Raw genomic sequence first — 121,896 nt, forward strand, 5'->3', positions numbered from 1 at the left:
ATAGTGTGTTGGCTAAGAAATCTTTACAAGCAGATGGACCTCCCTGTAATGACACTTTGTTCTTTTTTGTCATTAGTGGGGCTTGAACTCAGTGCCTGGGCACCGTCACTGAGCTCTTTGCTCAAGGCTGGTACTCTACCAGTGTGAGCCCAGTGCCACTTCCACTTTTTGAGTGGTTAACTGGAGATAGGAATCTTGGGGAACTTTTCTGTGTGGGCTAACTTTGATCCACCATCCGCAGTTCTTAGCCTCCTATGTAGCTAGGTTTACAGGGCTCAGTCACTGGTGCCTGGCCACAATGACATTTCTGAAATAGAATCACATAAGAAGAAAATAAGAATGTATAAAAACAAAAATAAATCTGTGTGTGCATGTACGTGTGTGTGTGCGTGCGTGTGTGTGTGTGTGTGTGTGCTGCTCCAAGGCCTTGGTACATTCCCACTGGTTCTCTACTACTTGAGGCACAGCTCCACTTTTGGCTTTTTAGTGCTTCACTGGAGAAAAGATTTGCATGGACTCCCTAGCCAGGCTGGCTTTTCACCATGATCCTCAGATCTGTGCTTTCTGTGTAGATAAGATTACAGTCATGAGCCTCAGACAGCCACCTTGGCTTTCCTTTATAAAAAAAAAAAAAAAATTCAAAGGATTAAATGGAAGGCGAAGGTGTATTTTCCCCTTGGCTTTCCTTTATAAAAAAAAATCAAAGGATTAAATGGAGGGCAAAGGTGTATTTTCCAAGTAGGAATGAAGTGTAGAATCTCATGGACTTTCCTGCCTAGGTTGGCTTTAATATATGATCCTCAGATCTCAGCCTCCTGAGTAGCTAGGATCCCAGGCATAGGCCACAAGCACCAGCTTTAAAAACTATATTTTCTACCTGGGCAAATGATGGTGAAAACAAATGAGATTAAGAATAGGAAAGGAAATTGTGGAAGGAAACTTCTAGGAACCATGGTTTACCATAGACAGAGGTCAGTCAGAGTCATCACGTGTGGGCCTCAGTGTCTCTTGCCAGCCTCCTGCAACTCTCCACCACTCCCATCCTCCCTTGAGAAGCATCAGGGAGAATGTTCCAGCAGCTTCTTCACAACTGACATATCAGGAAATGACAACATTTTCTGAGACCTTTGTCTTGTGAAGCAGTGTGCACAGGGATTGTCACTCCAGGTGAAGGGATAATCACAGCCACCAGGCTGGGACCTCACATCCCTCCACCCTCCCAGACTCTTATCTAGGAGCCACCGGGGCCTCTGAAGTGCACTTTGGTCTTACAAATGATCGCAGTGCCAACCACATCCTGAGAGACAAGGCGAGCAGATATGTTCACGGACATCCAAGAAGCACAGCCATCAAGAGAGAAGCTAAGTTTAATACTCTGGTTAAGTGATCCATTCTAGAAAATGTATTCTGGATTCTGGATTCTGCATGACAAAGCCACAGAGGAAAGATAGGAAGGAGCTGGGGCAGTGCAAAGACCTCCCACCCACAAACCCTGGTGGTTCCTAACTTCGTGTCACTTAACAGAGATTCTCCTGCTTTATGGTATGTGGTGAGGAACCCTTTCCAGGTGCTCAGGGGTGGTGTTTTCACAACACAGTCTGTATGATGACATATTTGCCCAGCATTCCTCACTCTGACCCTATCCCCCTCCTCCTCCTTAAACTGCACCATCTCCAGACTACACATTTTTCACTTTTATAGTATTTATTGTATTCAATTATCTGTTCAGTGTTCAGGAAAAGGTAGCAGCCTGGGACTGAATGCTGCAGTCAGTATGTTGGTGCATAAGTGCATGTCATCTGGCATACAGATTTCTAGTTTACTTTTGTCTATTGTGGGGTTTGAATTTGCAGCCTGAGCATGGTCCTGGAGCTCTTTCTGCTCAAGAACAAGGCTCTATGCTTTCATCCACAGGTTTACTTCCAGATTTCTGGTGCTTAACTGGAGATAAGAGTCGCACAGACATTCCTCCTCCGGGCTGGCTTTGAACCACCATCTTCAGATCTCTGCCTAATGAGTAGCTAGGATTACAGTAGCTCATGCTACTAGTGCCCAGCTCATTTATAGTCTCACATTTGATTCCACAAGAGAGAAATACAGATGCCCTTCATCTCTCAGAGCCTGACTTGCCGTCACTCGATGTCATTTCTCCAGGTTCACCCATTTACCTGAAATGTATTAGCGTCACTCTCGGCCTCCTATTCTTCCTCCTCCTCTTCTTTCTTTGTGCTGGATGAATAGAATTAGAATCCCCTTAGAGACATAAGGAGACTATTTCCAGTGGAATTAATCATGGATAGAGAATGGTGAGATCCCCTGTCATCATTCATGCCTCGGTTTCCCATGCCAGATCATCTGGATGAAACACAGGAATGGAAAGGGAAACACCTATGTGCCTATGGGGGCAATCTTCTTATACCAGACTGTGGTTGGGATTCTGGGCAATTTCTCTCTTCTTTACCACTATCTATTCCTCTCCTTCATGAAGAACAGAATGAGAGGCACAGACTAGATTCTAAAGCACTTAATTGTTGCCTGCATCTTAAGTCTTCTGTGTGGTGGCATTCCCTAAACTTTGGTGGCTTGGGGCTGGAGAGATTTCCTCAGTGCCCTGGGGTGCAAACTGGCTTTGTCTACTGAGTGGGCAGAGGATTTGGATCTGTAGCACTTGCTCCCTGAGCATCTTCCAGGTCATCAGCATGAGGGGCGGGGACTCCAGGTAGGCATGGCTGAAGGGGAGAGCTCACAAGCACACTGGCTCCATGGTCTGCTTCAGCTGGGGGATCTTCATCCTGGTGAACATTGCTTTTCTCATGTAAATAACCAGACCCAAACTCATGACAGCAAGACCACCTTAAAAGCCTATGGATACTGCTCCTGTGTGTCATGACCTAGCCCCACATGTACTGTACGTTGCCTTGTTCTCAGTGCCTGATGTTCTGGGTCTGGGGCTCATGCTCTGGGCCAGCATCTTCATGGCCTTTCTTTGGTAGCACTGACTGAAAAACTTCAAGCCTTCTTCCTGAAAGTTCTTCCCTTAGTCCTATCTGTGTTGAATTCATCCACATTATTTATTTTTCACAATTCTTCTTTTTCCTTTGCTGTGTACGTTATATATTGCTAAAATCTCTCCTAGTATAACAATGACATTAAGTGTTCTTTTGAGAACTAGTTGCAATGTAAAATGATTTTTAACAAATGAAGGCTCCTCTTTGAGAAAGTCACTTGCTTGGATAATGTGCAGTTTCCTGCAATGCTTCCTATTTCTAACGTGTTATAACTTTATAACAGCCTCTGGCAGTGAATCATGGCTGCATGTGCTGGCTGATGGATGGAGCTGCAGCCATGAAGGGATTTCCACCGCCACCCCCCTTTCTTCAACTACAGCTCTGAAAGATATAGCAACCTTCCCATGTAGGTGCTTCTTCCCCTAAAGGCACTGTCCTCCTTTCCTCATTATTTTTGTCTCATGACTGTCTTTGCCCTTCCACCTGGTCATTCTCACATTCAGGTGTAGGCATGTCCCATTGGAACCACTGCTTCCAAAGCAGGTAGCAGCAGCTGAAGTTGGGGAGAACAGAGAGACCCGGAAGCAAAGTTTACCCTCCTCCACCTGTGATCCATTAACCACATCCTCCAGCAACCCCAGGTCCTCTCACCCAGAACCACCAACAGAGGCTCAGTGTAAACACATAGTTGGGTTAAGGAGTCACCTGGCCTGGGCCCTGTGCTCCTGCAGCGCTCACACTCACCAAGGCCCCTCAGCGTTCATGCTGGCTACCCTCCCACAAGAACCCCTTCCTACCCACACTGGCCAAGCCCCAAAGGACTGTGCCATCCAAGTCTCCTAAGTGAATCATGCTAGCCGTGTTCCCAACCCCCAGGGCCATGCTAGCTGGGCCTCCTGTACCCCATCTCACCTGCACCTATTCCCAGCCCATGCCTTTCCCCACCAAGATGTCCGTGGCCCAGCCCTCCTATCATGGAAAATGATTTACACTCATCTCCAACCATGGCTTAAAACTGGCCATGCCTGCAGACTGTGACAAGCTATCTCCCTCCCTCTTCTTCCCCAAACACCTGGAAAAGAACCTGTTCCCTGCAATCAATACGGACACAACATGTCTGCTAAAAACACATGCTGCGCTATCAAGATTTCATCTCTTCACAAAGAGCCGTAGCCCTCCCCATCCCACCCCTGCCCTTCCCAGGCCCTTCCGGCCTGACCTCCCCCTCTTCCCAATCAAAGGAGGCCCAAGTTGTAAGAGGGCTGCCATTGTTCCTCCAGTCTACCTAGAAGACTCTGCATCCCTCTCAGCATTTTCTAGAAATAAGAGTACAAAATACAGTTCATTTTTCTGCCCTTTACTCTGATAGCCACGAGACTCCCTTTATTTACACTGCCTGCACCAATAGGGCTGCCTGTGCATCCGGGTCTTCTCTGGTGCCGTGGTTGTGCTCAGCGCCCCTTTGTGCTTGTCCCTTGGGGGAGAGCCGGTACCAGCTGGAGCCTCTGCCCCCCACCCATCCATCCCACCCCCACCCAACCTCCAACCGAGCCGTGCACCCGACCCCACCTATCCTCTGGATCCCATCCACTCCTCCACACCTCGTCTACCCCATACCATCCATGCAACCCCACCGTGTCCATTCGTTCCCGTCCATCCGACCCCACCTGTCCACTCGACCCCCTTCACCGGATCCCACTAATCCGCCAACCCCATCTATTCACCCCTACGCTGTCCACCCCATCCCTTCCACGCAACCCCACATCGTCCGTCCACACCTCCCATCCACCCTGTCTCACTCCGTCCACCCCTCTGCCGCCCACCGTGCACCGTGCACTGTCTGCCCCACACCTTCAAGCATGGCCGCAGGCTCCCAGAACTCATCCTCTTCCAGCATGCAATGATCCACAAGCCTAATGGCCTCGGCCTCACAGGCCTCTGGGAAATATAGTCCTGTGTGCAGACATACGGGGATCCGGAAGCACTCCCTCAGACTTTCCCAGCATGCAACACTGCACAGGCTATGGGTGTCCGCCCCAGAGACCTCTGGGAAATACAGCCCAATGCTTAGAAATATGCAGAACCAGCAGCACTGCCTCTGTGTGTCCCAGCATGCAGTGCTCCACAGGCCTCCTGCCGCAGGCCCCTGAGGTCTCTGGGAAACATGGTCCAGTGCACGGAAGTCTGCGGAACCGGGAGCTATCCTTCGGTATTTCCCAGCATGCAACGCCACACCGGCTTCTTGGGCCGCAGCGCCCCGCGTTGCTCTTGTCCCCACTTAGCACTTCATTCCCATGGACCCAAATGCTAGGAGCTTTGCTGGTCCTCAAGATTTGAAAATTCGTATCTTTTCTTTGTGATTTTCCTGGGGCTTAAACTCAGGGCCTGGGTGCTTTGCCTTCGGTCCCAGCTTCCAGCATCCCCTCAAGATACCTGGTCCCATGGTGACACCTATCCACGGACTACGGGATCACGAATGTACACAGAATACTATTGTTCCCGTGATCACATACGTACATGGAACAACCATGGTCCCATGACCACATACGTGCATAAAATATTAGCAGTCGTATGATCACCTATATTCATGCAGTGTTCGTCACCCCATGATGACACATATACAGGGAATATTAGTAATCATATGATGACATGTGTGCACAGAATGTTAGAGGTCCCATGATCACATACGTACATGGAATATTAGTGGTCCCATGACTGCATACAGACACCTGGAGATAATCCAACACATGCACAGGACCAGCGGCTCCAGCCCCTCTGCATCCTTCCTGGAGTCCACCCATGAGCACCTGCTCTGCTTTTACATGCCCTGCTGGGTCCTCTTCATGTGGAGACTCACCTGCACACACCCAGCTTGCTTCTGCTGAGCCAGCAGCAATCGCTTCTGGATGTTTTGCAACCATGAGTCTCCTTCTACCCGTGAACCGGGACTTCAGAGGAGCCTCCAGCCTCTACTTAGCCAGGATGGATCAGGAAGAGAAAATCTTATTTCCCAGCAACACATGAAAGATTGGGGTGTGTGCAACATCCAGTTGTCTTTGTCACATGTGTACACTCTTTGGGCTGTAAACACTGCAGGCACCCCTCAAATACACCCCAAGGGAATAACACACATGATTTTCCAGTGTATATGCCATGTTTAAATGCCCTTTATGTGTGGCTTTTCCATCAAACAGTATTTTCAGATTTACGTACTTATGTTAGCCCTTTGTCGGTCTTGGGACTTCAACTCAGGGTCCAGGTTGCTGTACATGAACCCATTTGGCTCATGGCTAGCACCCTATGACTTTGAGGCAGAGCGTCACTAGATGGTTTTTATCATGGTCTTCAGATCTCAGCCTCCTGAGTATATAGGATTACATATGTGAGCCTCAGGCACTTACCTTGGCTTTTTTTTTAATTCAGAAACTAAAAAAGAGGGCAAAAGTTTATTTTCCAAGTAGGAATGAAGAGTAGAACATGTTTTTATTTCTACTAGCCTCCAGGGAGTTCACACCTTTAACCTGTGTAGGGAGGCTCACAGCCCTATGGCTTACACAACACAGGTCGCTCACAGACACTCAGGCTTCAGTGTCTCCTGCTGAACTATTGGGATCAAAAAGTAAGCAACTCTCCTCCACTCCCATCCTCCCTTGAGAAGTACCCATAAGAAACTTTGAGCAATGTCTTTGTAATTATCATATCAGGGAAAAGAGAACTTGGCTGGTGAAGAGGTGTGCACATGGCTTGCCACCCCAAGTGAAGAGATAATCACAGCCCCCCAGGGGAGGTGACCTCACCTGCCACCCTCCCAGACCCATATCTAAGGAGCCTTCTGCACCTCCGAAGCACACATTTTGGTTTCAGAAACCACGGCACTGCCATCCACATCCAGAGAGAAAAGGCAAGCACAGATGTTCATTGACATCCATGAGGAACAACATGCAGGAGAGACCCCATGGTTAACTCTGGGTAAGTGATCAATTCTAGAAAATAAGTTCTGGATTGAACCAGGTTACATGACAAAGCCACAGGGGAAGTATAGAAATGAGCTGGAGCAGTGAAAAGATCTGGTTCTAGGCCTCCCACCCACAAGCCCCGGTGGTTCCTAAATTCCTGTCTCCTCACAGCAACTCTTGTGCTTTATGACAAGTGATGAGGAATCCTGGCTTTCCAGGTGTGTGGGGGTGGAGTTTTCACTTCTAAGTCTATATTATGGCTTATTTGCCTCAAACGGCCTACTCTTTGACTCTGTCCTCCTTTTCCTTAAACTGCAAATCCCTGGAGCAGAAATGTTTCATCTTCCTGGTATTTATTGTGTTAAATTGTATGTTCAGTGCTCAGGAAAGAGTGGCAGCCTGTGGCCCATTCCTGCAACAAGACAGGGATGTTGCAAGTTTATTCTTTACTCAGTCATGGTGCTTGAACTCATGGCCTGGGCATGGTCCTTGAGCAAAATGAGGTGAAGGACAGAGCTCAACCACTATGAGCCACGGGTTGACTTCCATTTTTCTGGTGTTTCAGTGGAGATAAGAGTCTCACAGACTATCCTTCTTCACCTGGCTTTGAACCACAGTCCTCAGATCTCAGCCTATTGAGTAGCTAGGTACAGGCATGAGCCACCAGTGCCCAGCTAGTTTACAGTCTCACATCTATTTCCACAAAGGACAGAAAAGCAGATGCCCATCATCTGTAAGAATTACGTTTAACTCCACTCACTGCCATTTCTCCAGGTTCACCTTCTTCTTTTGCTTCTTGGTGGGTGAATAAAAGTGGAATTCCCTTAATATGAGAGAGACTGTATGAGATTATTTCCAGAGTGATGATTTCTGGATGAAGAATGTTGAGTACCACTGGCACCATGCAGGTCTCAGATTCCCACACCAGATGCTCTGGATGAGAGACACAAGAAATGGAAAGGATGGGAAACACCTAACTATGTGTCTATGGAGGTGATCCTGTTATCCCAGACTGTGGTTGGGATTGTGGGTAATTTCTCTCTTCTCTACCATTGTCTATTCCTTTCCTGCATGGGGGACAGAATGAGAGGCACAGACTTGATTCTTAGGCACTTAATTGTGGCCAACTTCTTAAGTCTTCTGTGTAGGGGCGTTCCCCATGCCATGGTGGCTTGGGGCTGGAGAGATTTCCTCAGTGATCTGGATTGCAAACTGGTCTTCTATCTTCACCGAGTGGGCAGGAGTATGGCGATTGGTAGCACTTGCTCCCTGAGCATTTTCCAGGCCGTCAGCATCAGCCCCAGGTCCTCCAGGTGGGCAGGGCTGAAGGGGAGAGCCCACAAGTACACTGGCTCCATGGTCTACCTCAGCTGGGGGGTCAGCCTCCTGGTGAACATTGTTTTTCTCATGTACATAACCAGACCCAAAACACTGGACAACACGACAATGTTAAAAGCCTATGGATACTGTTCCTCCGTGCGTCACGACCCACCTGCAGATGTACTGAACATAGCCTTGCTTTCAATGCCTGATGTTCTGGGTCTGGGGCTCATGCTCTGGGCCAGCATCTCCATGCTCTTCGTCCTCTACACACACAAGCAGAGAATGCAGCACATCCAGAGGACCAGCGTCTCCTGCAGAGCCTCTCCTGAGTCCAGAGCCACCAAAAGCATCCTCCTCCTGGTGAGCGCCTTTGTCTCCTTTTACACCTTGTCCTGCATCTGTCAGATCTGCTTGTCTGTGACTTACAACCCCAGCCCTGTGCTGCACCATATGGCCGCATTTGCTATGGGCTGTTTCCCAGCTGTCAGCCCTTTTCTGCTCATGAGTGGACACTCCACTCCCTACACTCTGTGCTTCACTTGCAGGAGGAGGAGGAAAATGGTCCTCCCCTGAGGAGGATTCAAAGTTTGCATTTCTATGTGAAGTTTCCTCAGAAATTCCACAACCATCACCCTTTTTAAAAAGTCATCTGATTAGAGATAGTGTTGTGCACACATGTACATACCTGTGCCTTTGTGTGCTCTATTATATCTATGTGTGTGTGTGTTCACTTGTCTAGATTTTGAAGCCCGTTGAAATGACATGAAAGTTCAAATGTTAGCTTTTGAAATAGTGGTCAGCTTCCACTATGAAATCTATTCCATTAAATGGTTGTCCTCTCAAATTGCAAAATAAACTAGTTAAGGCTGGGGATATGGCCTCGTGGCAAGAGTGCTTGCCTCATATACATGAGGCCCTGGGGGTTCGATTCCCCAGCACCACATATACAGAAAATGGACAGAAGTGGCGCTGTGGCTCAAGCGGCAGAGTGCTAGCCTTGAGCAAAAAGAAAGCCAGGGACAGTGCTCAGGCCCTGAGTCCAAGCCCCAGGACTGGCCCAAAAACAAAACAAAACAAAAAAACTAGTTAAACTTCTCTAACATGTATTTGCCTAATCCTATTTTCAATCTTTGATTTTTTTTTTCTGTCTTAGATGGTTCCCTATGGAATAAAGCCAATCCTTTTTTTAAGCCAATCCTTCTTGAAGCCCTTTCTGTTCATGAGCAGAAAGTAGTTAGATGGAAAATAGAAGTGGGTGCTGGTAGCTGACACCTAGTTATTGAGGAGGCCAGATATAAGGATCTCAGTTCAAAGCTGGCCTACGGAGGAATGTCTATAAGACTGTTTTATTGTTTTGCAATTTATTTATTTATTTATTTTCCTTTATTATCAAAGTGAAGTACAGAGGGGTTACAGTTTCATATGTAAGGCAGTGAGTACATTTCTTGTTCAACTTGTTACCTCCTCCCTCATTTTCCCCGTCTTCCCCCTTCCTGTGAGAGTCTTATCTCCAATAAACTACTAAAAACTGGAGGTTCTGTGGTCCATGTAATAAACTGATAGCCTTGAGGAAAACAAGCTCAGAGACAGTACCCAGTCCCTGAGTTCAAGCCCCAGGACTGGTACAGAAAAGGAAAACAAGCAGACAGCAGGCATACCTTCAGGAGCTAACCGGGAAATGAGCTTGACTTGGAATGAGACTGTCAGTTCTGAACTCAAGCCCTCCTGATCATGAAGTTCCTCCAGCCTCCTCCACCATGAAAGGTCCTGACCAAGAGGCCTCATCATCCCAGCCCTTCTTTCCCGTGCTCTATGTTGTCCCCATACTACCCCTGGAGCCAAATCTCAGTGCATTCCTCATGGTTTCTATGTCCCACACTAGCTTCAACCTTCAAATATCCTCCAAGCCCCAACATACTTAATCCAGCACCAAGGCATCCCACCCAGCACAAGTATCCCCCATTTCCTTTTGGGTCTTGGGTGGCCTTATAATTAAGCTCACACATAAGTGGTCCACAGGATCCTCCCTGACAGGGTCAGCTTGGAGAGCATTGATTCCTAAGTATTCACCCAACCTAGGAGTGTGTCCTGCACCAGTTCCCTTGCTTCTGACAAGACTCAAGCTTGTGAAAGTTTGTACCACTTGTGAAAGAAAGTACCACACTTGTGTACCACCATGTTGGGACAACATTGCCTTTGAATTTCATTTCTACTTTAGCACTCAGAGTCTTCACCCTTAAATAAGGGTGTACATACATACATACATACACACATACATACATACATACATACATACTAGTATGTAGTAAAATGTAGTAAGGAAGAAGTTAACTGATTATTGTTAAAATCTTCATATTGCAATTTTTAAAATTACCTTATGTGTATTATAGTAAATAGATAATTTTGAGATTCAAGGCCCCTAAGAGTTTGATTTACTTCATTTTTTCCTAAAATAAATATTTCCTAGAATTGTATTTCCATTTTTCACTTCAGAACCAAGATGTCAACATGAACCAGGTTACTGTTGAAATACATGTACATTATAAATTATCTTATTTGTGTTATACTCTTTCATGTTATATTATCTTTTCTAAGAAAACAAAGTTCCTGTTATTCCTATTGCAAAGCACACAGGAATTAAGAAAGTACAGTATTTTTTTTAATCCGGTAAATGTAGTATTCTTAACTTGTTCTACATTACTAATGCCTGTTATCTATATAGCTTTAATTTATAGCTGTCAGTTTAACATTGGCATGTCTGACAAAGAAAATTTAAACGTTAAGAGTTTTATAAACTGTTTCTAGGTTGCCAAAGAATTTATTTTTCTACTATATATGGTATAGACAAAACATCAAACTATGTACGGGGGGAAAAAGTCTGAATATTTCTAGTGGAAGTAGGCTGAAAAGAGAATTTTCAGAACTGTTTGCGTCTTTGGTTCATTCTTTCATAACTCGGCTATTGTAATATGTGAATTCAGTTTATTTCAGCTGTTCTCTTTTTATACCATGTTAATTTAACATTCATTTGCATTTAGTACCATTAGCATTTATCATTTTCCACATTTAATCACCTTCAAGCTTTCCTAAAAGTTTTTTTTTCTGCATTTCTATGCATTCTGTCATTGATTTGACACACTTCATAGTGAGCCTTTTAAATGTTCTACATATGGTTCAATTAACTAGTACATTACAGTTATTGAAAATTAAAGTCCAATTTAAAGCTAAAAAGAAAAAAAGAGTCTTCACCTTTTGCATCCTTTCTTTTTTTTTTTTTTTTTTTTTGGCCAGTCCTGGGCCTTGGACTCAGGGCCTAAGCACTGTCCCTGGCTTCTTCCCGCTCAAGGCTAGCACTCTGCCACTTGAGCCACAGTGCCACTTCTGGCCATTTTCTGTATATGTGGTGCTGGGGAATCGAACCTAGGGCCTCGTGTATCCGAGGCAGGCACTCTTGCCACTAGGCTGTATCCCCAGCCCCTTTTGCATCCTTTCAATCCACTGAGAACCCAGACTCCTCATAGACACCACCAAAGAGGCCCTGCATCTCTAACGGGCGTCAGGGCTTTGCCACCACTATGCTAAACTGCAGGCCTGGACTTCAGTTACTTCTGGGGATGTTGGATACTCAGGAATTTCTCTCCATCTCTGTCCCTGGGTCTCATCTTTCTTGTTTTCTCAGCATCCTCGCCTCTGCACCACCATCTTATACCACTCCCTCTTTCTATTTCCTGTCTTACACCTCCTGTTCCCCTGTCATGCAGTGTCACTGCCCCCCAAATTCTCCCTCTGCCCTAACACATGACCTGACCCAATTGCTAAAGCTCATACCAGTTTCTTGCCTTTGTTTCATTAAAAATATCACCCTTGCAATTATGTCAAATTTTAAGGAGGAATTAGAAAAGTATCACTCCTAATTTGAGATGAAAAATTGAGGCTCTTGACTTGATAAAGTATTCCAGGGAGAATGGAAGTTACACAGTTGTAAGATTCAGACCCTGAGAGCATCTGGTCATACTGTGATTGTTTTGACTCAAGGAGTATTTTGGTCTCTTTTAGAGCATTTTGATTGGCTATTGTTCGTCAACTTTCTACTTTCTCTATTTACATACATGTCGAATACAAAGAATTATATATTGTATGTTTCATAAAACTTGAATAACAGTGACAATTGCCTTGAAACATAAGACCCAATGGAGCTGTGTGTGTGTTTGTGTGTGTGTGTGTGTGTGTGTGTGTGTGTGTGCAGAGATTGTAGCCATGTCCAATGCCATGTGCAAGCATCTTCCTCCTCCTGTATATCTTGGACATCCTCTGCACATATTTAGTCTCGCCGCCGCATTTCTTTTCTAGAAGGAAGCAGCTCTCTGAGCTGTGCCTTCCTCTGGGAAGCAGGGAGTGCATAGGTCCTGCCAGCATGGCCCAGGTCAGAGTGCAGTACTTCCTGCTCCCTCTATGGGGCGCTGATGCCTTCAAGGATCTTAGACAAGAGCCTGCCCAAACCCACAGTAATAACCTCACTGATGCTAGTAGGAAGTTCACTTGATAATTGCCACCTGGGAAAAGGCTTCCAGAAAGCACAGGGCTCCTGAAGTCTGCATGCCTATTGCTACTACAGGCAAGATGATAATTGTGGTGTGAGGGGAGGGAGATCAACCACCCCCACACCCCATAGTGCATAGCTCAGGGTCTGCCACTGCCCACCCTCATAGCACACCATCCCACTTGTGGAGTTGGCCCCACTGCGGTCGCCATCCCGGCACAGAGAACTAGCAACATCTGTGGAACTACAGATCCAAGGGTAAAATGAAAGACGTCAGACACAGAAAGGCAAGTACAGGTGAAGGGTTAAATTAAAGTGACTCTGTTTTGAGGTGTCAGTTTGTTGTTTACATTAAAATATAAATGACCCTGAGCACGCTTAAGTTTCAGAAACTGGTTTGTTTGTGCTAAAGCTGTTAAGCTGCAAATTCTTTAACAACCCTAAAGCCAGACTCCCTACAGCGCTTGTAAATTCCTAGAACAAAGCTATCTACAAGTTAAAGATGCTACTCTGTGCTGTGCCTGGCCTTGGGAAGGACTGCACAAAGCACGAGATAAAAGGACACTAGAAACAGACCCAGACTGTCAATCACCCCATTTGGCAGGACAGCTTGTAAAAACCCAGACAGCTGGGAAATTCCCTTGATAACCTTTGACCGTCCTAGAATGCCCCTAGCCCCAAGCCAATCAGCCTTCGGTCCATACCCTAATTCTGCCCAAACACCTGCTTGCTGTAAATTTCGTAGTTTTTGCCTTTATAAGCCCTGTAAAAATCCAGCTCAGGGCTTCTTCCCTATCTCCGCTGCGTCGTTGTAAGGGACGAAGCCCGAGTTGCAACTTGCCTGATTAAAGCCTTGCTTTTGCATTTCGGAACGTCTGGCTCTCGGTGGTCTTCTTGGTGGGTTTCTCTCGACTTGGGTGTTGTGCCAAGTTGCAAGACCACCCCCAAGAAGACCACCGAGATTCAGACACTCCGAAATGCAAAAGCAAGGCAAGGCTTTATTTAACGAGCTGCCAACTCGGGCCTCGTCCTACCCACCAACACAGCAGAGGTTAGGAGGAAGCCTCGAGCTGTGATTACACAGGGCTTATAAAGGCAAAGAACAAGGTTACAACAATCAGCTGTGCAAGCAAGATTAGAACACAGGTACAAATCTGATTGGCTCAGGGTTCGATTCTAAAATGGGGTTCACGTGGTGGGGCCTTACTTCAAAGTCTGGCACCTCATTTCCCCCTTTTTCTTTTTGGTACCTTGGGAGCCAATCATGGCTCCATTCTGTCCATTTCAATGGCTTGCATGTCTAGGGGATGATATAGAGGTAAGGCATGGGCCAGTAGGGCCCAATGTAGTAAACAAAGGGCCTGTCACCATTTCTTACAAGAATATTCTCTGTACCTCTGTTTTGCATGTCTCCAGTTTATCCTGCCTCATCTTCCCAAAAACAACTCTGGTCCCTTGATTTTAAAGGGGGGCTGATGGGTGAAGATCATCCATCTTCTGTAACTTCTTCAGGCTGACTCAGGGGCGTAGACCTTACCTAGCCAGGAACCTATAACCTTAGTCTCAGTCTAACTTTCTTTTCTTGAGGCGAAGGCAAAGCGGCTGTGTTGGGTGCTTGGAGACCTCCCATGTTCCATCACGGTAGTTGTCATCCAGGGCAAAGGGGTCAGCTGGCCTGGCGTGGAAGCAATGAACCCAAGTGGCGATGCCATCTAGGGTTCCTTCCACCGTGGTTCTTAGGATTTCAGTCCCCTGGTCTGAATAAATGGGGGGTAGGGACAGAAGCAGAATCATATAATGCCTTAAGTTGGGGTCACATTCTTGTACACGAGCTGCAAATAATTGAGTTTACACAAAAATTCAGCATTATCCAAATCAGCAAGCAATTCATGAAGACCTTTGAATTTAAACTTAGTTTTGCATCATACTGCAGTCTTGAACATGTTCACACTAACACATGCACACACACATACATTTTCAAAAGATCTTAAAGCGCGCAGAATTAGCATCAGCTGTACATTTTAAGACAAAAACCTTTAACAAATGATTTTAGCATTCTCCAGCCTCATTTTCCAGGGCTTGATAGTTTTAGTAAAACATTTTTAGTCTTAGTAAAACATTTTAGCGCACCAAACAATTTTCTGCTTAAGAAGGCTGGGTGGGGGTCCCCCAGAGTTCTTTTTTTTTGCGGACATTCTCACTGATTGACTGATTGTGGGCTGTCACCTGCACATCTTTCCAGTGAGCCAAAGTCAAGTCCAGGGGAGTGGAAGGAATGTTCCCCATCATCCATTTGTCAGTCAGGCACAGTGCAAGAAAGAAACACACAAAAATGAGCTATCTCCTTAACCTCCCTCCAGTGAGCTAGGATCAAGTCTAGGGGGCTAGATGGAGGTCCTCAAGATAGAACGTTATCCATAGCTCTGATCAGATGTAATACAAAAGGAGGAAAACACACAGGCCTAAGAAAAGCTACGAGTTGGTGGGGATATAGCCTAGCGGCAAGAGTGCCTGCCTCGGATACACGAGGCCCTAGGTTCGATTCCCCAGCACCACATATTCAGAAAATGGCCAGAAGCGGCGCTGTGGCTCAAGTGGCAGAGTGCTAGCCTTGAGCTGGAAGAAGCCAGGGACAGTGCTCAGGCCCTGAGTCCAAGGCCCAGGACTGGCAAAAAAAAAAAAAAGCTACGAGTTGGAGATCTCCCAAGCTGGCCCACAACCTCCTACAAGGGTGCAGAAGGAATGGACCTGAGTTGGCCCACAACCTCCTGCAAGAAGGAGTGGACCCGAGTTGGCCCACAACCTCCTGCAAGGATGCAGAAGGAGTGGACCCGAGTTACGAGTTGGAGATCTCCCAAGTTGGCCCACAACCTCCTGCCAGGGTACAGGAGGAGTAGACCCAAGCAAAAGCAAAACAGACAGACAAATTACAGGACAAGACAAATGAACAGCGCTGTTTTCTTACCTTCGGAGTCTGGGATCTCGGGGTCTCTGGGGCTATCCCGGACGAGCCCCCAAATGTTGTGCCAAGTTGCAAGACCACCCCCAAGAAGACCACCGAGATTCAGACACTCCGAAATGCAAAAGCAAGGCAAGGCTTTATTTAACGAGCTGCCAACTCGGGCCTCGTCCTACCCACCAACACAGCAGAGGTTAGGAGGAAGCCCCGAGCTGTGATTACACAGGGCTTATAAAGGCAAAGAACAAGGTTACAACAATCAGCTGTGCAAGCAAGATTAGAACACAGGTACAAATCTGATTGGCTCAGGGTTCGATTCTAAAATGGGGTTCACATGGTGGGGCCTGACTTCAAAGTCTGGTACCTCAGGGCATTACACAGGTTCTGGCATCCGGCAAGAACACAATGAGTGGAAGGTCAGAGAGAATGGAAAGGGTCCAGGTGTGCGCCCTCTGTGAGTTCCCTTCCTTTTGATGGACCCCTACTTTTCCTATAACACCGCAATCCATCCCAACACCAGCTCCCTACAGTGCACCCTCCTCATGCTTGGTCATGAAGACTATCCAAATCCAGGACAAGCTATGCCATGCCTAACCACAACTTCCCCCACAAAGGTTTCAGAACACTTCATTTTTTTTTTTTTGGTCTTCTAGGAATGAATGGTTTTTAGTGGTTTATTTCCAACCAGCATCTCACAGTAGAACTCATCCTGGCTTGGAATTCATAATGTTCTTGCCTATCTCCTGAGTTCTGAAACTATAGATGTGTACCACCATGCCTGAACAACATTGCTTGTAAATTTCACTGCTACTTTAAGCACTTAGTCTTCATCTCCACACATCCTCTTCAATCCACAGACTCCTCCCCAGACAGCACCAAAGAGGCCCTGCATCCTTAGCATGCATCAGCGCGTTGCCACCCCTATGCTAAAATGCAGGCCTGGGCTTCAGTTACTCTGGGGATGTTGGATACTCAGGAATTCCTCTCCATCTTTGTCTCAGGCTCTCATGGTTTTACTTTCCTTAGCTTCTTTAGATCTGCACTAGCAACTTGTCCAAATCCCATTCCAATATGTAGTCTTACCTCTCCTGTGTCCCTGTCATGCAGTGTCACTGCCCCCCAAATTCTCCCTCTGCTCTAACACAAGACCTGACCCAATCGCTAAAGCTCACAGTAATTGCGTTACTATGTTTCATTAAAAATATCAGCCTTGTCATTCTGTCAAACCTTAAGGAAGAAGCTTCACCTCTACTTTGAGGTGATGACTTGAAGCTCTTGACTTGATAAAGAGTCCCAGGAAGAGGGCTGAGAATATAGCCTAGTGGCAAGAGTGCTTGCCTCATATACATAAAGCCCTGGGTTCAATTCCCCAGCACCACTTATATAGGAAGTGGCTCTGTGGCTCAATTGGCAGAGTATTACTCACTTTGAGCCACCACACTCCCTGTTTTTAAATTCAATGGATTAAAGAGTCTTGTGGACTTTCCTGCCAGGGCTGGCTTTGAACTGCCATCATCAGATTTCAGTCTCCCAAGTAGCTAGGATTATTTGTGTGAGCCACTGATGCCTGGCTATAATGACATTTCTAAGATAGCATCAGGTAAGAAGATAAATAAGGGCTGGGGATATGGCCTAGTGGCAAGAGCGCTTGCCTGATATACTTGAAGCCCTGGGTTCGATTCCCCAGCACCACATATACAGAAAATGGCCAGAAGTGGCACTGTGACTCAAGTGGCAGAGTGCTAGCCTTGAGCAAAAAGAAGCCAGGGACAGTGCTCAGGCCCTGAGTCCAAGGCCCAAGACTGGCAAAAAAAAAAGAAGATAAATAAGAATGTCTAAAAACAAAACTAAATATGTGTTTGTGTATGTGTGTGTGTGTGTGTTCATATGTGTGTACGTGTGTGTGTGTGTGTGCATGCACGCGTGCCCATCCTAGGGCTTGAACTCAGGGCCTGGGCACTCTCCCTTAGCTCTGTCACTCAAGGCTAGCACTCCATCACTGGTGAGCACAGCAGCAATAGCTTCTGGATGTTTTACAAGCCTGAGTCCCTTTCTGTTCCTGAACCAGGACTTCAGTGCCTCGAGCCTCTGCCTGGCCAGGATCAGGAAGAGGAAAACCTTTTTTTATTTTTTGGCCGGTCCTGGGGCTTGGACTCAGAGCCTGGACACTGTCCCTTAGCTCTTTATGCTCAAGGTTAGCACTCAACTACTTGAGCCACAGTGCCACTTCCTGCTTTTTCTGTGTATGTGGTACTGAGGAATGGAACCCAGGGCTTCATGCATGCTAGGCAAGCACTCTACCACTAAGCCACATTCCCAGCCCTACTTACTAATATTTTCAGCTTTTTTTTTTTGTTGTTGTTTTTACTTTGGTCTTTCTTGGGCCTAGAATTCAGGTCCACTTTGAGCACCACAGAGCATCACTTCCAGTTTTCTAGTTGTGAATTAGAGACAAGAGTCTCAGGGACTTCCCTGCCCATGATGTCATCTAACCATGATCCTCAGATCTCAGCCTCCTGAGTAGCTAAAATAACAGGCATGAGCCTGAGGAATGCAGCCTGACTTTCTTTTTTAATTCAAAGACTAAAACAGATGGTGAATGTGTACTTTCCTAGTAGGAATGGAGGGTAAAATATTTTTTATTTCCATTAGTCTCCTAGAAGGTCACACCAGGCTGGCTTAGAACTGCCATCCTCAGATCTTAGCCTCCCGAGTAGCCAGAATTCCAGGTGTGAGCAATCAGGGCTCGGCCCAACTTTTTTTTTCCCTGACAGTGTATATGATGGTGTAACCAAATGAGATTTAGAATATAAAAGGGAATTTTCAGGTATATTCTCAAGGATACGTAGGTCCTTGACCATCATATTCAGTGTGGCATGATGCGCTATAGCCAAGAAACACGTCTGCTGCTCCAGGTGGACTGCAGAGAAATGAGTGACACTGAAGATTGCCGTGTGGAGTAAAGTCAGCCAGGTTCCGGGGAACAGAGTCACAGGCCTGACTGGATAAATGCATAAAGAAGAAACAGCACATTTCCATCGCAAACTGCTAACTAAGCCAGGAACAAGAATGAAACCCTGTTAACCAAAGCAATATCTGTAGAACTACAGATAACTGTGGTAAATGACAGAAGTCAAACACAGAAAGGAAAAACAAACCCGTATTCTGGAAACAGAGAACAGGACAGAGAATGGCCAGTGAGAACAGAAGTGTCTGGGTGAGGAATCAACTCCCATGCAATAAGGTAGACCAGAAGCCCAGGGTGAGGAGTCGCTCCTGATCCTCCCCTGAGCACAGTAACACAACTCCTGGGGCAAAATCACCACTGGTAACTGTGAAAAAGACTAGGGAGTTAGAGAAAGAAGTTACCTCCACACGAATGGCGGCACATGAAGGGAGACTGCTCCTCACCCTGCTTTCAGGAATATACATCCAATGCTTATATCCAACTCCCGAAATGGGGTTCATAGGATGGAACCATTTTGAGAAAAATTATCATTATTACCGAAGAAATTCTTTCCCAGAAAGGTTTCATTCTATTTTCTTGCTTTCTTTGGTGCCAGTCCTGGGTATTGGATTCAGGGTGTAAGTGCTGTCTCTGAGCTATTTTGTTCTTGGCTAGTGCTCTACCACGGAGCCCCAGCTCCCCTTTTGGCTTTTTTGATGGTCAGTTGAAGATAACAATCTCATGGATTTTCCTGCCCAACCTGGCTTTGAACCTTGATCCTCAGATCTTAGCCTCCTGAGAATGTACCAGCACCTGGCTCAGTTGTTTTTTTATTCTAACAGTGTATACGATGGTTCAGCAAAGTGAGATGAAGAATAGGAAAGGATGCATTTGGTAGGAAACTTCTAGAGCCATGGCTAACCCACCACAGAGGTCCCTCACGGACACTTATCATGGATCTCCTGTTGACCTTTTGGGATCAAGGAGAAGAAAGTGACTCTCCACCTACTCTATCCTCCCTTGAGAAGCACCAGTGAGAAAGTTTGAGATATTTCTTGGCAATTGTCACACAGGGAAAAGACAAAGTTTTCTATTAAAGCAGTGTGCACATGGCTTGCCACCCCAGGTGAAGAGATAATCGCAGCCCCTCCCCCCCAGGGGAGATGAACTCACCTGCCACCTTCCCAGACCCATATCTAAGGAGCCATCTGTGCCTCTGCATCACACGTTGGTCTCTGAAACAACCACACTGCCATCCACTTCCTGAGAGAAAAGGCAAGCACAGATGTTCATTGACATCCATGAGGAACAGTCTGCAGGAGAGACCCCATGGTTAGCACTCTGGGTAAGTGATCATCTCTGGAAAAGAAATTCTGGATTGAATCATTTGCATGAGCTGGGGCTCGGAGAAAATCTGGGGTTCTATGCCTCCCACCCCCCAAGCCCTGGTGGTTCCTAACTTCCTTTCTCCTCACAGTGACTCTCATAGTTTATGGAAAGTGATGCCGAATCTGAACTTTCCAGCTGCTCAGGGGTGGACTTTTCACTTCAGAGTCTGTATTATGGTGTATTTGCCCATTCTGTGTCTCTGTCCTCCTCGTCTTCAAACTGGACAACCCAGACCACACATGTTTCATCTTCCCAGAATTCTGTGAGAATGTTTGTTCAGTCTTCAGGAAAGGGTGGCAGCCTGGCACCTATGCTTGTAGCCAGTCTGTTGGTGCATACATATTTATGACCCCATGTATGTACTCATGTTTATAGTTTATCTTTTGTCCATTGTGGGGCTTGAACTTTCATCCTGGGCATGGTCCTTGAGCTCTTTTTGCTTAAGGACAGGGCTCTGCCACTTGAAGCCACAGGTCTACTTCTAGGTTTCTGGTGTTTAAGTGGAGATAAGAGGCTCACAGACTTTCCTTCTCCAGGCTGGCTTTGAACTGTGAAACAAAGACCTCAGCTGCATAAGTAGCTAGTATTACAGACATGACCCACCAAGATCCAGCTTGTTTATAGTTGTGGATCTGATCCCACAAAGGAGAGAAACACAGGTGCTTCACCTATCAGAGCCTGACTTCCCTTGGCTGAATGCCATTTCTCCAGGTTTGCCTATTTCCCTGAAAATGCCATTTCTTCCTCTCCTTCTGGGATTAATGGTGGACAGACAATATTGAGTTTCCTTGGCACTGGGTAAGCCTCAGTTTCCCAAACCAGATACTCTGGGTGAGACACAAGGAATGGAAAGGATGGGAGAAACCTATGTGCCTGTGGGGATGATCTTCTTATCCCAGACTGTAGTTGGGATTCTGGGTAATTTCTCTCTTCTCTACCATTGTCTATTCCTTTCCTGCATGGGGGACAGAATGAGAGGCACAGACTTGATTCTTAGGCACTTAATTGTGGCCAATTTTTTAAGTCTCTTGTGTAGGGGCATTCCCCAAACCATGGCTGCATGGGGCTGGAGAGATTTCCTCAGTGATCTGGGGTGCAAACTGGTTTCTTATGTCTACCGAGTGAGCAGAGGGGTGGCGATTGGTAGCACTTGCTCCCTTAGTGTCTTCCAGGCCTTCAGCATCAGCCCCGGGGCTTCCAGGTGGGCAGGGCTGAAGGGGAGAGCCCACAAGCACATTGTCTCCATGGTCTACCTCAGCTGGGGGGTCAGCCTCTTGGTGAACATTGTTTTTCTCATGTACATAACCAAACCCAAAACACTGGACAACACGACAATGTTAAAAGCCTATGGATACTGTTTCTCCGTGCGGCACAATCCAGCTGCAGAAGTACTATACGTGGCATTGCTCTCAGTGCCTGATGTTCTGGGTCTGGGGCTCATGCTCTGGGCCAGCATCTCCATGCTCTTCATCCTCTATACACACAAGCTGAGAATGCAGCACATCCAAAGGACCAGTGTCTCCTGCAGAGCCTCTCCTGAATCCAGAGCTACCAAAAGCATCCTCCTCCTGGTGAGCACCTTTGTGTCCTTTTACACCTGGTCCTGCATCTGTCAGATTTTCTTGTGTGTGACTTACAACCCCAGCCCTGTGCTACTACATATGGCCGCATTTGCTATGGGCTGTTTCCCAGCTGTCAGCCCTTTTCTGCTCATGAGTGGACACTCCACTCCCTACAGCCGGTGCTTCGACTGCAGGAGGGGGAAGAACACAATCCTTTCTTAAGGAACATGCGAAGCTTCAATTTCTATCTGAAGTTTGCTCAGCAATTCCACAATTTCCACACCTTGATCAAAGTCATCTGTTGAGTATACATGTATGCACAAGGTACACCCTTGTTCCTTTGTGCCCTGTATTTTATCTATGCATGTGTATTCATTTGAATCTATTTTGATGGCCTACAAAATAATATGAAACTTGACATGTTAGATTTTGAAATAATGCTTATTACACCATGGCAACCATAGAATCTATTCCATTAAATAGCGATCTTGTCAAGTTACAAGATAAACTGGTTAAACTCAACCGGCACGTTTTCCTAATTCCATTTTGATCCTTTGAGTTTATTTTCTTTCTGTCTTAGTTTCCAATGAAATCAAGCAAATCATTTTTGAAGCTCTTTCTGTTCAGCAGAAAGTAAATGAAAACAAAATAGCAGCTTGGTGCTGGTGGCTGATCCTAGGTACTGAGGAGGCCAGATGGAAGTATCACAGATCAAAGCCAGCCTAGGCAGCAAAGCCTGTGAGATTCTTATCTCCAATAAACTACTAACGATACTGTAGGGTTAGCTGTGGCTCAAGTTGTAGAGTCCTAGAATTGAGCTGAAGCATTCTAATGCCAGAACAGAGGCCCCAGGACTGGCTCAAAGAAGGAAAGAGATAAAGAGAGATGAGAGACAGAGAAGAGAGAGCAAGCTAGGCAGAGACGAGAGACAGAGAAGAGAGAGCAAGCTAGCCAGCTCTGTGTCTGCATGCACGCGTGCGTGCATGCCCATCCTAGGGCTTGAATTCATGGCCTGGGCACTCTCCCTTGGTGAGCACAGCATCAATAGTTTCTGGATAGTTCCCAAGGCTGAGTCCCTTTCTGCTCCTGAATCAGGACTGCAGAGCCTCCAGCCTCTGCCTGGCCAGGATCAGGAAGAGGAAAACCTCATTTCTCAGGATCACATGAAGGTTTACCTTGTGTGCAACTTTCCATTGTCCTTTCCATGTCTGTTTGCTCTTTGTGCTGTAAACACCCAAGTTACAGTGCACCTGAAGAACTTGACACACGAATTTCTGTACTGTATTATACCATGTCTTACATGTGTGGCTTTTCCATCAAGTAGTATTTTTAATCATTTACATACTAATTTTTGAGGTATTGGGGGGGGGGCAGGGTGGAGGGAGTTCAATCATGGGGTTTGAACTCAGGGCCTGGGCACTGTCCCTGAGCCCTTTTTGCTCAGGGCTAGCACTCTTATCACTTGAAGGCACAATTCCACTTCTGGTTTTCTGCGAGCGAACTGGCAATAACAGTCTCCCAGGCTTTTCTACCCAATCTGGCTTTGAACTGTGATCCCCTGAGCTCAAGACTCCTCAGTAGCTAGGATTACAGGTGTGAGCCACAGGTTCCCAGAATCTTACTGTTAATTTTCCAGTAGTTTTTGAACCCCACTTGCAGTCATGGATGAAATCCAGCTGGGTATGGTGCATGACATTTTAATGCAGTGCTGAATTCTACTTGCAGGTATATAATTAAATATTTTACATCTATGCTTTTCAAGGGAGTAGGTCTCCAATCTTGTCTGCAGTCTGTTCTCATTTTGGTAGAGGGAGTTTGGTAGCATTCTTTCTTTCCTAGTTTGTGAAATCATTTGAGGTGTACTGGTGGTAACTCTGAACACTTGTTATAACCCATCAGTGAATCTACTTACTGCTTGATTACAGATGAATTTAGGTAACAAAACCCATCTTGGACGAACCTGATGGGTCATATATGCAAAGAAGTTGATCCATTTCTTGTATGCTTCCTAACACATTGGATTAAGCTTCTAAAATATTCCTGTGACTCCTTGAATTTAAACTGTTATATTGTTTAATCCTCTTTTTTATGTCTTCACTCTATTTTTTGGCTGAAGGCTTGTCAGCCATATCTTCCCAAAGAAAGTTTTTTCCTTCACTGATTCTTTACATTGCTCATTCAATGTCCATTTCTTTATTTCTACCTTAATATTTTTGTATGTGTATGCCTGTTCTAGGACTTGAACTCAGGGCCTGGGCACTGCTCCTGAGCTTCTTTTGCTCCAGGCTACCACTTGAGCCAGTCTGCTTTGTGCTTTGGGAGATAGTTGATTGAAAATGAGTCTCATGGACTTTTCTGCTGGCTTTGAACCAGGATCCTTAGATCTCAGCCTCTAGAGTAGCTCCAATTAGTTGTGAGCTGGCCACCAATAGCTGGCTCTATCCGGATTTTTTTTTAATTTGTTTTTTGTTGCCATTCCTGGGGTGTGGACTCAGTACCTGAGCACTGTCCCTGGCTTCTTTTTGCTCAAGGCTAGCCCTCTGCCACAGTGCCACTTCTGGCTTTTTCTGTATATGTGGTGCTGAGGAATCGAACCCAGGGCTTCAGGTATATGAAGCGAGCACTTTACCACTAGGCCATATTCCCAGCCCCTCTATCCTGATTTTTATGATTATCTTTCCATAGACTTTTGGTTTGTTTTTAAATAAAGACTTTGTGCTTTAACATTCGTTTGTGTATTTGAGACATCTGATTTTTTTTTCACACCAGGCATACACAGCTATAAATTCCCTCACAGAAGATGCTTTTGCTGTATCCCAAAGGTTCTGGCAAGCCATGCTGTGGTTTTGATCTAGAATTTTTAAACTTCTTCATTTAAGTCTTATTGCTGATTTGGGGCTGGATAGCCTATTATTTGATGAGAGAGGGGTTTAAGTCAACGTTCTAACTTTGTCTGGTGTGCTAGCTTCATTAGAAGTGGTGGCAGCAATATTCTGTCCGTTCTGAGTCTCGGCCAGTGCAGTTTCATCTGTGCACAGCGCTCATTTCTAATCCAGCTGGGAAGCTCTCCTACCTGGGGGACACCCACTGGTATAAGTGCTGGGTCACTGCGTCACAGATTTGGGCAAGTGTGTGTAGATAGGTAAATACTTTGTCAGCTTTACAACATTTTATATCAACCCCCCATCAAAAAGCTTATAATTCTTAATACAGTATATATTGGTATCTTCCTCTTTCTGTCTCATGTTCGTCTGTTCTGCTTAAAAATAACTTTCCACAAAGAACAAAGCCTGTCTGTCATCTGTAGGAAAATGGATGGAACTGGAATTCACCATACATCCTGGGAAGGAAAACAAGCAAGACTAGGAACATAAATGTTTTTCATGGGTGGAATCTGGACTTTAAAAGACATAAATGTATAAAGGAAACTCAAACTGATATCCTCCTCCCACAGGGATTATGGGCATGCTTGCAATACCCAGTCAGGAACCCGTAATTTGACAAATTACTATGCACTAAAAAAAAAAAAAAAAAAAAAAAAAAAAGGACTGTGTTCCCAGGGCCGGGGATGTAGCTCAGTGGCACAGCACTGGGTTCAACCCTCAATACTGAGCCAGTGAGCTGTTCCAGACTCGGGGCCGCGCCGCCTGGCCGGCCTCTGCAGCAGCGGGCAGCAAGCACACCTCTGGGTCAGGACACCAGCATGAGTGCTTAGGACCAAGTCTCCCCACAGAGAAGAGAAGGGCACAAACCGAGCCCCCCACCCCCACCCCACCAGCTGATGACTGAGACCGAGGGCCAACTAGTTCTACACCTTTATTTCTTTGTGAAAAGGGGGGAAAAAAGAATAAAATAAAAACGGCACAGTTGACACAAATAAACCACGGGGGGGGGGGGGGAGGAGAGGGTATAGGAGAGGAAGGGAGGTGGGCAGGGAGGAGGGGGAAGGGGTCCCCATTTCAGCAGCAGGAGCCAGTGACCCGGGATGCTCGCATCTCTCCCCCAACAAGGGCAGGAGTGGCCCCTTCCTCCTGGTTGCTATCCCGTCCCACCTTGTATCCCCCAGCCCCTTGAGAGGCGACAGTGAGAAGCCTCCCCAGGCTGGCGGGGGAAGCGTGCTGTGGGGCCAGGGCCGGGATCGGGCCATGCAGGGAGGAGAGTCAGCAACCCGCTGCTCCTCAAGGGAGGAGCTCAGGGAGGGCTGACCGGAGGATGGACCGGAGGCCCGGCACTGGAGGCCCAGCATTGGCTCTTCTTCCAGCATCAGGCAAGAGACAGAACTGGGGGAACAGGAATGGGCAGGACTCAGAAGCCCGGCCTGGCCCTCCTGAGCCTCTGCGGGGTGCCACCACCTACCCACCCCTGCCCCCCAGGGGGCCTCACCAGTCAGGGCCTCCTGGGCAAAGTACTTGACATCCACATCCTGGTCCTGGGTCAGTTTCTCCAGGACCGGCTTGACCTCACTCTGCAGGGTGCTGGAAGCAGAGGGGAGAAGGGGCTGGAGTGTGCAGAGTGGGCAAAGTGCCCACGCCCAGGAACTCAGGTCAGAGTGGTTCAGCTCTTGCCTCACCACTCACAGTGGGACACACTTGCATGGAAGCCAACGCTGGGGTTGGGCCATGTTCTGAGAGGAGGCAGAGGCGCAAGGCTGTGCCCTCCAGCCATGCCTGCATCCCAGCTGTGCAGCTGTTTCCAGCCCACAGCGGGTCCCTCCCCTGCATAACCATGAGCTCCATCATATGTCTAGCTGTCCCCTCCTCCATTTCAAGACAGGGCCTTGCTGTGCAGCCCCAGCTGTTCTAGAACCCTCAATTCTCCTGCCTCTGCCTCCCAAGAGCCAGGACTGCAGGAGCGCGCCGGCGCGCCACCACACCCAGCTTTTCTGCCTGTTTCTGAATTTCAGGTCAACAGTTCTTTTCTTGGGTCTGGCCTCTCCCTCGGTAAGACAAGTGTAAATCACCCAGCTGTGCTGCCCTTTCACATGGCTGAACAGGTTTCTGGCATGTGAATAAGGCAGTTTTTCTTTCCCGCCTTGGTGGACAGGCGCCTGGGTTCTCTGTCATATGGCCACTGTGTACCTTAGCAACAGAAATGAGTAGTCATCTCTTGGGTACGGACTTAGGAGTGCAAGAGTCTGTTTGGGCTGCTACATACACCTGTTTCCCAAGCACTCGGCCCCCTACAGCCTCCTCCCTAGCACCATGGACGTTCCACCCTGTTCACAGGGCAGGGGTGGCACCACTCACAGCGTGTGCAGACCCCAGACTGAATCATAACTTGCATCTCCAGGTGGCTAGCCATGCTGAGCCTCTCGTCTCACACACAGACACACACAAGCACTCCCTTCCCCCGCCCCCTCCCCACGAGGCATTGCTGTGGCTTCTCAGTCTGGAGTTAAGGAGACACTGAGGGGCAGCAGTAAGGAGCAGTGGTGGCACCAGTGGTTCACCAGAACACCAGTGGTCCATATCTGGAATCCTAGCCCAGGAAGCCCCATCAACAGCTGGATGTGGTGGCACGCCCATTACCCTAGCAATGTGAGAAGCATGCACAGACACCCAGGCAGCCTGGGTGTACACGTGGACTCTATCTGAAAAATGACAGGGGAAAAGGGCTGGGGCATGGCTCAAGTGATGGAATGCTTGCCTAGCCAGTGGAAGGCCCCGAGTTCAACACTCAGTATCACCAAACAAAGAAAAAGAGCAGCTGAAGAGCACCACATCCAGAGCGAGGCCCAGCCTCACCTGCTGTCAAGGATGGGCCCGATCTTCTGCAGGGATTTGGCCACGTTGAAGCGGACATTGGCAACCGGGTCTCCTGCCATGCGCACAACGGTGGGCAGCATGTGCTTGGTGGTGATGTCCTGCCCGCATACCTCCGACAGCACCTGGCGCACGACGTGGCACATGGTCAACATACAGAATCAGAGGCTCACACCTGTGTCCTGGGCCCTGCAGGACCCCAGATGAGCTATTCAAAGTCTGCCGAGGCTGCCACAGTGGGGCCAGCGCAGTGGGACCAGCGCAGCAAGTGTGGCAAGGTGAGGCCAGCACAGCGAGTATGTGTAGCGAGTATGGCCAGGTGAGGCTGGTATGAACTCTCACAAGTGTCAAAATGGCTCCTCCCCACAGCTACAATTTACAACAAGGTCAACTCTGAACTGTGTGTCCAACACACGTGCTCACCCACACCACAGGGCCCTACCATGCCAAGAGGCCTTGCACACACCAAGCCTTCTCAGCTTCGTATCTGTCACCACATGAGCCCCTGCCCCAGAGGCCTCAGGAACACAATCCTGAGAGCCTCAAGTCAGGGCCTGCAGTTCCCCGGGGACTCACCACTGGCACCCCGGACCCCTGTCACTTCTCCACTTCCAGGCCTGGTGTCCTGGCAGGGCCCTGTCCACCCCTTCCCCCGGCACGCCAGTTCCCCAGGGTGTGGGCACAGCACAGGCCAGCACTCACATTTATGCAGAAGAGCGTGGTCATGCGGTGCAGGTAGTTGGGGTCTCCAGACATGGCCAGCACCTTGGGGATGATGGTGGCATGTGCCCACTCCTTCCCAAACTTCTCCACCAACTTCTTCAGGTTGCTGGTAGCTGCCTCACGGATGGCATAGACTGCAGCAGGTGAGGACAGGAAGGGCAATGAAGGAGTTTAGAGGGGGTCATGGCCCCAACACTAGCCTTCACTCAGGCTGCACTTCCCTAGGGTTCTAACAGCAGGGAGTGGGCCCACAAACAGCGGATGGCCTAGCCCACCTGTCACCTGCCTTGGAGACGCCAACTCCCTCTGCCAGGACTTACCGTGATCCACCAGCCAGGCCATGCACAAGGAGTTGAGTTTCTCATCAAAGAATTCCACCCCCTGCCAGAGAGGAAAGGAGATAAGGGCTTCCCGCCCCGCCCCCCCCCTCCCCACCCCACCCCTTCCCATGGGGTCCTGGGCCCCAGCCTCCAGAGCCCGTGCCACTCACTCACCAGCTGCCCAGCCAGCAGGGGCATGTACTCGATTATGGCCAGCCGCACCCGCCACTTGGCGTCCTCGGCCAGCTCCACAATGGCCGGGAGCAGTGACTGAGACAGCTGCCGGATGCCGATCACCTCGTTCACACAGTCCAGATTGGAGATAATATTCAGCCGCACCTCAGGACACTGCAGAGGACATGCTAGGGTCCATGCTCAGCCCAAGACAATGCCGCCCAACGGCACCCACTCCACAGCCCTGCCACTTCCCCAGGGCCCGCTGCCTGAGCCCCGCCCTGCCCTGGGGACACAGTAACAAGGCCACACACAGAATCATGTGGGCCACTAGGTGAAGGGACTCTTGTATCACGGGACAGAACTTGCAGGAATCATGAGGAAAAATAACGCAATGGGGAAAGAAAGGTGAGTGCACACATGACTACACGTGGCTCTGCCTGCAAGCCGGGGGTTTGGACAGTGTGTGCCAAGACCCAGATATCTAGCTCATACGACGCTGCGGTCAGGAGTGGAGTCACACTATCTGGTGTGCATGTATTAGTACTCATGTTGATTGTTTCTATCATCTCAATTCTCTCCATTCACCTGAGCCTACCCCCACCCGGGAGCACAGCCCCCCACCCGGGAGCACCTCCACCCACACTGTGTCCCCAGTGACTCAGAAGAGCCTGTGGTACACACAGTAGGCGCTCAATACACTATCCGCAGACTAAAGGAAGAGTTTGAGCAGCTTCTGCCTCCCAGATTGTGAGATCTGATTTATAACGGATGCACACACATACCCATCAAACCCAACTCATCATTACTCAACACAGAAGCCCTACTGGTCCCGTGGATGTGGGTAACTGGGGCCTGGGGCTGGGGAGGGGAGGAGCCTGACCTCATCCTTCAGCTGAGCCAGGAAGAGGGGCAGGAGGTGCTCGATGGTGTTGTCTTTGCCCAGGATGGGAGAGAGGCCCATGATGACAGAGGCCAGGGCAGACTTCACGTGCTGGTTGGCATCTGATACCAGCTCCTGGTAGGAAGAAGGGAGGAGGTCCAGGTCAGGGACCCTGCAGCAGCAAGGGGGCCTGCTGGGCCTTCCTCTGCAGGTAAGCAGCAGCGGGCTTAGGGACAGGGGAGGGTGGTTCCAGGGGTCCCTGCCTCCCTTGCCAGCAGCAGTGTTGTGTATGAGGGACTCAGGGGCCCAAAGGGCTTCTCCCAGGCCAGGTCAAGTGGAGCAGCTTCAGGTGCAGCGTGTTCCTGGCCAGCTGGTGACCCAAGTGCCCTGGCCATCTCCACAGCCCATTCGTCACTCTTTTATGCCAGGCTGACCCCCTCTGCCAAACCTTATTACCTTGATGCACGGCAAAATCTGAGTCATGATCACGTTCTCCCGACAGTCCGCAGAGAGATTCTCACAGAACTCTGCAGGTAAGGCAGGGGGATGAGACAGTGTCCGGTCACCCCTCCACCCCTCAGACACCCACCCACCTCATCACATCAGGTGCCAGCACCAACCTTTCACCTTGTGGGAGGCCGCGGCCCTCACCTCGGCCTCACAGTCCTTCATCAGGTTTTGGAATGCGGGCACTAGGTCTGTCTTGGTGATTTCAGGCCCCACTGCTTTTTGGAGCTGTAGACAGAGAAGGGGGGGGGGTGAGTGAAAGGGGGTCTGGCAGCCTCTCTGGACTAGTGAGGCCAAAATCCAGGGAGAATCAGCAGCATGGCAATCTGAACTGGGCAGGCCATTCTCCTCAGAGCTTCACACACGAGGACTAGAGGGCCATGTCCCTAGCAGTACGTGCATCGAAACCACAGATCTGACTGTTCAGATTATCCCGAGCTGGGTTTTCTCTGTTACTGGATCCAAAACCATGCCAATGATAAAGAGGCTCCCGCTTTTAAATTTATACTAAAACATAATGGGCCAAATCACAAAATGGGCAAGGAAGCTAATGAGAGACTTCTCAGAAGAAGAGGTAAGAATGCCAAAGAAACACAGGAGGAAATGCTCATCATCCCTGGTCATAAAGGAAATGCAAATCAAAACAACTCTGAGAGTCCATCTCACTCCAGTTAGATTGGCCAACATTTTGAATTTGAAGAACAAATGCTGGCAGGGACAAAGGAACCCCACTGCACTGTTGGGAATGTAAACTAGTACATCCATCCAGGACAGCAGTGTGGAGGTTCCTCAAGAAACTAAACGTAGACCTTCCCGACGACCTAGCCACACCACTCCTGGGCATCTGCCCAGGGCATCATGAGCCAGAATAGGACAAGGACACCTGCATATCCATGTTCATTGCTGCACCACAGCCAAGATATGGAAACAGCCCAGATGCTCCCAGATAGATGAGTGGATCCAAAAATTGTGGTACCTATACACAGTGGAACTTTACACAGCCATTAAAAAGAGTAAAATAATGGCCTCTGCAGGGAGATGGAACAAATCATATGAAGTGAGGTGAGGTAAGCCAAGCTCAAGACATGGATGATGTGTGTTCTCTCTGATATGGAGAAGTCAGATCTAAAACGCACTGGGATGTGACAAATTATTTAGGATTCCAGATACTCACGCACAGGGAAACCAGAAAAGTATACTCTCAGGAGCGAACCACAAAGGTGCAATGCCTAAGTGCCTCTTCACAGTTACATAAAATAATAACACACACTGAAACAAATTCCAAGATACAGAAACAAAAGATGTTTTTCTTTTTGGGTTTTTGATGGTTCTGAGTTGTTTACCTTATAAACACTGTGTTTGTGTATTTATCTTCAGGAGGGTTGACAGGAGGGTACAGAACTTGAGGGGAAAAGGATGAAAAAGTACAGCAATGGAGCTCACTGGACATTGAAGAAAATGAACTAAGTATACAACTTGTAGGTCGAGATGGGAGGGAGGGACTGGGAGAGAATGAGGGAGGACTCTGTACAAAAGGAAATGTACTCATTACCTGACTCACATAATTGTAATCCCTCTGCACAGCACCTCTGTAATAACAGTAAAGAATGGGCTGGGCACAGCAGCTCATACCTGCAATCTAACTAGCTATATAGAAGGCAGAGTTAGAAGGACTGGAGTCCAAGGTCAGCCAAGGCAAAAACTTGAGACCCTAGCTGAGAAATAAATCCAAAAGGGCAGGGGTGTGCCTCAAGAAGTACAGCACCTGTCTCACAAGCATGAGGCCCAAGTGCAGAACCCCAGTCTGCCAATATAAACACGTCTGTACAAATGTGTGCATAGCCCATCTGTGTTTTCTTGAGACCGGTTGCCAGAGATGCCTTGTGCTTGCTGCTGCAAACCATGAAAGCAGACCGTTCCACACTAAGGGAATAAACAAGGGAACACCTTGAAGGACCTTGATCTCTTTAATGAATGTAACAAGTATGGTCGCTGGGGGGCAGCACTGATTCAGCCTGAGCTCCCTGTCTGCAGTTTCTACTCTGGGAGCAGACAAGAGCTGCCTTCCCTGCTCAGAGCCCAGGACAGAGAGCTGGCCTTTCCTGCCTTCCTGGTGCCTCCGCCCCATGCACGGACAGGCAAATGACAGCTTCCCAGAGTGAACATGTACCTCATGAGGGAGCCCAGCGGGGGGGGGAGGATGCTGGGGGGGTCACACATGCCGGCGGTCTAATCTGACCCTGCCAAGATCCAGTCCTGGCTTCTGCCAAAAGATGCCAGAGCACCCACTCCCACATGGGACAGACACACGTCTCTTCCCTTCTAGGCCCCCGGGGCCCGCCTGTGTGCTGTAGACCTTACCCACCTCGGTAAACTTGTCAGCCACCATGTACCGGACACGCCAGGACTTGTCCTCGGCCGCCTGGCGCAGGGTGGGCATCACCAAGGCCTCCAGGTCCTCCTGAGGCAGGAGCTGGGCGATGTTCACGCACGCCTCCACTGCCAGCAGCCGCACGGAGTCCTGGGGAGCAGAGGAGGATGCTGAGCTGTGCAGCGCATGGGGGCTGAAGGCCCAGTGGTGGGGTTAGGTACAAACCCACCTGCTCATCAGAGGCCAGGTTGGAGAACATAGGGATGATCTCGCTCTTGACATTGTCCAGCTCCAGGACCTTGGCAAACTCCCCCAGCTTAGACGCTGCGGCCCGCCGCACCATGGGGGTATCATCGGAGCAGAGGTTCCGGAAGTACCTGGGGGTCCAGGGCAGCACTCAGCAGAAGGACCAGGGAGCCCAGGGCAGCAGAGGAAAGCAGAGAACGTGGTCCCTTGGGCTCCACGTGTACCATCGAGGGCCCCAGGGCTCGCAATGGCGATGCGTACCCTGGCCATGAGGTTTGCGTGAGATGGCATGTGTGTGAGACCTTAGCACCTTGCACACTGCATTCTGCAAGGTCAGACACGCATGGAGACTGACCCAGACATCTAAGCCCATGCGGCCCAGCTGGAGGGCTGTTGGCTAGGGCAGCCCGAGGGAGCAGCAGGTATGATTAGTGCATGTTCATGCAACCATGAGGGGAACCACCACCAAGGCCCGCTGGGTGAGCCAACCCAAATCCAGCTCCCGCCACCATGGTGAGCACGAGAACAGGGAGAGCTAAGACACGAGGGCCACAGGAATCTGCAGGAGCTGAAGCTCCAGAGGTGGGGATTGAGCCGGGTGGGGTGGGGGAGGGCAGGGACTGCCTCCCATGCCCGGGAAGGGTGGGGACCACGCAGGGGAAGGGCAGCAAGGGAGCTGGGGACTCACTGCCGGAGCTCTGCCTTCACGGCACTGGACACTCTCGGGTAGCATACAGAGAAGAGGCCGCAGGCTGAGGTACGGGAGGTGAACCAGTCGCCCCCTGCCAGTCGTTTCACCAGCGGCACAAAGTGGGCTTCGAGGTCGGAGGGTGAGTGCTCATGGGAGATGGCCCGCAAGGACTCCACCGCCTTGTCCCGCACTACTGTCTCCTCCACGGTGGCCAGCGACTCCAGTGGGGGCTGCAGGTGATGAGAGCACTGAGGCTCGGGCCGGCCCTCCACCCCACCTTAGCACCCCACCTTTCATGCAGCCAGGCCCCATGGGCTCTGGTCTGTCTCGGGAGGTTGGGGAGAAGGGCAAGGGGACCCCACAATCCTAGACTCACCAGCAGGCAGTGCACATACTCTGGACCCCCCACCAGGCCGGTGAAGGTTCCCAGCTGCTCGGCCAAAGCCAAGAGGACCTCATCCTCATCGTAGATGGTGTCTGTAGGGGCAGAGCGTGGCCATCACAGCCCACCCGAGGACCCTGGCCCAAAGACACCCACATGGTGGGCACAGAGACCAAGACACAGACTTGGTGGGGGGACACTGGGTGAGTGACATGAGCACTCTGCACCTTTCAATGAGGGGAGACCGAGTCTTAGCCTGTGCAGGGCTGTGGCAAGTAGATTTCCTGTTCGGGTACATCTTTGACCCTCAGCACTGCTTTCTGCCCCAAATCCTTTTCTATCTGTTCAGACATGGTTCAGCTACAGCTTCCTGGAGGCTTTCCAGGATGTCCCTCCCCCTACCCGTCCCCAACCACCAGCCTGTGTGCCCCGGCACTCACCCAGGTCAGTTCGCTGACAGAATTGACAACTATGCCAGGAAGAACACCCCACGAGGGCAGTGCCAAGCCCAGCACCACGTCTCAGGCCTCAGGATCTGCTGAGGGCAGGCCACGGCCCTGGCGCTCACCAGCATTCTTACTCTCTGACCTGGGACTTGCCACGGGCAAGGCCAGCCCATGTCTCCCAGCAGCCAGGGCTCACTCAGACCGCCAACCTCCAGGACTGCGATAATGCACTGCTGTCTTTAAAGACAACAGTCTGGCATTTTGTTCCTAACCAACTATCACGCTGTGGTAATCTCTCACAAAACCAATCCTGTATGTTCTGCAGGTGTGAGGCCGAGGCGTCTGCTTTTCTGTCTGGATGGTGTTGCCTTTTCCAAAAGACACGGCGCCTGTCACACAGGACTCGGAGCAGCCCCACTGTGGCCTTCTCTTACTAAGCAGTTACCCCCACTGAGTCCCTACCTGTAAGAAAGGGTAGGAGTTCACTTCGGGTCCTTTCCACCCCAAGGGCCAAGGCAATGGTGGACAGCTTCTTGATGCTGTTGAGGCGAAGCTAAGGAGAGAACAAGGAGGGCGAATGTCAATAATCCCAGATTCAAACAAGTTCGACAACGCTGGTACCAGAAGCTCAGAACACCCACCACACACTCCTCTGACCCTGAGTATACAGTTCAATAGAAACAGTGCTCTTTCCGAGTTCACATAAGATCACACATGCTGCCCACCACTGGCTAATACACCACGTGCTCCACTTGGTGGCAGCCACCACATCAACGGCGTGTGTGCTCTGGGCTAGGCCCTAAACAATGCACACACACCTACAAGGTGTGAAAGCTGGCTTACAGCTTCAATCCTGAGACTCAGCCCTGTCTTACAGTGAGAAACAGACACAAGGCAAAAAAGCCTCTCCCCAGGTCACAGAGCTAAGATGACATGGAGCAGGTATTTAAACTCAAGTCTGGTGGCTAACCATGATGATGAGAAGAAACAATAGGATACTATTACTATGAAAACAAAAAAAAAGGTCAGGTATGGTGATGCATACCTGTAATCCCAGTACACAGCAGACTGGGGCAGAAGAATCATGACTTCAAAGCCAGCCTGGGATACATAGTAAGATCTTTTCTCAAAATAACAACAGAGTGACATCAGCAATCGCATTGTGGGCAACATGGTGGGATGAACAGGGACCCTTGGTACCGTGCATACGGGTGTACGTGCAGTTTATGACTCATTAATTCCCTCCTGAATGCAGGCCATAAAATCTGAGATTTCTATTTCCAAGGAGGGTCATGGAAACCACTGCCCCCTAGCTTTTCCATCCTGGAGCTGTCTTAGTGGAATCCTGACAGGTGTCTGATGGAAAATCCCAAGACCTGTTGCAGGATGGGTCCTGTCCCACACCCGAAAGGAAGGCAAAGGCATTGCTAGGACTCCCATTCCTGTCAGCCTGTTAGCACCCTCTCACACCCTTTCTGCCAGATCACATTTTGACACAGTAGTCCCACTTTGGTTGAGTCCATCCAATGAAGTCTGCATAACAAAACAGCAAGACAGGGTTTGGAGAACTTCCAGAGAGCTGAAAATGTGGGGGTTCATGGAGGGTAGGGGGTGCAGAAGGCATGTAGCTCCCCAAGGCCTTGGCATACGCATCCCTTCAGCAACATCCTTTACAATATCGTTTATGGTAAACCTGTGAAGATATGTTCCCCAGTGCTCTGACTCCTTTGAGCCAATCAGCCCCAAGTGGGGGCAGAGCGAAACAACGTGGCACTCCCCCTGAAGCTGGGGAAGTCAGGGTCGGAATTGAACTGTATTAAAGGGTGCCTGGCTGTGTCTGCTGTTGCAGAAAAAAATGCTTGGGGCTGGAAGTGTGGCTCAGGTGGTGGAGCACTGGCCAGTGTGCAAAAGCATCTCAGATACCTAGTTCAAGTCCTGGTCTCAGAAAAAACAAAAACCGAAATGCTTACTTGCTAGTGGGGAGAAATGCTCACTGTGGTGGGAAAGTAGAGAAAGACTAGGGAATTTTGTTTGTCCTCACACACAGCCTGTAAGTTATTTCCAGGTTCTAAGCCAGTGCTTGTGAACGGGGCGGGGGGGGGGGGTGTCTTTGCACAAATGTTTAAACATCTCATGATAAGTTCATCCTGAATTGAGGGTGGGTCCTAGAGCCAACGCCAGGGTCCTCATAAGCACCCCAGATGGAGAAGACAGACATATACACAGGGGGCAGCGCCCTCGGGACAGAGGCAAAGGGAGGCTGAGGATACACCCATTAGCCAAAGAAAACCAAGAACCGCAACTGGGCTTGAAGTGAGGAGAGAGCATGGAGAAGATCCCCATGGCTGAAGCAGATCCCTGCAGAACCCATGGACACCCCCATTTCAGACTTCTGAAGAATAAACTTAAGCCATCAGGTGAAGCTATGTGTCCCAGCGGCCCCAGAGAACAAGTGCATCCAGTATCCTCACACATACACAGTTGTCAGGTAAAATGTTCACATGAAGGGAGAAAGCATCAGTGGAAACCTCCCTCCCATGTAGAAACCAGGCTGGGAGCGCTAGACACCAGCTTAGGCCAGCCTGGGAAGACAAGGTTCCAAACCCAGCAGCTCAAACTGTGCCAACTGCAAAACCCTCCTTTGTGCATGCTTCTCCTGACTCAGTCCTATACGCCGAGAGCAATGACATCATGGTGCAGAGCTCAATGACAACACGGAGACCAAGCTAGCCCTGGCAGGCACATAGAAGGCCTCCTCCTGTATGGTGTGGTGTAACAGGAGGCTGCAGCGAGGTAAGAAGTGGCGCCTATTCTCCCAGGCCCCACAATACTGGGAAGGTTGATGAGTGACCTTCCTGCAAAGGATTCTCTCATCAAGGCATTTAAGCATCTCTTTGAGATCACAATGGATGGAACTGATGAAAGCTTAAGAGAAAAATGCAGCTGGGCTTAGTGGTAGACACCTAAAATTCCAGCACCGAGGAGGCTGAGGAAGAAGGATCCTAAGTTCAAGGTAAGCCTGGACTACACAATTAAGACCCTGTCTTACAAACCAAAAGAAAAGCAGGGCACTGGTGGTTCATGCCTGTAATACTAGCTACTCAGGAGGCTGTGTGGTTCAAAGACATCACGGCCAGGGCAGGAAAGTTCGTGAGACCCTTATCTCCAATAAACTACTCAGAAAGAGCTGGAAGTAGTACTGTGGTACTACTACCAAGTGATAGAACGCTAACCTTGAGCACAAAGAGGCCCATGGACAGTGCCCAGGCCCTGAGTTCTAGCCCCAGGACTAGCAAAAAAATAAATAAAATAAAACAGAGAAATGACGAGAGACAAAAAGGGAGAGGGAAGGAAATGGAATGAAGAGAGGAGAGAAAAGGAAAATTAAGCATCTCAAAATTTTCATATACTATCTGTTGCTGGGCCTTTTGGACCACCTAAGTTTCAGGCAGAAAAGAACTGCAGCATGAAAGACTTGAAGACTCAAGTCCCAAACTAAAATATGCAGAGAGAGACCTACAGGAAGATACAAGCCAACTACAGCCAACACTGCCAGTCACCAGGCTGGGTAATAAGTAAGCACTGAGGCGCTCAGTCACCAAGCTAGTGAACATGGGGGTGCTCGCTGTAGTACAGAGGGGCCTGTAACCGCTCTCAGTTTCACAGACCCTGACCACTCAGCTTTGCTGTCAGGGCACTATAGGAGCCAGATGTTACATAAACACACAGGCATGGCTGTGGGCCAGGAGGATGTGATTTGCAAAAGCAGCAGTGGCTGATTCTAGCACACGGGTTGTACTTTCTTGACCCCCGCATTAGTCGTGCAATGTTTTCGGGTCTGAAATTTTTCCTAAGAAAATCCTTTGGGGAGCACTGACCTAGTTGCCTATTTTCCCTGCTTTGTCTTCAGGTTAGATCTTTGTGTGCTTCTCTATGGGGCTATGGGGAAATGGACACTGGGTCTGGGGCACAAGAGAACAGCAGCCCCTAAGACAAAGTGATGGCAGCAGCGAATAAAAATCACAAACACGATTGGAATGCCAGTCATAAGAGTAGCCAACATCTACTGGTTGCTTCTTGTGTGCTTCCCAGGACTGGGATTGGTAATTAACACTGAATCCCAGAACTGTGCTGAGGCCTTTCTAGAATCTCTGCTGATGCAGAACAGCAGAACTACAATAAGCAGAACCCCACAGCCCACCTCAATCCCAACACAGTCATGTCAGAGAAGATGCCACAAAACTGTCCATCATGAAGGAGAGACCCTCCCAGTCCCCTCATAACTCTCCTCCTGCGGAGCAGATTCCCACTTTCTTCTCACTTTTCTTTTACTTCACTAAACCTGTGCATCCCCCATCCCTCCTGTTCATGTTATTCAATTCTTTTTTCCAGGTGCCTAGGAGCTGGGGTGACACCCAAAGGAAGACTACCGCCCCAATAACAGAACCAGAGTCATCTACTCCCAACCCAGGAGGCTGGGCCCAGGTTCTGCGGGCCCTTTCCCAGCGCAGTTTTACACGGAGGTAAACTGAGGCCTAAAGGGAGGATAGGGGCCGCTCCCAGTAATTACAGGCAACATTTACTGGGCCCTCACAAGAAGCCGGACCCCGTTCTGTTTTACTAGCTCAGTTCCTCAACCACTCAGTGGAGCCGGCATTACCAAGAGCCCCCAGATTTTATGGAAAACAGAAGCCTGGGGCGATGAAACGCTGTGCACAAGGTCACAGGGCAGGTGGGCTGGGGACCCGCAGGCTGAGCCCCGGTTTCGAAGCCCCCGGACCATCTCTGAGCCATTGACAAAAGTGTGCGCCCCGCGCAGGGCTGGGGGAGAAGCGGGTTTCCACACTGTAATTCACCCCGGAAATGTGGCTGGTTTTTCCCTCGGGAGAGAATGTTTTTAAGTCCTCCCCCTAAATAAGGGACCTACTCCAAAATCGGAGGCGGGGTGTAGGGGGCCGCAGGAAGGGCTGTGGTAGCCTTGGCCTCGGAACAAGCCCCCCGCCAAGGAGGAAAACCAGCCTGCCTCCCCTCCCCCCCCTACCGGGGGACCCCTCCGCACTCGGGGCAACGCCACGCGCCCTGCCCGTCTCCAAGGGGCCACTCAGGGTGTGCTGCCAATCACCCGGCCCTCGGCCGCCCCCAGCCCTCGGCCGCCCCCGACCCCCCGCCGACCCCCGTCGGGGCGGCTGCCCCCAGTCCCAGATCCCGGGCCGCCGCGCGCACCGGCCAGGCCCGGGACCCTCGAGGCTGGCCCTGCCCTCGCCCTCCGCTAAGCCAACACCCAATCCGGGAGACCATCTAAAACAGCCCGGCGACTCTGAGAGATGAAAGACGAACGCTGATTGGCTGCCTCCCACTTCCGCCCCTCCCAGCGAATGCTGAGCTCTCTCCGCGAGGGCCGCCCCAGCCCCCCTCACCCCCAGGTCCTCCTTTTCCATCTTCCCCCAAGACCCCCCATAGCCTCCAGACCTGAACATCCTCGTTGCGGAGCTCGTCTATGAGCACCGCAATGGGGTAGAGCGAGTCGTCGCCGTCGGCCGCCGCCATCTTGGCTCCGTCCCGTTCCTGTCAGACTGCGGCCAGGCTCGGTGCTGAAGCCCGGGTGGGGAGGGGCAGAGCAGGGAGGAGGAGGAAAGGCGGGCGTGGGGACGCCCGAGCCACTCTACAGGGGCTGCCCCACATTCATTGGCCGCGCTACCCCCACGGCCGTATTTCTATGGTCTGGACGAGTGAAGTCCCGCCCACTGCCCTTTTACCATTGGTGGGAAGAACGACATTGGCTTGCCGGAGTCGGGGGAGGGCGTAGTGGAGAGGAAGCGGAAGCGGTGAGTATCTTAGCGACCGAGACTGTGCCCGCCCATGTTGCTACTAACAACAACTGAGACGAGCAGATCCTGCGGGCCAATCAAGTTCGGGAGTGGGAAAAGGCGAAGCCTTGCCCTTGGGCAGGTTCGGGGGCGAAGAGGGGGGGAGGAGAGAGGACTCCAGCGCGGGGTGGGCACGTGCTGGATGACGTCATGCGAGGAACGTGACGGGCTGCGGGGTTCGGCTCCTCCGGGCGAGGTTGCGCCGGATCCCAGCCGCCTTTGTGCGGGACGAGGCACAGAGAAGGGGCGCCGTGCCTTGCTCCCCGAATAAAATAAAGGGCAGGTGGTGTGGAAAGTGCCCATGGGGCGCCCCATCTTCACTGGCTCAGGAAGGGTCGAGCCGCTCGAGCGCGTGCGCGTGTGTGCGTGCGCGTGCACAGCTGCACAGGGGCACCATCCCCGAACTCGAACCCAGGCCCTGGGCTCTGTCTTTAGGTTTTTGTTGTTGTTTGCGCAAGGCTGGCGCTCTACCACTTGAGCCACAACTCCACTTCTGGCTTTTTGCTGGTTAATTGGAGATGCGAGTCTCACCAACTTCGCTGCTCGGGCAAGCTTTGAACCATGATCCTCAGATCTCAGACTCCTGAGAAGCCCTCTCCCTCCCCCTCCTGGGGCTTGAACTCAGGGCCTGGGAGCTGTCCCTAAGCTTCTTTTGCTCCAGGCTGGCGCTCTACCACTTGAGCCACAGCTCCACTTCCAGCTCTTTCTGAGTAGTTCATTAGAGGCAAGTGTCTCACGGACTTCCCTAGCCCAGGCTGTCTTCAAGCCGTGATGCTCAGTTCTCAGCCTCATAAGTAGCTAGGATTACAGCACCTTGCTAACTGTTCCCATTTTTAAGCCTCTCCAACACCTTGGGCTGGGTCCCAAACATTCTGGATAATATAATTTTATTTGTGTGTACGGCTAGGTCATGGAGCAACAAACTTGTCACAAAATGGTTTCAACTAATGCCTACCACAGTGACTAATAAAGTCATGCAATCCCCGGTTCAGAATTTTCAGCCTTGGCGCTGGGAATGTGGCCTAGTGGCGAGTGTGCTTGCCTTGTATACATGAAGCCCTGGGCTCCATTACTCAGCACTACATATATAGAAAATGGCCAGAAGTGGCACTGTGGCTCAAGTGGTAGAGTGCTATCTTTGAGCAAAAAAAGAAGCAGGGACAATGCTGAGTTCTGAGGCCCTGAGTGCTGAGGCCCTGAGTTCAAGGCCCAGGACTGGCAGGGGAAAAAGAAAAACAGAATTGTCAGCCTCTCTTAATATTTTTTGTTTGCAACTCATGCTCTGGGCCTGTGACTCCATGGCCTTCATCCTGTACAGACACAGAGCAGGTCTAAAACTTTCAGAGGAATAACATTTCCCCCAGATTGTCCCTTAACACCAGATGCATGTTGTATTAAATACAAAGTCCATGGTTCCTGGCTCCCAAGAGGCCCTAGGTTCAATCTTCAGCACTGAAATATCTATCTATCCAGATACAGATACATGATATTGTGGGCAAACTGGACCTGGAGAGAGAAGAGCAGTATATCAGAGTGAGGGACTGCATAGGCAGGTAGTGGCAGACAGAACTGGAAGAAAGAAGAAAGAATTACCGTGAAGTTATTAGGCTGTTCCTCCATTGGAGATTGGATGGCATCTCTCCCTGTGCGTCAGCCATCTTGTAGCTTTAATAAAGGAAAGACTATTCACCAAAACTTTTCTCTGAGTGTGGTTTCTTTAGCGGGTCTGTAACACTGAGAGTTGACATAAGAAGCCTGAGCAGAAAGCATAATTAGACCCCAGACTATGAACCCCTGCTTATTAGACAAAAATAATGGTGTATCTCTGGACTCTCATGGCTATAGGTTGATGAGGTTGAAATCTGAACCCTCTAAAGAGCAGAGCTAATTTGTCTGATGTCTGGGTTACATATGGAATAAATAGAGTTTGCTATGCAGAGGATGAGAATGGGGAAGAGTGAAGGGATGGCGTTGGCTTGGGGTGCCTAGTGGGGTATTCTGAACTAAATGGCAGGAAATGGAGCAGGGCTCCCTCACTTCCTTTTTCTGTCTACCTTCCACTGCAAAGAACTCTTTGTTCCACTGCTCTGGGGTGCAGGCCTAGGGCTCAGCTCTGAAACACACCCTCTCCTTCTGCTGCCCCAAACAATGAGCTTTGGGCCACAGAACTGCTGCTTTTTCCTGAAGGTGCTGAGTATCTGTGGACAAGCCCAAGCTGGAACTCGGGGCCTTATGCTCCAATTGCTTAGTTTATTCAAGGCTGGTGCTCTACCATTTGGGCCACACCTCCAATTCCAGCTTGGAGACAGTCTCATGGACTTTCTGGCTCAGGCTAGCTTTGAACCTCAGTCCTCAGATCTCAGTTTCCTGGGTAGCTAGGATGAGCTGCTGGTGCCCAGCTCAAAGGCCACTACTTTATGTGCTTCTTTGTGGGGCCATATAGGTCCACAAGCTTCCAACTTCTGGTGCAGAAAGCAGAGCCCGCAGTGGGAATCAGAACCTGGGACAGCTCTCCCGCTGTGGGCCGGCCAGGCCCCAAGAGTGAATGACGACAGCCTGCAATGCGCTCTGCCGGGCAGCAGGAGGCGATAGAGGCAGCCGAAGGCCTAATGGCTAATGAGGGAGAAAGAACTTGCACGTGGTACAACCCATCTAGCTTGTCTGCCTTTGGGCGAGTTCCTCCTGGCACAACTGCAGGCACAATTTCATACCTATAAATGACTGTGATATTCCTTTATCAGAGTCCTCCATATCATGGGGAAGATACGGCTTTTTTTCTCTCTAGGAGAAATTGTGCTATGAGAATATGATTGTTGGGTTTTTTTTGGTTTGGTTTTTTTTGTTTGGTTTTTGAGATGGTTCTGGTAGCCCCCACCCTGTAATTCTGTCACTGGATGCAGGTGAAGGTCTGTGAAGTTTCCCTCAAAAATGATGCAGAAAAAGAATTTCTGAACAAGTCCCAGTGGTAAGAAAACTCGGTGGAGCTTTATTGACTAAGCAAGAAAGCAGACAAGCAGAAAGGAAAGGGCGCCCTCTAACAGGCACCGCTAGGTGTTTCATTTTTGCTCTAATCACTCCAGGTGTGACACTTTCTGAGTCTCTGGGTGTTTGGGGCATTCTTTCCAGGTAAGAATACATCCTACCATAAAACAGATCCTTATCCTGGAGATAAGGAAGAGACCCTGTTATCTGCACTTTGGGTAGGAGATCGCCTCAATTTGGGGGAAGCATTTTTCTCAGGGAGGCATACCTGATGCCAGACAAGTGTTAATTCTCTAGGTTGAGCAATGCACCTCTCAGGAAGGTGTTCATCCTGTTTCTCTCTGAAGCAAAGCTAGTGCTTCTGTGTTTCTAAGCCCCAGTGTTCCTGAGTTGCCTTCAGCAGGCCTCAATGTCCTCCGTTTATCCTGCTCATTTTCTCCTACATAACTTTGGTCCCTTAATCAGAAGGGAAGCAGACGAATTTCTCCCATATTTGCTGTAAGCAGACCGCAGTCTGACCTGCCTTGTTCCTATGCAGGAATTGCTTGTCCAGAAGACAACAGTCAATAAAAGAGGACTAAGGGCATGGCCACTGGGGCATGGCAGCAGAGAGCACCTGCCTATCCCAGACTGCGGCGGGAATCCTGGGGATTTCTCTCTTCTCTGCCATTGTCTGTGCCTGGGCTTCACTGGGGGAACAGATTTGGTTGTGGAGCCCCTGCTGGTGGCCTGCTCTTTGCATGTTTTCTCAAGAAGACTTCCCAGACCGGAGCCATCTTTTTAAGAGAGCAATGGCATCTTTTGGGGGGGGGCACCATGTCATCACTGGATTTTGGGTGCTGTTCCTCTGTCTCTATTCATGGGGTAGGCAGGGGTCTGGCCTCCTGAGTGCTTCTGGGTCACCACACTTAGTCCCAGAGATTCAAGATAGGCATGACTGAAGAGGAAATTTCCCCATTACATAGACACCTCTATTTTCTTGTGCCCTCCTCTCTCTGGCAAGTTGAACAACACAGTCATCACATACACAAAAGACTTTGGGTACCATTCTTCTATTTGTCATGAAGACAAGACTTAGACTGGCCCTAGGCAGTGCTTCTGTGGTTTCCTGATGTTCTGGGTCTGGGGCTCATGCTCTCAGCCAGTATCTCCATGCTCTTCATCCTCTATACACACAAGCAGAGAATGTAGCACATCCAGAGGACCAGCATCTCCAGCAGAGCCTCTCCTGAGTCTAGAGCTACCAAAAGCATCCTCCTCCTGGTGAGCGCCTGTCTCCTTGTACACTGTCTTGCATCCCAGTCACCTGTAATCCTAGTTCCTCAGGAAGCTGACATCTGGAGGACTGTGGTTTGAGGCCAGCCAGGGAAGGAATGTTCACCAGACTCCATCCTCAAATAGTCAGCAAAAAAAAAAAAACCAACAAGAAGGCTGGAGGCATGGCTCAAGTGGTAGACCAGCCTAGCACATGTCAAGCCTAGAGTTCAAGTCCCCAATTCATAACAACCAAGAAGAGGTTGGGTCTGGCGCCCCTTCCCACAATGAGGTTCCCCACTGGTGAGCAGGCCTTCCCACCAGACCTATTTCTCACTCACCCTCACCGCCTGGCCTCTTACCCAACACCCTCTCATCTCCGTTTATAACATGTACACTTTGTCTCTCTGGGAGCATTGATTATAAGCAAGATTCTTGCTTCACAGTCTTAGTGGGGAAATGCTCCCTAGCCTTGTTGCTTGGTGGGGTTGGAGGGTGGATATGTAAGAAAGGGCAGAGAGGACAGATGTGACTATAATGCATTGCATGCATGCATGCACAAAGATGTTGCTTCTGCCAGATGCTGGTGGCTCACACCTGTAATTCTAGCTCAAGATAGCTGAGGGTCATGGTTCAAAGCCAGCCTGGGTAGGATAGTCTGTGGGACTCTGATCTCCAATGAACCACAAAAAAAAAAAGTGGCTCAAAGTAGTTGAGTGCTAGTCTTGAACACAAAAGTTCAGGGACAGTGCCCAGGGCCACAACTGACGGGGGTGGGGAGGTGGGAACAGAACTTCACACAATTAATCTTAGGAAATCAGCTGAAATAGTTTAAAGAGGAGGATGGGGAGCTAGAGCGGGTGAACCTGCAAACACAGCAGTGTTGACATGGGTGGAAGTGCTACAGAACCCTGTGTGCAGCCAACATCCACTAATGAAAGAAACAAGACCATGGCACTTGTAATTGGTTTTGGTAATTAGCCGCTGGGAAAAGGATTCAGGAAACTTTCTTAGCTCCCTAGGCCGCCCCTGTCACTGCCACAAGGCAGAGGCGGTAATTGCAGTTGTGATAGGAGGCAAGGTCACAGACCCTGACTTTTATCTCCAGTGATGCCCCGATGCCCCGTGTCACCTCCAGATCCCTGCCCAGCCCGCCAGGCTGGACTCCGCTGAGCACTTCACTCTCAGGTCTGCAGACACTTCTGGGAGGCAAGCAGGGCTGAGTGAGTACTTGTGTTGGGACAGGGTATTCTGGGACAGAGAAAGATCCAGGGCAACTAGGGAAAGGACTCAGCACCAAGCTGAGGGAGGAGAGGGAGAAGAGACTCCCACCTCTGACAATCTGGTCACTCCTGGTGTCATTTTCTGAAAATCCCTGCTGAGCACACTGGTAAAAGTCCCAGAGAAAGAATGAGACCTGAACTTGAATAAGCTGAAAGATGCAAATAACTAAGTCAGCCTGCTCTTCATATTGCTTCACACCCATCAGGGAGCAATCTCGGCATTCTAGTATAGCTCTGTTTACCATGCTTCAGGTCTGCAGTGAGCGGCTCCTGTAGTCTTGGATTTGAATCTGTCCGTGGACTTTAAAAGTGTTCTCATGTCCCTCCATCTTTAAGATCCACTTGATGGACAGTCGTTGTGTGTCTGGAGCAGCTACAGTGTGCTGACGTGGTGAGATCAATTTCCCTGGTGAACTTGGGAGCAGGAAACTCTACAACCGTGAGTTTGTCAGAACCACATGTGTTTCTGTCTTTTCCTCTGGTGTATAAACATTTTGATATTGCTGGGCACTGGTGGCTTATGCCTGTAATCCTAGCAACTCAGGAGGCTGCGATCTGAGGATTACAGAGCAAAGCAAGCCTGGGCAGAAAAGTCTGTCGGTCTCTTATCTCCAATTAACTAGTAAAAACCTGAAAGTGGAGCTGTGGCTCAAGTGGCAGAGCTCAGGGAGATATACAAGACCCTGAGTAGGGCAGTCAAAGTTGAGAGTATTGCTGACCTTATAGCAATTTAAAATGATCTAATCAATCACTTCAATCATGAAATTAGTGCCTTGTTCTTTAAAAGGAGCATTTATTGAAGTTGTAAGTGCATTGTGCATTTAGCTTATTTCTATTTATTCTCTTGCACAGTGGAGGACCAAACTCAGGGCCTTGAACTTGGGTAGCTAGTGTTCTTCCACTGAGCTAAATCCCTAACCATTTCATGTTCTTTAATAAACATTTCTTTCTTATCGTAGACCACAGGAATATTTTCACTGGTCTAAAAATTCTATTAGTTGCCTTTAAATTTTAGATCAGAAATCCATCTGGAAGTGATTGTGCAGTACAGCAGTGCTGGAGATCCTCCCCCCCCCCCCAATGTGATTAATAGCAGTTTGTTTTAGCAGTGTTGATCTGTGATATTCCCCACTCACTCTTTGTTTTTCACTGCGTCTCCAGGCTTGCCTCAACTCATCCTTAATGCTGACTTTTCTAGGAAGCACAACAGCCTTTCCCACCACCCAGCTGTGTATCTATCAATCTTATTTATCAATCTCACTGGAGCATGCAATAAAAGTTGATACCCCTGCCAAAATATTTAGAGAACAAACTGGGTAGAGGCACACACTTGCAATCTCAGCTACTGAGGAGGCTGTGATCTATGGATTGTGGTTCAAAGACAGCGTGAGCAGGAAAGTCTGAGACTTAACCACCAAAAAGCTGGACCTATATAGAGATACAGCTGAAGTGGTAGTGTCAGCCTTGAGAAAAAAAAAGACCAGGGACAATGCCTAGGCCTTGAATTTGAGCCTCAGGAACAACACACACACACACACACACACACACACACACACACACACACACACACACACACACACACTGGGTGTTTCTGTGTTTGTCAGGCGGGGCTTTAACTCTTGAGCTCAAGAAATCCTGAAGCCCTCACTTCTCAAGTAGCTTGTGGGGACCTCAGATCCACAACACCCCACCTTGGCTATACAAGTTTTGGTTTCTTTAAATTTTTCTTGTGCCAGTACAAGGACTTGAACTCAGAGCCTAGGCACTGACATTGAACTTTTTTGGCTCAAGGTGGGTGCTGTAGCAGTTGACCCACAGCTTCATTTCTGACTATTAAAAAAGAAAAAAACTGGTCATTCCGGAGAAGCTCACAGACCTTCCTGCCCAGCCTGGCTTTAAACCATGATACTCAGACTTCACCTTCCTGAGTACTTAGGATTACAGGCGTGAGCCACCAGCACCCAGATCAGCCGAAGCTTTTCATGGACTATTTTCGTCAGAGGCTGTCCACAGCTAAAAGGAAAGTGAGCTGAGAGACAGGATGACCTTCAGGACCCCCACCATGGGGACCACGCTCTTATCACAGACTCTTATTGGCATTCTGGGAAATTTCTCTCTCTTTTATTGTCTTCAACATGATCAATGCCTACAAAAGCCCACCGACCTCATTCTCAAGCACCTTGTTCTAGCCAACTCCCTGACCCTTCTCTTTAACGGAGTTCCCCTCTCCATTGCAGCTTTTGGATGGAAACATTTCCTCGATGACCTGGGCTGCAAAGTTTTCTTTTACATTCAGAGGGTGGGCAGGAGTGTGGCTATCAGCACCACGTGCCTCCTGGGTGTCTGCCAGGCTGTCACCATCAGCCAAAACAACTCCTGCCTCAAGGATCTAAGACTCGAGAGTTCTATCAGCTTCTGTGTCAACCTTTGCTGGGCCCTGCACCTGGTGCTCAACATGAGCTTCCCTTTGTACGCACACAGCAAGTGGATCCTCACCAACAGGACCAAGAAAAGAGATTTCCAATACTGCGGCTCGGAATGCAGTGATGAAACCATGCGCGCCATGTATACCGCGCTCCTCCTCTTCCCTGAGCTTTGCTTTTCTGTGCTCATAACTGTGGCCAGTGGCGCCATGGTTCTTTTTCTAACCAAGCACGTGAAGCAAGTTCAATACCTTCATGGCCCCCAAGCCTACCCCAGGGTGTCCCCTGAGTTCCGAGCCGTCCACAGCATCCTAACCCTGGGCTCCACCTTTATAATCTTATACACAGTCTCCTCCATCCTAAGCATTTGGGTTGCATTTTGCTCAAGCCCCAGCGGGTGGCTGATAAACCTCAACACCCTGATCTCAATGTGTTTCCCCACACTGAGTCCCTTCATTCTCCTGAAGCACCACATCCGGAGAGCCAGGCCTTGCTCTGGCTTGAAAAGAAACACAAAATCCTTTGTCAGGAGGATGAGGGACTGCATGGTTCACGTCCTTTTTATTCAGTCGTTTTAGTCACCCCTGTGGAGAAATGAACATAGACTAGTATGTCAGACAAAGGATGTGCATTTCGTCCTGTGTGTAGAAGTTAGGCCTAGATTATAAACATATATGTAAATAAATATATACAATCATATGCAGATATGCACAAGCCTATTTATTAAAGTATGGTATGTAGAGGGGAGGATTCCAATGGCCCAACTCCTTTAAACAACTCTAACTCATGGTTTAACAAAATGGGGAGGAAAAAAAAAGGAGAAAGTTTTAGGGGAAGTTAGTTGCTTTTCTAAAGTAAACCCTAACAGGTATCAGGATGTCTTGAGCTAGTACCAAGTGGGGCCAAGCCAGGCAGTGCCCGGGTCCTCTTAGCGGGTACTGAATGTCGTTTGGTGTGATTCTAGAAATGGTGGCAGATTATCACCACATATCAGAACTTTGCTGTCTGTAATGTCTATGATGGTAGACATCCTCACACTGGACGACAGTGCCAGGATTTGCCATCTCTTTGAGAGGGAAGCATAAGCATTTAAAAAAACAAAACAAGACAAAGGGCTGCCCTTGAGAAGAAAAGCTCAGGACCAGCACACACACAGCCAAGAATAAACAGCTTTATAGGACAGGAGTCAGAGTTCACACGTGTAATCCCAGCTACAACAGGGGCCTAGGTAGGAAGATCATATAGTGTGAGGTTAGCCTGGTAAAACGTGCAAGATACTGAAAAGCAGTTAAAGCAAACGTGCTGGGGTGGGAATGGGAATGCTAAAGCATGCTTGCTTAGCAAGTGTAGGCCTTGACTTCAAACCCTACTTTTGCAAAATAGACACAACACACAAATAACTTTGTGCTCTAAGATGCTAAGTGCAATAAACAGCAGCCCTCCCCCTCACTCAAGATGTGCTTTTTGAACACTGTATTCTGTGGGGGGGGAGAGGGGAGGAAGCATGCTAACTCTGGGGAATGAACTCTGGGCCACAAACTCTCTCTTGGCTTCGTTGTTCAAAGCTGGCATTGTACCACCACAGCCTCACTTCTAGCTTTTTCATATTTAATTATAGATAAATCTGACGGGCTTTTCTGCCTGAGCTGGCTTTGAACCTTGATCCTCAGATCTCAGCCTCCTGAACAGAGGGGATTGATTATGGGTGTGGGCCACCGGTGCCTGGTCCAGCCCCTCCATCTCCTTAGAGTGGATATTCATAACTTGTGGCTAGTTTAGCCGCAGTGGAACAGTACCACAAGGTAAAGATATAATCCAGCAGACTCAGTGCTTGCTCCAAGAGCCTACCGGGCACTTTCCCTATGCTGGTCACCATGGCGACCTGGGCTCCGGGTCAGGCAAGCACCAACCTAGTACTTGTTACACAAACCAGGTGACTCCTTTCCTAGTCTCCTCTGTACAACGTGGCGAAGTTCTACAAATCCGCAGTTTCTGCTTTCCAGGGACTCGTCCCCTGTCCCCCAGGGGAGTGAGCATGGCATCTTGCCATCGCCCCCCCCCCTCCACCCACCCAGGCTGTCCCCCCGGCCCCCTCAGCCTGTGGGCTCTCAATCACAGCACCATGGCTGACACTGACTTAAGAATCCGCAGAACACACTTCCTCCTCGCGGGCGAGCGGAGGCTTCCTTTCCCGTCTGGTCTTCCCACGACAGGCTCTGCCCGCGCGCGTCCGCACCCACGGGGCGTTCGCGCGGCAGGGGCGCCCGCGCCCACACCCCGCACCCCGCACTCTACCCGCACGCGCCCGGCGGCGGCGGACACGGGTTCCGCGCCGGGAGGGGCGTGCCCTTCTCCCTAGGGGTTTCCGGCGACACCGAACAAGACGTCACGCACGGCTGGCGGCCCAGCCGCGTTCGCTCCGAACACAGGGCTCCTTTCCTGTGAGCGCCCCCGTGGGCTGCCGGCCCCGCTGACTGTGCCACGAGGACCACGCCCCGGCTTTCTAGGAGGCCTGCAGGCCCCCAGGAGGCGCCTGCGAGGGCGCCACGCTGACTGACTGACCCGGGCTTCTGTGCGCGCGTGGGGCTCGGGGCCCCCGGAGAGACGTTCTCTCTCCCTCAAAGAAGACTGAGAAAGCAACCCAAACCGTGACCGCGGCGCTCGGTCCCGGGCCGACTACGGCGGCCTCGGAGGGTCTGGAAATACTTGAAGGCGTACTGGCTCCCTTGCCAGTGAATATGGCCGTTTAGCTATGCACATGGGGGCGGCCCTATTTGAGGTCTGCCGTACAAAATGCAAATTGGGAGGTTTGAGAACCAGTTGTCCACTGAAATCGCCTCTTCCCTGCGCTTCCAGTCTTGCAGAAAACGGTTGGCTTTCCACACACTGAAGCAAGCAAGCAAAAAACAAAACAAAACAAAATACAAGAAAAAAAAAACCATACAATTAGGAGTTGAAGCTGTAGGTATCTGACCCTGGAAGCCAGCAAAGTTCAAGTGCTAAGCAGAAACCCAAAGAAAGGGGCTTGTCAGAAGCTGTCTTGAAACCCAAAAGGGCTTTTAGTAAACTAGTACTGCATGAATCTGGCCATTACAGACTAGAGAGAAAGTATGGATAGGAGAAGTTTATGTTACAGTCAGGGTTGGGACCTTGGGGAAAATAAGTCACATAATGTAGTAATGGTTGGGCCCATAGCAAGGAGGGAACTAGAAATGAGTGAACTATTTGGCTCAGTTTTTGTGTTTGTGCCTGTACTGGGCAGGCTTAAACTTAGAGCCTGGACCAAGTCCTGAGTTTGTTTTGTTCCCATAGCTAGCACTCAACCTCTTGAGCCACAGCTCCACTCCTGGCTCTTGGTAGGTAATTGGAGTTTCCTGTCCAGGCTGGCTTCAAACCACAATTCTCAGATCTCTGTATCCTGAGTAGTGAAGATCATAGGTGTGAGCCTGTGGCTCAGAGTTTTTGACATGAGTGCCAAGAAAATTCCAAGAGGACAGTCATGACAACAGAAGCCCAGCATGGTGGTGTATGTCTGTAATCTCAGCTATATGGGAGGCAGAATTAGGATTGTAAGCCAAGGCTGGCCCCCCAAATGTGAGACTCTATCTGAAAAATAAACTAAAAGCAAAGGGAATGGGGCTGTGGATCAAGTACCAGGGTTGTCTCATGAGCAAGCATAATGCTCAGAGTTCTGACCTTAGTGTTGAAAGAAAACAAAGGACTAATGGTATGGGCGGGACCCAAAGCTGTATAATGGCATACATGCTTATCTATACAAGGACCTGAGTTCCATCATTTAATACTAAACATTTTTTAAACCATACTAATTGCACTTAAAAATGGTTTATTATGTATTGTGAATTTGAATTTTTTTGTCCATTGTGAACTATTTGTGAACAAGGTTATATTTCTGGGCACAGGAGCTTCTATGATCATCACATCATCTCTGCGTATGAGCTTACCACTGATCTATTTGGTCTTTCTTCCCATGTTTTCTCATTTATATTTACCTCAAGATAGACTTTATTCCCTCAAGATCTTCTTGTCTTAACTCTATTTGAGAGACTTTCTACATTTGATGGGCAAGGTGAAGTAGTCACTGAAGGCACTAGTACATTCTCTATATTAAGCTTTACTCCTATGCAAATTGCTTCCATTTCCTGAGGATTCGCCCTCTGGTAACAAGACACTACCCACTAACTACGTTTGTGTGTGCCAGGAGCACACTCACACGCAATGAGAACCAAGTGCTAACTGGTTTCCTTCCTCACTATATTTGTCTGTTGAGTTCAGATCAGATTGTGTCAAGGATATATGTACCTTGACTTATACTTATTGCTTGTATGCACTGTCATCTTACTGAATCTTGACAAAGGAGTGAGAAGTCACCCCCAGTCGCTCTCTTCTCTCTTCATTGAGTCAAGGAATTCAAAGACTAAATTCATATTGGAGGGTTTTCCCTGCTGATCACATTAATAGTTTGTCTCGTGTAAATTCCTGGGAGGTAACAAGACTGACCATGTGTGAGTAAAATTTCCACACTCAACACACATAAAGGAAGCATATCCTGAATGAAGTCTTGTGATGGTTGGCCCTGTTTTCTGCATGGTTAGGGTTTATCTCCATTATGGTTTCGCTGATGTGCAATGAGATTCCTCTTTGAGGAGAACCTCTTCCCACATTCACTGCATACGAAGGGCTTCTCGCCTGTGTGAGTTCGGTAGTGAACTCTCAGGCGGCTTTTCACAGTGAACCCTTTCCCACATTCATCACAAGCATATGGCTTCTCTCCCGTGTGAACTTGCTTATGAAGTGTGAGGTCTGTTTCCTTAGCGAAGCCTTTCCCACACTCGGTACAGATGTAGGACTTTTCTCCGACATGCATCTGCTGGTGTCCCACGAGATAGCGCTTCATAGTGAAGCCTTTCCCACATTCTCCACACACAAAGGGCTTCTCTCCAGTGTGGGTGCGCTGGTGCACAGCAAGATTGCTCTTAAAGGCAAAACCTTTTCCACACTTGTTGCACCGATAGGGCTTCTCTCCCGTGTGAGTGCGCTGATGGAGCAGCAGGCCGCTATTCACCATAAAGCCTTTCCCACACTCACTGCACTTGAATGGTCTCTCTCCAGTGTGGGTGCGCTGGTGTACGACGAGATTGCTCTTAAAGGCAAAACCTTTGCCACACACACTGCAGACGTAGGGCTTTTCTCCTGTGTGGGTGCGCTGGTGCAGGATGAGCATGCTCTTCACAGTGAAGCCCTTCCCACACTCAGTACACAGGTGTGGCTTCTCCACCGTATGGTATTTCTCATGGACCATGAGGTTACTCTTCCTGGGGAAGGCTTTTCCACATTCATTGCATGCATAGGGTTTTTCTCCTGTGTGCGTCCGCTGATGTTCAGTCAGACGACTCTTCAGGGAGAAGCCTTTGCCACACTCGCTGCACACATAAGGCTTCTCACCAGTATGGTTTCGTTGATGTACAATGGCGTAGTGCTTGGTAGTGAAGCCCTTCCCACATTCTGCACACACGAAGGGCTTCTCTCCCGTGTGAGTGCGCTGATGGATGAGGAGCATGCTCTTCCCAGCGAAGCCCTTCCCGCACTCACTGCACACGTACAACTTCTCTCCTGTATGATTCCGCTGATGGACCAGGAGATTCCGCTTGCGTGAGAACGCTTTCCCACATTCACTGCACACAAAGGGTTTTTCTCCAGTGTGAGTTCGCCGGTGTTCATCCAGACGGCTTTTCAGAGTGAAGGCTTTTCCACAGTCACTGCACGTGAGTGAATTCTCTGTTTCATGGATTCTCTGGTGTTCGTTGAGCCTGGTCTTCCTGGAGAATATTTTTTCACAGATATTGCATCCATATGGCTTCTCTCCTGTGTGAACTCGCGCATGCTCAGTAAGCTTGGACTTCTTGACAAAGGCTTTTCCGCATTCACCACATGCATGAGCTTTCTCGATTTCACCGTGCTCGATGACTTGTGTCTTATGGTTAGCAGGTTTTCCACTTACTGGGAAATTAACTTCAGATTGGACAACCTCACATTTCTCGTTCCCATGTGATTTCATGTATTCCTTAAATTTAGGAGTATTCTTACTTACACAGTTTTTCTTCTGATTGATTAAACTTAAGTTTGGTCTCAAAGTTTTTACATATAACCCAAGCATATCACCATTTTTCCTGGAAGGGGAGTGACTTTTGCCTGGAAGAACTACATTTCCATGCGCATCTGCTTCATGGAGAAGTCTCACACTTTTCAGCATCCTTTGATCTTTTTCAGTTCTGCCATTTTCTAGGGGAGAAGACAGCAATGAATCAGTTGCATGACATTTGTGGAAGAAAACCTTTACAGTTCATTGGTGTTTGTCAAAATGACTTTAGGGCTAGGGATATATAGCTTAGTGGTATAATGCATGTTTATCACACAAGAGGTCCTGGGTTTGATCCCTAACACCATAAGGGAAAAGTAAAATATGGTTCCTAGTTATATTTCTGTAACAGTATGAAAGCAACTCCTCAGGTAATTGTAGTTCCTCTGAAGACTGGAAAACAACGTAGTGAATAGAAAGCATGACTACTAAAGAGCCTCCAAGTGGATGGGAAAGTAGCAAGTGCAGAATCAGATCAGGTTAGGTGAGGATGGATGTGGGAGAGGGATGTGCTTTTCCCTACGGGACAGGAAATCCCCAATCAGAGAGAGTGACAAATCCATGTCTACAGGGAGTATAGGTCAGGAAGGTGAAATGTCACTCAGGGAAGGGTGGAAGGAACAGGCAGAACCTAATAGAACTGATCTAGGCTGGGAATGTGGCTTAGTGGCAGAGTGCTTGCCTAGCATGCATGAAGCCCTGGTTTGATTCCTCAGCACCACATAACCAGAAGAAAAGAACTGATCTAATATATATATATATATATATATATATATATATATGATAAAACTGTGATAGAGTCAAAGGAAAAAGGAAATTAAGTAGAGAACAAGACATAGGAAGGACCAGATCTCCAAGAACAAATGGGGGTACATTTCCTTTTGAGATAGGGAGAGGGATGTCTGGAGGTAGTTTCTGTGCCCTGAGACCCCACACAGCGCTCTCTGTAGTTTCTGCGCCCTGAGACTCCACACAGTGCTCTCTCTGTAGTTTATGTGCCCTGAGACCCCATGCAGCGCTCTCTCTGTAGTTTCTGTGCCCTGAGACTCCACACAGTGCTCTCTCCAATGAGGACACGGTGTGTGCTCACACATCTTGCCGGCTCTCACTTGCTCACCTGGGCAGATACCCCTGGGCTTTTTCTCCCTTGTCCACGGATCTTCACCTCGTTCCAGCTTCGAGAGGACATCAGGCTTACTGACTTGGCACCCTGTTTGTGTGAATGAGAAAAGACTTGAACACAGTGACTGAGCCACATCGTAAGAGAGAGGGTTGTATTTAAGAATTAGACAATGCTTGCATCTGAAAGCAGAAGCTTTTCTCTTAGGAGAGAGCACATTACACACTTTTATCTGAAACCAAAAAGCTACCACTTGCAAGATCTGAGAGTCTCACTCAGCATCTCTTAAAGGAGAAAACACCATCTGGGACCCCCACTGAGCGACCCAGGGCTGCTATCCTTACCCACGGACACCAGGCTGCTGTAGTTCTCCAGCATCACGTCCCGATACAGGTCTTTCTGCATAGGGCCCAGGAGCTGCCACTCCTCCCAGCTGAATGCCACGACCACATCCTCCAGGGTCAGCGATGCCTGGAACAACACAGTCCTGCTAATGTGACTTTTCCCAGTATTGGTTCATAAGGAACATAAAGGACAGAGTCTGTGTCCCCAAGCCAATTATCGTTTGAATACATTGTCATGGAATGATCTCCAGGTACTTGGTAGTGAGCAACACCATACTCCTGATCCTATTTTACCAGGATCTTGGAGTTACAAGCTAAGTTCATTTCTCTCTAGACATTTTGAAGTCATTTTTTTTTAAAACAAGCACAAGTTCATTAGCAAATAAATGAGAGAATAAAACAAGACCAGAAATCACCTGAGCATTGATCATTTTCTTCTGTTTAAAGAAATGGCCATCAGTTTGGGGGTGTTTTTTTGTCTTCTAGACACACCCTAGTTAGTATTCTAGTCAGAAATCGCAGTCACCAGTGAAGAGTGTCTTCAAAAGTGGTATCTAGGTCCTGAGACCACCTGCTTCTTCATTCACTTTTTGACTCTTTCCAGGGTAGGTAGGACCTGTAAGTTCAAGAGCACAGCAATTTCAGGGTTCAGTCCCACTTGCAGTGCATGACCCACAATAATTCTGCTTCTTTATTTGAGTTCTCAGAGGATCTTGTACCTCAAGCCAAGGAAGCCAAAGTCCCTGATGGTGTGGGAAGAATGCCTTTCTTCTGTGAAGCATGGCATTAGGGCGAATGTACAACAGGAGATCGCAACAGAAAATCTGCCAAGCACCACGCCCCATCCATAGGTGATTCTCAGATTCATTTTAGAAATGGGTCTTATGAACAGTAAGGGGCTATAAACTTTTCCTTTAAGCTATGTTACCCTCATATCTCTTTAAATGCCTTTACCTATTCTGTTTGTACACACACTTCAATACCAAAAAAAAAAAAAAAAGTGGTAAACAGAAGAGCAACACATATGAGTCACAAGCACAATTAAAAAAATAATTCATTAACATGAACTCTAGAACATTAGTGCCTGAAGGAAATGTCCAAAGCAAATATTCAGTAAAGTTGATAGAAAGATTAAAAGCACACGCGCGCGCGCGTGTGTGTGTGTGTGTGTGTCTGCGTCTGGGGAGGGGGAGAGGGGCAGAGAACAGCGCCGGCCAGGCTTGGCCACGACAGCCACCACAAGCTCCTCACCCCCTCGGCGCCTTCAGGGCAGAAATGAACTTTTGGAACGTCTTCCACGTCCGGCGCCCGCGCTCAGCCGTCCCCAGCAATAAAGGGCCGGCGGCAGCGAATCCGCTACGTTTCGGAAGAGAAAGGAAGGTGGACTTCCCGCTTGCTTTTATGACGTAACAATCCCGCGCCGGCGTTTCGCCCGGCTCCCTGGGGGCCGCCATCTTTGAAAGGCTCGGTGAGTCATGTGACCTACGGAAAGCGGGAGGAGCCGCCGGACGCCACGCGCAGCCGTCCCCGAAACCGTCTGGAAAGACCTGACAGGGAGTGGAGAGATGGACGTTTTATAATAGGTCGTGTCAATACGAAACGGAAAATAAACAAACAAATAAATACCCTCCAAAACTACATTATCTGGGGAGCTGTGAGTGGACCTGGCTGATGGAAATGACTTTAGAAGGAAAACGAGTGAAATAGTTTAAGGGACGTGGTTCGTTACCAAACGTACAGAAACGATGGATGTGTGGTCACGGCGAAGGTCATTCCAAAACCGTGACCATATTCCAAGTGCCCAACAAAACAAAACAACAAAAACCCTAAGTAGACTTCTGACACTGCCTTTGGCGAGTAGAATTACACCTGCTATCTTATTTTAAAATATAGCCTGGGGCTGGGAATGTGGCTTAATGGTACAGTGCTTGCCTAGCATGCATAAGGCCCTGGGTTTGATTGCTTAGTACCACGTAAATAAAAGAAATGAAAAGAAAAAAATACATTTAAATTATCAAGTTTTTGTAAAAAAAACTGATTATCTTCAAATTCATGTTCTTAATAATTTGCCTTTTTTTTTTTTTTTTTTTTTTTGCTATTCCATTGCATGGGTATTCCAAAATATGTTCAATCATCTCACATTTGGGTTCTGTATTTTGGGTATTGGAAATGCAAGTATGAGCATTTATGTGAAGAAGAAAAAACAAGGGAGGGGGAAACCTTTAATGACAAACCATGTATTTCCCAATCTGCTCATCTAGACTGCCTCATCCAGAGGACTGAACAGACTGCAAGTTTCTAACACTGCCTCCACTCATATTCTTCTCTCAGCCCCTTCACTGCAGGCCTACACAGGAATGTGCACTCCACCTGAAGAATGGAATTGGGGAGGGATAATACTGAACCTTAGGATTTCTTTCCACTACCCCTTTTCCTTCAGTGACAAAGTTATGATTACAGCTGGGTGCCAAGGGCTCACACATATAATCCTAGCTACTCTGGAGAATAAACTGTGAGGATCACAGTTTGAAGCCAACCCAAACAAGGAAAGTCCATGAGACATTAATCTCCAAAGAACCACCAAAAAAGCCAGAAGTGGAGCTGTGGCTCAACTGGGAGAGTGCTAACCTTGAGTGAAAAAGCATAGAGAAAGTGTCCAGACCCTGAGTTCAAGCCCCAGGACAACAAGAAAGAAGAAGCAAGAGGAAAAGGAAGAAAGAAGGATGAAAACAAAATCCTGAGTAGAAAGATAAGAGTAAGTGGAACAGTAAGAACTGTCTCTTCTTGATTCCATTTGTGAGTTATTATTCATAGCAGGGATTCAAGAAGTACTGAACATGTCGTCAGGAGTGGCAAGTGGCATCACTTTTCTTTGTGCTGCCTTGGCCCCAGTCCAGGTCAAGGAACGAATCTAGGGATTCTCTGAGCAGTGGCTGGCCAAGGACTTCCAGCGCCCACTGAGAGATGTGAAAATAGCGCTTGCCTGAGCTCTCCCCAATGCCTGCTGGAGCTGTGACCTCACCAGGGAGGCACTAGAGCCCAGGGTCCAGCTTGAACATCCTGGGTCACTAAGGGAAGTGGGGAATGGAGGCGAAGATCCACTTTGGAGAACCTGGTCTCTCAAGGCACGGAGTGCCTTCTATACTTCTCACCCCTGAGTGCTCACTGCTGTGGCCTCAGAGAAGTTTCTAATTGTTTTAATTAGCTCATGGCTTAATGACCCCAGGGACCTTCTTTTAAAGCTGCTTCTTCCTCCATGGTCTCTCTGCAGGACTTGTCAGTGCCCTGACTGGTGACAGGGTAATGATGGCTCTGGATAGGGAGATGAGCTCATCCTCAGGGAATCAACTCAGTGAACCTCACAATCTATAACTGTGTGGGATCCAGACAGCCTGTGTTCATCAATGGCCACAGCTCTAAGCCTGAGATCAACCCTGGTGAGTGTTTCCTTGTGGCTCAGATGCCTGTCTTATTTGGGGGATTGGGTTTCAATCACTAAGTTGGTAAACTTAGAGGGCAGGAGAGGACCTGGGCTTCAAGAAACGATCTCCCCACAGCCCTGGACTTGTTTTGGACCGATAGATTGATAGATAGAGTGCCGTGCACAACAGGCAAGAAGAGAGGTGCTGGGCAGCATGGGAGTGAAGCCAGCCTGAGTCTGAGTCTGGGCCTGAAGGTTGCCATGCTCTTACTTGCTGTGCACCTAAAAGTGGGAGCTGATCAATGAGGTGACACATTCTAGGTAGGTGTTTAGAATCCTTAGCTTTTGTCCTGTTTCCTTCATACACACGCATGTACACACACACACACACACACACAGTTCTAGTCTTCATCTCACAGATACATTCACAATGTAGATGGCTTTGAGAGATTTGATAGCTGTATGTCATCATGAAGTTGTACTATTGTTTATTTTCTTTCTTGTCTTCACTTCTGAAAGGTATGACTTAAAAATCACCATTGATTAAGATTCCAGTCTCTGGAGCCAGGTAAAGTATCAGCCCTTTGCTGACTCTTCCTATACACTTGAGGGTCGATAGGCCCCAGACCGGGTGTCTCCACCTCTCAACCACTGAGGAAGGAGTAGAAGGCAATAGCTCCCTGACTGATAAGTATGGTGACAGGGCTTGCACACAACTGTCCCCTCAAAAATAACAGGACTGTGTCTTTTGTCTGGTTTACAGAAAACATACTGTTAGTGCTTGTGATGATAGAGTTGTTCACTTTGAAGGTATCATGTTACCTTGACTTAGTGTATTTCTGTGTTTCTGCATTGCTATTTTCACTTATGAGGCCATTTTCCTTGTAATTAGTCTTCACCTTCCTCTCTGCTGTCTCTCTGTGTGTCTTTGGCTGTCTCTCTGTTTCTCTCTAACGTCTGTGTCTTTCCATCTCTCTGTCTCTTTATCTTCTGAGGCTTGGAACTGTTTGCTGCTTTTTCCTCTGTTGCTTCTCTTTCCCCACCCTTTCTTTTCTCCTGTAACCCTTTTTATTAATTTCCAACACACTCTCCCTCCTCTCTTCAGAGTATATTGTATCCAGTGTCATCTGACTCTTCTCCTTAATGGAGTCAAAGTGGTGGACATGTCTTAGCTGCCGTCTTTGCCACTCAACCTTCATACAACAGACCCACCTTTATATTATGGATAATGTGATGGACATGTGAATGAAGAATTGGAAAACTATCTGGCTCAGCTAAATGGGTATACAATAAACATACCATGTTGGGAAATCTGCGTGGCCACTTTAACCTCCCACAAATAGAGTTTGTCCTCCCAAGAGGGAGTTCCTGGGGGACCAAGACTTCCTATCAAAACTTCAGGTACTGGAACAAAGCTACACTAAGTCCTAACTTTATGACCTTCAGGTCTCCCTGCAGAGCGTCCTCCCACGATCTTGTGACAATGCCTTTTGGTGAGATCATCCTCGGGCTACTTTTCCTGGCCCAGGCTGGGATTGGAGTCCTGGGGAATTTATTTCTTTTCACAAATTATGCTCCCACATCCTGTACAGGCCATGCCCCGAGGCCCACACACCTGATCTTCACCAACATGGCCGTGGCCAACTTCTTGGTTCTTCTGGTTAAATGGGTTCCCCAGATGATATTTATGTGGGGAAAAATACTTCCCCTGGACAACACTGGGTGTAAATTCGTCTATTATATCCACAGGGTGGGCCGGGGCCTTTCCCTCTGTACCACTTGCCTCTTGAGCAGTTTTCAGGCAATCACTATCAGCCCCAGAGCAGTGGTATGGATGCGGCTCAAAGAGCAAGCTTGGAAGAATGTAAGTTTCTCCTGCCTTCTGTGCTGGGCTTTCAACTTGACAACCAACATCTTTGTCCCTATATACATAGAGACTGTTCAACACAGTCACAATTCTACCCAGAGAAAGGACTATGGATTTTGCTCTTCCAAAAGTCCCTTATCAAAGGTTACTAAAGGCACGATTATGTTAGCATTTCCAGATGTTATGTTCCTGGGCCTCATGGCTGGGACAAGTGTCTACATGCTTCTTGTCCTACACAGGCATCAGAGGCAAGTGAGCTACATTCACACCCTCAGAGATGCCCACAGACTCTCTCCTGAGGCCAAAGCCACTCAAACCATCCTGATGCTGGCAAGTTCCTTCATTCTGTTGTATTTCAGCAATACTGCGATGTCGATTTATGATACTGTTGTGTTCAAGCCTCCTCTCTGGAAGCAGTATACTACCAGTTTACTGGCTGCCTCTTATCCCACTGTCAGCCCCTTGATCCTTATGTTTCGAGATCCCTGCTCACTGGCTTTCTGCTCATAAAGTGACCAAAGAAAGAAAACCCCACCAATATTACATAGCCATAATGGAAAAAAATTAAAATCATGTCATTTACAGGAAAGTGGATGGAAACGGAGATTGTCATATTGAGCAAGACAGCTAAGCTCAACAAGCCAACTAGTGCATGTGTTCACTTGCTTATGGAAGGTAGACCCAAGAGACATAGAGATTCATGAAGGTGACATAGATACTATGTGCTTTGTAACGGAGACTTTTCAGGTGCATGGTGGGAAGGGAGGAGGGAGAAAGAATGATGGAGGGTGAAAAGCACTGAAAGACATTGCAATGACATGTGACTATGTCATGAGAACTTTCCATGAGGGCTGAGGATCAGTAGGAGGATGGGTGCATGGGGAAAGAGAAAGCACTAGAAATGGATAATTTGATTGGAATATGATAACATTCACAGGTCTAAAATGCCATAGTGAAACTGCCTGCCACAAATATATGCACTAGAATTTTTTTTAATGGGTGAGAGGAAACTAAAGCAGGTTGTATTGGGGGAATGGGTACCAGAAAGAGGAGGAGGGTGGACAAGGATGGATGTGATCGTATACTTTGTTTGCATCTATGAAAATAGACCAATAAAACCTGTTGAAAGGCTGGGAATATGGCCCAGTGGCAAGAATGCTTGTCTCATATATCTGAAGCCCTGGGTTCAAATCCTCAGCACCACATATATGGAAAAGGCCAGAAGTGGTGCTGTGGCTCAAGTGGTAGAGTGCTAGCCTTGAGCAAAAAGAAGCCAGGGACAGTGCTTAGGCCCCGAGTTCAAGCCCCAGGCCTGGCAAAAACAACAACAACAAAAAATCTGTTGAAAGTACTTTTAAAGCAGGGTAAGGGAGAATGATGAAGGAAATGTGTTTGGTGGAGATACATTTTATGTGTGTATGGAAATGTCACCATGAACCCCACTCCTGTATAACTAATGTATGTAAACTCACCTCTTTGTTATTTCTTTGTGTGTGTGTGTGTGTGTGTGTGTGTGTGTGTGTGTGTGTTGGTCTTGGGGCTTGAACTCAGGGCCTAGGCATTGTCTCTGAACTGCTTTTGTTCAAGGTTAGCACTCTACCACTTGAGCCACGGTACCCCTCCTGGCTTTTTGTGTGGGTGATTAATCAGAAATGAGACTCATGGACTTTTCTGCCCAAGCTGGCTTTGAACCTCAACCTTCAGATCTCAGCCTCCTGCATAGCTAGGACTATAGTCGTGAGTCACTAGTGCCTGGCTGTGAATGCATCTTTTTAAGAAATCCAAAATGTGGGGCTGGAAATGTGGCCTAGTAGAGTGCTTGCCTAGCATACATGAAGCCCTGGGTTCAACTCCTTAGCACCATATATACAGAAAAATCTGGAAGTGGCGCTGTGGCTCAAGTGGCAGAGTGCTAGCACTGAGCAAAAAAGAAGCCAGGGACAGTGTTCAGGCCTTGAGTTCAAGCCCCAGGACTGGGAAAAGAAAAAAAAAATGGAATCCAAAAAGTGAATGAATCTCTTTGGGAAATCCAAAATGCAGGTGGTTCCCTTGACTATAGTTATTTAGGTAATGAAGCAGTGATGTATGGCTGTCTAGAATATGAACTACAACACAATGATTCTAAAGATGTTTGTATGACATGGACTGAATGAATATGCAATTGTATGATATAGAGGCACTCGCAGCTTCACACCAGATTAGAGAAAAACAGTGAAATAAAAACTCATCCCATCCACTGTGTGGTCATACATAGTTCTCTTCAAATAGTTGATAGAACTATGAAGGTAAGTTTGAGTAGAAATAATTCTTAGGTCAGAACTCATTTACTGGATATTTAGTCTACTGCCTAAGGAAGCATAGCAGATAAATGTTTAGTCTCAAAGATAGGCTGGGGAGGGGAAAGGGGGGAGGAGGAGAGAGAGACAGAGACACAGGGACACACAGAGAGAATGATGTTGAAAAGTAGACATTAAGCCACGCACTGGTGGCTCCCGTTTGTAATTCCAACTGTTGAGGAGGCTGAGATCTGAGAGGATTATGGTTCAAAGCCAGACTAGGCAGGAAAGTCTGTTAGACTTTCATCTCCAGTTAACCACTAAAAAGCCAGAAGTGTTGCTGTGGCTCAAGTGGTAAAATGCTAGTCTTGAGCAAAATAAGCTTAAGGACAGTGCCTAGGCCCAGGGTTCAAGCCCTAGGACCAGCAAAGACACAATAAAATAAAAAATAAAACGTAAGTTTTCTAATTGGGCATGGTGGTTCACACCTATAGTCACTGCTACTTGAGAGGCTAAGCCAGGGGACCAAGGCCAGCCTGGGCAGTATAAACATACCCCACCAAGAAGGAAGGGAGGGAGGGAGGGAGGAAGGGAGAGACAAGGAAAGAAGGAAGGAGGGGTGGGAGGGATGAAAGAAGAGAGAAGGGAGAGAGGGAAAGGAGGGAGACCTTGGGGAGCTTACTGGACATGGCCTCATTCATACTTGTTATGCCAAGTCGCGAAATGACCACCAAGAAGGCCACCGAGACTCAGACGTTCCGAAATGCAAAAGCAAGGCAAGACTTTATTCAGGCGAGCTGCAACTCGGGCCTCGTCCTACCCACCGACATAGTGGAGGTTAGGAGGAAGCCCGGAGCTGCGATGGCACAGGGCTTATAAAGGCAAAAAACAAAGTTACAGCCATCCGGTATTCAAGCAAGACAAAAAACAAAGTTACAGCAATCAGGTGTTCAAGCAAGCAAGATTAGGACACAGGTACAAATCTGATTGGCTCAGGGCTCGAGGCATTCTAGGGGTGGTTAGAGTTAAGCATTCCCAGCGGTTAGAGTTCTTGACTGGCTGGGCCCTAATAAGCTTGTCCTGGGTTTCACAGGGCCTGCTTATCTCAGGTTCACGTGGTAAAGTGGGGTTCGCGTGGTAAAGTGGGGCCTGACTTCAAAGTCTGGCTCTTCAATACTGTTAGGGTTAGCAATCGTTTTAGAGATCAAAGATCATCACTGAGGCCTGGAGATGGAGCTCAGTGGTAGAGCACTTGCAAACAAAGTGCAAGGCCCCGGATTTTATCTCTAGCACTCGGCCCCCACCCCAAAATACAAACAAGATTCTCATGGATACAGGTTATAGTCCAGCAGGGAGTTGGCACAAGCTGCCAGTGGCTGCACCGCCACCTTGCGGCGGGTGGCATGGAGCTGTGTAGGAGCCCACGCCAGCACTCACACACCTGTGTCCATACCCAAGAGATGACCACTCATTTCTGTCACAAAGGTACACGGTGATCATATAACAGAACTCAGGTGCTTGCCCACTATGGCAGAAACCTGTTCAGCTATGTGAAAGGGCAGCACAGCCCAGGTGATTCGCACCTGTCTTGCCGAGGGAGAGGCCAGACCCAAGAAAAGAACTGAAATTCAGAAACAGGCAGAACAGCTGGGTGTGTGGGTGCACTCCTGCAGTCCCAGCTCTTGGGAGGCGGAGGCAGGAGAATTGAGGGTTCTAGAACAGCTGGGGCTGCACAGCAAGGCCCTGTCTTGAAAGGGGGGAGGGGACAACACGACAGATGATGGAGCTGGTGGTTATGCAGGGGAGGGACCCACTGTGGGCTGGAAACAGCCGCACAGCAAGGTCAAGCCAGTCCTGGAGAAGCTGACCCAGGACCAGGATGTGGATGTCAAGTACTTTGCCCAGGAGGCCCTGACTGGTGAGGCCCGCTGGGGGGCAGGGGTGGGAAGGTGGTAGCACCCGGCAGAGGCCCAGGAGGGCCAGGCCAGGCTTCTGAGTCCTGCCATTCCTGTTCCCCCAGTTCTGTCTCTTGCCTGATGCTAGAAGAGCCAGTGCTGGGTCCTCCCTGAGCTCCTCCCTTACAGAGCCAGTGGGTACCTAAATGTTCTCCCTTTGCGCGCTACAATCTCTGTACACACACACAGGTGACTCAACTGGTACTCATGTTACAATCCAACGGCAACTGGTATTTTTATCTTATATAATGGCAACTAAAATTTTCTATACTGTATAAAATAAGTGATTATATTATATATATTACACACATATATAAATAGAGGATAGAGTTGAAGAACAATAGTCCAACAAAATGCTCTGAAAGTGATCAAAATACTCTATGATTCAACATGATCACAGTACAACCAGATGGTTTCAAAGGCAAATCGTACAGTTTTGTAACTATCCATGTTCCTAGAATACTTTATCAAGACAAGAGCCTCAAGGCATCGCCTCAAATTAGAGGTGGTGCTATTCCAATTCCTCCTTAACGTCTGACATAATTACATGGATATTTTAAATGAAATGCCAAGAAATTGCTGTGAGCTTTAGCAGTTGAATCAGGTCTTGTGGTTGGGCAGAGGGAGAATTTGGGGGGCAGTGACACTGTATGACAGGGAGACAGGAGGGGTAAGACAGGAAATAGAGAAAGGGAGTGGTCCAAGTTGGTGGTGTAGAACCAGGGATGCTGAGGAAAAAATGATGAGAGCCAGAGATGAAGAGAAATTTCCTGAATATCCAAAATATTCAGAAGTAACGTACATCCTGAGATGCATTTTTTTTTTTTTTTTTTTTTTTTGCCAGGCCTGGGGCTTGGACTCAGAGCCTGAGCACTGTCCCTGGCTTCTTTTTGCTCAAGGCTAGCACTCTGCCACTTGAACCACAGCGCCACTTCTGGCCATTTTCTGTATATGTGGTGCTGGGGAATTGAACCCAGGGTTTCATATATAGGAGGCAAGCATTCTTGCCACTAGGCCATATCCCCAGCCCCTGGGATGCGGTAATAAAGCTCTGAGGCATGCTAAGCGTCCAGGGCCTCTTTGGTGGTGTCTGAGAGGAGTCTGTGCTTTCAGTGGGTTGAAGGGGGTGTTTGGGGGTGAAGAGCCTGTGCTTAAAGTACAAGTAAAACACAAAGGAAATGTTGGCCAGACACAGCGGTGAACCCTGTTTCAGAACTCAAGAGATTGAAGCAAAAGTATCATTAATTCCAAGCCAGGTGGAATTACACTGTGAGACTCTGGTTGACAAAAAAAAGTTTTTTCAAAAATATGAAATGTGTACTTAGTACATTAGTGAACTCAATTCTTTTAGATATTTAGTTCAGTAACAAAATCAGAAACAATAAAAACTCAGGGGCCTGGGAATGTGGCTTAGTGGTAGATTGCTTGCCTAGCATGCATGAAGACCTGGGTTCCATTCCTTAGTGCCACCTACACAGAAAAAGCCAGAAGTGGCGCTGTGACTCAAGTGGTAGAGAGCTAGCCTTGAGCTAAAGAAGCTTAGGGACAGTGCCCAGGCCCTGAGTTCAAGCCCCAGGACTGGCCAAAGACAAAAACAAAACAACAACCAGGTGGGAAAACTGTTCAGACAGTGTTGTTTGGTTGGTTGCTTCCTTGGTCTTCAAAGGCTCATCCAACTGCACAGTAAGGTCACAGAGCAATAACTGAGCATGCTCTTTCATCCTTCTCACCTCCTTAGAAATGGTTTTAAGTTCTATATTATAGCCTCCACCTTATGGTCAACACCATCATGACACCTCTCATTCTCCTTTGGTTCCCAAACCCTGGACGTCAGTGCCCTCCTGCGCATGTGGTTCAGAGCTTCTGTCTTCTCTCCTGGACCCGGGGTTTGAAATTGGGGTCTGGGTACTGTTCCTTAAGTTTCTTCACTCAAGGCTGGCTCTCTACCACTTAAATTTGACTTTTGTTTTTAATTTTATTTTTTAAATTTAATTTTATTGTCAAGGTGATGTGCAAAGGGGTTACATATGTAAGGAAGCGGGTACATTGGACAAACATGTTACCCCTTCCCCCATTTTTCTCCCATCTTCCCGCACCCTTTTTTATATTGTTAATTGGAGAGAAGAGTTCCAGACTTCCTGCCCTGGCTGGCTTTGAACCATGATCTGGGGGAAAAAAAGTTTGCTCATCTTGTATACATGAAGCCCTGGGTTTGATTCCTCAGCACCACAAATACAGAAAAAGCCAGAAGTGGCACTGTGGCAGCATGCTAGCCTTGAGCAAAAAGAAGCCAGGGACTGTGCTCAGACTCTGAGTTCAAGCCCCAGGACTGGCAAAACAAAACAAAACAATAAAGTCATTCATTCCTAGAAGAGAAAAGACAATGTATAAAATGTTTCCTAAACACTGTTGGAGAAAAGCTGTGGCTAGGCATGTCTTGGATTTAGATAGTGGGCAGGATAAGAGTATGAAGAGGAGTGTGGGGAGCTGGTGCTGAGAGGAGGTGCAGGGTGGCAGAGAGAGCTCGGGGCCCATCAAAGGCAAGGGACCGTGTGGAAGACACACACAGCCCGAGGATAGGAGACTACATGACAAATCAAGCTCTGCAAGGTGAAACAGACAGGGAGAACCCCAGTGGACCTGAACGCGTCAGGTCAAGTGCGGGCCAGGCAGGTGTGAGGCTAATAAGGACAGGGACAACACTCCATGGTAAAATGGAGGCTCTGTGTGCTGGGTGGAGTGACTTTGGCCTGGATTAGCGCATGGGGTGTGGAGGGAATCTGAGGGTGGAAGCTAGTGGGGAGTGGAGAGGCCTTGAGGAATGCCCTGAGATCTGGCTATGGGGGCAAAGTGGATGTAACACAAGGGAAAGAAGGGCAGAGAAGATGGGGCCTGTAGTTCAAGCCCTTTTGTGGAGGAGGCTGTGGAAACTTCATGATCAGAAGGGCCTCATTTCAGAGCTAACAGTCCTACTCAACATCAAGCTTATTTCCTGGTTAGCTCCTGGAGACAGGCCTGCTGTCTGCTTGTTTCCTTTTCTGTGCTGGTCCTGGGGCTTGAACGCAAGGCCTGGGTACTGTCCCTGAGCTTTTTTGCTTAAGGCTGGTGACTACCACTTGAGCATCAGCTCCATTTCCAGCTTTTTGCCACCCTGCAGTTCATTTCCTTAGAAGAATGGGGGTGGTAGAAATCCCTTGATTTGTAAGTCCCACCCCCAGCCAGCACATGTAGCCATGCCTCAGACTCCAGAGGCTGTTATAAAGTCATTTTATCACACATTAGAAATTAGAAGCATTGCAGGAAACTTCACATTATCCAAGCAAGTAACTTTCTCAAGGAGGTGCCTTCATGTTTTTAACTTTACATTGCAAGCAGTATTTAAAATACAACATACAGACATTGCCCCATTCGTAAGGAAATGGAAGGACTTGGAAAAAATTATTCTAAGTGAAGTGAGCCAGACCTAAAGAAACATGGACTCTATGGTCTCCCTCATAGGGAATAATTAGCACAGGTTTAGGCGAGTCACAGCAGAGGATCACAAGAGCCCAATAGCTATACCCTTATGATCACATAAGATGATGTTAAGTGAAATGAACTCCATGTTATGAAAACGACTGTTATATCACTGTTGTAATTACTTTCAACATGCCATGTGAAACCATAACATCTATTATTGATGATCCTCTTGTATCCCCTTCCTGTGGTTGTACCTGCACTATCTCTGTATCTTATCTGAGTACACTGGAAACTGTGTATACTGGTATTCGAAATGGAATACCAAAATCGAGAGACACAGGGTAAAAAGACAAACGACTACAAAAGCAATACTTGCAAAATTGTTTGGTGTAAATCAACTGAACAACTCATGGGGGGAAAAGGAAAGGGGGAGGGGAGAGGGGGAATGAGGGAGGAGGTAACAAACAGTACAAGAAATGTATCCAATGCCTAATGTATGAAAATGTATCCTCTCTGTACATCAGTTTGACAATAAAAATTAATAAAAAAAATACAACATACATTGCCAAGGAAAATGAAGAGTTGTGAAAATAAATTATGTGGAAGAAATCAACACAGATGACTAAGGGAAGAACTGTTAGGAAGAAGCCTTGATTTCTCTGGTCAATGCTGCCCAAGTAGGACCACTCTTTTCTTTCTTCCTTTCTAATTCTTCCTTTCCTTCTTTGTTGTTGTTCCTTCCTTGTTCCAGCTTGTTACTGGTTGGCTCTCTCTCTCTCTTTCTGCTTTTTTAGTATGTATCGGAGATGAGAGTCTCACAGCTTCCTGCCTAGGCTTTGAATTGCCATCCTTAGATCTTGCTTCCTGGGTAAATAGGAAGACAGGTGTGAACCACAAGCACCAGCTGTTATTTTCTTTCTAACTACTTTCTGTGCCTGAACAGAAAGGGATTAAAGAATGATTTGCTTTATTCCATAGGGAACTATCTAAAAGAGGAAGGAAAAAAAATAAGCAATCAAAATGGAATTAGAAAAACATGTTAGGGGCTGGAGATATGGCCTAGTGGCAAGAGTGCTTGCCTCCTATACATGAATCCCTGGGTTCAATTCCCCAGCACCACATATACAGAAAACGGCCAGAAGTGGTGCTGTGGCTCAAGTGGCAGAGTGCTAGCCTTGAGCAAAAAGAAGCCAGGGACAGTGCTCAGACCCTGAGTCCAAGGCCCAGGACTGGCAAAAAGAAAAACATGTTAAATGAGTTTAAGCAGTTTAAGTGCCACAACCACCATTTAATGAAATACAATCGATGGTGGTAGTTAACATGGTATAATAAGCACTATTTCAAAATCTAACATTTCAAACTTTTCATCACATTACTTTGTGGGCCATAAATATAGACTCAGGTTAGCACACAGGCACATAGATATAATAGAGTGCACAAAGGCACAGGTGTGTACATGTGTGCACGCTTCTACCTCTCATCAGATGACTTTTATCAAGGTGTGGAGATTACTGAATGGCCAATCAAACTTCACACAGAAATGCAAGCTTTGCATGTTCCTCAAGGGAGCCCCATTTTCCTCCTCCTCCTGCAGGTGAAGCACAGGCTGTAGGGAGTAGAGCATCCACTCATGAGCAGAAAAGGGCTGACAGCTGGGAAACAGCCCATATAGTGCAGCACAGGGCTGGGGTTGTAAGTCACAGCCATGCAGACCTGACAGATGCAGGACAAGGTGCAAAAGGAGACAAAGGCGCTCACCAGGAGGAGGATGCTCTTGGTAGCTCTGGACTCAGGAGAGGCTCTGCAGGAGACGCTGGTCCTCTGGATGTGTTGCATTCTCTGTGTGTGTACAGGATGAGGAGCATGGAGCCCATGCTCTGGCCCAGAGCATGAGCCCTAGACACAGAACATCAGGCACTGAGAGTAAGGCCATCTACAGTACATCTGTAGCTGGATCATGACGCACGGAGGAACAGTATTCATAGGCTTTTAACATCATCGTGTTGTCATGTGATTTGGGTCCAGTTACATACATTAGAAAAACAATATTCACCAGAAGGCTGATCCCCCAGCTGAGGTAGACCATGGAGACAATGTGCCTGTGCCTCTCCCCCTCAGCCCTGCCCATCTGGAGGCCCTGGGGCTGATGCTGACAGCCTGGAAGACACTCAGAGAGCAAGTGCTACCAATCACCACCCCACTGCCCACTCGGTAGACATAAGAAACCAGTTTGCACCCCAGATCACTGAAGAAATCTTTCCAGCCCCAAGCCAGCAGTTTAGGGAATGCTCCTACACAGAAGACTTTAGAAGTCTGTGCCTCTCATTCTGTTCTTCATGCCAGGAAAGGAATAGATAGTGGTAGAGAAGAGACAAATTACCCAGAATCCCAACCACAGTCTGGGATAAGAAGATCACCTTCACAGGCCCATAAGTGTCTCCCTTCCTTTGTGTTCCTTGTGTCTCATCCAGAGGATCTGGAGTGGGAAACTGAGGCATGCACAGTGCTAAGGGAGCTTATCGTTCTCCATCCATCATTAATCCCAGTGAAAGTAGTCTACTATCTTCCATGTTTCAGGAGAAATCCAGTTCTATTCATCCATCAAGAGGAAGATGGCATTTTCAGGAAAATGAGTGAACCTGGAGTAATGGTGGTCAGTGAAGGTAAGCCAGGCTTTGAGAGACAAAGGGTACTTGTGTTTCTCTCCTTTGTGGAATCACATCTAAAAATGTAAACAAGCCAGGTACTAGTGGCTCATGTTTTTAATCCTAGCTACTCAGGTGACTGAGATCTTCAATTCCCAGTTCAAAGTTAGTCTAGAGAAGCAAAGTCGGTGAGACTACGTAGTTAACCACTAGAAACCCAGAAGTGGAGCCATGGCTCACAATAGTAGAACACTAACCTCAAGACTAAAGAGTTCAAGCCCCATGATCGACTTTTCATTAACAAGGCTCAACCATAAAGGCACAACATCTGGAACAACTGGACTTGGTGACAACTCATTGATTCTGGACATCCTTGCACCCTTTGTGTATATCTCGTAAACTCTTCTTGGCTTGGAATGATTTTGCAGCTACGATAGGAAAAGTCCATGGTAAAGAAGGAGAACAGATGGATCCCCAGTCATGCACAGAGGCGAGCACGCTCAGCCAGGATGGTTTCAGCAAAGAAGTGTGTTCTCATGTCCACTGACTGAGGCTTGCGTTCAAACCTCTGCTGTGCACCTGACAGCACTTCCTGTCTTCTGCACTTGGTGACAGTGATTCTCACAAACATTTTACAAAAATGTCAAGGTCTTGGAGGTAGCGCAAGCTGCCCTCCAATTCACCATCCTCTGCTGGGATTACAGGAGGAACTCCCCCACTCATCAGCATGTTTGAACTCGTGGCGAATGGCTTTCTGTCATCCTCACATTTACAGTCTGTGGAGAATGAGTCGCTGGAGGCCACGAGTGGGCAGATCCCATCCAGCTGCCCTTGTTGACTGAGCTTCTGCCTGGCGTGAAGCTTGCGATGGCTTGTGAGGTTGGACCTTCGGCTGAATGCCTTGCCACACGTGTCACACACATATGGCTTCTCTCCGGTGTGCACAGCCTGGTGCGTAGCAAGGCTGGAGCGCACACTGAATGCCTTGCCACATGTGTCACACGTGTACGGCTTCTCCCCAGTGTGCGTCCGGTGGTGGTTGATGAGGTGTGAGTTCTGCGTGAATGCCTTCCCACACTGGGTGCAGCGGTGTGGCCTGATCCCAGTGTGCAAGGTCTGGTGTTCAGCAAGGCTCGAGCGCATGCTGAATGCCTTGCCACACGTGTCACACGGGTATGGCTTCTCCCCGGTATGCGTCCTACGGTGGCTGGCGAGGTGTGCGTTCCTCGCAAACGCCTTGCCGCACTCGGTGCACTGGTAGGGCTTTTGTCCTGCGTGGATGGCCCGGTGAGTGTTGAGGTGGGAGTGGGAATTAAAGGCTTTGCCACACTCGCCGCACACATAGGGCCTCTCCCCAGTGTGCGTCCTGCGATGGCGTGCAAGGTGCGAGTTCTGTGTGAATGCCTTCCCACACTCGGTGCAGCGGTGTGGCCTTGCCCCAGTGTGCACTGCCTGGTGTGTGGTGAGGCTTGAGCGCAGGCTGAATGCCTTGCCACACGTGTCACATGGGTATGGCCTTTCCCCTGTGTGTGTCCGGCGGTGGTTGGCGAGGTGAGAGTTCTGTGCGAATGCCTTGCCACACTCGGTGCACTGGTAAGGCTTGTATCCCACATGGATAGCCCGGTGTGTGTTGAGGTGGGAGTGGGAATTAAAGGCTTTGCCACACTCGCTGCAAGAGTACGGCCGCTCCCCAGTGTGTGTCCTGCGGTGCGCAGAGAGGCTGGAGGCCTGGCTGAACACCTTCCCGCACTGAGCGCACTGGTGTGATTTGAAGCCTGTGTGCACAGCCTGATGTGCGGCGAGGTTGGCACGCACGCTGAAAGCCTTGTCGCACAAGCCACATGGGAACGGCTTCTCACCCGTGTGCGTCCTGCGGTGCACAGCAAGGCCGGAGGTTTGGCTGAACGCCTTCCCACAATCGGCACAGCGGTGAAGCTTCTCCCCCGTGTGGATCCGCCGGTGCAGCACCAAGGAAGAGGAGTAGCCGAATGCCTTGCCACATTCCCAGCACTTGTAAGGCTTTTCCTGAACACGTGCTCTGGGTCTCTGTGAGACCCAGATTGGGGCATCCTCCCCTGAAGCAACAATGTGTGTGTTCCCACTAGAGGGGCTCCCCTGAGGGGGAGACATGGGGGGCTCGGTGAGGGCGGACTTCTCCATGTCATTCCTCACCCCTGGCCCTTCAGACAGATATGATGGGAGCCCACGCAGGCGCTCGTGGAGGTGTTGTCCCAGCCACATCCTTGTGGGCGGATTCCCCACGTGACTCCCACCCTCCTGCTTTTCCCTGCCACCGCCATCTTCTTCATGGACCACAAGCACCCCGTTAGCATTGCCCTCAGTGTCTCCCCACTCCCACTCAAAGTCAGGCGGATCTTTCTGGACTTCTTTGCAGGAAAATTTGTCAGTGATGCCATCCTCATGACTTTGGGATATTTCTCCTGCACTGCTGCCTGTGTAGGGTGGTAATTCTTTAAATACATATCCAGGAGAGGTATCTGCAAGATACAAAGTTTCCATTTGATTAATGGCAGACTGAAGTATTTCACCCTGAAAGAGAGAACACCACAGGCAAATATTACACACACACTGAGGAGCTGTGTGAACTCTGAGAACCATAAAATCCAACATTTAGGAACACAAAAGAAACAGGATTCTTCAATGCAAAGGTGATCATATGGAATCCAACTTAAGAGAAGGTAAGCCTCGTTTCAAAAAAATCTATGAGGAAAACACACATCCTGAGGAAATCTCACTGACAGGAAGACAGGATCCCCCCACATCCCTCCCAGCATAACCAACTGCCAAAAGCCAGATGGTTATAGCAAAACTGAAGAGAAAAAAAATGACTACAAGAAACTGAGTATGAACACATAAATGTCACGTATCACACAATGTGTTGTAATGCTTCAGAGCCCAAAGCATGTTTACAGAATGAAGTAACTAGCAATTTTGAATTGTAAAGCAGAGTCAGGGAAAGGACAAATAATTCAATACCACAACACCAGGAAAGAAGAAGAAACAAAAACCACCCCAAAGGAGTGCTATAAACTGCTTATATTCATTCATAGTAAACAGATTTTAACATTAACAAGGATTATCTAGCAGTTACATTGCACAATACATGCTGATTACATTTAGGTGCTAGTCAAGTTATAAAAAATAGTAACCCAGGGGCTGGGAATATGGATAGTGGCAAGTGCTTGCCTCGTATACACGAAGCCCTGGGTTCGATTCCCCAGCACCACATATATAGAAAATGGCCAGAAGTGGCGCTGTGGCTCAAGTGGCTGAGTGCTAGAGCTTTGAGAAGAAAAATAAAAGGAACCCATGACAAAATAAACAACTAATTTCCTTTTTTTAAAACAAAAAACAAAAAAAACAAAACAAAACAAAAAAACTTCTGTTGTAGAAAAAGGACAAATTATATGAAGTGGAATGTTTCTAAGCCCTGTGGAAATCTGATAAAGTCAACCAATTCTTTCTATAGGGAAGCATGTGCACTCTAAGAGATATCGTGTGGTTTCTGCCCACAATCTCAATTAAAGAGAGGGGGGATTGTGCCCACAACCTCAATGGAGGGGCTACCTCTAGGCTTCTGGCTGAAATCAACCCCCTGGGGATTAAAATCTCTCCAGGGAATATCAAAATCGAAGAGACAAAGGATAAAAAGACAAAGGACTCCAAAACAATACCTGCAAAACCATTTGGTGTAAACCAACGGAACAACTCATGAGGGGAGAGGGAAGGGGGGGGGGGGAGAATGAGAGAGGATGTAACAAACAGTACAAGAAAGATACCTAAGGCCTAACGTATGAAACTGTAACTTCTCTGTACATCACTTTGACAATAAAAAAAACAAAAAGGCAAAGAAGTGGAATGTTCAGACATGTAGCTTGAGGCATGATTCTGGAAGAAATGAAATCATTGTATAAGAGACAGCTGGGGCCGGGAACTGGAGGCTCAGGCCTGTAATCCTAGCTACTCAGGAGGCTGAGATCTGAGGATCACAGTTCAAAGCCAGCCAGGGAGGAAAGTCTGTGAGACTCTTATCTCCAATAAACTACTCAGAAGAGATGTTGGGGTACTGTACACCCACCATTAGCTGGGGAGTGAGCCTGGGAGTCTTTCAATGCATGAAGGAAATGTAGTGGACATACAGAATGGCATAAAACTCTGAAGGACAGAGTGACAAGTGGGGGAAATTCTAAAGTCCTTTAGGGCTCACAGCAGAGGAACTAATGTTTTCCTACAGAAGACTTCCATTTGTGGCCAGTTCCCCAGCTCCATCTCTGCACATCTGAGCTCTTACCTGCGCTCACGCCTTTGGTGCCTTCCCAACCATTCAACTCTCCTGGTGTTTCCACGTCAGTCTGTGCCACCCAGGGCTCTTCCCCATGCTCCAACAGGGGGATCACACTCACGCTGGGAGGGGAGATTCCTGTTTATAGAAAGAAAATGCACTGTGGCCTTTCTGGAATCCCAAGTCCCACACTTACATGAAAATGACACATCACACATGGATGCACAAAGATAGTTCACACATTCATCAGACTGCCTCCCTCTGAAAACTTCAGAGGACACTTTACTGTGCAGACAGCAATGCAAGAACTACGGAGTCAGAAGTACATTGAAATATCTATGTTCAAAGTCTGCCATGGGCTGAGTGTAGTGTCATATGTGTATAATCCCAGCACTCAGACATTCATGGGCAAGTTCAAGGACATGGAGGGCTACAAAGTGGGACGTCGTTTCAACAAAAAAAGAAAAGGAAGAGGAGGAGAAGGAAGGAAGGAAGGTAGGTTTGCTTACCACAGTGCTTGAAATGTAGCTCAGTGATAAGAGGACCTGCCTAGCATGTACAAATCCTAGAGAGGGAAAGAAAAGGAAAAGGAGAGGAGTGCAGAAAGGGGGAGATTAGAAGGGAAAGGAAAAAAAAGGAACAAAGGAGAACCAGAGAGAAGCCTGCTGTAGCTGATATGCACACGTCATACTTAAGCTGTGGGACACAGAGATGCACTGCACAGGAGGCAGGACAAATGGTGGGTATTAAAGTCTGGAGGCCACGTTAGCAGATTTCTGGTTCCGAGTCAATAGAGCTTGGAACTTGGGGCTCTCCAGTCACTCAGGAGAAAACAAAGCCAAGTGTAAAACTCCTGGCTTGTGCAGAGAGGTCGTCCTCACCCACGGAGACCAGGTTCCTGTAGTTCTCCAGCATGACTTCCCTGTACAGAGCCCGCTGAGCAGGGGACAGGCACCGCCACTCCTCCCCGGTGAACTCCACAGCCACGTCTCCGAATGTCAACTGTCCCAAAGAAAAACCAAAAGCATTTCACACAGACACATCCGTGGACTCAGAAAAAGTATTCGATGGAATTATAATCAGATGCCTCCAATGACAAAGCAATCAACATACCAGGGACAGAAGGAAACTTCAGGATATTAGATTGTAATGGTGTCTTTGATATGACACCAAAAGAAAAAAAAAAACCACATGGGATTGTACATCCAAGCATTCTTCTGAGAAAGTGAGGACATATGATACAGTGTGTTAAAATAAACCAGCAGGCACTTGTGGCTCACACCTATAACTCCAGGAGGCTGAGATCTGAGGATCCTGGCTCAAAGCCAACTGGAACAGGAAAGTCCATGAGATTCTTATCTCCAATTAAATTGACTACCAAAAAAGCCAGATATAGGGATGTGACTCAAGTGTTAGAGCACCAGCCTTGACCAAAAAAAGGTCAGGACAGCACCCAGGCCTTGAATTCAAGCACCAGAATGGAGGTGGGGAAAAAAGAATCAGCAGAGAGGCTTCAGCAAGGACATGGGAACACCTTGCCTGGGAGATGCCCTCCTATGCCCATGACCAGTGGAGGTGACAGAGCTGAGGGAAGGCGTGGGGCAGCGTGAGCAGATGTGGCAGGCAGAGGCCAGTGCAGTCAGAGCTCAGGCCCAGATTTGGACAGGAAGGAGACACAACATGCCTTTACCTGAGTCACAGCCGCCATCCTTGGCTCCTTTTCTTCCCTCTTCCTCCTCCCTGGGGCTTCCTCTTCAGATAATATCACTTTCCAGAAGTTAGTCCTGCCTGCTGAAAATATCTTATTTAATGCTGAGACCCAACATACCCTCCCTGTGGCCCAGCTCCAGCCCAGGGAAGACCTCACTGTGGGGAAGATGGTTTTCTGCTGCCCACTCACGTGGTGATGGGGAATGCCAGTCCTGGGGCTTGAATTCAAGACCTGGGTGCTGTGCTTGAGCTTGTTTACTCAAGGCTGGTGCTCTGCCACTTGAGCCATAGCTCCACTCTGGCTTTTTGGTGGCTAATTGGAGATAAGAGTCTTAGGGAGGGGTTGGAAGTGTGAAAGGCTTGAAGCACTGAAGTCAATGAGAGAAAAAGCATCAGGTACCAAGTTTGAATCCTGGCTTGGGACCCCCCAAAAAGTGCTGGACTTTCCTGCTCAGGCTGACTTCAAACCTTTATCCTCACATCTCAGCTTCCTGAGTGACTAGGGTTACAACCAGGGGCGCTGCTTCCTTTACTCTCTTTGTAACTCTTGATCCCGTTTCCCCACAGACCATATTGCTCTGCATAATTACAAATCATTCTCCTCTCCTCCCACTCAAAAGTCCTCCTCCAGGGCTGGGGATATAGCCTAGTGGCAAGAGTGCCTGCCTTGGATACACGAGGCCCTAGGATCGATTCCCCAGCACCACATATACAGAAAACGGCCAGAAGCGGCGCTGTGGCTCAAGTGGCAGAGTGCTAGCCTTGAGCGGGAAGAAGCCAGGGACAGTGCTCAGGCCCTGAGTCCAAGGCCCAGGACTGGCCAAAAAAACAAAACAACAACAAAAAAGTCCTCCTCCATTTCCCATGTGATGTCTTAGATCCTTCTGCAGATTGACATTCTGAATTTCTCTATTTGCTTTCCTCTTTGCTGTTTCCTTTGCGGCTTCTGCTCTTTTTTTTTTTTTTAAACAACTGATATATTAATATACCTATGTGTGGACATAAAAAATTTCAACCTCAGTGCTACAACATTGTTTTTCAACGATTAACATTAACAAGTATAGTCAAATAAAGCATTATTACAAAACTAGGTTCTCTTAACATTTTTTAGTGCTAACCTTTCTTAAGTTTATAAAAATGTTAAATTTTTAAAAAAAGTATTGATGTTCTCCTTAGAATAAAATGTTAATGTGGCCCCTGTATAAAATACAGGCAGCAGACTTGCTCCAGGTGGGGCTCTACACAGTCTTGAACTTCCCTAGGTTAACTTCTTAAGATACAGCATAGCCCTAAATGGGGTGGTAGAGGGCATGGAATAAAGTATTACCTATAAACGGAAGTTCTGGTTTCAAAAGCAAAATAAAATTAGATGGTTAAAGCAAAGGGAAGGGTGACGTGGCCCAAAAGAAATGTACTCAAAACAGCAACACATCTGTATATCACCTTAACAAATAACAATAAAATTGTATTTTTAAAAAATTAGGCTATTCAGTGACCAGCACTTTATTTTTGTTGTACTAGGACTTGAACTCAGGACCTCACACTTGCAGGCGATACCTCTACCACTTGAGCCATGCCACCAATCCTTCTGCTCTTAGATCTTCATCTTCTGCCTCTGCCTTCCACACACGAGACTGGAGGGGCGTGCCATCACATCCGGCTTGCTACATGTGGCCTCAGGCAGTGCTGTGGCCCCTGAAGTCTCGAGCAGCTCCCCTGTGCTCAGTGAACGTCACTACTGCTGCCCACACCACACGGGGGGGGGGGGGGTGCTCCCCATCCATCATTGGACATGCGCCCTCCGGACTCAGGATGGGAAATGCACTTGAAAACTCCCCTTGGTTGATGGGGATGTTACATCGTTTTAAGAATCATCTTGATTTTGAGCTTTCTTTCATTCATGAGAAATTTCTTTCTTAGTATGAGCAAAAATATGTAAGAAATATCTTGTGTGTGTATGGCAGTAATGGGGTTTGAACTCAGGGCTTTGGGGTCTTCTTTGACTTTTTCATGCAAGGCTGGGATTCTACCACTTAAGCTGCAGCTCCACTTTTGGCTTTTTTTGCTGGTTAATTGGAGATAAGGGTATCACAGATTTGGCTATCCAGGCTGGCTTGGAAACTTGATCCTCAGACCTCAGCCTCCTGAGTTGCTAAGAATACATGCATGAGCCCCTGGCACCCTGCTAAGATATGTAGATAGAGGTATAGATTTTTTTTTTTTTAAGAAATCATCAGTGGGCTGGGTAAATAGCCCAGTGGTAGAGAGCTTGCCTAGCATGTACAAGGCCCTAGGCTCCATCCTAAGCTCTGGGAGGAAAGCCATTAGCATGCCAGTGTGCAGTGATTCACTCCTGTGGTCCCAGCTACTGGGATACTGAGGCAGGAGGGCACCATTGGCCTGTGAGTTCAAGATCAGCTTGAGCAACATAGTGACACCCTCCTCCATAAAAAAAAAAAAAAAAAAATGGTGTCAGGCCTTTAGCTCAGTGGTAGAGCACTTACCTGGCATGTGTGAGGCTCTGGTTTCAGTCTCTAGCATCTCTGAAGGAAAAAGATGATCCCTTTTGGCTCCTCTTCAGTGGTATCTATCCAGTAACTTCTCAGAGTCAAATTACAGTTTCTGCCCAATGTAACTGCCATTCAAACTGCCATTCGAAAGGTTTTCTAAAGGGATGAAAGGAAAACCACTAAAAAGCACTGGTCACTGAGAAAGCCAGTCTAGGCAAGAGATAGGAAGAAACAAGCGGCTTCTGCTAGTGCCACCGATTCTTCTTTGCAAAGCCTTCACTCCATTCTCTATTTTGCCACCTGCTCCTGGGGATCTCCTCTTCCTTTTTCCAATTTTCTCTCATCTTTCTCTTGATGATCCTTTGCCCTCAGCTTTGCAGAGCCCCCATGTACAGGTCCAGTGCAACAAGGCAGGGCCTAGGTTTCCACCCACACCCCAGGCCAGCTTGGCCCAGCCCAGCCCAGCTGGGATAGGATGGGGCAGAGCAGGATTGGGGTGGGGGTGGGGGTGGGATGGAGTGGTTGGGCCTGGCTTAAGGATCACAGCAATCAGTTATCCGTGTCTAGCACTGCCCATCTGGAGCGGGGCCAGGAGCGGGGTCAGGGACCTAGCCACGCAGCAGAGTCAGGTGGGGGACCCAGTGGGGATCAGGGATGGGGCAGATTTCAGAGGTGCGATGAGGGAGGGTGCAGGGCCTGGTGGGGGCGGTGCTGGGGAAGGGGGAGGATCGCGGAAGGGGTGTGGCTGCGGTTCTGGGCCGGGGCCCTGGAGGCCTGGGTCCCGGTCCAGTGGAGCCGGAGCAGCGGGCAGTTCCCACTCCCCACCCTCGCTTCATGCAGAGGGACCCGGGATGGAGAGAGTCAGGCCGCGCGGCGGCCGGCGGAAGTCAGGGAGCACCGGCCGGGGAGACCCAGGCTCTCGGGCCGGAGAGGCCGCGCGGGGTATTCCAGGGACTCCCGGACACCGCCGTGGAGGCTCGGGACACCCCGAAACGCCGACTTACTCTGACACCGAGGGAGCCTCGGGGTTCTCACCACGACCTCCCCTTCACGCCATCGCTTCCGGGTCTGCGGGGACCTGCGCGCGCAGCACGGGAGAAAGGCGGGTGTGTGGGGCCCACGTCAGATGGGAGCGCGAGCGGCTGAGCGGGGAGTGACGAAGAGGCGGGGCGAGAGCGGATCCCTGGGGAAAGCCGCGGGTGAGCGGGGCCACAACGAATCCGGACTAAGGGACCAGTCATGGCCAGGGAAATGACGCGAGTGGGCGGGGCCATGAGGGGGCGTGGCGAGAGAAAGAAGCCGCTGGCCTAGGGAGGAAAGAGCGAGTGGGCGGGCAAGGGGCGGGGACAGAAAACGTGGAGCCAGTCCTGGGCAAGAAAGGATGCGAGTGGGCGGGGCCTTGCCTGGAGTGACAGTGGAAAAAGAGGTGGAGTCATGGGAGAGGGCCCCCGGCCTTAGGTAGCTGCCAGGGCGGGGCCAGGGTGCTGAAGTGGGACAAGATTGCTGAGGGGCGGGGCCATGTTGCCGCAGGCGGGGCCAGGGGTCCAGCCCTGCCTCTCCCATTTCTGGGTGTTTTTCTTTTTTTTTCTTTCTTTTTTTTTTTTTTAACTTTTATTGTCAAACTGATGTACAGAGAGGATACATTTTCATACATTAGGCATTGGATACATTTCTTGTACTGTTTGTTACCTCCTCCCTCATTCCCCCTTCCCCCTCCCCTTTTCCTTTTCCCCCCATGAGTTGTTCAGTTGATTTACACCAAACAGTTGCTATTGCTTTTGTAGTCGTTTGTCTTTTTATCCTGTGTCTCTCGATTTTGGTATTCCCTTTCAGTTTCCTATTTCTAATACCAGTATACATGGTTTCCAATGTACTCAGATAAGATTATAGAGATAGTGCAGGTACAACCACAGGAAGGGGATCATCAATAATAGATGCTATGGTTTCACATGGCATGTTGAAAGTAATTACAACAGTGATGTAACAGTCGTTTCCATAACATGGAGCTCAAAACCTGTGCTAATTATTCCCTATGAGGGAGACCATAGAGTCCATGTTTCTTTGGGTCTGGCTCACTTCACTTAGTATAATTTCTGGGTGTTTTTCTTGGTTTTCTTGGTTTTGGAGGCCTGACCCTCCCAGGGAGGAGACCCAGGCTCAGGAGCCTGGGAACTGAGATCTCATTGGGGAAAATGAGGTGAAAGTGGGAAGTGATTAGGCCTAGGCCACTTCCTACCCCTGAAATCAATTACAGCCATTAAATCCTAAGCTGGACTTGTCTGTGGAAAGGACCCACAAAATGCATACCAGCCTCGGACATTGTGCAGGTTCTTTTTTTAAATTTAATTTATTTATTAATTGAACACAAATTTTTTGACAAGGTGTTGTGCAAAAAGGGTACAGTTACATAGTAGGGCAGTGTGTACATTTCTTGTGATATCTTACGCCCTGTTTTTCTTTTCCTTCTCTAGGTCAGGTAGACATATATACAATATACAATGTATCAAGAACATATACAGTAGCCACGTGGCCAAGCCCAAGAAAATTCACCTAGGGCTTTAAATGTAATGTCGATATTAGACAGTATGTTGACAGTAGTCTTATATGAACATACATACATAGCTTTTGAGCTATTGTATTCCACTGAGAGGTCAATTTTTGACCTTTATATGTTGAGTAGTTGTTTGGTTTTAGTTACATACTGTTGGGTCGCTGCCCCAATCCTGTGGAAAATACCATTTGACAAGCAGTTTTTGGTTTCACAGACCTGGTCTCTACTGTCTCTCCATCTCCCTTTCTTAACAGTCATATATCAGGGAGATCATGCCCCTTTGTTTTCAGGTACTTGCGGACACCGTCAGAACCAAATAAACATCATTTTCATTTCTGTTTCTTATTCATTTCCAGGGGAGCGCTGACCCAACCCTAGAGATTGTCTTATGGACAAGGTGTTGGGGTGTGGAAGGCTAAGGCATGGAGCATTAAATCACCAACAGGTGCTATAAGAAATAACAATTTAAGAATAGATGTCAGCCGGGCTTTGGTGGCTCATACCTGTAACCCTAGCTACTCAAAAGGCTGAGATTTTTGGATTAGGATTGGAAGCCAGCCTGGGCAGGAAAGCTCTAGAGACTCCTATCTCCCAAGTAATCCTGGAAGTGGGGCTGTAGCTCAAGTGGTAGAGAGCTGGCCTTGAGCAAAAATGAGCTCAGGCCCAGAATTCAAGGCCCAGGACCAGCAAAAAATTAATAATAATAGATATTTATTTTTTCCTTTATTGTCAAAGTGAAGTACAGATGTGGTTACAGTTTCATATGTAAGGCAGTGAGTACATTTCTTGTTCAACTTTTTACTTCCTCCATTATTTCCCCCCCTGCCTCTCCCTCCCCTTTCCCTCTTCCCCCGGCCCCCCGTGAGTTGTACAGTTGGTTTACACCAAATGGTTTTGTAAGTATTGCTTTTGGAATCGTTTGTCTTTTTATCCTTTGTCTCTTGATTTTGATATTCCCTTTCCCTTCCCTAATTCTAATACACATATAAGCAGTATCCAGGGGACTCAGATGAGATCAAGTGATAGTGGGAGTACAATCACAGGAAGGGAATACTAGAGAAACAAACAAACAAAAAGGTACGGTTTCACATGGCATGTTGAAAATATTTACAACAATGATATAACACTTGTTTCCATAACACGGAGTTCCTTTCACTTACCATCATCTTTTGTGTTCATAAGGGTATAGCTATTGGGCTCTTGTGATCCTCTGCTATGACTCGCCTAAACCTGTGCTAATTATTCCCTATGAGGGAGACCATAGAGTCCATGTGTCTTTGGGTCTGGTTCACTTCACTTAGTATAATTTTTTCCAAGTCCTTTCATTTCCTTACAAATGGGGCAATGTCATTCTTTCTGATAGAGGCATAGAATTCCATTGTGTATACATACCACATTTTCCTGATCTACTCGTCTACTGAGGGGGCATCTGGGTTGGTTCCATATTTTAGCGATGACAAATTGTGCTGCGATGAACATTGTTGTGCTGGTAGCTTTAGTGTGGTCTTGCTTGTAATCTTTTGGGGAGCTCTATGTTTAGCCTTCTGAGGAACCTTCCAGAGTGGTTGAACAAGTTTACATTCCTACCAACAATGTAGTAGGGTTCCCTTTTGGCCACATCCCCTCCAACATTTGTTATTGTTTAGATATCATTTAATAACATTTATAGCAGGTCATTGTTGTTGTCCCCCTACTCAAATTCTACACAGCACTGCTTGAACAAAGCTACTTTGAACTCAAGAAACCAGGGCAGGTGGAAAAACTGATTTCACAATGAGGCTAGTTTCAGAGGACATGATTACAGTTTCCTCTGCCTACATACATACGTGTGTGTGTGTGTGTGTGTGTGTGTGTGTGTGTGTGTGTACGCCAGTACAGAGGCTTGAACACAGGGCCTGGACTCTGTCCCTGAGCCTTTTTTTGCCCTTGCCTGGCACTCTACCACTTGAGCCACACCTGCTTCTGACTTTTTGGAGATTAATTGGAGATTAGAGTCTCAGATTTTCCTGCCTGTGCTGGCTTCAAACCATGATCCTGAGATCTAGGCCTCCTGAGTAGCTAAGATCATTGATGTGAGCCACCAGTGCCCACCAGGGGACATGTTTTTCTCCACTTTTTTCAGTTGTAGCAGCAAAATATGAGTGGTCAGAACAGCCAACAGAACAGTCAGTCAAATCTGGGCGGGGCCAGAGGCAACCAATGGCTACAGCCCTGGGTTGCATTAGAGTGGGTTTGAGGATATCCTGGGGGGCAGTGGGGCACTATAAAGTCAGGAAGAGCAGGCCTCTCCTCAGCCTGCCTTCCTGCTTATCCCAGAGGCCGCCCTGCCGGAGCGCAGGTCCTCTCTGCCCACCCCACCGAGTGGCTACAGACCGAAAGAAAGACAACAGGTGATTATCTGTCATTCTCCCCAACCTTGGTTTGATTCCTAAGGAAAAAAATAAGAATGAAAGAAATCTGTAGAGGGCAAACTGGGATGTGAAGGCAGAAATGAGTTGTTAGTGTTTTTGTTTTATCAAACAGCCTGATTAAAAATCTTTTAGGAATGTTGACTATTTTCCAAAAAGCAGAATTTTCAAGGAATGGTCTAGTGTGTGGTAGTTCATGAGCACTTACAAAGACCCAAGCCCTTGATGGGAAGGATTTCAAAGTCAGCATGGTTTGCTGACTTATATTTTGCTCCAGAGAACCCAATGGCTGTTGTTTGGAGCTGGTTGGTATTAGGGCTCTGAGCCCGGTGCTGGCGGCTCACGCCTGTCGTCATAGGTACTCAGGAGGCTGAGATCTGAGGATGGCCGTTCTAAGTCAGGAGAGGCTGGAAAGTCTATGAGATTCTAATCTCGAATTAACTGCCCAAAACAGCCGCAAGCGGCACTATGGCTCAAGTTGTCAAGCATAACCTTGAGCACAAAAGCTCTGGGACAGCGCCCAGGCCCTGAGTTCAAGCCTCAGGATGGGCACAAAATTTTTTTTTTAAACAATTAAGGTTCTGAGCCTCCTCTCACAGATTCAAAGTGTGAACTCCAGGAGATGAGTGGAAACTAAAAAAATGTTCTGCCCTTTATTCATGCTTAGGAAATATGCTGTCACCATCAGTTTTAGTCCTTTGAAATTTTTTTTTAAGAAGGAAAAGCCAAGCAGGGTGCCTGTGGCTTCGGCCTGTAATCCTAGCTACGCAGGAGGCTGAGATCTGAGGGTCACAGTTCAAAGCTAGGGAAGGCAAGAAAGCCCATGATATTCTAATCTCAAGTTAATCAGCAAAAAGCCAGACATGGAGCTGTGATTGAAGTGGTGGAGCAGTTCCCTTCAGCAAAAGAAGCTCAGGGACAAAGCATTGAGTTCAAGCCTCAGGACTAGCACCAAGAAAGAGAGAGAATAAAAAATAAAAAAGCGAAGCATATTTGAAGTTTTCAAAGATGTCTGCCTCACTAACATTATCAGTTGGGACTGTCCATGTTAGTTTCACTGACACCAGCATGAACAAATTTCCCAATTATTTGATGGCAAATCATGAGAGCTATTCAATACGGGTCTGCATTCCATATTTGTCAAACATATGAAGTCCAGTGAATTACATTTTTTATAGTGCTGGTCCTGGGGTTTGAACTCAGGGTGTGGGTGCTATCCCTGAGCTTCTTTAGCTCAAATCTGGTGCTCTAGAGCCACAGCTACATTTCTGGCTTTTTGCTGATTCATTGGGAGACAAGAGTCTCATGGGTTTTCCTGCCTACGCTGGTGTTGAACTGTGTTCCTCAGATCTCAGCCTCCTGAGAAGCCAGGATTATAGGCATGAGCCAGCAGCACCCATCTGTGAATGACTTTTAAAAATCCCCTTATTTCTCCCTCACAGGAGTGGGGAGTTCCAGGTAGCAGAGGCCCATGTCCCCGTGGCTTTGAAGAAAGGCTGAGCGGTCAGGGGAAGAGCACCAGAGGGTGGGGGCTCACTGCATCCCGCATTGGGGAAAACTCTGGGAGATCAAGAACCTGGGAAACCAATTATTTCTATTCTCCACAGAATCCAGATCCACTGAGTGGGATGAGTGAGGGGAGAGGAGAGAGGAAGGAAGAAAGAGGAGAGAGAAAAGAGGAGAGGGGATAGAGAACAGGGGAGAGAAGAGAGGGGACAAGAGAGAGGGGAGGGGAAAAAGAGAGAGGGAGGGGAGAGGGGGAGACAGGAGAAAGGAGAGCAGAAAGCAAAGAGGAAAGTGGGTGGAGTGGGGATGGAGATGGCAGTGAGAGGGGAGACTGGGCAGAGCACAGAAGAGGAAGGCGAGGGGGAAAAGGAGGTGGGAGTGTAGAGAGGGAGACGCATGGGGAGGGAGAGGGGAAAGAAGAGGGCAGAGAGGGAGGGGACAGTGGGAAGGGAGAGAGGAGAGGGGGGGAAAAGAAAGGAGATTGGGAGAGGAGAGAGAGGGAAAGAAGAGAGCAGAGTGGACAGAGAAAAGAGAGGGAAAGGAAGGAGGAGAGAGGGAGATAACAGAGAGAGAGGAGGGGAAAAGAGAACAAAGGCAATGAGAACAGACCATGCGAGTTCCAGCAGATCATCCTTTTTACACTAAGGAAAGAGCATGAGGTCCTCTAAGCTTTTCCCATTGTATGAAACCGTCTGCTTTCATGCTCTTCAGGAGCAAGCACCAGGCATTTCTTGCAACCAGTTTCAAGAAAGCACAGAGTCACTATGCAAACATTTGTACAGACATGTGGTTATATTAGCAGACTGGGGTTCTGAACTTGCCCGGGTGCTTGTTAGGCAGGTGCTCCTCCTCCCCTTCCTCCTCCTTTCCATCTGTTATGGGGATTGAACTCTGGGCCTGGGCACTTTCCCTGAGCTCTTCAGCTCAAGGCTAGTGCTCTACCACTTGAGCACAGCACCACTTCTAGTTTTCTGGTGGTTAATTGGAGATCAGACTTTCCTGCTTGGGTTGGCTTTGAACTGAGATCCTCAGATATAGACTTCTGAGTAGCTAGGATTACAGGCATGAGCCACCAGTGTCGGGCTGTGCTATACTTCTTGAGGCATATACCTGCCCTTTTGGATTTATTTTTTCAGCTAGGGTCTCTTTTGCCTGGGCTGACCTTGGACTCCAATCCTCCTAACTCTGTCTCCTGAATAGCTAGCTAGATTGCAGGTGTGAGCCACTGTGCCAGCCAATTATATATATGTATATATATAGTTTTTATTAATTTACTCTTGTTATACAGTAATGTAAATGTAATGGACAGAGGGATTACAATTACACTAGTTAGGTAATGAGTACATTTCCTTTCATACAGTGTCTTCTGTTCCCTCACTCTCCCTCAATCCCTCCCTCTGGTCTCTACCCACGGGTTGTATAGTTGACTCTCATCAGTGTCCAGTGAGCTCCACTGCTGCAATGTTCCACCATTTTCCCTTGAGTTCTGTACCCTCAACCAACACTTCCAAAGATATTCATTTGAATACACCATACATAAGAAAAAGAATAACCAAAAAAATAAAGACTATAACCAAAAAAATTTAAAGGTCTCTTCTTTCCATATCTTGAAGTTCATTTCAATATGTATATTATTTTATATAAATATAAAAAGGCAGTTACTCATTGGGTCTTTGTGTTTCTCTCCTAAGAGTATATTCTTTTTAGTCACACTGTGTGAACTAGCCCACACGTGGTCCCCTGGCCAGCAAGCACTTGCCTAAGTGTGTGCTTGCCTTGGCCCTGGCCCAACAAGCTCTCTGCTGGCTAGAAGGTGTGCAGTTCGGGCTGGGGTGAGGGTTAGGGGGCTAGACTCAGGCCTCCTAGTTGGGCATGAGGCTTTGGGAGGGGTGGGCTTCCATGGGTGCCATGGGAGTTTGTCTGTGTTGTTTTCAAACAGGTTGGCTTTCCCTGCCAAAAGCCAGCACTGTGGAGGATCCAGCATTCTAGTGCCCTCCAGTAGGGCCCTGGTGATCTTCTGCTCGAAGACAACAGGTAGGGTTGGGGGGAATGAGGAGGGGCTCTGGCTTCTTTGTCCTCTTCAAGTATGGTGCCCCTTCTTGGGTGGGAGAGAGGAGTCGGGCCAAGCTCTTGGGCCACCTCCAGGGCTGGTCTTCCATGGGGAGGGGTCCTTGGCAGGGTACTCACTGATCCTGGAGTTGGTTGTGGGCTGGCCGGCCATGATGTGAAAGTTCTCTGGGTCTGGATGTTGCAGTCAAATGGTGCTGGTTGAGTTGTTGTCTGCACTGGCTGGCTCCTGGTGCTGCGGGAGTTTTCTGTGTCTGGATGCTGCAGTCTTGCTGGTTAGTCTTGTCCTAGGGTTCTGGACAGCCATGGGGCTGGTCTTGTGGTTCAGCTGCTCTGGTGGCACTAAATGGAGGGGTGAAGGGAGGGTGCTTCACGGTTTTCTGTCCTTCTATGTACTAGCTAAGAGTTTGTTTTTTTCCTGTTCTTGTTTCTCTGTTTGTGTACATATTTTTTGTTCTCAATCTCTTGGGGAGAAGTATATGTTAGGACCCTAAATCTGTTTGGTTAGAGGGGGCTAGGGTTCTTCCGTATTCAAGGAGGTACTTTTCAAAAGTATGCTTTAAATTTAAATTGAGTCAGGTGCTGTTGCTTCACAACTGTAATCCTCCCTCCCTCAGGAAGCTGAGGTTTCAGAACCACGATTCTTAAGCAGACAATCTGAGGTTCTTATCACCAAGTAACCACCAAAAGGCTGGTAGTAGAGATGTAGCTCAAGTGGTACAGGACCAGCCTCGAGCAAAATAGCAAAGGGATAGTGTCCAGACCCTCACATACTTTACTATCTAGGCTGGCTTCAAACCAATGTCCTCAGGTCTGAGCCTCCTGAGTAACTTTGATGACAGATGTGAGTCACCAGCATCCAGCCAGTGTCACTGTTCTAACATGTTCTACAAACATGCAAAATATATATTTCTTATGAAAAATGTTGAATATTGCTTCATGGGAAATGGTAACTTTAGAAATGCAACCACACATATTACAACATAAAAACACGTGTTGGGTGGTGGTTTTTACCATTTGTGTGGCCTACACCACACCCAAACAGTGTGGAGAACAGTAGTGGGGACAAAGAATTTAGAGGTTCCCAAAGCTGTGTCAAGTTCGATTTCTAATTAAAAGCATTGTTTTCTGTCAAGTAGAATTAGACAGAAATGAAGTAAAACTATCTGGATAGAAATCAGGAATTGTTCAGTAATTTTTAAAGGATATTTTATTGTCTAAAACATCAATACATTCTGAATAGAGCAGTAGCAAAACCTAATAGCAGTTCTATATAAACATCCTCATGAAAACGCTATTCTGGTTGTGTGTGTGTGTTCCTGAGACTTGAGCTAAGAGCCTGGTACCTGCTAGGAAAGTTCCTGAACACTGAGCTACCTCAAAGCCCTCATTCAAGATCAAATTAAGTTCCCTAATCTAGAAAATGCTTTCTTTCATCTCAAGAAGCAAGATGAATTTGTCTTATTAGAAGACTGGTCAGCAATCTTTGCTACATGACAGCCATGGTCATTCAGTATAGGTACGGCCACTTTCCTACATCCCCTCTGTCATATCCAGGCTCGGGTAGCCTAGCATTTGCTCATCACATGAGTACCTGGGTGCGCTCAATCCTTGGTGGCCCCTGTATGCAGTCGGTGCAGTGCATTCTTCTCAAGAGCAGCATCAAAGTGAAGGATGCAACACTGTGGCTCCGGTTCCACACTTTTCTCAACCCCTTCCAGAGGCTGCTGTGCACAGCCTTTGATTTCATAGGAAGATTCACCTTTCCCAGAGTATGAACAGAAAGAATCCTCATGAGATGGTGGGTCCGGCTCTTTGTGGACCCCGCAGGGGAAAACCTACAAAGCGGGCATTTCATTAGCAAGGCTCAACCATGAAGGCACAACACCCCAAATAATTGCACTTGGTAATCTGAATTCACTGATTCTAGACATCCCTGCACCCTGGGTATATATCTCATTGTAACCTGTTCTTGGCTTGGAATTCTTTTGTAAATAGGAGACCTTCACGGTGAATGAGAGAACAGATGAATTGCCTAGTTGTCATGCACAGAGGTAAGCACGGTTGGCTTGAATGGTTTCTGCAAAGCCATCTGTTCTGATATCCACTGACTGGAACTTGCATTTGAGCCTCTGCTGTGCACATGGCAAGATTTCCTGTTTTCTGTGACAGCCATTCTCACAAACTGTTTATAAAACAGTCATGGTCATGCCCTCAAGCTCACTACCCTCTGGGGGGATTCTAGCAGGAAGCACCCCACTGGGTTGCACACCTGCACTCCTGGAGAGTGGTTTTCCTTCATCCTCATCTTTATATTCTGTGGAGAATGAGTCCTTGCAGGCAGCACCTGGGGGGATCCCACCCCACTGCCCTCCCTGGTGGGGCTTCTTTTGGGAGTGAAGCCTGCAATGGCTAGTGAGGTTGGAACTCCGGCTGAATACCTTGCCACATGTCTCACACACGTAGTGCCTCTCCCCGGTGTGTGTCCTGTGGTGGCGCACAAGGTGCATGTTCTGTGTGAACGTCTTCCCACACTCTGTGCACTGGTAGGGCTTGTATCCTGAGTGGATGGTGCGGTGGGTTCTGAGGTTGGAGTGGGAATGAAAGGCTTTGCCGCACTCTCTGCACACGTACGGCCTCTCCCCGGTGTGTGTCCTGCGGTGGCGCACCAGCTGTGAGCTCTGGGTGAACGCCTTCCCGCACTGGGTGCAGCGGTATGGCCTCGCCCCGGTGTGCACAGCCTGATGGTCCGTGAGGCTCTTGCGGATGCTGAACGCCTTGCCACACACGTCACAGGAGTATAGCTTCTCCCCGGTGTGTGTCCTGTGGTGGCGCACAAGCTGGGAGTTCTGAGTGAATGCCTTCCCGCACTGGGCGCAGCGGTATGGCCTCGCCCCGGTGTGAACCACCTGGTGCTCGGTGAGGCTCTTGCGGATGCTGAATGCCTTCCCACACGTATCACACACGTACGGCCTCTCCCCAGTGTGGGTCCTGCGATGCGCAGCGAGGCCAGAGGCATGAGTGTACGCCTTCCCACACTCGGCACACTTGTGTGGCTTCTGGCCCGTGTGCACCGTCTGGTGGGCAGTGAGGTTGGCAAACGTGCTGAAGGCCTTGCCACACACGCCACACGCATACGGCCTCTCCCCTGTGTGTGTCCTGTGGTGGCGCACGAGGCTGGATTTCTGTGTGAATGTCTTCCCACACTGGTCACAGCAGTATGGCCTTTCCCCAGTGTGGGTCCTGCGGTGCACGGCCAGGCTGGCATCCTGGCTGAATGCCTTCCCGCACTCGGTGCAGCGGTGTGGTTTCACCCCGGTGTGCACAACCTGGTGCTTGGTGAGGCCAGAGCGCTTCACAAAAGCCTTGCCGCACTTGCCACACGGGAAAGGCCTCTCCCCAGTGTGCGTCCTGTAGTGAACGGTGAGGTGGGACATCTTGCTGAACTCCTTCCCACACTCTGAGCAGCGGTAGGGCTTTGCACCACTATGGCGTTGTTCGTGAACCAAGAGACCAGCAAGTTTAGAGAGACCACATGGGTCAGGCTTCGGGCCACTGTGGCATCGCTCATGAGCCAGGAGGTGGGAATGTGTGGAGAAAGCCTTCCCGCAGTCTGTGCAGCGGTGAGGCTTCTCCCCGGTGTGGATTTGTAGGTGATTTGCCAGGGACGAGGGGTAGCTGAACGCCTTGCCACACTCCAGGCACTTGTACGGCTGTCCCCCGATGTCGGGTATTTGCATGTGTAAGTAAGAACAGACTGAAGCATCATCCCCCTTGTGGGCAATGTGCGTGTTCCCAGGGGAGGGGCTCCCCTGAGGGGGCGACATGGGGAGCCTGGTGAGGGTGGACTGCTCCATGTCATGCCACACCCCTGGCCCTTCAGACAGAAACAGCGGGTGCACCTGGAGGTGCTGTCCCAGCCACGTCCTCGTGGGCTGCTTCCCCGCGCGACTCCCATCCTCCGACTCCGCTCTGCCACCGCCATCTTCTCTAGGGACCACAAGCACCCCATTAGCACTGCCTTCTGCATCTCTCCATGCCCACTCAAAGTCGGGCGGATCTTTCTGGACTTCCTTGTGGGGAAACTCCTCAGTGCCACTGTCCTCATGACTTTGGGATATCTTTCCCACACTGCTGCCTGCGTTGGGTGGTAATTCTTTAATTACATATCCAGGAGAGGTATCTGCAAGATAAAAGTTTCCATCTGATTAATCACAGAGTGAAGCATTTCACACTGAGAGAACATTACACACATGGCAAATATTACACACAGAGGAGCCACGTGAACTCTGAGAACCATAAAATCCAACATTATGGGATCCAATTTAAAGAGAAGTTACACATCATTTCAAACAACCCATGAGGAAAACATGCACTCTGAGCAAATCTCATTGACAGGAAGACAGGATTTTGCCTGTGGGGTCCCACAGCATATCTAAGTGCCAAAAGCCACATGGTTATATCATAACCAAAGAGAAAAAGAAGCCTATTTTCAGCATACAGAATATGTACAAGTAAATGCACCTATCACACAATAATGCTTCCGAGCCCAAAGCAGTTTGCAGAATGAAATAACTGGCACTTTTGAATTGCAAAGTAACAGCAGAAAAGATGGGAAGAATTTACACAAAAATGCCAGAAAAGAAACCAAAATCAAAGCCACCTGGCGTATGTGCTATAAACTGCCCACACTCACTCACAGTGAGCAGATCTTAACACTAACAAGAGATATCTAGCAGTTATGTTGCACAATACATGCTGATTACATTTAGATGCTAGTCAAGTTAATAAAAAAATATAAACAGTAATCTGTGATAAAATGAACAAGTAATTTCCTCTTAAAAAAAAAAACCACAAAAGAATTTGTGTTGTAGAAAAAGCACAAAATGTAAGAAGTTGAATGCCTAGCTATCTTGCTCTAGGTATACATCTGAAGGAAATGGAAGTCAGCATGTAAAAGAGACACCAGGGATCTGCATACCGAGGATTAGCCAGCCAGTCAGCCTGGGAGCCCTTCAATAGATACAGGAAATGTAGTGTCCTCTGAAGGACAGAGCAACAAGTGGGGGAAAATTCTAAAGTCTTTTAGGGCTCACAGCAGAGGAACTTTTGTTTTCCCACAGAAGACTTTCATTCATGGCCAGGTTCCCCAGGTCCATCTCTGCACGTCTGAGCTCTTACCTGCGCTCACGCCTTTGGTGCCTTCCCAACCATTCAGCTCTCCTGGTGTTTCCACATCACTCTGTGCCACCCAGGGCTCTTTTCCCTGCTCCAACAGGGAGATCACACTCAGGCTGGGAGGGGAGATTCCTGTTCATAGAAAGAAAATGCTCTGTGACCTTTCTGGAATTCCCAGTCCCACACCTACATGAAAAGGGGACATCACCCATGGGTGCACAAATACAGTGCACAAATTCACCACACTGCCTCCATCTGAAAACCTAAGAGGACACTTTAATATGCAGACAGCAGTGCAAGAACTACGGAGTCAGAAGTGCAAGGCAATTGATACATCCAAACTGTTACGGGCTAAGTGTGGTGTCATCTGTGTAATCCCTGCACTCACAAATTCAATGGCAAGTTCAAGGACAACCAGGGCTACAAAGTGGAATCTTTTTTCAACGAAAAAGGGGGTGTGATGGGGAGGGGAAAGGAAGGCCTGCCATAGTGCTTGAGATGTCACTCAGTGATGAGAAGACCTGCCTGGCATGGACAAAGCCCTACAGAGGGAAAAGGAGAAGAGTGGAGGAAGGGAGAGAGAAGAAAGGGAAGGGACAAAAGGAACAAAGGAGAACAAGAGAGAAGGCTGCCATAGCTGACATGCACACCTGCTCACTTTAAGCTGTGGGATAGGGACATGCACTGCACAGGAGGCAGGACAAAGGGTGGGTATTAAATCTGGAGGCCACGTTAGCAGGTTTCAGGCTCCGAGTCCATAGAGCTTTGTGTCCAGTCGGGGAACCTGGGACCCTCCAGACATTCAGGGGAAAATAAGACCAAGAGTAAAAACCCGACTTGTGCAGGGAGGTCATCCTCACCCAGGGAGAGCAGGTTCCTGTAGTTGTCCAGCATGACTTCCCTGTACAGAGCCCGCTGAGCTGGGGACAGGCACCGCCACTCCTCCCTGGTGAACTCCACAGCCACGTCATTGAATGTCAACTGTCCCGAAAGAGAAAAAGAAAATCACTGCACTCACACACATCCATGGACTCAGAAAAAGTACTCAATGGAATTATAATCAGATACCTACCATGACAAAGCAATCAACACATCAGGGACAGAAAGAAGCATCAGAATGTTAGAGTTTGCAATAGTGTCTTTGATATGACACCAAAAGGAAGAAACTACATGGAATTATATCCAAGCATTCTTCTGAGTTAGTGAGGAAGCATGATGAGCAGCAGTGGCTCACACCTATAATCCTAGCCAGTCCAGGGAGCTGAGATGTGAGGATCAGGGTTCAAAGCCAACTGGAGCAGGAAAGTACAATTGACTACGAAAAAAACCCCACAAGTGGAGCTGTGACTCAAGTGGTAGAGCACCAGCCTTAAGCAAAATAGCTCAGGACCGTACTGGGCCTTGAATTCAAGCTCCAGGTCTGGGGGGGTAGGGTAGGGGCAGGGGAAAGAACCCAAAGCTGAAACGAAAAACAGCAGAGGTTTCAGACAAACGGTCTCCTTGCCTAGGCGATGTCCTCCTGTGCCCACGCTCAGTGGAGGTGACAGGGCTGAGGAAAGGTGTGGGGGAGTGTGAGCAGATATGGTAAGCAGGTGCCTACACAGTCAGCACCCAGGCCCAGCTCTTCAGACGAAGGAGATGCCACACGGCTTTACCTGAGTCACAGCCGCCATCCCTGGCTCCTTTTCTTTTTCCTTCCTCTTCCCTAGAGCTTCCTCCTCAGGTAATATCACTTTCCAGAGGTCAGTCCTGAGTGCAGAATATATCCTGTTTAATGCTCAGACACAACACACCCTCTTTGTGTTCCAACCCCAGCCCATGCCCAGGGAAGACCTCACTGTGGGGAACATGGCCCTCTGCGGCCCACTCCACACTCATGGGGGTGTTGGGGAACTCTGGTCCCAGGGATTGAACTCAGTACCTGGGTGCTGTGCCTGAACTTTGTGACTCAATACCATTGCTGTACCACTTGAGCTACAGCTCCATTCTGGGTTTTTTGGTGGTTAATTGGAGGTAAGAGTCTCAGGGAGGGGCTGGAGGTATGGAGGGGTTGAAGCACCAAAGCTAATGAGAGAAAAAGCATCAAGTACTCAGTCTGAGTCCCAGTCTATGACCTAAAAACAAAACAAAACAAAAACATTACATTCAGGCTGACTTCAAACCTCCATCCTCAGATCTCAGCCTCCTGAGTTGCTAGAGTTACAACCATGGGCTCTGCTCCCTCTACTGGCCTTGTAATCTGTGACTCCTCTTTCCCACGGACCAAATGGCTCTGCACAACTGCAAATTATTCTGCCCTCCTCCCACTCGGAAGTGCTCCTCTGTTTCCTGAACCCCACCACCTATGTGATGTCCTGGATTCTTCTGGGGAGGAACATTTTTAATTTCTCCATTTGCTTTCTCTCTGCTGTTTCCTTTGTGGCTTCTGCTCCTGCCACCCATTCTTTGCAAAGCCTGCACCCCATTCCCTACTTTGCCACCTGTTGTTGGGGTTCTGTCTTCTCTTCCTGTTTTCATGACTTCCTCTCAGTCTTTCTCCTGATGATCCTTTGCCCTCACCTTCGCAGAGCCCCATGTACAGATCCAGTGTAACAAGGCTGGACCCTGGTTTCCCATCCCGGCCTGGGGTAGGTTAGGGAGGGGCGCCAGCGCAGTGCAGGGTAGAGGTGGGGTGGGGTGGACAGGAGTGGAGTGAATGAGCCTGGTCTAAGGATGCAGAGATCAGCGATGGGCGGGGGGAGGGGGTTTCTCACAATGTCCAGTGGGAGCTTGCCAGGGACTGAGCCAGGCAGGCTGGGGCTGGAGCCAGAGGTGGGGACCAGCGTCAGGGGCCTGATCTCGGAGTGGGGCGGTGGTCCGGGGCTGTGGCAGGGGTCACCCCGTGGGCGAAGCCAGGGCTTGGGGGCCAGGGACCTGGGTCGCGAAAGGGTCAGTGCGGGGTGGGGGGTCGCGGATGTGGCTGGGTTGGGGGTTCGGGCCGAGGGACATAGACTGGGGGGGCCTCAAATCGATATTTTTGCCTGGGGGTCCTGGCCGGGGGCCCGGAGGCCGGGGCCGGGGCCGGGGACCGAGAGTCTAGGCATGGGGAATCAGGGACGCCACCTTTCCCCCACGCCGGACGGAGGGGCGTGGGAACCGCAGTGGTCCGGGCGCCGCGGGCCGCGCCAGGGCCGGCGGAAGTCAGGAAGGCCGGGCCGGGGCAACCCAGGCTCTCGGGCCGGAGGGACTGCGCGGGGACTCCCGGCGACGCCCGACCCCGCCGCGGCGGCCGGGGACACCCCGAAGCGCAACCTTACTCTGACACCGAGGGAGACTCACCAACCGCACCCCGAACTCTGTTCCACACCAACAGCTTCCGGATCTTCGGGGAGCTGCGCGCGCAGCTAGGGAAAAGAATGCGGGCCGGGCGGGACCATAAAGGGGGCGGGGCGAGGGCCAGAGCCCTGTGGGCGGGCGGGGCCAGAACGAAACCGTGTGTAATGGACCAGTCCTGGGCGGGGAAATAACGCAAGTGGGCGGGGCCACAGAGAGGGGCGTGGTGAGAGGCCAGACCTTGGCCTAGGTGGGCCTGAAAGAGGTGGGACCCTAGGTGTCTGAGTCAGTCCCCATATATGTGTGACCCTAGTGGTCATCGCATGCTGTAGACAGAGACGTGCAGTGCCCAAGATGCTAAATCCACACCCACACTTTTCCTCCACTCCTTGTGTCTGCCCCGGGGTGCACGCCAGAGCGGCTGCCTGGGGACATGGATGGCACACATGGCTCCCAAGGCACCATTGCTGGGGTGCTCTCTGCTCCCTCCCCGCTGTCCTGGGCTCCCCAGGTTCCTCACACTGAGCACCACCCTAGAGCCCCACGCACTTTGGGAACCTCTGCTTACACTTGCCTCAGGCACTCTGGGAAGCTGTCATTCGCCTGGCCGTGCATGGGGCGGAGGCACCAGGAAGGCAGGAAAGGCCAGCTCTCTGTCCTGGGCTCTGAGCAGGGAAGTCAGTTCTTGTCTGCTCCAGGAGTAGAAGCTGCAGACAGACCGGGAGCTCGGGCTGAATCAGTGCTGCCCCCCAGCGACCATACTAGTTACATTCATGAAAGAGATCAAGGTCCTTCAAGGTGTTCCCTTGTTTATTCCCTTAGTGTGGAACGGTCTGCTTTCATGGTCTGCAGCAGCAAGCACAAGGCATCTCTGACAACCGGTCTCAAGAAAACACAGATGGGCTATGCACACATTTGTACAGACATGTGTTTATATTGGCAGACTGGGGTTCTGTACTTGGGCCTCGTGCTTGTGAGACAGGTGCTGTTCTTCTTGAGGGTCACATAAGTAAGGTTCAGCCAAAAGGAGACCACCAGTGGTTCATGCACAAAAGAGTTTATTGGGGGCAGAGCATAGTGCTGGCCTGTACATGATGGGGGTGTAGGGGGTACAAGGGATGCAGGGGAAAGGGAAGGGAAGAGGAGAAGAGAACAAAGGGCAAGGGAAAGGCTGCAAGGGCGCCAGGGGTAATGAAAGGGGGTGGAGGGAATGGTGGAGACTGAAGAAGAGGGTGAGGAGGAGTCTGGTTGTGGTGAAGACCTCAGAGCCTGAGGGGCCTCCCACTATCCCAAGATGTGCCCCTTACCTGGGTTATGAATGCTGGACGGAGGTATCTAGAGGAGGGACCATGTGTGTATCCAGGAAAAAACAAGGGTGAGAGGCCATTTTCCCTGGTGGACCTAACTATATATATGTACATATATACATAAATTATTTAGTTTGATGTTATCATAGAGGTGCTTTACAGAGGGCTTACAATTACATGAGTCAGGTAATGAGCACATTTCCTTTCATACAGTGTCTTCTGTTCCCTCATTCCCTCCCAGTTCCTCCTTCCCACCTCCACCCATGAGTTGTATAGTTCACTTTCATCAGTGTCCAGTGAGCTCCACTGCTGCAATGTTTCACCGTTTTCCCTCGAGTTCTGTACCCTCAACCAACCCTTCCAAAGATATGCACTTGAATACAACATACATAAAGAAAAGAAGACAGAGTCACCAAAAAATAAAGACTATAACTAAACATTTTTAAAAGAGAGGTCTCTTTCCATATCTTGGAGTTCATTTCAATGTGTATTATTTTTTATAAATATGAAAAGGCATTTACACACTGGGTCTTTGTGTTTCTCTCCTAAGAATATACTCTTTTTGTCTCACTGGGCGTGAGAATCTAAAATCCTGTATCATATCCCAGTGCATTTTAGATCTAACTTCTGCATATCAGAGACAACATGCTCCACTTGTCTCTGAGCGTGGCTCACCTCACATAACATGATTTGTTCTAGTACCATCTGTTTCCCTGCAAAGGATATTCTTCTTCTTATTATTATTATTATATTATTATTATTATTTTTGCCAGTCCTGTCGCTTGGACTCAGGGCCTGAGCACTGTCCCTGGCTTCTTTTTGCTCAAGGCTAGCACTTTGCCACTTGAGCCACAGCGCCACTTGCAGCTTTTTCTGTTTATGTGGTGCTGAGGAATGGAACCCAGGGCTTCATGTATATGAGGCAAGCGCTCTTGCCACTAGGCCACATTCCCAGCCCTCTTTTATTATTTCTAAAGGCTGCATAAAATTCCATTGTGTACCCTGTAGGTGCCACAATTTTTGGATCCACTCATCTATTGTGGGGCATCTGGGCTGTTTCCTTATCTTGGCTATTATGGAGAGTGTATCAATAACCATGGGGTGGCAGAGCTTGGGGCCCATCAGAAGCAAGGGAACTTGTGGAGGATGCACACTTCTAGGTCAGGAGACTAACTGCTATTCAAGCTCTCTGAGGTGACACTGATGGGGAGGACCCCAGTGGACAAGAACAGCACATGTCCAGTGTGGACCAGGTATATATGAGGTTGATAATAACACAAGACAAATCCTCACATGCAAATGGAGGATCTGTGTGCTGGGTGGAGTGACTTTGGTCTGGATTAGTGCATGGGGTGTGGAGGGAATCTGAGGGTTGAAGCTAGTGGGGAGTGGAGAGGCCTTGAGGAATGCCCTGAGATCTGACTATGGGGGCAAAGAGGATGTAACACAAGGGAAAGAAGGGCAGAGAAGATGGGGCCTGTAGTTCAAGCCCTTTTGTGGAGGAGGCTGTGGAAACTTCATGATCAGGAGGGCCTCATCTCAGAGCTGACAGTCCTGCTCAACATCAAGCTTATTTCCTGGTTAGCTCCTGGAGACAGGCCTGCTGTCTGCTTGTTTCCTTTTCTGTGCCGGTCCTGGGGCTTGAATTCAAGGCCTGGGTACTGTCTCTGAGCTTTTTTTCCTCAAGACTGGTGACTACCACTTGAGCATCAGCTCTATTTCCTGCTTTTTGCCACCCTGCAGTACATTTCACTAGAAGAAAAGGGTTGGTCATGGAAATCCCTTGATTGATGGGGTCCTGCTCATCAGCCAGCACAGATAGCCATGCCTCAGACTCCAGAGGCTATTATAAGGTTATCTTATAACACATCAGAAATTAGAAGGAGGGCTGGGGATATGGCCTAGTGGCAAGAGTGCTTGCCTCATATACATGAGGCCCTGGGTTCGATTCCTCAGCACCACATAGAGAGAAAATGGCCAGAAGTGGCGCTGTGGCTCAAGTGGCAGAGTGATAGCTAGCCTTGAGCAAAAAAGAAGCCAGGGACAGTGCTCAGGCCCTGAGTTCACGGCCTAGGACTGGCCAAAAAAAAAAAAAAGAAATTAGAAGGATTGTAGCAAATTTCATATTACCCAAGCAAGTGACTTTCTCAAGGAAGAGCCTTCATTTGTTAAAACTAACTACATTGCAACTAGTTTTCAAAAGTGCACTTAATGTCATTGTTGAAATACTAGAGATTACATATATATGTGTGTGTGTATATATATATATATATATATATATAAATACATTGCCAAGGAAAATGAAGAGTTGTAAACAAAATAAAGTGGAAGAAATCAACACAGACAAGACTAAGGAAAGAACTTTCAGGAAGAAGCTTGGATATTTTTGGTTAATGCTACACCAGCAGGAATACTCTCTCCTTCCTTCCTTCCTTCCTTCCTTCCTTCCTTCCTTCCTTCCTTCCTTCCTTCCTTCCTTCCTTCCTTCCTTTTTTTCTGTAGTATGCAGGTCAGATCTAGCCAGCACCATCACTGGACACATGGCAAGTTGTACTATCTAGCATCTTGTCTTGATGGTTGTGCCTAGATTCCTACAGGAAGGGAAGTTCTTCAGGTGTTCCTGAATTGCAAGAGACTGGGGTGGGCACATGGCCTATATAGGTTGCTGGACCTGTCACTCAAGTGCCTGGGTCTGGGAGCTTCCTGTGACCCAGGCCCCTGACCTGATCCTATTTAGGGTCAGGCCAGCTCAGGTACCATTACACCATGCCACATGTTTCCATGTCTGTGTCTTGTGTCCTGTCTCCTGGCCTGTCTCTCGTACCGTGGCATCCCAAGTCAGCTCTCCATTGGAGCTGGATTGGTTTGTTGGTATGGTTTTTGTTCTATCTTTCCACGTTGGCCTGTTTCCTGATAGTGTTAAGTGTATTTGTGGGCTGCAGGCCTCTGTAACAACTGGGTGCCTTCAGATTGCTAATGCTCTAATAAAAACTCTAAGATTTGATCATTCAATATGTCATTTCTCAGACAGTTTACATAGATAGCACTTCCTTCCTTCCTTCCTTTGATTCCTTCTTTCCCTCCTTTGTTGCAAACCACCACAAACACCTTGTCTCCTCACAGCCAGAGGCAAAGCAAAGACCGGACCGTGGAACTGGTTTTGTTACGGGATTCAAGAGAGGGGATTCCCCATCCCTCCAAGAGTCCACCACTCAGAGACAGTCTCAAGCAAGATGGATTTATTGGGGAAGCAAAAAGCGAACTGACCCGCCAGGGATGCAGCACAGACTTGGGAGCTGAAACTGTGACTGTAAAAAAGTGGGCTGACCAGACAGGGACACAGTGCAGACTTGGGAGCTGCCACTGTGGCCCTGAGCAGTCCTCAAATTGGGGTTTATAAAGGCAAATACCACATGGTCAAACCTGGCTGAGGTTACAACACTTACAGAGAAACTGCATAGTCATGTCAGGTCACACGCAGGTGGCTAATGGAGTTACAGTTTGCCTCATAGTAACTGCATCCAGAGGCAATTTTCTTTCTAACTACTTTCTGCAGCTGAAGAAAGAGCTTCAAGAATTATTTGCTTCATTCAATAGGTAACTAAGACAGACCAAAAAAAAAAAATCAAAGAATCAAAATGGAATTAAACATGTTAGATAAGTTTAACCAGTTTATCTTGTAAAGTGACATGATCACCATTTAAAGGAATAGATTCTACAGTGGAATTTCACGTGGTGTAATAAGCATTATCTCAAAATAAACACTTTAACTTTTCATATCATTTCAAGGGTCATGAAAATAGAGGCAGGTGAACACATGCACATATAGACATAATAGAGCACAAAAAGACACAGGCGTCTACATGTGTGCTGCACATTACTATCTCTCATCAAATGACTTTTATCTAGGTGTGGAGATTCTGGAATGGCAGCAAACTCCAGACAGCAATGCAAGCTTTGAATGCTCCTCAGGGGAGGACCATTTTCCTCCTCCTCCTGCAGGTGAAGCACAGGTTGTAGGGAGTAGAGCGTCCACTCATGAGCAGAAAAGGGCTGACAGCTGGGAAACAGCCCATAGCAAATGCAGCCATATGGTACAGCACAGGGCTGGGGTTGTAAGTCACAAACAAGCAAATCTGACAGATGAAGGACCAGGTGTAAAAGGAGACAAAGGCGCTCACCAGGAGGAGGATGCTTTTGGTAGCTCTGGACTCAGGAGAGGCTCTGCAGGAGACGCTGGTCCTCTGGATGTGCTGCATTCTCTGCTTGTGTGTGTAGAGGACGAAAAGCATGGAGATGCTGGCCCAGAGCATGAGCCCCAGACACAGAACATCAGGCACTGAGAGCAAGGCCATGTGCAGTACCTCAACAACTAGGTCCTGACGCATGGAGGAAAAGTATCCATAGCTTTTTAAAATGGTCATGTTGTCATATGTGTTTGGTACAGTTATGTACAGAAGAAAAGTAATGTTCACCAGGAGGCTGACTCCCCAGCTGAGGTAGACCATGGAGACAATGTGCTTGTGGGCTCTGCCCCTCGGCCCTGCCCACCTGGAGGCCCTGGGGCTGATGCTGACGGCCTGGAAGATGCTCAGGGAGCAAGTGCTACTGATTGACACCCCCCTGCCCACTCGGTAGACATAAGAAACCAGTTTGCATTCCAGATCACTGAGGAAGTTTCTCAAGCCCCATGCGGCCATGGTTTGGGGAATGCCTCTACACAGAAGACTTAAGAAGTTGGCCACAACTAAGTGCCTAAGAATCAAGTCTGTGACTCTTATTCTGTTCCCCATGCAGGAAAGGAATAGATAATGGTAGAGAAGAGAGAAATTACCCAGAATTCCAACCATGTTCTGAGATAAGAAGATCACCCCCACAGACACATAGGCATCTCCCATCCTTTCCATTTTTTTAGTTCCTTGTGTCTCAACTAGATGATCTGGTATGGACAACTGAGGCATGCATGGTTCCAAGGGAATTCAACATTCTTCATCCATCACTAATCCCACTGGAAATATTCTCCTACCATCTCTTATGCATTAAGAAGATTTCAATTCTGTTCATCCAACAACAAGAAGAGGCTGAATTTTCAGGGAAATAGGTGAAGCTGGAGAAATGGCATTGAGTGTAGGGAAGTCAGGCTCTGACAGAGGAAGGACACCTGTATTTCACTCCTGTGTGGATTCAGATCTAAAATATAAACAACCCTGGCACCGGTAGCTCACACCTGTTACCCTAGATACTGAGGAGGCTGAGATCTGATGTTTGCAGTTCAAAGCCAGCCTGCAGAAAGTCTGGACTGTTGCCTCCAGTTAAGCACCAGAAAACTCTACTTGGAGATGTGGCTCAAACTGGTCGAGGACTAGCTTTGCGCAACAAAAGCTCAGAGACCGCACCTAGTCCCCTAGTTCAAACCCCACAAATGACTAAAAATATGACACAAAACATGACACAAAAACAAGGCTACATGCACTTAGGCACCAACACACTGACTGCAGGAGTGGGGGTCCCAGGCCACCACCATTTCCGGAACACTGAACACACAAGTTAACCCTACATACCAAGAAGATGAAACATGTCTGCTCTGGGGATGGTGCAGTTTAAGGAGGAGGAGGAGGACGGAGTCAGACAGCAGGGAAGGGTGGGCAAATATATCACAATACAGACTTGGAGGTGAAAACACCACTCCCAAGTACCTGGAAAATCAGGATTCCTTGTCACTTGTCATCAACCTCAGGAGTTGCTGTGAGGAGACCGGAAATTAGAAACCCTCAGGGCTTAGGAGTTTGAGTCCTAGAGTCCCAGATCTTTTCACTGCCCCAACTCCTTCCTATACTTCCTCTGTGGCTTTGTCATGCAACTTAGTTCAATCTAGAATTTCTTTTCTTGAGATGATCACTCACCCAGACGGCTAAACCTGGAGTCTCTGCTGCAGGCTGGGCCGCGTGGAGGGCAGCAAACATATGTGCTCCTCTTTTCTCTCAGGATGTGGATGGCAGGTATATTGTTTCTGAGACAAAAATGTGTGCTTCAGAGGTGAAGTCTCCTCTCTGGGGGCTGTGATTATCTCTTCACCTGGGGTGGCAATCCCTGTGCATACATTTACAAGCTGAGTTAACAGAAAACTTTTTTCTTTTCCCCCGTGACAATTACCAAGAAACTGCTCAAACTTTCTCGAGGGTGCTTCTCCAGGGAGGATGGCAGTGGTGGAGACTTCCTCACTTCTCCTTGATTGCAGTAGGTTCTTAGGAGACACCAAAGCCGGGCACGTGATGGCTGTGAGTGACCTCTGTGGTGTGTATGCCATGGTTCCCAGAAGTTTCCAACCAAAAGTTTCCCTTTTTATTCTTAATCTCATTTGCTTGTACCATCATTTACCCTTTTTAGAAAAAAATAATTGCACTGGGTGCTGATAGCCCATGCCTGTAGTCTCAGGAGGCTGAGATCTGATGGTCACAGTTCGAAGAATGCCTGGACAGGAAAGTCCATGAGATTCTTATCTGGAATTAAGCATCAAACAGACCAGAACTGGAGCTGGGGCTCAGTGGTGGAGCACTATCCTGGAACAAAAATGCTCAGAGAAATCACCCAGGCCTTGAGTTCAAGCCCCAGGACTAACACACACGCACACACACACACACACACACACACACACACACACACACACACACACACAAAAAAACAAAAACAGGCAGAAAGAAAATAGAATGAGACATTCTTTTCCTTTCTTTTTCTTTTGCCAGTCCTGGGGCTTGGACTCAGGGCCTGAGCACTGTCCCTGGCTTCTTTTTGCTTAAGGCTAGCACTTTACTACTTGAGCCACAGCGCCACTTCCAGCTTTTTCTGTTTATGTGGTGCTGAGGAATCAAACCCAGGGCTTCATGCTTGCTAGGCAAGCATTCTTCTACTAAGCCACTTTCCCAGACCAGAATGAGACATTTCTCTCTCATTTTTTGCTACTGGGGATAGAACCCAGGACATTACACTTGCTAGCCAAGTGCTTTGCCTGAGCTACATTCCAGCCCCAGAATGAGACATTTCTATGAAGGACATCCTTTAGTAATTATCATGTTCCTAAGAATGGTTTCATCTCTATTGCCCACATTTGGGGATTTGGATATAACATTTGATATATATTCCGGAAAGCAGGGTGACAAGCACTTTCACGCATGGTCACCTGTGTGGAGGTAACTTGCATTCTATAATTTCCTAGTCATTTTGATAGTTATCAGTGGTGATTTTGCCCCAAGAGTTTTGTTACTGTGCTCAGGGGAGGATCAGGAGCGACTCCTCACCCTGGGTTTCAGGTCCACTTTATTGCATGGGAGTCCATTCCTCACCTGGACCCTTCCGGTCTCACTGTGCCTGTCCCTCCATCCTGTGTTTGACTGTTTTCAGAACATGTATTTCCCTTTCTGTGCAGACACAGCAATCTGTAGTTCCACTGATGTTGCTGCAGATGACAGGATTTCATTCTTGTTCCTGGCTTAGTAGTAGTTTGCGATGGAAACATCTACATCTTCTTTATGCATTTATCCAGTCGGGCCTGTTACTCTATTCCTCTGAACCTGGCTGACTTTGCTCCACAGGGCAATATGCAGTGTCACTCATTTCTCTGCAGACAACATGGATCATCAGGGATGTTTATGGCTATGGTGAATAGTGCCTCAATGAACATGGTGTTCAAGGTCCTGTATGCCCTTGAGAATATGTCTAAATAGTCCCTTTTCTATTCTTAATCTCATTTGGTTGTACCATCATTTATGCTGTTAGAAAAAAAAAAGACAGGCCCTGTTGATTACCCCTGGTATCTTCACTACTAAGGAGGCTGAGATCTGAGGATGGTGGTTCTAAGCCAGCCAGCCCGGGAAGTCTGTGAGACTCTAATATCCAGTTAACTACCAAAAAAAAAAAATCCACAAGTGGAGCTGTAGTGCAAGTAGAACTCAAGTGTAGAATGCCAACCTTGAGCACAAAAGCTAAAGGCCCTGAGTTCAAGCCCCAGGATAGGCACAATAACAGAAAAATAAACAGGGTTCTGAGCCCCTCTTCTCAGGCTAAAAGTCTGACCTCCCAGGAGACTGGTGGAATTTTTTTTAAAAAAAAGGTTCTATTCTTCATTCCTCCTTGGAAAATATACCTTCCCCTCTGTTTTAGTCCTTTGAATTTTTTTTAATAAGGAAAAGCTAGGCTGGGTGCCTGAGGCTCATACTTGTAATCCTAGCTACTCAGGAGGCTGAGGTCTGCATATCCACATTAGAGGCCAGCTTTGGAAGGAAAGTCTAGAGAATCTTATCTCTCATTCACCACCAGAAAACCACAAGTGGCAGTGCTCTGTGTCTAAGTGGTAGCATGCTAGCCTTGAGGAACACAAGTTCAGGGACAGTGCCCTGGACCAGAGCTCAAGGCCCAAGGCTGATACCCTCCCTCCCCCCACCAAAAAAGGTTAAAAATTAGCATGTAAATCTTCAAAAATACTGCTTGATGGAAAAGCCACACATGTAAGACATTTAAACACATATAATACACTACAGAATCATGTGTGTTAAGCTCTTGGGTACTTGAGGTGTAGCTCCAGTGCTTACAACCCAAAGAACATACCAAAGTGAAAAAGACAACTGAAAGTCGCACACACAACACTCCTTCATGTGATCTTGAGAAATGAGAAGATTTTCCTTTTCCTGATCCTGGCCAGGTAGAGGCTGGAGGCTCTGCAGTCAGTTCAGGAGCAGAAAGGGACTCACCGTGCAAACTATCCAGAAGCTATTGCCGCTGTGCTCATCAGAAGCCAGCTGGGAATGTGCTGAAGACAGGGCACACATGGAGGACACAACAGGGCAGGTAAGAGTAGAAGGAGGGGCTCCTGGGGAGCAGGACGCCCTTGGGAGCTCTGGATTCTGGGGAGGACACAAGGGGCTGGAGCCACTGGTCCTATGCATGTGTCGGATTCACTGGTGCTGTGTGTACAGGATTGTCACCACAGGGAAGCTGGCTCTGAGCATGACCCCCACCTACATGACATCAGGAAATGCCATGAATAGTGTGGACTGACTGTCCATGATGTGATCATGATGAGCAGTGGTGCAGCACCCACTCCACCAGCCAGTGCCTGGGTAACCGCTTGGCACAGGAGAAAGCCCAGGCCTGGAGCTCAAGCTCCACTACCAAAAAAATGTCATTATGATGAGGTTCCATCTGCTTGTGAAGGTTCCTTAGCCAAGTCACTATCACCTGTAAGTGAACATTGAGATATTTTAATAAAGTACAAACAATTAAAAAGTAGATACAGGGGCTGGGATGTAGCTCAGTGGTAAAGCACTTGCCTAGCAAGTGCAACATCCTGGGTTTGGTCCCCAGTACCAGAAAAGTAAATATAAAGAAAGAAAGAAAGAAAGAAGTATTTGGGGCTGGGAATATGGCCTAGTGGTAAAGTGCTTGTCTCCTATACATGAAGCCCTGGGTTCGATTCCTCAGAACCACATATACAGAAAAAGCTGGAAGTGGTGCTATGGCTCAAGTGGTAGAGTGCTAGCCTTGAGCAAAAAGAAGCCAGGGACAGTGCTCGGGCCCTGAGTGTTGTATGCCAAGAGCAAGAATAATCCATCAAGGCACAGCTTAAGGTGGGATGGGGTTTTATTTACAAAGAGGTTCTTTTTACAATCTAGAACGCAGAACCAGTGCCACCCTCCACCTCCTAATGCTTGCCTGTGACTAGCCTGAACTGACCTGAGTCCTGTCTTGACGCCGACTCTGAACCTCCACCTTAGTTTCTAACCGCCTCAGATTCCCAATCTCCAAACCTCCAGAGGAGCAAGCTTCCTTCCTGTAGGCCTCACCTCTCCTCAAGCTTTAAGCCTCAAGCCTCCCCACAGGTTTTAGGCTTCTCTGCCAGCCTCAGGCTTCAGACTCTGCCGGAGACTCCAGACTCCTCCTCAGGCCTCAGACCCTCCCTCAGGCCTAAGGCTTCAGATCCTTCTGCAGGCTCTAGGCTCCGGACTCCTCTGGCCTAAGGCTCCAGACTCTCCCACAGGCCTTAGGCCTAAGGCTCCGGACTCCTCCTCAGGCCTCAGGTTCCGGTTCGGCTCACTGCTCCGTCCCTCCCGCTGGCCCCGGTTCAGCTCTCCGCTCTACTCCTCCAGGCTGTCTGGTTCCGCTCTGCTGCACTTCACTCCTCTCTCCTCCTGCTCTTCTCTTTTCTCAGCTCTCCGGCCCGTCCGGTACAGCTCACCGCTCCATTCTTCCTCCGACCGGTCCGGACTCCGGCCTCCTGAACCACTGGTCCAGACTCCGGGCCTCCCCTCGGTGTTGGTCTGCACTCGGGCTTCTTCCTCGCCTCCTTCCTCGTTTCTTCTCTCAGCTTCTCCCCTCCTTCCTCCCCCCACTCTCCCCCGTCGAAAGTCCTGCCCTTTTTATTCCCCCCCACACCCCCCCACGGGCAGTCCGGAGTGAAGGTTCCGGTCCCCCCAATGTGGGGCGGGATCTCCTACTTCCGCAGTGGGGCGTGGCAATCACGCCAACGTGGGGAGGGGCTTCTGCCCCTCAGGTTATTATGCTGAGTCCAAGCCCAGGACTGGCAAAACCCCACCCCCCCAAAAATAGATAGAGTCCATCAGGAACCTACCCCAACAAGCTATGTGCAGTAGTGCATAAACTGCTTACTGCCACAATGGTTACCAAATGACTCTGGTATGACATCTTTCCTAGGCATTGGTCAAGACTTACACACCCAGAATCTTCTTATCTGATGTGAGCACTTCTCCAAAACCTGCACATGGCTTTCTTGGCCCTTATGGATTCCACCATTCTGATCACAATGACAACTTTTCACTAGGCTGGTTCCCTTTGCCAGGATGGTGACCACAATAGGGCCAACTCCACAAGCCAGATGCTCACTGTGAGGTTGGGTGGGGGCAGACCATGAGCTAAGGATGCAGGGTGCAGTGGGAGCTGACCTCCCCACCCCTCTGACCCACAATCATCATCTCACCTGTAGTAGCAGTGGGTGTGCAGACTTGAGGAGCCCAGAAATTTCTGGAAGCCTTTTCCCAGATAACAATTATCACACAAACTTCCTGCTAGCATCTCTGAGGTGATTACTGTGAGCTTTCTGCAGGCCCTTGTCGAGAATCCCTGAAGGCACCAGTGTCTCACAGAGGGAGCAGGATGTACTGTGGTCTGAACTGCAAGGTACTGGCATGGCCGATGCAATCACTGCTTCCCAGAACAAAGCACAGCTCAAAGAGTGGCTTCCTCATGACCTTTCTAGAAAAGAAAAGGGGTGACTGTAAATATGGGGAAAGGATTTCCAAGACATACAAGAGGAGGAAGATTCTAGCGCTTCTCATTAGACATGGCTACAATCTCTGTACGTACACACACACACACACACACACACACACACATTCATGTGACTCAATTGGGACTCAAGATACAATCCACTGGAAACTGGTATGGAAATGTTATGTATTATATAATATAGTCTATATAGTATATGTGTGTATAAATAGGAGAGAGTTGAAGAACCATAGCCAATCAAAATGCTCTAAAAGTGACCAAAATACTCCATGATTCAGAATGATCATAGCATAGCCAGATGGTTTCAAGGGTCAAATTTTACGATGTGTAACTCTCCATTTTTTTCCTAGAATACTTTATCAAATCAAGAGCCTCAAGTCATCACCTCAAATTTCTAATTCCTCTTTGATGTTTGACAAACTTACAAGGATAATATTTTCAATAAAACAAAACCAAGAAATTGGGGCTGAGAATGTGGCTTAGTGGTAGAGTGCTTGCCTAGCATGTATGAATCCCTGGGTTCAATTCCTCAGCACCACATAAACAGAAAAAGCTGGAAGTGGCGCTGTGGCTCAAGTGGCAGAGTGCTAGCCTTGAGCAAAAAGAAGCCAGGGACAGTGCTCAGGCCCTGAGTTCAAGGCCCAGGACTGGCCAAAAAAAAAAATTAAGAAATTGCTATGAGCTTTAGCAGTTAAGTCAGATCTTTTGATAGGTAAGAGGGAGAATCAGGGGGCAGTGGAACTGCATGATGGGGGCAGGGTGGGGGGCAAGAGGGGTAAGAAAGGAAATACAGAAAGGGATGTGTACAAGATGGTGGTGCAGAACCCAGGATGCTAAGGTAAAAAGGATGAGAGAGGCACACACAGAGATGGAGAGAAATTTTCTGACTATCTAAAATATTCAGAAGTGACTGAAGTCCTGGGCCGAATTTAGCTGAATTTTAAGGGAAGAAACACTTGCTTGGGAGTGTTGCTATATCTTTTAGAGCTGTAGTTGAGGAAAGAGGATGGCAGTGGAAATCCCTTGATTGGTGGGGCTCTGCCCCTCAGTGAACACATATAACCCCGACTCACACTCCCGAGGGTGTTATGAAGCTCTGACACATTAGAAATTAGAAGCATTGCAGGAAGCGTCACAGTCTCCAAGCAACTGACTTTCTCAATGAGGGGCCTTCATGTTTTAAAAAATTACCTTACACTGCAAATCGTTTTTTCAAAAGTCTACTTAACATCATTGTTGAAGTAGGAGAGATTCTAGAAATAGATAACATACACCACTAAGGAAAATGAAGAGTAGTGAAAATAAATTATGTGGAAGAAATCAACATGGATAAGACCATGGGGAGAGCTGTCCAGAAGAAGCCTTGATCCAAGCAGGATCATGGAGATGCTAGCTGATGGCATGAGCCCCAGGTGGAACATTCCACTGTGGGCCTGGCCAAGGACATTGCCCTGGGCCCCCAAGAGACTACTGAAGAGTTAAAGTAACTCCATTTTGAGACAGTAGCCACTTTACTGTTTATATTAAACTATGAGGGACCCAGAGCGCGCATGAATTCCGGGAACTGACTTGTTTGGGCTAAAACCGCTAAAATGTAAATTTCTTGAACAAAGCTATCTTGAAGTCAGGCTCCACTTTGTGCTAACTGACCTTGGGCCTGCAAAAACTCCGGGAAATGACCATGCAAGCCCGAGATAAACGGGCACTGTGAACAAACCCAGACTGCCAATTATTCCATCTAGCAGGACAGCTCGTCATAACCCAGATGGCCGGGAAACTCTCTGACTGCCCTGGAATGTCCCTAGCTCTGAGCCAATCAGACTCATGCCCGTACCCTAATCTTGCTCAAATACCTGGTTGTTGGAATTTTGTGGGTTTTGCCTTTATAAGTCCTGTAAAAATTCAGCTTGAGGTCCTCCTCCCTATCTCCGCTGCATCGGTGTGTGGGATGAGGCCCTGAGCTGCAGCCTGCCTGAATAAAGCCTTGCTTTTGCATTTCGGAACGTCTGGCTCTCGGTGGTCTTCTTGGAGGTCGTCTCGCGACATGGGCATTACAACCATAACCCATTTTCTATTTTCTGCCTCCTTATTAAGCCCTTTATAAACCCACCCCAAAGTCCAGTTCCTTGCATAACCTCCAATCCTGCGGGAAGGTCTGTGCCCCTGGCTCGCTGTTCCTCAATAAACAGTCCTAACCTGTGGAGGATCAAGTCTGGCCTATTCCTTCTCTGTTCTGCTCCATTTTCCTAACTCTGTGTGGTCTTCCCACAATAATAGAACACAGGCTGTGAGCACAAGAAACTCAGGGGTAGTGGCCAGGCCCTGAGATGAGGAAATGAAGCACATGAGCAGTATTTCACTAAGAAGAAAAAACTAACCTACCCATTGAATTATGGACGCATATTCACAGTAGGAATAATTCGAGCCTTCAATACTATTTCTTATAGGATAATAAATCTTTTCAGTCATCAGTTTATAAAATGAGAAGAAATCTTCTCTCAAAGCTTGCAAATGTAAGGTTTATTGAAATAGGTAGCCAATAAAGGAGAATGCCACACGGTATTCAGGCAGGAGAGAAAAGTTTATTCCAGAACTGCTGGCCTGTGGCCAAGGTGATGCATGGCTGAAGAGAAGGGGCGACCCTCACCTGGCTCTGCCTTATCTAGAGCGGGGTGGGGTGGGGAACATGTGGCCAGGTGGGCTAGGATGTGACCTCAGGGAAGGGGGAGGTAACTGCCTCCAGGTCTGCTGGTTATCCAGGTACCTAGGTGGAGACTTAACCAGGTGGGGGCCATCTGCATGGAGTCCTCCTGGGGTGAACCTTACATTCCAGCCTTTTAATAGTTATGAAAAAGGGGGCTGGGGGGCTGGGAATATGGCCTAGTGGCAAGAGTGCTTGCCTCCTACACATGAAGCTCTAGGTTCGATTCCCCAGCACCACATATATGGAAAACGGCCAGAAGGGGCGCTGTGGCTCAGGTGGCAGAGTGCTAGCCTTGAGCGGGAAGAAGCTAGGGACAGTGCTCAGGCCCTGAGTCCAAGGCCCAGGACTGGTCCAAAAGAAAAAAAAGAAAAAGGGGGCTGGGAGTATGGTCTAGTAGCAGAGTGCTCGCCTCGTATACATGAAGCTCTGGGTTCAATTCCTTAGCACCACATATATAGAAAAAGCTGGAAGTGGAGCAGTGGCTTAAATGGTAGAGCGCTATAGCCTTGAGTAAAAAGAAGCCAGGGACAGTACTCAAGCCCTGAGTTCAAGGCCCAGGACTGGCAAAAAAAAAAACAGAACAAGCCAAATAGTTATGAAAAAGGATGAAGACACTCTGGCTGCTTCCTCCTGGCAAGGGGCATTGACATTAGGGGTAAAAGGCAGAAATGTGGCCCCTCTGGGAGATGGTCAGGCAGCAGCTGTCCCTTGGTGGTAGATGCCAGTCCTTGAATGAAGCCTGGAAGAAGTCTCATGAGGCAGGGACTGGACAAATATATATGCAAAAGGAAGGGTTTAGGGCAGAAAATTAAAAATTGGATGACTTGGCTAGTTCAGCTAGTTTATACTTAGGTATGGACATTAGATGGACAAGCTACTATCTCTTGATCCCTGGCTCTGATTAATTTTGAAAGGGTGAAAGTAAAGTGACTCCATGTAGGATGTGACATCATTCTCCTCTTACTCCTCTCCATGATCCTTGTTCCCTGGATTGGCTGATTCCCAGGGGTCTAGGTGCTGTTGCTAGGATGGTTCTTCCCAGTTGGCATTCACAGGGGTTTGAACTCAAGGCCTGGGCACTGTCCCTGAGCACTTCTGCTTGAGGCTAGTATTCTGCCACTTGAGCCACAGTGCCACTTCCAGCATTTGGCTGGTTAAAGTCTCTTGAGCCATGCTTCCAGCCTGGCTCTTCACTGATTAGTTGGGAGATGAAGGTGTAGAGAGATTTTCTGCCCAAGTTGGCTTTGAAAATGCAATCTCTTTGCCACAAAAAGCACCCCCCCGATTTTTGCCAATCCTGGGGCTTGAACTCAGGGCCTGAGCACTGTCTCTGGCTTCTGTTTTGCTCAAGGCTAGCACTCTGCCACTTGAGCCACAGTGCCACTTCTGGCTTTTTCTATATATGTGGTGCTGAAGAATTGAACCCAGGGCTTCATGTATACGAGGCAAGCACTCTTGCCACTAGGCCATATTCCCAGCCCCTCAAAAGCCCTTTTTATTCCCAATTAAATCAACAAGGAGACCAAGAGGACCAGAGCTTACCTGCATCTTGTCAAGAATTGACCAACAAATACTTGCCAGAGCTCTGCAATGACAAAACTCAGTAGATGTGTTGAGAAATTTAGCACAGATTTATAGCTAGGTGGACATAAGGAATGACATGCTGGTTTTACATCAGTGTTTAAATCACAGCTAACTTAATTACACACCAATTTAATAAGCCTTGCCTTGTATGAATTTAAGACATACTCATAACCATCTTCTTCCTATGCTGTTTCTTCAATTCCCTTTTCCAAGACTTCATTAACAAATGATATTTACACAGACACTCCTGTTAACATTTCCCCTGCCTCAGGTCCTCAGTTCCTCCCATTAGCCCCCAGATCCACCCATACCTAATGGGCCTAGTCTACTCACTATTAAGACCTACCTACTTCCCCTTAAGCCCCAGAGAGAAGCTGCCACCTGTATAAGGTGCAGACGCCATGCTGTTCCCTCTCCCCTGGGAGATATGGCCCCACTAATAAACCTCCTTATGAACCTTCCTCTCCTGTCCGTGATTATCTCTGCATGGTTCCCTGGGATGGCCAGGACATATCCTTTCAACTCCCACAAGCTGAGGGTTCCCCCAGAGAGAAGACCTCTAGTTTCATGGTACAGGGGTGGAAGAATTGTGATTGAAATAGGCAAATATTCTCCCCATCAAAATGAGAGTCTTCATGGACAAACAAACCCAACTCCACTTCAGAAAGACATCAGGTACCCAGAGTCTGCAGGCCTGGGCTCTGGGAGCCAGGTGAGGCCCTGCAGTGCTACACTGGCTCTCGAGACTCCATTTCCACCAGGAAGGCGATTATGCTGACCTCCAGATCCTTGAGAATATGCCGTAGAGTGGATCATATGGAAATTGTACTTTGACTTTTGGTCAAGAGTGCCTGTAATCCTAGACACTCAAGAGGCTGAGATCTGAGGATCATGGTTCAAAGTCAACCTGGGCAGGAAAGTCTGTGACACTCTTATCTCTAATTAACCACCTGAAAACCGAAGTGGCAGTGTGGCTCAAGTGGCAGAGTGCTAGCCTTGAGCTGAGGAGCTCAGGGACAGCACCCAGGCCCAGAGTTCAAGACCCATGACTGACAAAAAAAAAAAAAAGAACCTCCATACTGATTTCCATAGTGGCTGCACTTGATGTCACCCACCCAGTGTGGGTTTCTTATATTCTGTATTGATGAGGGTTTTTGTGTTGTTCTTGATGAACAGGAGTGCAATAAAATCTCAGTTATTTCTATTTCCTTTATGACTAGGGCTGTTAGTATGTCTTCATATTATTACTGGATATTTGTAAAGACTTCTTTTAAGAATCAATCTCCCAGGGCTGGGGATATGGCCTAGTGGCAAGAGTGCCTGCCTCATATACATGAGGCCCTGGGTTCGATTCCCCAGCACCACATATACAGAAAATGGCCAGAAGTGGCGCTGTGGCTCAAGTGGCAGAGTGCTAGCCTTGAGCAAAAAGAAGCCAGGGACAGTGCTCAGACCCTGAGCCCAAGGCCCAGGACTGGCCAAAAAAAAAAAAAAAAAGAATCAATCTCCTCGCAGGAAACAGGAGTAAGACTCAACATGGTGTTGGTTCTGGTAGCTTACGTACTTTATCAGAAAGGAAAACATCTGTTCACTTCATCTCACAGACCCTAATCAGGAAACATTGTTGTCATGTCATTTACCATTCTAAAACAAGGAGGGACTTTTCAAAAGTATGTTTGAAATTTCAGTTGAGCAGGGTACTTTTAAGTTGAGCAAATTATTTTTGTAATCATACCTTCAGGAAGCTGAGATCTGAGGACCATGATCCCTGAGCAGTCTGACCTTTTTACTTTTTCTGGCAGTCCTGGGGCTTGAACTCAGAGCCTGAGCACTGTCTCTGGCTTCTTTTTGCTCAAGGCTAGCACTCTACCACTTGAGCAACAGTGCCATTTCCGGCTTTTTCTATATATGTGGTGCTGAGGAATTGAACCCAGGGCTTCATGTATACGAGGCAAGCATCTACCACTAGGCCACATTCCCAGCCCTGGTCTTTTATAGCTCAACCCCTCCCCTGCCCGCCCCCCCCCCCCCCCACCCAAAAGCAAAGGACTGAACTCCAGGCATTAGACTTGCTAGGCAAATGCTCTTCTACTGAGCTAAATCCCCAACTCCCAGTCTGACTTTCACATCCAATTAACCAGCAAAAAGTGGTGGTGTGGCTCAAGTTGTACACCAGCAGCCTTGAGCAAATAGCATTCAGGCCCTCAAGGACTTTCCTGCCTGGGTTGGCTTCAAACCATGGTCCTCCGATACCTCCCCACTGGGCAGCTCCAATGACAGATGTGAACAACCAGTGCCAGGCCAGATCGTCATTGTTCTAATTATTATTATAAACATCTAAAAATTGTATTTCTTATATAAAATGTTGAATATTGCTTCATGGGAAACTATAACTTTAGAAATGCACCCACACATCTTACAATATAAAAACAAGTGGCTGCCGAATGTGGCTCAGTACCACATACCCAGAAAAGGCCAGAAGTGGCACTGTGGTTCAAGTGGTAGAGTGCTAGCCTGGAACAAAAAAGCTCAGGGAAAGTGCCCAGGCCCTGAGTTCAAGCCGCTGGACTGGCAAAAAAAGAAAATAAAATAATAAAAACATGTGCTGTGTACTGGTGTTACCACTTGTGTGACATTGCTGTTTTACCTACACAGTACCCTAACAGTGTGGAGAATAGCAGTGGGGACAAAGAGCTTAGAGCGTCCCAAAGCTGTGTTCATTTCAAATTAAAATCCTAGGTCCTCAACCTTCATAGAGCTTAATTGTATCATTGTTTTTTTTCACAGGAAGAATTAGACAAAAATGCAATTATCTGGATAGAAATCAGGAATGGCTTAGTACTTTAAACAAAAAGATATTTTATTGACTAAAAGATGGATACATTCTGAATATACCAGCAGCAAAATTTAGTAGCAGCAGTTCCATATAAGCCCCCTTAAGAAAAATGCTCTCCTGTGTGTGTGTCCCTGAGGTTTGAGTGCAAAGCTTAGCAGCTGCTGCCATATTTGAACAGACCTCATACCAGATTGAATTAAATTCCCCACACTAGAAACTCTTATCTCTAAAGCAGAATGAATTCATCTTAGAAGACTTGTCGGCAGTGTTTGCTGCACAACAGCATGGTCATTCAGTGTAAGGGCTGCTATTCTCCTGCATCACCTCTGTCACATCCCAGGTCCTGGGTAGCCCAGGGTTTGCTGGTCCCAGGAACACCAGGACTCGTTCAGTTCTCCCTGGCTGCAGTAGCTCCATAAGTCAGTACAATGCAATGCATTCTTCTAAGAGGCAATGTCAAGGTGAAGAAGGCCCCACACCGGGTGATGTCACGCCCAATTCCTCACTGTTCTCAGCCTCTTCTGGAGTCTGCTGTGTGTGCTTAATAGCCTTTGCTTTGAGTAGATTCACCTTCCCCAGAGTTGGACTAGAAATAATCCTCACAAGATGGCAGGACCAGCCCTTCCTGGACACTGCAAGGGAAAACCTGCAAGGTGGACATTTCATTAGAATGGCTCAACCATCAAGTTACAAGACCTGGAACACTGAGGCTGGGTTTCCAGCCTCTGCTGGGTACAAGATTTCCTGACTTCTGTACTTGGTGACTATTCTCACCAACAGTTTATGAAAAAAGTCAGGGTCTTGCTATATAATCAGGCCTCCCTCGAACTCACCATCTTCTGCTGGGATTACAGCAGGAATCGCTATACTTAGCTCATGTCCGAGCTCCTGGCCAGTGGTGTTCATTCTGTCTTCCTTGCATTTATGTTCTGTGGAGAATGAGGTATTGGAGGCCACGGGTAGATAGACTGTGCCTTGCTGCCCTCTCTGGGGGGGCTTCTGTTGGGTGTGAACCCTACGATGGCATGTGAAGTTGCAACGCCGTTTGCACACCATGCCGCATGTCACACACATATGCCCACTGCCTGGGGTGCGTACGTTGGTGGCGTGTGAGGTTAGTTTTCCGTGTAAATGCCTTCCCACATTCAGCACACACATGAGGCTTACTCGTGTGGATGAGGAGATGGCTGTTGAGGTCAGTGTTGAATTTAAAGACTTTGCCACACTCACCACACACATATGCCCGCTCCTTGGGGTGTGCACGTTGGTGGCGCATGAGGTTACTTTTCCGTGTAAATGCCTTCCCACATTCAGCACACACATGAGGCTTATTCATGTGGATGAGGCGATGGCTGTTGAGATCAGTGTTGAATTTAAAGGCTTTGCCACACTCACCACACACGTATGGCCGCTCCCTGGGGTGTGTACGTTGGTGGCGCATGAGGTTATTTTTCCGTGTAAATGCTTTCCCACATTCAGCACACACATGAACCGTGTGGATGAAGCGGTGGCTGTTGAGGTCAGTGTTGAATTTAAAGGCTTTGCCACACTCACCACACACGTATGGCCACTCCCTGCGGTGTGTACGTTGGTGGCGCCTGAGGTTATTTTTCCGTGTAAATGCCTTCCCACATTCAGCACACACATGAGGCTTACCCGTGTGGATGAAGCGGTGGCTGCTGAGGTCAGTGTTGAATTTAAAGGCTTTGCCACACTCACCACACACATATGGCCTCTCCCCAGTGTGCGTCCTGTGGTGGCGCCTGAGGGCATTTTTCTGTGCAAAAGCCTTGCCACACTGGGCGCAGTAGTATGGCCTCTCCCCAGTGTGTGTCCTGAAGTGCACAGTGAGGCTGGAAGTGTGGGTAAATGCCTTCCCGCACTCTGAACACCTGTGTGGCTTATGGCCAGTGTGTACAATCTGGTGTACAGTGAGAGCAGCACGCACGTGGAAGGCCTTGCCACACGTGTCACACACATAGGGCCTCTCCCTGGTGTGCATCTGGCGGTGTGCAGCAAGGCTGGAGTTGTGGCTGAACACCTTCCCAAAACTGGTGCGCCTGTGTGGCTTGCGGCCAGTGTGCTCAGCCTGGTGCACAGTGAGGGCAGTACACACACTGAGGGCCTTGCACTGGTACAGCCTCTTCCTGATGTGTGTCCTGCAGTGCTTCCTCAGGCTGGAGTTCCGGCTGAATGCCTTCCCACACTCTGTGCAGTGGTAGGGCTTTGCACCACTATGGCATCGCTCGTGAACTACGAGATCAGAACGTGTGGGGAAGGCCTTCTCGCACTCTGCACACTGGTAGGGCTTCACGCCACTATGGAATCGCTCATGAACCACAAGACTGTAACGTGTAGGGAAAGTCTTCCCGCACTCTGCACAGAGGTAGGGCTTCACACTGCTATGCCGTCGCTTGTGAACCAATAAATCTTCATGTGCGCAGAAAGCCTTCCCGCATTCTGCACAGAGGTAGGGCTTCACACTGCTATGGCGTCGCTCATGAGCTAAGAGACTGGAACGCGTGGCGAAAGCCTTCCCACATTCTGCACAGTGGTAGGGCTTTGCACTGCTATGGCTTTGCTCATGAATCAAGAGGTTGTACTGTCTGGAGAAAGCCTTCCCGCACACTGCACAGTGGTGGGGCTTCACACCACTTTGCAGCTGCTCACCAACAAAGAGATAGGAACCTATGGAGACCAGGTTCCTGTAGTTCTCCAGCATGACTTCCCTGTAAAGAGCCCGCTGAGCTGGGGACAGGCACCGCCACTCCTCCTGGGTGAAATCCACAGCCACGTCCCTGAATGTCAACTGTCCCGAAGGAGAAAAATCAAAAGCATTTCACACACACACATCCATAGATTCAGAATAAGCATTATATGGAATTATAACCAGATATCTACACAATCAACACACTAGGGACAGAAGGAAGCTTCTGGGTGGTTACACTGTGTGATGGTGTCTTTGATATGATACCAAAAGGAAAAAGGCTACATGGAATTGTACAGCCAAGCATTCTTCTGAGAAAGTGAGGACCTATAATGGGCTGTGTTAAAACAGCCCAGCTGAGCACAAATGGCTCACGCCTTGATTGCTAGCCACTCCAGGAAAGTGATATCTTGAGGATCAGGGTTCAAAGCCAACTGGAGCAAGAAAGTGTGTGAGTCTTATCTCCAACTAACTTACCTACCAAAAAAGTCTGAAGAGGAGCTATGACTCATGTGGTAGAGCACTGTCCTTGGGCAAAATATAGCTCAGGATAGTACCCAGGCCTTAAAGCCCCAGGATTGGGAGTTCCCCGGCTGGGAATGTGGCTTAGAGGTAGAGTGCTTGCCTAGCATGCATGAAGCCCTGGGTTCGATTCCTCAGCACCACATAAACAGAAAAAGCCAGAAGTGGAGCTGTGGCTCAAGAGGTAGAGTGCTAGCCTTGAGCAAAAAAGAAGCCAGGGACAGTGCTCTGGCCCTGAGTCCAAGCCCCAGGACTGGCAAAAAAAATAAACAAAAACAAAACAGAGAGAGAGAGAGAGAGAGAGAGAGAGAGAGAGAGAGAGAGAGAGAGAGAGAACAGAGTTGAAAAGAAAACTAGCAAAGAGGTTTCAACAAGGACAGAGTATCACCTTGCCTGGGTGATGCCCTCCTGCCACATGCCCAGTGGAGATGACAGGGGCTGAGGGGGAGTGTGAGCAGATGCGGCAGGCAGGCGTCAGTATAGTCAGTGCCCAGGCCCAGCTCTTCAGACAGGAAGAGAAACCACTGGCTTTACCTGAATCACTGCTGCCATCCTCGGTTCCTTTTCTTTCCTCTTCCTCCTCCCTGGGGCTTCCTCCTCAAGTAATATCACTTTCCAGAAGACAGTCCTGAGTGCTGAAAATATCCCACTTAAGGCTCAGACCCAACACAAAGTCCCTGTATCCCAGCCTTAGCCCCAGAGGAAGATGGTCCTCCGCTGCTCTCAGGATGACGGAGAATGGCAGCCCGGTCCTGGGGCGTTGTTGTGCCTTAGCTTTTTGACTCAAGGCTGGTGCTCTATCACTTGAGCCACGGCTCCACTCTGGCTTTTCGGTGGTTAATTGGAGAAAAGACTCTCAGGGAGGGGTTGGAGGTGTGGAAGGGTTGAAGCACTAAAGCCAATGAGAGAAAAATCATCAGATACAAAGTTTGAGTCCAGGTTCTCTTGATGAGCTTTTGCCCTCACTTTTGCAGAGCCTGCAAGTATGGGTCTAGTGTAACAAGGCAGGCCCCAGGTTCACTCCCCCTACCCAGGGCTGCCCAAGAGTAGGGTGGGGAGGAGCACCAGGACAGGGGTGGAGTGGAGTGGGAGGGCCTTTTAGGTTCACAGGGATCAGCCACCGGGAGTCTCTCAAGAATGTCCAGCCTGGCCCAGAGCCGCGGGCCTGCGGTGGGGACCAAGGGTCTGTGGCTATGGCCGGGGGTCAAGGCGTGGGTGAGGCTAGGTGGACGGGGGCTCAGGACCGGGGGAAGCAGAAGGGGCCAGGGTGGGGAGTTCGTGGCCCGTTGCCTGGATTCGGGCCCCGGGGCACGGAGACCTGGGCCAAGGGCTGGAGGCCGGGGCCCAGGACCAGATGCAGGGGATGGGACCTGAAGGCCGGGGTCGGGGGCCGGAGATCGGCCACGGAGCCAGGTCCGGAGTTGGGACTTGGTGAACGTGTGCCTGGATGGGAAGGGGCCGGGCCCGCGGACCGCGCCCACCCTCCGCCGTCACCGCGTGCTGCGGGGAAGGACGCCGGGAGGGTCGGGGCCGGGGCGCCGCGGGCCTCTCCCGGGCCGGTGGAAGTCACGGAGGGCCGGCCGTCGGGGAGGGCCGAGGACCCAGGCTCTCCCGCAGGAGCCGCGGGGACTTCCGGAGACCCCCGATCCCGTGTGAAGGCTGAGGACACCCAGAAAAGCCGACTTACTCCGAGACCGACATCAAGGGAGGTTCGCGCGCTCCACCGCGCCCTCCGCGCCACGCCGTCCCCTTGAGGAACCACGGGGAGCTGCGCGCGCCTCGAGGGAAAAAGGCGGGTACCTGGCGGCAGGCCGGGGAGGGAGGGGGAAAATGCGAGCGAGTGGGCGGGGCCAGAACGGAGCCGAGTTTACCAGAGCAGCGTGGGGCTGGGCAATGACGCTAGTGGGCGGGGCCACAAAAGGGCGTGGCGACAGGTTAGGGCCTGGCCGAGGGGCGGGGTGGGAATACAGCCTGTGGGCGGGGGAGGGGCGCAACGGAACAGAAAGAGAGTGGGCGGGGCCTTGCCTGGAATGACAGTGGAAAAAGGGGTGGGGTCATGGGAGACTTTAGCCCTCCAGGGTGGCTGCTCAGGTTGTGGCCAGAGGGCTGAGGTTGGGCCTGGTTGCTGCTGGCAAGGCCAGGGTGCTGAGAGAC

At 48.6% G+C, this 121,896-nt stretch overlaps 5 protein-coding genes and 1 pseudogene across 6 annotated transcripts; 3 read left to right on the plus strand and 3 right to left on the minus strand.

Moving 5' to 3' along the window:
• Window positions 1-7,958: 7,958 nt before the first annotated feature.
• On the plus strand, window positions 7,959-8,860 carry LOC125368121 (vomeronasal type-1 receptor 4-like). The gene is made up of 2 exons (XM_048368977.1): window positions 7,959-8,096; window positions 8,142-8,860. The coding sequence occupies exons 1-2, from the start codon at window positions 8,036-8,038 to the stop codon at window positions 8,858-8,860; spliced, it is 780 nt and encodes a 259-aa protein (XP_048224934.1). The 5' UTR covers window positions 7,959-8,035.
• A 12,116-nt stretch (window positions 8,861-20,976) lies between these two features.
• On the plus strand, window positions 20,977-21,906 carry LOC125368122 (vomeronasal type-1 receptor 4-like). Its single transcript, XM_048368978.1, has one exon. The coding sequence runs from the start codon at window positions 20,977-20,979 to the stop codon at window positions 21,904-21,906; it is 930 nt and encodes a 309-aa protein (XP_048224935.1).
• Window positions 21,907-25,487: 3,581 nt separating this feature from the next.
• On the minus strand, window positions 25,488-39,816 carry Ppp2r1a (protein phosphatase 2 scaffold subunit Aalpha). Its single transcript, XM_048330151.1, has 15 exons — window positions 39,659-39,816; window positions 34,652-34,742; window positions 33,738-33,838; window positions 33,359-33,591; window positions 32,654-32,801; window positions 32,419-32,574; window positions 30,167-30,281; window positions 30,003-30,073; window positions 29,547-29,681; window positions 28,664-28,837; window positions 28,490-28,550; window positions 28,149-28,303; window positions 27,429-27,571; window positions 26,068-26,159; window positions 25,488-25,964 (listed from the first exon to the last, which is right to left on the minus strand). Exons 1-15 carry the CDS (start codon window positions 39,734-39,736, stop codon window positions 25,948-25,950), a joined length of 1,770 nt encoding a protein of 589 aa, XP_048186108.1. The 5' UTR covers window positions 39,737-39,816; the 3' UTR covers window positions 25,488-25,947.
• A 7,670-nt stretch (window positions 39,817-47,486) lies between these two features.
• LOC125339063 (vomeronasal type-1 receptor 4-like) lies at window positions 47,487-63,334 on the plus strand. Its single transcript, XM_048330156.1, has 2 exons — window positions 47,487-48,822; window positions 63,322-63,334. Exon 1 carries the CDS (start codon window positions 47,617-47,619, stop codon window positions 48,574-48,576), a length of 960 nt encoding a protein of 319 aa, XP_048186113.1. The 5' UTR covers window positions 47,487-47,616; the 3' UTR covers window positions 48,577-48,822; window positions 63,322-63,334.
• Window positions 51,861-121,534, minus strand: LOC125339067 (annotated as a pseudogene).
• LOC125339066 (zinc finger protein 766-like) lies at window positions 64,278-80,932 on the minus strand. 2 transcript variants are annotated; one of them, XM_048330159.1, is made up of 7 exons: window positions 80,770-80,931; window positions 77,236-77,333; window positions 76,427-76,547; window positions 75,555-75,683; window positions 73,724-73,740; window positions 72,445-72,449; window positions 64,278-64,287 (listed from the first exon to the last, which is right to left on the minus strand). In XM_048330159.1, exons 2-7 carry the CDS (start codon window positions 77,251-77,253, stop codon window positions 64,284-64,286), a joined length of 294 nt encoding a protein of 97 aa, XP_048186116.1. In that variant the 5' UTR covers window positions 77,254-77,333; window positions 80,770-80,931; the 3' UTR covers window positions 64,278-64,283. The 2 variants fall into 2 exon arrangements, with proteins under 2 accessions (XP_048186116.1, XP_048186115.1); XM_048330158.1 differs by lacking the exons at window positions 64,278-64,287; window positions 72,445-72,449; window positions 73,724-73,740 and having other exon boundaries at window positions 75,300-75,683; window positions 80,770-80,932.
• Window positions 121,535-121,896: the final 362 nt, after the last annotated feature.

The sequence above is a fragment of the Perognathus longimembris genome, chromosome 20 (genome assembly GCF_023159225.1).
Source record: "Perognathus longimembris pacificus isolate PPM17 chromosome 20, ASM2315922v1, whole genome shotgun sequence".
NCBI classification, from domain to species: Eukaryota; Metazoa; Chordata; class Mammalia; order Rodentia; family Heteromyidae; genus Perognathus; species Perognathus longimembris.

Coding starts and splice junctions, on each gene's coding strand:
- LOC125368121 (XM_048368977.1), top strand. CDS start 8,036: ATGGGGGACAGAATGAGAGGCACAGACTTGATTCTTAGGCACTTAATT. Junction 8,097..8,141: donor CTTAATTGTGGCCAACTTCT/TAAGTCTTCTGT, acceptor TGGTGGCTTGGG/GCTGGAGAGATTTCCTCAGT.
- LOC125368122 (XM_048368978.1), top strand. CDS start 20,977: ATGGGAGAAACCTATGTGCCTGTGGGGATGATCTTCTTATCCCAGACT.
- Ppp2r1a (XM_048330151.1), bottom strand. CDS start 39,736: ATGGCGGCGGCCGACGGCGACGACTCGCTCTACCCCATTGCGGTGCTC. Junction 30,282..32,418: donor TGGCTGACAAGTTTACCGAG/GTGGGTAAGGTC, acceptor CTCTGTCTACAG/CTCCAAAAAGCAGTGGGGCC. Junction 27,572..28,148: donor CCACGCTCTTCTGCATAAAT/GTGAGTGCTGGC, acceptor GTCGTGCGCCAG/GTGCTGTCGGAGGTATGCGG.
- LOC125339063 (XM_048330156.1), top strand. CDS start 47,617: ATGACCTTCAGGACCCCCACCATGGGGACCACGCTCTTATCACAGACT.
- LOC125339066 (XM_048330158.1), bottom strand. Junction 75,684..76,426: donor CAGGAACCTGGTCTCCGTGG/GTGAGGACGACC, acceptor TTCTATAAACAG/GAATCTCCCCTCCCAGCGTG.